The sequence below is a fragment of the Carassius carassius genome, chromosome 39, assembly GCF_963082965.1.
Source record: "Carassius carassius chromosome 39, fCarCar2.1, whole genome shotgun sequence".
NCBI lineage: Eukaryota > Metazoa > Chordata > Actinopteri > Cypriniformes > Cyprinidae > Carassius > Carassius carassius.
In genome coordinates, this window is record NC_081793.1 from 14071573 (window position 1) to 14176879 (window position 105307).

Sequence of the window (105307 nt, forward strand, 5' to 3'; positions counted from 1 at the left end):
TAGAGATTTAGAAAGGCTTTTTGTCATTTTATACAAGGTCCTAAAAGCAAGACATTAACACCTGGACAAAATTATTAATAGAATTCACCACTAATGTTTTTCACCCAGTTTGTTGACATGTTTTGTTTAAAAAAAAAAAAATTCGGGAAAAATGTGAACATCTTAAATCGCTGGTCTTTTACAACTAGACACAATTAGAGCCAACCGTTTCAACATCCTTCCAAGACAACGAGCTCGTTATACCCCGACGTCATCTTCTAGCGTCACATCTTTGTCAGTGAACAAAATGGCAACCTACTGCTTAACCGTCGCCCGGCTTCAGGTACATGGAAATCTACATTTGTTATTGTCTCCAAGCATGGTTTGCATTTGCTAATTTGTTTATGAATGCCATTCAGAGCTGTGCTTGTGATAGTGAGGTGCACAGATTAAGTGAACTGACCGTTTTCATGTTCCCGAGTGTAAACAGGTCACTGTGGCCAAGGATGTCACAGCAGACGCGAAGATGGTGTATATTTTTTCATTTCTAGCTGTTTGATACAGGACAGCCAAAGCACGAAAGCATAAATACTTATAACTGTTTTATCGATTCACCTATTGTGGATTTTTCATGTCAGGCTGTTAGGGTTCAGTCGCAAGGTGAACACAAGGTTAACGGCGCTGCCGAAGTAACGGTAGATTAAACGACCGCGTTACTCACACCACAACGCGATATCTACAAAACCAATGCTGTGTTTGAAATCGCTCACTCATTCACTAATCCCTATATAGTGTATGGCAGTTGAGTTCACTATATCAGGAAGGAGTGAACAAATAAATAAGTGAACGGATTCGGACAGTGACGAGCTGTTGCAAAAACATTGCCATATGTACTTTTATATTACATGTACCTAATTTTAGAAAATAATACTAATAGCAATAATACTCAAAATGACTTTATATTGCAGTACATACCTCCGCGTCAGCTTTGTGGTTTCGTCGATGGTATATTATTTTTTTTTTGTAATGCTTTTATGTTCATAATTATTAAATGCTATTAAAATAACGTACTGAGAACAAAAATAAACACACATAAACACGTTCATAATTCTGTATTTATTATTTTTAGTATCTTGACACTCGCTCAAGCAGCGTTTTGAGCTCAGATAAGATGGTTGTAGAGCGTCCTCAGGCGACCGTTAATTTTACATCAGAATACACTAACGTTACCTGTTATTAACGAAAAAATGTAAATTATCCACCAAGTTATCATCATTTTTTGTAAGTTAACAACGATGGCACCTCAGTAAATTAGTCAAATATTAAACTGAGTTATTGCCTACATAACATATTTTAATATAAATAATGTAGGAAAAACGTTAAAACAGAAATAATAAAGATGTAAACTTCATCTCTCATTCAAACTCGCTCGCTCCCGCTCTCGCTTCCAGCTCGACGCTACTCCGCATTTGATTGTGGGAAATAGTGCTTCAGCGAGTGTACATCGGTTGTACACTCGAAATCAGAATGAATTGTGGGTAAAAAGTAGTGGACAAATGTAGGGAATGAAGTAGTTCACTCAGAATTCGGACAGCACTACAAAATGGCTGACACCCCATATAGTGCACTATATAGTCGATAGGGAGCGGTTTCGGACACAGCTCAAATGTTGATATTTTATTGAAGTTTTGTCGCATAATTTATATGTATTTCAGAATTAGCGTAGCCTCACATCTGAGGTTGAAAAAAATATTAAAGATAACCTGGATACTGTCATGTTTTTATCGTGAGGCACCACAGGTATAGCAATATATTGTGGTTAAGATTGACTACATGTATGTTTATTTGCTGTGTATAAATAATAACAATTGAAAGAACGCTAATAGTATTCTCGAGGTCGGACATCCGGGACTTTTACTCCCATAATGCACTGCGCGCGCATAGCAACCGCGGCGAAGGGTAAAACAAACAAGTGCTCGCCATTAAGCAACACGAAGCGGAAGACAAATGAGCGCAGATATGTCGAGAAACTGCCGAGAATCATGCCTAAAAAATTAGCAATGATTCGGCAAATCAAAGAATAACAAAATAATACCACTGCAGAGATGGCCACTCAATTTTCTGTTGCTATGTTATGACATTGCTATGCATAATGGTCGGCAGCTCTACACTGATAAGCAACAATGAAATGCACTAGTTGTGTGGGGAATAAGATACGTTTCTGCAGTTAGTCTATTTTTGCTTTTTTGAAAAAACCGTGTCCCTCACTGACACTGTACAAGCTGTGCCACTGACAGACTGAGCTCATTACAGCCATTGTGTAACACAGTGCTTTTGAATAAACATTTTTTTTTTCTAAATGAACAGTTAATGTAATCGACGCTTGATGGGTATTTAAACATGACTGCAATATGTCTGGATACTCGAGCCTGGGCCATGCCTTTGGGTTGTTCTCCCAGGACTCAGCTGGATGTCGATAGGGACAAGATTGTAACGTTAAACCTACAAGCGACAGCTTTCTGTGGTACCTGGTCAATGCAGGCGCAAGTAGACTTTCTATATATTGATAAGACATTCTGTAATAGAAGAAAGAAGATCTGTATTTGTATAGCTGCTAGCGCCTTTCACATACATGTAACGTTAGCTAACGTTAGTCACAAAGAGCTTTACATGAGTGTTTTATTATTACATTCACTTCACTTCTCACCACAGACATACATTCGCATAAACAGATATCATTCATCATTAATACAAAGTAGTCCGTTAGTATCCATAACTGACATAATCCACAACAAAACTTCTGTGAATAGATACCTTTTTGATTTTCCTCGGGCTTTGCCTTGATTGCCTTCGGTTTGTTTTACCCTTCAAACACGGCGGCGGCTTGTTCCTATGCAGGTCACATGATTTGTGACGTAACGCCGACCAAGAGAATACAATGTTCTCACTGTCATGTGGAACCTTAAAATATTAGGGAATTTTTCAACTCATTTCCAGACCTGAAGAGGAGAAAAACAATCTCCTGAAGTCATAAACTTCTCTCTAGAAAATATAGATTGTTATATTTATGCTTTGCGCAGAATAATTTAATCCAGTATAATTTCCTCAATAAGAGAGCAATGCCTATAAAAAATAGATTAAAAAAAGGGAAATTATGGATCAAAAGGTATTGGAATGCTGTTTATGTTGTTGTTTACTCAGTGATTTAACTGTGATTTCTCAGTTTGTGTTCCAGTTGTTTGTGTATTGATTCCCTATTTGTTTATGTCAGCTGGTTTTAGGTCAGGGTGCCCGACGCTTTCATGTGGCAGCGGCCCTCAATGCAAAGGCCAAGGTGGCCATGAGCCGCTTTGAGCCAAACTCTTCCATCAACTATGACAAGCTTCGCTCAAATATTGACATTGTGCGCAAAAGGTCAGATTGCATTGCAGTATTTAACACTTCATTTTATTTGTTTCTGCCCTCCTTATCTTTTGTAAGGGTGGCTCAGTTGCTATTTTTTTTTTCTTACATTAAAAAAAATAAGATTTGAACTTTTTTCTGGACTTTTTATTCGTTTTTAAAAATGTACATTTTGTGAGTTTTTCCAAGTAGTTACATGTGAAATCGCATGCATCCTCCAGACTCAACCGGCCGCTCACTCTGTCAGAAAAGATCGTCTACGGCCATCTGGATGACCCGGCTGGACAGGAAATTGTTCGAGGACGTACATACTTGCGTCTGCGACCCGATCGTGTTGCTATGCAAGATGCAACAGCACAAATGGCCATGCTGCAGTTCATCAGCAGTGGACTTCCGAAAGTGGCCGTGCCATCCACCATCCACTGTGACCATCTTATCGAGGCCCAGACCGGAGGAGCCCAAGATCTACAGAGGGCAAAGGTGAATAATGCTGTGGTGATGTTGTTGATGATTGTTCTGGATATGTCTCAAGACAGATTAGGCTCAGTAGATGACAATTGTACTGTATGAACGAGTTACTTTTATTCTTCACTGATGCATAATTTCATTCCTTTTCCCCGCTGTGAACCAGGAAATTAATCAAGAGGTGTACAACTTTCTCGCTAGTGCTGGGGCTAAATATGGTGTTGGCTTTTGGAAACCTGGCTCTGGGATCATCCATCAGGTACTGTAGAAAACACACTTTTGATTATTCGTCATCCAGTATGGGTTTTATATTATATTATAGATGATCACAGAATGCAGTGTGCATTTGTTACTGTCAAACCATATGGATTTGCTTTTTACATCTGTCTGTTTTTTTTTTTTTTTTAGATTATCTTGGAGAACTACGCATACCCTGGAGTGATGTTGATTGGTACGGACTCTCACACACCTAATGGTGGTGGTCTGGGCTGCATCTGCATTGGAGTTGGTGGAGCTGATGCTGTTGATGTCATGGCAGGAATCCCCTGGGAGCTGAAGTGTCCAAACGTGAGCTGCTATTGCCACTTTCTTTTTTGTTTGTATTTATTTAAACTTAACATTTGCTATCTGAAATGGGGCAAATGGCAGTGTTTATAGGTTATATCTGCTATTCCAGGTCATCGGTGTGAAATTGACGGGCACATTGTCTGGCTGGACCTCACCAAAGGATGTCATCCTTAAAGTGGCTGGTATTTTGACAGTGAAGGGTGGCACTGGTGCCATTGTGGAGTACCACGGCCCTGGTGTGGACTCTATCTCCTGCACAGGTGAAAACTTGCTTAAGCAATATTTGGACTGGTTTAATTTTCTAAAAGGATGTTTGAGTTCAAATGACAACTAGCTTTTTGTATATCATTTAAAGGAAAACACCACCGTTTTTCCATATTCCACTATGTTCTTCCCTCAACTTAACTGAGTTGATGCATACCTCTCCCGTCTCAGTGCATGCAGGTGATCGCTGTAGTGCGCGATGCTACTATGCTACCATTTAGCTTAGCACCATTCATTCCTTAGGATCCCAACAGAGATGAATTTAGAAGCCACCAAACACTTCCATGTTTTCCCTATTTAAAGACGTTACATGAGTAGTTACACGAGTAAGTATGATGACACAAAATAAAATGTGGCGATTTCCTAAGCGAATAAAAATTATAATGTATGGCGGAAGAACACTTGGCAGCACTTCGACCTTGGCGTAGTAATATCATAATTTCTGAAAATTCTCCGTCCTCCCTCCCTCTGACATCCATCAATACAACCAACGTGAGGAGTTTTCAGGAGTGATGATATTACTGTGTTGAGGTCGAAGTGCTCTTCTACTATACATTAGTTATAATTTTTATCCGCTTAGGAAATCGCCACATTTTATTTTGTTTCATCATACTTACTTGTGTAACTACTCATGTAACCATCTTTAAATAGGGAAAACATGGAAGTGTTTGGTGCCTTCTAAATTCATCCCTGTTGGGATCCTAAGGAATGAATGGTGCTAAGCTAAATGCTAACATAGTGGTGCCATGCGCTACAACGATTGAGTGCACGCACTGAGATGGAAAGAGGGAAGTATCAACTCATCTAAGTTGAGGGAACAACAAAGTGAAATATGGAAAAATGGTTGCCGTTTCCTTTAATACATCATCATTCATATCAGCATTGATGTAAACAAATGATGTGATTAATTATATAAATTAGTTAAGGTTTATATCTGTAGCTGCTACTCCAGTTACCATTTTGAGCTGTTTTGGGATTGAACTTTCCTCCTTTATTTTGGTTAGATTAAATGCTAACAGTACTTGTGACTTTAAACTGAAAGTTTACATCCATAATGAAAGGTCTAAATACATAATTATAGTGCAGTAAGGCATGCAATGATAAATTTAGCTTTATTTACGGTCTTAATGAATGGGAAGTGTTCAGACGTTATTGTCCAGTGGAATTATATTTCTTAGAGGATGGTAGTTTGCTGACAAACAGTACATAATTTGCTTCGTAATTTTTACAGAGGTTGAGTGAGGAGAAACAGTCATGTTGAATACAGATGGGATTGAAATCACTTATATATCTGTGAAACACATGTACAAAGTATAATGTGACTGTTTATAGTTTCCCTAATGTTGGGATTGATTGTAATTCTTGGATTGCTGTTCTTTTAAAACTTCACAACTGTTACTGTTGTCAGCAATGTCAGTTCCAGTCAAAACACATTTCACTGTACAGGACTTGGATAGTTGACAGGTTTAGATATTTAATCTACTAAATATCTCTTGGGCATTGGCACATGTCTTAGATAATGCAAACATAGCGATCATCACTTATGTGAAAAACTCACAAGTTTGGCTTCGATTTTGAGTCAGTAAGTTGAAAATTCAGTGCTAAAATTGTGTGTGGGCCACATAGATGTGTTATGTCAATCATTGTAAAAAATGAAAATGTTTTGGGTTTTTCTAATCAGGAATGGCCACCATCTGTAATATGGGTGCTGAAATCGGAGCTACAACTTCTGTATTCCCTTACAACCATCGAATGAGGACCTACTTGGAGAAGACGGGTCGTGGAGGTAAGCAGCAGAGAAAGATTCCTATTGATTGATAATATAGCTTATTGCCTAAAAAAAATTTGGCCTGTCTTTCCATTTATCCCTCACAGAAATTGCTGCTGTAGCAAATGAGAACCAAGATCTGCTGGTACCTGACTCGGGTTGTCATTATGACCAGATCGTTGAGATTAATCTAAGTGAGGTAAGTTAGCTGAAAGTATCTTACAGTTACAATAAAGCATCAATAATTAATACACTCCAGCTTGTTTTATAATACTTCCCTACAGCTGAAGCCTCACATCAATGGCCCATTTACTCCTGACCTGGCCCACCCTGTTTCAGACATCGGCTCTGTTGCTGAGAAGAATGGCTGGCCCCTGGACGTTAAAGTCGGTCAGTGATTTAGCGTCCACTTCATTTTAATGGTCATTTCTAGACTTTTTATAGTCAATATTCACTAAAAATGGCTTCCTTTTTTTAATACAATCCCTTTACCTGAACATTTCAGGTCTGATTGGAAGCTGTACCAACTCCAGTTATGAGGACATGGGCAGAGCTGCTTCCTTAGCCAAACAAGCACTTGACAAAGGACTCAAATGCAAAGCCCAGTTCACAGTCACCCCTGGGTCTGAGCAGATTCGTGCCACAATTGAGCGAGATGGCTATGTAAGTCTGAGTTGGAGAGCCCTGGGATTTTATGATTCAGGATCGTTTCATTGACCATGTGTAGATCCGAATTACTTGATTAATATAACTGCATGTTTCTTTACCTGCAGGCTAAAATGTTGAGGGATGTTGGTGGAGTTGTCCTGGCTAATGCCTGTGGACCCTGCATCGGTCAGTGGGACAGGTAAAGTATTTGTCATTGTAGAAACCGTGATGCATTCATTTGTTTTGTCTTGTTTTTTTGTCAAGATTGTTTGATCCTTTTGATTCTGTGCTTATAAAGTTCAAAAGAACAGCATTTATTTGAATTTTTTTTTTTTTTGTACATTATAAGTGTACGGTGTCACTTATTCATCAAGAATACAAGCAATTGATCAAAACTATGAATTTCTTTCAAAAAATATATATTTTTTTGTAAATATGAAACGGTTAACAATGTAATTTGTAAGGAAATGTGCAGTCAGAAATGTACTGAAATGTACAGCTGACTGTATATTTTTCCAGTCAATACAGGGTTACATGCTAAAATAAATGGGTAAAAAATTGTATCATGAGAAGAGAGAGATGGTGATGAGTCACACAAGAGATGTGAAACTAGTCAAATTAGAGGCCTGGGACAAAGGTTTATACCAAAATATTTGACCTCAATTCCATGATTGACCAATCAGAATCAAGTAGTTCAAAGAACTGTGTCATAAGGCTATGTAATAAAGCCGTATCATAAAGCAATAAAATCTTTCTTGCAGGCGTGATGTTAAGAAGGGAGAAAAGAACACCATTGTTACATCATTCAACAGAAACTTTACAGCCAGAAACGACGCTAACCCTGCCACTCATGCTTTTGTCACTTCCCCAGAGGTACTCGTAGTCAATCTGTTTTTAAATATGCCGCACTCTTTTGAATGTTTTGCTAAAACCCTTTTGCTCTCTTGCAAATGTGTTTAATTATGTAATTTGTTGTCTTGTAGATAGTTACAGCCCTTTCCATCGCAGGAACACTGAAGTTCAACCCTGAGACTGACTTCCTCACAGCCCCCAACGGAGAAAAGTTTAAACTACTGCCGCCCACAGGAGATGAGCTTCCTGCCCGTGATTTTGACCCAGGTCAGGACACCTACCAGCACCCACCAGCTGATGGGACTGGCCTGAGAGTAGATGTCAACCCTCAGAGCAACCGTCTGCAGTTGCTTGAGCCTTTCGACAAATGGAATGGAAAAGACCTTGAGGACCTCCAAGTGCTCATCAAGGTAAGTTTTAGTCATGGATGTTTAAATATGGGGTTTTTCAGTAACTCTGAATAATGTAACTCTATTGTCAGGTGAAAGGAAAGTGCACCACAGACCACATCAGCGCTGCTGGACCTTGGCTGAAATTCCGTGGCCACCTTGATAATATTTCCAATAACCTGCTCATTGGTGCCGTTAATATTGAGAACGATGCTGTCAATAAAATTCGCAACATTTTGACTGGAGAGTTTGGTGGTGTCCCTGATGTTGCCCGCTATTACAAAGTAAGAGCTAGTTCTTTCTATTTGTTTTTGCGCACTGTATCATTGTTTTCTGCCTACTGAAAGCATTTGTATTCATAACGGTTTCTGGATGTCCTGTAATATTCCACTTGCAGAAGCACAATATTTCATGGGTAGTTGTGGGAGATGAGAACTATGGTGAGGGTTCCAGCAGAGAGCACGCTGCTCTGGAGCCCAGACATTTAGGAGGGAGGGCCATTATTGTGAAGAGCTTTGCTAGAATCCACGGTGAGTGTGAAATACCCACCAGCACCCCCCCCCCACCCCCACATAAAGCTAAGCATCATTAAGCAGATAATTTTAATTCATCTGTCACATCTGTCAACAGAAACTAACTTAAAGAAACAGGGTCTGCTGCCCCTCACCTTCTCCAACCCAGCTGATTACGACAAAATCTGCCCAGATGATAAAATCACCATTGTAGGGCTTAAGAGCTTTGCCCCTGGAAAGGTAAGAGCTATTGTTAAATCATGATTCTAGTTTAGATAACCTCATCGGATGGAGTTTGAGTGGGCGATGTGACCAAAATCTTCTATCACGATTAGTGGCCAACTGATATATTGCCAAGACGATATATCGGCCGATATTTGGCATTTTTCAAATATCGACATGGGCTAATAAGATTTTCCTGATGATGTGTTTGAGGCGTGACATTTATTTTGACGGGGACTTTTATTGATTTCATGGCGCTGAGAACGCAGCGCCTGAGCACGGAGTGCTTACATTCTCCCTCTTGTTTAGGGCTGGGCGATATGGAGCAAAAAATATATCTCGATATATTTTGCTATATCTCGATATACGATATATATCTCTATCTTTACAGGAAAAATAACCCCCCAAAAACTACTGTAAAAAACAAATATGCCAAATATTACATGTTTAGGGCCCTATGAAATGTTTAATTTTTTTCTTCACCATATGTTTTATTGTTATCTAATTCTCTGTTTAAGCAAGTGTAATTATTTAAATGCATAGAAACAACTTAATTTAACATTTTTTTCTTAAAATAGTGTCAAATGTTTTTTCCCCTCTGAAATTCTGTGTATTCACATTTTTCTGGTTATCAAATGAAGGCATAAAACATTTATTTAATTTATCTTTTAATTATTTAAAATTAAGCAAACTTTAATTTTTGGGGATTTACTATGAAAAATAATACATGGAAGAAATGTTGTGTGATTATTCCTTAAATTATGTTCGTTTCATTTTAATAGTAGTAGTAGTAGGCTATGAACATTCTGCTGAACAATCGGCTAGTAATAGATTGCTGGCAAATACTTTTATTTTGGCGGGTTTACCGTTACAGTTCTGTGTATGTGATACTACAGTCTATGATGTGATATGACGCTAGTTTTACTCAAATCAAACGGTCCGATACTCATGAAGTGACTCTCAGTGCAGTTCTGGAGATGTTGTTCATGTGTTCACATCCTCATTTAATGAGAGGACAGAAGCTGAAATCACCGCGAGCGTCACGCGCGCTTCAGTATGTGTAATAAAACGAAGAAAAGCTTCTGCTCCATTCATTAACACAGACACGCAGAACATGCAGGATTCATATTTAAATATACTTTTCCAGCTTAATATTTACAGGTATTAGTCCATATCGCGATTTGATGTGAGTGCAATGACCTAGTTTTGATTAATTCATTTAAAATTTGACAAATTCCGTGATATTCCAGGTTAAACTGTAAATTCCGTTTTTATGACTGAATTCTGAGATTCCGTCCGTGTTTTCTGCATCGCGGAAATCATAGGGCCCTACAGTAGACATCTGCCTGCTGTTCGCCCGACACCTTAAAACCGAGTTATCTCCATATAATGGAGCCAGTTGTTGCTTTTTTTTTTAATACTAGTTCTGCAGCGCCATGTTCAACACGAGGGGAGGGGAAACAAAATCAATGAGGTGGGGGCGAGCACAGCACAGAGAAGACAAACAAGCAAAGTGGCGGAATCAGAATTAAATATAAACAATGTAGATATATATGATATGTCACAATCCATATCGTGTTTAAAAATATCTTGATATATTTTAAATATCGAGATATCGCCCACCCCTACTCTTGTTTACTGTTTTTGTTAACAGTTCTTTCTAATATGGATAGAAATCTGTCTAATAATCAGATAGAATGGTTAAACAGGAATTAATGTATACAAAAAATTATTATAACGATTGCTTTTATGTTATTAGTAATAGAAAGGCAAACATTATAATACTTTCTCGTTTGTGTCAGCATCAAGCAAATGCATTTATATAATTTAAACAAATCCTTGAATGACTAATAATATTTATTTTCACAAACCTTGCAAACTTAGTTGAATCCAGCTGTGAGATCTTGTGAAATGTGCAATTTTATCCGGCATGATCTTGTGTTCTCTGCGTGATGGTCAGTGCGTGTAAATTGAATGCTTTAAACTTTAAACTAGTTATTTCAAATAATGCTGCACTTTATGCTTTTGCCCACTGCTATAGTTGTCATTTTCACTGTGTGCTGTATGGAAAATTAGTTTTACCTTGGCTTTATTTGAAAAATATGATTCCCAATGCACATAAACTTCCCAGAATACTGAGTGCCCTGTTGGTTACAGTGTTTACTTCCTTTTTAATTATATTTTTATTAATTATTTATTTAGTTGTGAAAAATACTTTGTCATCTAAAGTATGTTTATTTTAAAAAAAATGTAATCCATTGTCAAATGATTTCAAATTTCTTAAATATTAATAAAAAAAAAAATTATATCGGCTTTATATCAACTATTGGCCCCCTTGCTTTCCAAAATATCGGTATCGGTTGTTAAAAAAAAAAACAGTATTGGTTGACAACTAAACATGATATGAGTAATTCACGGTAACAAAATATATCATGATATAGTTGTTTTGCTTTGAGTACGGTGTTAACGATATCAAAAATGTTTGATACCAAAAACATTTCATAATTTTTGTCACCAGTGTCAATATCACAAAAAACAAATACTAGCCTTGATGTAAAAAAAACAAATCAAGTATAAAAAATAAAAAGTTAACCGATTTAAATAAGACCATTACACAAATTACAGGCAGTAGGACAAAACTACAGTCAAACAAATAAATAATAAATGCTACATACATGGTATAAAGTAATCAAATGTATAAAAACACTGCATATTCTTCACTGTTTAAATGTTAATATATATTTCTTATTATTAAAGTTACAAAAGTGATTTAGTTAAGAGCAGTGAGAGATTTTTCTCTTTTGTTGTTTGATTAACATGAATGACCGACAACAGGAATATTAGACTGCTGTCACTTTAAGAGCTACCCGGGCCAAATATACTGTTACAAATTTTCTTTCTCCAGTGTTTGCTTTCGCTTAAGACCTAAATTACTGTCTGAGCGTGTGACCACGAAAGAGACTATAGCCCAAAATCTCTACCTTTTGACAAATTTCTGCTGGTTAATCGTGTCTACCAGTGTATCGCCTAGGATGGACTTTCTGTATTTACGGTGGCTTTTGTGGCTAATTAAGCATGATATAATAGAATAAAGACCTCATACTTGGGGAGGGAAAAATACCTCATTATTCAGAGGCCCAAACTGAGCAAAAATAGTCTGATTTGGTGCAGTTGCTGACATTTATATGGTCAAAAAGATGAAATTTTGTAGCCTGTAATGTAAATCAATTAGATATTTATAACCGTATTTTTCTTACAAAAATATAAACTATCCATGCCCTCTCTTGCCTGATTGACAGTGTATTAACATAAGTTTTGATCATGTCGATATTTTAGAGGCCTTTGAAATGTGTTTGTTTGACATGTTCATGGTCATGAGATTATGTTGGTCAGTGGCCACATGAAAAGCAAGTTTGTTCTTTATTTTTAATTTCTTAAAGTTGTGATTTTAATTAGTTTTAATCAACTTACAAACTCCCTGTAGTTCCCTTAAGAACCAGTTTGGCAAACCCTGCTGTAATTGTTTGCTTGGTAACAACCTTTCCTAATATTCTCAGTAATTTCAATAATAATTGTCATTTATTTTTCCGTTAGCCCCTCAAGGCCATCATCAAGCACAGTGATGGAAGCTCAGAAACCATTGAGCTGAACCACACCTTTAATGAAACCCAGATCGAATGGTTCCAGGCCGGCTCCGCCCTCAACAGAATGAAGGAGCTGCAGAAATTAGCGTGATTGGCTGCAAATATACATATTTGGGAGGGGAAGGGGTTATTCTTCAAACAGGAGGATTGATATGTGTATGAAAGGTTTAAATACTCATGTAATTATGAACTGAAGTATACGCAGTACATAATATACAATTTAAAATGGTGTTGCATATACAAGTCATATCAATACTGATCAAAGCTATATAATACATTGTAGGGCATTTGACAACTGTAATGCTTATACATTGACAACTGTAATGCTTATACATTTCAAGCTGGGTCTTTGTGTATTCCAAAATGAATAATTAAAAAATATATATGTTAGCGTACAAAAGATGCTAGCAGCATGCTTGTTAGTGGGAGATACCAGAGTTTAATTCATAAAATCTTTCAAAATGTGTGTTCAGGCAACTGTTGATTATTAATTTCTGCTGTGTGTAATATTACACCGAACTGTAATGAGAGCTGCTTGTAAATTTTCTGTCCTGTAATCAGTTCTATTAATGGAATATCTTGCTTCACATGATTCTTTTAGCAGAGATTATCAACTATTCATAATAATTGTTATTGTTCATGTAGCTATTCTTACTGTGAATCAGAGTGACTTGTCCATGCCTATTCTTCAAATCTTGGCAGATCATGTCATCCTCACCACCACTATCAAATGTGTCTGGTACAGTGCGCACCACAGGTCAAGTTTATAAATGTTTTAAACAGAATGCTAATTTATAAACGTGCAAAGAATCTCCAATGTGCATTATCTCAAGGGTTTTGGATGAGTTATTGTGTAATGGATCAGTAATCAGACCTCCAACCTCTTGAGCACTTTCCTGTATATTTGATTGCCCTTTTTTGTAGGGTTGTATTTTTACCCCCTTTGAAACAGAGCCATACCCATGTCAAAGCAGTGACATCAGTCACTCTGATCAGCAGACTATAGGAGCTGCTTTCAAGATGCCAAGCAGTAAATGATTAGTTTTGTCTGACTCAACATGTCATGCTCATCAGATCAAATTTTACTGTTGTATGATGCTAGCCAGTGCAGTTAATACTGAAGAATACTGTCTGGGTGTATTTGCAACTCTGTGAAAGAAATAATGGGTTTTGTGCTGCTTTTAACACCCCACAAACACATCCTCTTGATTATAACTCCCATTATTTTCATGCTCTCTTTTTTCATTCTTGGTCACAGTGGGTTATAAAATAAAAGTCATTTCAAGTAATTCTCTCCTTGTTTTATTCTGTATTATATAAATTGAGTTAATTGAATTGAATTGTAAATTGAATACAAAAGCACGTGTGCCTTTCGCCTCTTAGCCTGTTTATATTGTATTGTACACACTATATTGATACACAATATATAATAAAATCTAGTTATATAAAGCAAGAGGTTTTTTATTTTTTTTAGATGTCACAATCATCTATAGTATAATATAATATAATCATTCTTCTACGAGACTCCCATCCTTAATTTACAACCAGCTATATAATTCTTGAATGTATAAAAATTCCATTTATACTGTGAAATAAATTATATTAGAGATGCATAAAATATTATTTTGAAAATATTTATCTTTTACTATGCAAGACAAATGTGTTTTACTACCTAAAGTACTGTACTGTTTGTATTTTTTAAAATTAGTTTAATTATATATGAATTGTTTATTTAAAAAAATCCCACTATCTCCGGATGCCTGGTGGTCCACTGACCCCAGTTTGAAAACCCATTATGTAGATACACACACACACACACATATATATATATATATGTATATATATATATATACATATAATTCTTCTTAATCTATTATTATCTATTATATTTATAAAGTATTTGTCCTTTAGGACCGTTGATTAATAAATAAATATAGAAATATTACAATAATTGTAAACATTACGAATAACTTATAAACTATATATGTAGATAATTATTTTAAACATTACGAATTACAAGCGCCACATCTTCATTGCGTCGCGTCAAAACTAGAACGCGCCTGTATTACTTTATGGGCGCTCTGATTTGTCGACTGAAGACTGACGTCAGGATTCTGTCGCTTGCATTGAAGCGTCGTTGATTATAATTGGAGCGTTTTTGTTTTCCCGCGTCGCGTCGCGTCTCTCGCGTTCAGTTTTGATGGGGTGTCCCTCCCTCTCCTCCCGTAACCTCATTTGTTGTGTGCTACGTAGGGGTCTATTGAAGCGAATATGTGGACCACGAATGATAGTATTCACACATTTAATACTGGATTTTAATGTAGCTATGTAGATATATTTGTTTCCGCGGCGCTCGAGATATCAAGCGACAGATTGGTATCCGCTATAACGTACAGTACGGTAAGAATTTCTTCGTTATCCTATTATATTTTTCTGTCCATATATTACGAATACGCCTTAACTGTTGTGGTGTCGCATACTGGGGACTACGTTTGTCAACAACCTGCATTGTTGAGCGGGTTGATAACATGACAATAAAACACAGTCCTCACAGTTTAATCACAGTCATTGTCGATTAGGCTGACATGGAGTCTGCAGTACACAGATGCTTGGTCTTTCTTAGAAACCCTTGGCGCATTGGAAAACAATGAAAGGGAAACGGTATGAAGGGGAAAACAGTCGCCCCAAGTAATAAGATCTGATGTGGTCCTGATGCAGCTGGAGTGCAGAGAGAACAACACAACACGTACAGCAGATCAAGTCAGGCAGGATGGATATTTCAAAGCAACTGTTTAATGTTTCATATCACATATAATACATGTTGTTTGTTTGTTTTTCAAAACCACAGAGGCCTCATCTCATCTCCAGTGAACTTCACGCCAATGGCTGATTCAGACAGCACGTCTACATCTGATCGAAAGCCGCACTGCCCACATAAACCTGTCTCACTTTCATTGCCTTTCCTGAGAGAGGGCAGTAATGTCTTGGAGAGGAAACCGCCCCAAACAGGGGAACCTCTTAGTCCACTGCCAACCAAACGCACACGCACCTATTCAGCGTGAGTACCTGTGTCAACAGAGTAAAAGCATTTCATGTACTTTGAGTGAATGTAATACAAATAGATTATTTATTTATTTTTACAGAAATTGACGCTTTTCTGGTTTGTTCTTCAGTATCAGCAGAGCTGGGTAGACAAATTGTAGTCTGTTACTGATTCCAAATGACATGACAAAAATTGAAGTTAATAACATAATCCATCACATTACACATGTTAATGTTACACATATAATCAGACTACTTTTAGATTACTTTTGACCTTACTCATTTATCACATTGATTTAAATAGGATAATCTTGTACCATATAAAAATACAAAGAGTAAGAAAATGTATTCCATTTGTTGTTATTAACAACATGTAGTGCATTAAACATTACTTGCACTGGTGTCAAAAGTATTCACATTCATTACTCTAGTAGAAGTATAGATACTAGGGTTTAAAAAGACTTTTGTAGAAGTTGAAGTATCAACAAGCTTTTTACTCAAGTAAAAGTGTAACAGTACTGGTTTAAAAACTACTTAAAGTATAAAAGTAAAAGGAATGTAAGGGGAAAAAATGCCATTAAGAACAAAAGCTATTGTGCACTACCCCAACTCCTCAAAAAAACATTTTTCTAAAGGCCATAGGCCATAATGACTATGTTATATTAAAATGTTCATGTTGAAAAATTTGGGATGCACTATGCTACCTGTTTCAGCCGCATATATGCCCATTGAAAATGAACACACTTTAGTACAATGCAAATACATTAAAGAACTAGAGATATGATGTTTAGTTGCCTATAAGTATTGTAATGGTGCAAAAAGTCAAACTTCAGAGGCATGTCATCAATAACCTTTAGGCTGATGCAGTGTTGAAACACTTCTTACACCAGAAATGATTTTTGTAAATGCAATGGTCAAATGCTGTATAGCTACTTTTCTAGTGACTGGTCTCTCTGTGAATGGCCACAAAACTTGAAGACTTTCTGACTTTATTATTATAATGTTTTTAATAGTTGTGTTATCTTGAAAGGCTTTGTTTTTATAATAGGGAAATTAGTTTGGCTGTAATGCTCAGACAACTTGTAAAATAGTAAAACCAACATGACAAAGAATTGTGATAAAATCATGAATCGTGATATATAAAAAAAAAAAAAACCTGTGATATAATATTTTTTTTCATATCGCCCACCCCAAAAAATAAACAAATAAATATATATATATATATACATACACACACACAAAATTTATAATGCATTCTTATTATTGTAATGATTATTTATTATTGTCAAAAGCAGAAATAAAATGATAGCAAAAACAAGTTTGGAGGGAGTTCTGCATATTGGCTAATGGATGCTGAAATATATATAAATATAAAAATAAAAATAATTGTTACTATATTGTAAAATGGCATAGAAAAAATGCATTGAAAAAAATATATTGGACAATCTTTATTAGAAAGGATAAACCATATATAGTTGTGTTAAATTCAATGAAGCATAAGGAGATGTTTTGCTCTTATATTTATTATAGGAATCATATAAGTTGATTCTGGAGCCTCTTTACTCTGGTATTTTCTCAGGTCCGTAAGAGCCAAATCTGGACCCGTCTTCAAGGGCATTTGCAAGAACTTCTCAAGGTCACAAGGTCATGGATTCATTCGCCCCTCCCATGGAGGAGAAGACATATTTGTTCACATCTCAGAGTAAGTATGAAATATAAAACTTTTTTAGTTTAGCATCTTAAAATATTATTTACATTTTTTAAAGAATATTTTTAAATATTAGAGAAAGTTTTTAAATATTATATATATGGTGTCAAATTGATTAATCATGATTAATATTGTGTTTATATAATATATGTATGTGTGTACTGTGTATATTTATATATGTGTGTGTGTGTATATATATTATATTATATTATATTATATTATATTATATTATATTATATTATATTATATTATATTATATTATATTATATTATATTATATTATATTATATTATATACTCTTTTTTTGTAGCATTGAGGGTGAATATGTGCCAATGGAGGGGGATGAGGTGACCTACAAAGTGTGTCCTGTTCCTCCCAAGAACATAAAGTTCCAAGCCGTTGAGGTGGTCATCACCAACCTGTCTTCCGGAAGGAAGCACGAGACCTGGTCTGGGCAAGTTATCAGCTCCTAGCTCACGCGTTCAGAGCCCAACAGAAGAATAAAGGCAGAGAGGGAGAGATAAAAGTAAGGGTTTAACTCGAGGTCCTTGTGCTGGTGTAAAATGGTGTTGTGTGTAAGTAGGATAGGGATGGAATAGCAATTAGGGTTATGCAACTGTTGTTTTCTCCGGCCTGGCAAATAAGCAACAGGAAGTCAGTGAGAAGTCTGTTTGGAAAATGTTTTGGGATGCAAGTCAGATGAGCTTTAACATAGCATTGGCAGAACATAACATAACTGTGAAATAAAAAGCAGCAGTGTTGCCCTATTGTCATTTTTATGTAATTAATAATGTATTTATTTTCATTTTATGGACAGAGACATTTGAGTTCATTGTGATGTGTGTGTTCAAGTCATTTATGTAAAACTGATTTCCTAAAATCAATTAATGCACATCAGTGGAAACTTCCATTTCTTTAATTGTGATTCACAGGACTGATATTAGTTTTCTGTAAGAAAGCTACAAATCCCAAAATCACAGTAGTCAATTTTGTCAAGAACAATGCTTCCTATGATAATTCTAATAAAACTGAAATAACAAAATTAATGCAGTGTTTTTTTCCTCTATATTTCTTATCCATTAAAGCATATTTTATGTTATGACGACTTATATGTTCAGTTTTTCAAAAAGAAAATAAATAAATAAATAAAATGTAAACTCCATCCCGGTTATGTCAATGAAGTGCTTATAAAAATAAAATTAAACTGTGTAAGGTCCAGGCACTCGGCCCAAGGAAGGTATCCGGTGCTGGATGAAGGTTTCCTGCGTGGTCTGTCTTTCAGCGTGTAGAGTTATTCATTAGGTTAAACTCAAATCTGACTCCATTTTGTTATTTAATCTGACTCCATTTTAATATGACCTATAGAATTTAGTTTGAAAGGCAAATTGGTTGTTTGGCTGTCTCTAATTATTATTATTCTGAGATTTGATAATTCTATTTATTCTCTCATATTATTGTACTTATTCATTCGGGTGCTCATGTCGCTCAGTCGCATTCTCGTCAGTCTTGGTTATTAGAGGTAATTGGCTAATACTTTAGACGGCCGCTCCTACGCTTGCTCATTCTTATAGTACTTTTAATTAGCCCCCATAGATTTGTACACACTTGAATAAAGCAACATTATTTCTAGTCAGAGGTCACGACCACTAATATAGGTATAAGCTGACCAATATTAGTTTCCCTGATAGTAGTTTTGGTATGGTCATGCCATGGTTTCCCATGTACACTTAGCTAGAGTAATATTACAATAAACAGAGGTTAGGCTCACCCTATTAAGGTTGGTCGAACAACATCCAGTTGCCCTAAACGGAAATTCCCTATAACCCCTTACAATCTAAGTACACTTGAACTAATACCAAGTGTTTGCTGGATCTCTAAAGATACAGTTGGTGTGCCCTATGCTCCATCTCAACTGAATTTTAGTCCGTTACTAACCTGACGCAGGAAATGCGGTAACAAGGATACAGCTTAATCTACTAGAGCCAATAATTACAGAGTCAGACAGAACAGAATCGAATGTAACAATTTATTAACAGTGAGGTAAATATGTATTACATAGCCAATTCATAGATATCAAATCAATACAAGACATCAAATTCTCAAAGATTAATCTAAGAGTAAAAGATGCATACCTGACTTTTAGAAAAATACATAGTATGAAGTGTGTGGACACACTTCATGCTATGGGCTCATTCCAGCTACAGAAGGCCCTGATCCTTTTGCTGCAATCATTTAAATACCTCAGACCAAGACAAACATTCCCCGAGATGAAGACAGAAACTAACAATTGGAATTTGCATTAACTCAGGTCCTAAACCTTAGTGGTTTACAACTCAAAGGGAACAGAAGGTAATTTACATGGAGGACCCTGGGAAGGGGCACTCCCATTACAGTAGGCAAAATATCTATTAACTCTTAGGATCTGTATTATCTTTTAATCTACTTTTGTAAGATTGAGACCATTGTACCAGTTGCACTGAGACATTTCAAATGATTCCAGACATGAGTGTTAGTTCACTTGCATTGACATTTTCATGTAATCATTTCATTTTGAGCAAATTGAGTAGAAGGAAGCATGGGTGAACTGAAGGGATTTAAAACGAAACAAATGGCCAGAAGGGAAGGAGGTCTCCTGCACCTCCACTCTGTCTGTGGTGTGTGTCGAAGATGCCCGTGTAGTCGTGGCCAAAAGTTTTGAGAATTACATAAATATTGGAAATTGGAAAACATCTCGGTTACGTATGTAACCTTGGTTCCCTGAATAGGGAACGAGATGCTGCGGTGACGTCACCACGTATGGGAACACCTTCGGTGTGACGAATGTCTGAAGCCCTATACCATCCCGCCAATCTTATTGGCCAAATAGCGCGTGGCACCGCCCAGCATGCGTAAGCATATATATACCTGGTGCCGCGCGCCATTTACCTCAGATTTCATGACGAAGAAGAAAGCTATCAAGGTACGGCACGGCCAGAACCGCAGCATCTCGTTCCCTATTCAGGGAACCAAGGTTACATACGTAACCGAGATGTTCCCTTTCATAGGTCACTTCGATGCTGCGGTGACGTCACCACGTATGGGAACGCTATACCATCACGCCTGACGTACCTGATAGCTTGGATCCAAGGAAGCATCTGGTCAAGCGGAGAGAACCCGGGAGCCAGAAGCCATCCTCACATCCAGACTGTAAGACCTGATAAAAGTGCTCGGTGAGGACCAGCCTGCCGCAGCACAGATATCATCCATAGAAGATCCACTGAGAAAGGCTTGAGAAGAAGCCACTGCTCTCGTGGAATGACCTTTTACTCCTAAGGGCGAAGCGAGCCCGCGCGCCTCATAGGCCAAGGAAATAGCCTGCACCAGCCAATGGGACATGCACTGTTTCGTAACTGCATGGTCTTATTCTTATGTCCAAAACAGACAAACAGCTGGTCAGACTCACGCCATGGGGCAGTACGATCCACATAAGTCTTTAACGCTCTCACAGGGCAAAGACTTAGATCCCCAGACTCCGCCGCAGCAGGAGAAAAGCCTCCAGGACCACCTGCTGAAAGCGAAAGGGATAGATGCGACCTAGGGACATAATTAGGCCTTGGTCGCAACAACACTTCCACAGAGTCTGTGCTGTAAAAGTCAGGATTTATCCGGAACAATTCCAAGGGCTCAAACAGATGCCCTGATAAACCATGCAACACAATGGAAAAACCCATGAAGGGACCCGCACGGGGCGGAAAGGCCTCAGCCGTCGCGCACCCTGTATGAAGGAGAAATAGTGGATGACGGCCCACTGAGGCACCATTTATATATTCGTGGTAAGCTGAATGGCTGCCACGTAAACCTTAGGGTAGCTGGTGTCACTCCATCCAAAAAACGTTCCTGAAGGAACTCCAGTACTGACGCCACTGGGCAGTAAACTGGATCCATATTATGAGTTTCACACCAGGCCGTAAACAGTCTCCACTTGAAAGCATATAAGCGTCTCGTAGAAGCTGCTCTAGAATTCAGTATAGTCTCTGTAGTTTCAGCAGAAAGACCGGGACATATGAACTCACTCTGCTCAGAGGCCACGCCCGCAGATTCCATAGATCTGGCCTCGGGTGCCAAATCAGTCCCTGTGCTTGTGATAATAAATCCTGTCTGAGGGGAATCTCCCATGGAGAGCCCGCTAACAGATTGATCAGATCCACAAACCACGGCTGTGTGTGTGCCACCGCGGAGCCACCAGCAGCAGCTGTTCCACCCCGTCCACCCGTATTCTGCGTAATATCGCCGAAATCAGACAGATTGGGGGAAAACGCATACAAACTGGTCCTGGGCCAGTTGTGGGCTAATGCATCTAAGCCCAGGGGTGCTGGAGGGCATAGGGAGAACCAAAGCGGGTAATGCGCAGTCGTGTTTGACGCAAACAATTCCACTTCGCTTCCCCGAAAATCTGCCATAGGAGACTCACCGATTGGGGGTGCAATCCCCACTCCGCTTGCTCCAGAGTCTGCCTGGATAGCAAATTCGCTCCAAAGTCCAACGTCCGGGGACATGAACAGCTCGGATCGATAGAATTTAGTTCTGAAAACAAAGAACATGTTTCACCAGCCTGCACAGGGGGCGAGAGAATAATCCTCTCTGATGATTCAGGTATGACACAACCGCTGTGTTGTCTGATCTGAGCAGCACATGACGGCCGATCAGCAGATTCGAGAAATACTGGAGAGCCAGAAAAACAGCCAGTAATTTCAACCTGTTTATGTGCCAACTCCCTTGACAAACAGCTCCCCAGTCGGTCAAAGACGCATCCGTCGTGACAGTCTCTCGGGAAGCGCAAATCCCCAGCCGGACTCCGGTCAGGAGAATTCAGTCAGGAGAATTCGGTTGACATACATATTTTTAAGCGACATCACACATCGCCGTGTCACCGGAATCGTCCGATGCGGAGACAACGGGGTGAAACATTCCATACGTAAGCCCAGGCTGTTAAATGATTCAGCACAAGATCCCCATGAGAGTGTGCTTGAGTCTGCGATTGCGCTAAACACCAGCTAATCGCCTAAAATAGTTCAAACACGAACGCCCTGGTGCCGCAACGGGGCCAGAGATCCATCCATGCATTTTGAGAAATACTGATACGCTTTGCTCTCTAAAGCGAATCTGAGGAACTTCCTGAGTGCAAGATTCAGATGGTGTAAACCCAGAATGGGTCGTAATCCGTCAGTGGTTTTTTTTTTTTTTTTACCACAAAATGACGGCTGTAAAAAAAACCCCGCCTCCATCTGAGAGGGGTGTACTTCCTCTATAGCCCCTTTGCTCAGCAGAGTTGACATCTCCTGTCGCAGCACCGCTATTTCCATCGGCTTCGCCACCGTGGAAAGAATTCTGCGGAAAGGAGGCGGGCCTTATTGAAACTGAATGGTGTATCCATGACAAATCGTGCGTAACACCCATAGAGAAATGTCGGGCAAGCGTTCACACACGGCCGAGACCATACTAGCGGTCTCAAAATTTCCGCTTCCTGCAACGCTGTCATACATGTTAAAATATCCGGGCACGAAAAGCTCGTGGCGTTCGTGCACAGGGGAAGTGTATGTATAAGAGCCGTTGCGTCTCGTTGTGTATAATCCTGAAACGTGTCCACGGCAGGAATTAGGCCAACAGATTGAACATCGGGCTTTGCCGCTAGCGAAAAACGGCGGCTGTGCGAGCCGTCATAAATGGGTCGTCTGTGCAGGACCCTTGAATCGCCCCTCGAATTCTGAAAGCTGGATTGCGCAGAGTGTCTGAGGGAACGTTTGGCATTACAGCTCAATCCAATGCTGCTCGAAGCACTGTTTGCTGCGAGGCAAACAATGTAGAATGTGGGGACTGCAGTGAGAGGGTTAGATGTGCATAGCAATCCAACAGCACTCTCTGTTGGAGGGCACAGTCCCTGGCAAGCATTAAGGAAAACGCATGCGTCAAACTCGCTGCGTTTCGTTGTGTATAATCCTGAAGCGTATCCACGGCAGGATTTAATCCAACAAGATAAACATTGGGCCACGCTGCTAGCGAGAACGCGGCAGCTGTGTGAGCCGTCATACACTGGCCATCTTTGCCAGCCTCCGCGCCTTCCCTCAAACTCTGAAGGCTGGATTGTGCAGAGTGTCTGAGGGGGCGCGCGGATGAGAGCTCAGTTCAATTACGCTCGAGGTGCCTTTGCTGCGAGACAGTCAATGTTAGAGAACATGAAGGAAAACGCATGCATCAAACTCGCTGCGTTTCGTTGTGTATAATCCTGAAGCGTATCCACGGCAGGATGTAATCCAACAAGATAAACATTGGGCCACGCTGCTAGCGAGAACGCGGCAGCTGTGCGAGCCGTCATACACTGGCCATCTTTGCCAGCCTCCACGCCGTCCCTCAAACTCTGAAGGCTGGATTGTGCAGAGTGTCTGAGGGGGCGCGCGAATGATAGCTCCGTTCAATGACGCTCGAGGTGCCTTTGCTGCAAGACAGTCAATGTTAGAGAACATGAAGGAAACGCATGCATCAAACTCGCTGCGTTTCGTTGTGTATAATCCTGAAGCGTATCCACGGCAGGATTTAATCCAACAAGATGAACATCGGGCCACACCGCTAGCGAGAACGCGGCGGCTGTGTGAACCGTATACACTGGCCATCTTTGCCAGCCTCCGCGCCGTCCCTCAAACTCTGAAGACTGGATTGTGCAGAGTGTCTGAGGGGGCGCGCGAATGATAGCTCAGTTAAATGACGCTCGAGGAGCCTTTGCTGCGAGACAGTCAAATGTTAGAGTGTGGAAACTGCAGTGAGAGGCTTAGATGTGCATTAGCAGTCCAACAGCGCTCTCTGGAGGCGGGCACAGTCCTAAGCAAACATGAAGGAAAAACGCATGCGTCACATTCGCTGCGTTTCGTTGTGTATAATCCTGAAGCGTATCCACGGCAGGATTTAATCCAACAAGATAAACATCGGGCCACGCCGCTAGCGAGAACGCGGTGGCTGTGTGAACCGTCATACGCTGGCCATCTTTGCCAGCCTCCGCGCCGTCCCTCAAACTCTGAAGACTGGATTGTGCAGAGTGTCTGAGGGGGCGCGCGAATGATAGCTCAGTTCAATGACGCTCGAGGTGCCCTTGCTGCGAGACAGTCAAAGTTAGAGTATGGGGACTGCAGTGAGAGGGTAGATGTGCATTAGCAGTCTAACAGCGCTCTCAGTGAAGGGCATAGTCCCTGGCATATTAACATGAAGAAAAGCGTGTGCGTCAACTCGCTGCGTTTCGTTGTATATAATCCTGAAGCGTATCCACGGCAGGATTCAATCCAACAAGATAACATCGGGCCAAGCCGCTAGCGAAAACGCGGCGGCTGTGTGAGCCGTAATCCACCATTTGAAGAGCAAAACTGTTGATTAACGCGCTCGAGTGGGGGAGAGCGAGCACATGGAACTCCAGTGCATCACTGTATTCATATTCAAGCCGCACATATCGCCCCTAACCAACACCTCGTGCGGGGCCTCGGCGACCGCAGAAGCGAAACGGTGGGGGTTAGACGCGAGGCGACTTAAGAAATACACTCCAGAGCGCGGATACTTCCTAATGGCGTTAGTGCACAGGGGAAGTGTATGCATATTTTACTGTAGCCATAGGCTATCAAGGAGAGAACCTGTAGAGAGGCTGCAACGAACCTCTCATAAGTGCCTCCTCGTGATAACCCATCATACGGCTCCTACCTTTCGTTGACTCATTGCGTCCGCGGAGAGGAGTATACTGCTCGTAGATGATCGCTGAGAACGCGAGATAATAGGGCACAGAAGATTCGCTTCGTACTGAAGGAATGAAATCTGAGGTAAATGGCGCGCGGCACCAGGTATATATATGCTTACGCATGCTGGGCGGTGCCACGCGCTATTTGGCCAATAAGATTGGCGGGATGGTATAGGGCTTCAGACATTCGTCACACCGAAGGTGTTCCCATACGTGGTGACGTCACCGCAGCATCGAAGTGACCTATGAAAGGGAACTTGCTTAAGTTTTTATAATAGCAATTTGCATATACTCCAGAATGTTATGAAGAGTGATCAGATGAATTGCATAGTCCTTCTTTGCCCTGAAAATTAACTTAATCCCAAAAAAACCTTTCCACTGCATTTCATTGCTGTCATTAAAGGACCTGCTGAGATCATTTCAGTAATCGTCTTGTTAACTCAGGTGAGAATGTTGAGGAGCACAAGGCTGGAGATCATTATGTCAGACTGATTGGGTTAGAATGGCAGACTTGACATGTTGAAAAGGAGGGTGATGCTTGAAATCATTGTTCTTCCATTGTTAACCATGGTGACCTGCAAAGAAACGCGTGCAGCCATCATTGCGTTGCATAAAATGGCTTCACAGGCAAGGATATTGTGGCTACTAAGATTGCACCTAAATCAACAATTTATAGGATCATCAAGAACTCCAAGGAAATAGGTTCAATTCTTGTAAAGAAGGCTTCAGGGCGTCCAAGAAAGTCCAGCAAGCGCCAGGATCGTCTCCTAAAGAGGATTCAGCTGCGGGATCGGAGTGCCACCAGTGCAGAGCTTGCTCGTGAATGGCAGCAGGCAGGTGTGAGCGCATCTGCACGCACAGTGAGGCGAAGACTTCTGGAAGATGGCCTGGTGTCAAGAAGGGCAGCAAAGAAGCCACTTCTCTCCAAAAACAACATCAGGGACAGATTGATCTTCTGCAGAAAGTATAGTGAATGGACTGCTGAGGACTGGGGCAAAGTCATATTCTCCGATGAAGCCCCTTTCCGATTGTTTGGGGCATCTGGAAAAAGGCTTGTCCGGAGAAGAAAAGGTGAGCGCTACCATCAGTCCTGTGTCAGGCCAACAGTAAAGCATCCTGACACCATTCATGTGTGGGGTTGCTTCTCATCCAAGGGAGTGGGCTCACTCACAATTCTGCCCAAAACACAGCCATGAATAAAGAATGGTACCAAAACACCCTCCAACAGCAACTTCTTCCAACAATCCAACAACAGTTTGGTGAAGAACAATGCATTTTCCAGCACGATGGAGCACCGTGCCATAAGGCAAAAGTGATAACTAAGTGGCTCGGGGACCAGAATGTTGAAATTTTGGGTACATGGCCTGGAAACTCCCCAGATCTTATTCCCATTGAGAACTTGTGGTCAATCCTCAAGAGGCGGGTGGACAAACAAAAACCCACTAATTCTGACAAACTCCAAGAAGTGATTATGAAAGAATGGGTTGCTATCAGTCAGGATTTGGCCAAGAAGTTGATTGAGAGCATCCCCAGTCGAATTGCAGAGGTCCTGAAAAAGAAGGGCCAACACTGCAAATACTGACTCTTTGCATAAATGTCATGTAATTGTCGATAAAAGCCTTTGAAACGTATGAAGTACTTGTAATTATATTTCAGTACATCACAGAAACAACTGAAACAAAGATCTAAAAGCAGTTTAGCAGCAAACTTTTTGAAAACTAATATTTATGTAATTCTCAAAACTTTTGGCCACGGTTTCTCAGGAAATCAAAGTATCTCGGGTTCTTTCATCCTTACAAACTGTGTTGAATTTCAGGAATCAGGAATGAAAATAAATATTAAAATATGATATATTGAATGATTTTTATTATTGTATGAAGCCTATATCAACAAAAAAAGAAACACATCATGCACAGGGGCGTGTCTAGAGCATTTTCAGTGGGGGGGCCATGCTGGGGCCCTGCCTCCAAATGGGGTGGCCGCCAGTGACCAAAAAAAAAAAGCTAAATTCTACAGTATATTACGTAAATCCTTTTTTTTTTTTTTTTTTACTTGAATAAAGTTACTTGTAAACAAATGCAGTAATAAAGCACATTTTTGATTAATTTAGTTTTTTGTCATCCCTGTATATATCCATTAAGTTAAATTTGAGAATAAATACAATTTTTTTTTTTAAAGAAACTCCCTATATCTTTACTTCTTTTCATGGCTTGGCACTGCTCTCTTCACTGCCTTCAAAAGAAACACTTATGTGTGTCTGTTATTCTCAATCTCAAAAAAAAAAAAAAAAAAAAAAAAAAAATTCAAATTGTGAATGAAATGCACAGAATGCATTCATGTCATTTCACGTGTAAATGACTAAGTTAGACCTGACAATTTAACTGACTATCTAACTGACTTACTCTCATGCATTAACAAGTAACGTGGCACCAGACAATTATTATTCTAGAACATTCTGTGCATATTGTCATTTGGTGCAATCTTGCTATGTGGTCACTGTCACAAAATAAACTGATACAAAATATGCAAATCACCATGACTGTTTATTGTTTGATAGCGCCCAGCGTATTTTACTTTTTCTGTGTTTTATTAAACGTTGACTGAACATTCGATTGAAATCAACCATGGCCAACGCGAGCAGAGCCTGAATGGGTCCGTGTAACGCTTTGCAGTGCTTTGTTCAATTTGCACCATCAAAATTAACAAAATGAAAAATTGGTTTTAAACTTTTATTTTCCATTTCTTTGGAATAATTCACAAATGGATAATTGTTTCTCAGTTTAATTTTCAATTCTACACTCTTGGGTTGTGGCGAGTTACACGGACCGTCCGTGGTCAATCAGGGTATCTTCCGTAAATTCCAACTTCGTATTATTCGTTTTTTAATTTAATATTGAAATCAAGACTTCTGCGGTCGCCATGGTGAATCGTAATATCGGCGCTCCATTGATAATGGCTTTTTATAGTTATGGTGCACGCGCTTAACTCAGAGTCAGTCAATTTAGAGTTGATTAAACCAACTCATTTCAGCTGTTCTGTAACCGAAAACTCAGAGTTCCCCATCTCAGGGTAAGTCAACTAGAGTTCAAGTTTAAACAGAGTTGGTTGAAGCTCCTTACTGAAACGGGCCCCTGGACTACGCTGCTGTTTTGTCTTTCTTGTAAATTTGTTTTTGTTTATTGTTTTTGTTTTTTTTGTATTCTTGTCCTGTGTGGGAAATTGTTTGTGGAATTGTTTTCTCTTTTTTTTCATATATGTATTTTGTTGATTAAATTTGAGCCCAGAAGATTTGCTGGTGAACAATTGCACAAACCTTTACCAGCAGTTATATATGGTAATTGCCCCAGGTATCTTTTTTATATTGGCTGATTTTTTTCAATTGGGATTTATAAATTTTGTAGTACTGTGGGTCTCCCCGAGGACGCCGTTAAAGAGGGTACTTGGCCCACCCATCTTTTTAGTGGAGTGTTAAACAAGCTGGAGTTTTATAACGTCTTTTGGTGTGGAGCACTAGTGTGGTTGCAGTGATTGCTCATTGGGTGGGCTTGGGGATTCTTTCTTTTCTGTCAGTGTCCTGGGCAATCTGGGTTTCTCCTGCAGTTTTGATATTTATTTATTTATTTTTTTCCCCTTGTTGATTTACAGTACCTTCTATATAGAATATGTATGTGGGTAATTAAGAGGTAACTGTCTGGAAGGTATTTATTAATGAATTGTTTAAGAACATGGAATAAAAATAGGTTTTAATTGACAGAACTGTCTCAGTCCTCTCTGGGTAGAATGAACCTGTAAAAGTTTACATATCCTTGGGTGAAATTCCCGAGGTGGCGTAGTTGGCTACCTTAAGAGTTTCTTGTAGATTTTGCTTAAAGTGAACTTTGTTCATTTTGGTTATTAGTTTCTATCCGCCTTACCATCCCGTCACATATATATACACAGTGGGTACGGAAAGTATTCAGACCAACCTTAAATTTTTCACTCTTTGTTATATTGCAGCCAATTGCTAAAATCATTTAGGTTCATTTGTTTCCTCAATGTACACACAGCACCCCATATTGATAGAAAAACACAGAATTGTTGACATTTTTGCAAATTTATTAAAAAAGAAAAAAATGAAATATCACATGGTCCTAAGTATTCAGACCCTGAAATGAAAATATTAAATATAAATTTTTGGGTAACTCTTTAGAATAAGGTCTCATTTGTTAACATGAGTTAATGTATTAACTAACATAAACTAAGAATGAACAATATATTTTACAGCGTTTATTAACCTTTGTTCATCTTAGTTAATAAAATATTCATGTCAGTTCACAGTGCATTGAGTCATGTTATCAAATACAACTTTTGATCTTAAAAAAGATCAAAGATCATTTTGAGCTTGATTAGTTTGATTAATTTTAAGTATAAATGCTGGGTACCTCTTTGGCTAGTTTAGAACATGCAACCACAATTATGCACAAGCAACAGAGATGACCACAGCCTTGGGAAGATTGTCAGGAAAAGCCAATTCAAGACCTTGGGAGAGCCTCAAAGAGTGGACTGAAGCCGGAGTCACACATCAAGACTCACCACACTCAGACATCTTCGGGAAAAGGAAAGGAAAATGAAAGCTGTTACATTCCTAGAACCAAGCCTCCTAAACCAGAACAACGTCAGAAGCATTTCACCTGGGGTAAGGAGAAAAAGAACTGGGGCCTCATTTATAAAGCGTGCGTACGCACAAAACGGGGCTGGAAACGTACGTACGCCAGTTCCCACGCAAAGGTTGTGATCTATAAAAAACAAACTTGACGGGAGAATGTGCGCACCTTTAAGCAAACTTTGAGCCGTGCGTACGCACATTCTGGAGACAAAGGGAATTGGCGACACCGATGGTGAGGTCGTGAACTGAAGTTAGATTGTAGAAAATAAATGTGAGAAGAACGATTATAAGAATGAATGACATTTAATTTTCACTCCATTTCATACGTTATATCCACATTATCATGAAGATTAAATCCAACAGTGTTATTTGTGCCGATTGTTTTAGGCTATATACATCTAGTAAAATCCAAACGTAATTCAAAATGTATTAAAAGTAAAATAAAATAATAATCAGCGCTGCCTTACAGTCACATTGTCCACAACGGGAGCACAGGAGGACATGGCGCGATACATGTGATAGCCTACAGAATAGCATGAAATACCCTTTTATTAGAGAACTGCAGAACACAGTGTAAAAAGGAAATATTTTCCTTAATGTACATAGCCTATATCATAAAATGTCAAAGTCTGCAAATACAGTCATGAAGCACAATCGCTACTCATCATCGGTCCTAACTATTACGGTGTTCATTACAAAACCGTCAAGCATGTGTTCACTATAACATTTTCGTCTTAAATTTTCGCCCACAAATTAATTAAGTGATTTTGTCAAGGTGTTAACGATCAGTCTATTTGCTAGAAACATATAAATTCTCCGGTGACCCGGGTATGTAATGCTTCATGATGGCACTCCTGGCACTGTTGGAGGATTACGCTAATGGCAGAATAAGGAGAGAACGAGTTTTCAGGGACCATGATGATTTCCTGGCCCATGATGATGACTGGCTAATAAGCCGATTTAGATTCCCTAGAGCTGTGCTCTTGGATCTATGTGCTGAATTGGGTCCAGTATTAGAGAGGGCAACACGCCGGAACCATGCCATCCCAGTCCAAATACAAGTCCTCACCACTCTGGGGTTCTTGGCAACCGGCTGTTTCCAGCGGGAATTGGCAGACAGGTAAATTAATAATATAAAAAAACAATAAGTAATCCTCAAATTTGTCTCTAAGACCTTTTTGTATATGAAATGATTCTATTGGAATCTATCATCTCACCCTATAGGTCTGGTATATCACAGCCGTCCCTGAGTGCCATAATATCTGTCGTTTTAAATGGTATACTTAATATGGTTAGTCGATACATCAGGTTCCCCTACACTGTGCGAGAACAGGCCGAAATTAAAACGCAATTTGCAGCAATGTCTGGTTTCCCAAATGTAATCGGCGCAATTGACTGCACTCATGTTGCTATAAGGGCACCATCTGAAAATGAATTTGCTTATGTTAATAGAAAGCATGTGCATTCTATTAATGTGCAAATCATATGTGACTCCAACATGACCCTCACAAACATTGTGGCACGCTGGCCTGGTTCAACACATGATTCCTTTATCTTGACACATAGCAGTGTAGGGAACAGACTAAATGCAGGCGCAGTACGTGATGGCTGGCTTCTTGGTGAGTTTAACAATATTAAAAAGTAGAAACTGTAACAATTTTGTTTTTAATATAATTATAACCTGCAGGCGACAGTGGCTACCCCCTGAGACGCTGGCTCCTCACCCCATTTTTAAACCCGCAGAGCGCAGAGGAAACTCATTATAACGAGGTCCACTCTCGTGCCCGCGCAGTTGTGGAGCGTGCCATCGGCATCCTGAAATGCAGATGGCGTGCTCTGGATGCCTCGGGTGGCAGACTTTTATACCATCCAGCAAAAGTGTGCAAGATTGTCAGGGCGTGTGGTGTTTTGCACAATATAGCACTGAGAAACGGTATTCCTCTCCCTCCTGATCTCCCTCTACCCCAGCATTACGACCCCGAGCCACAGCCCCCTGGCCGACAAGAGGGATATCAACGAGGTGCAAGAATCCGTGAGGATGTCATGCGGCGTTTGTAAAGAAAGACAAAACTCAAGGTTCATGTTTTAACTGCATCTTTTAATGATTGTGCAATTTCTTGCATCACTTCTCTCATCTGCCGTAGCGCATCTGCAACCCTGTTGACAGCGTTTATTGTCTCTCGCTGTAACTGCAGGACTGCGTCAGTGAGTACCCGACCACTTTTGGACGTGCCAGACGCAGAAGGGGCACTGCTTTGAGCCGGACGCTGTGCATCTGCATCTGAGAACCCCTCACCCTGAACCTCCTGTTCATTTACAGCTTCAGACTCCGGAAGGACTGGAGGACAAACAATTGGCAACATTTATCCATTCATCACCCCACACACTCAAATGTACAGCGTTAATGATTAAAAATCGGTTTAACCTTGCTCCTCTGTGGTTTCAGTCACGTCAGTGTCTCCCTCCTTTTCCGACACAATACCACACACGCTGACCTCCCCAATTATAGCCGCGATTTTGCTGTCCACTGATGTGAGATCAGCTGTACATGGGCCCCCACCAGTTGCAGCCACGCTCTGGCGGTGGGAGGACAGTCTTCTCTTTGCCTCCACCTTGAATGAATGAGAATCTTTATTTCACATATTTTGCATACTGTAAGCACATGTAAATAAAACTTTTTGAAAATCAATATTGCTATTTATATAGGTATATAGCCTAATAAAACACAAATGTAATATGTTGGTAAAAAAAAAATTTGTATACCTTCAGGTCGGACCTTTTTTTCTTTAATTCTGCAACTGTCCGTTCTGTCCCACTGACACAATTGACGGCAGAAGCAATACTTTGCCACTCGCACTGCTTCTTTTTATTAGTGACCCCACTGCTGTGGCCACCAAATAACACAGTTTTCCGAGCCTCCACCTCCCCTACAAGTGTTTCAATCTCAGTATCTGAGAAATTACGTTTTTTTCCTCTTTTCTCACCTGTCGCCATTATTAAAATTAGGCTAACAGAAATGCACGTTTTCACTTTCTTGGATTAATTAATTGGCGGGTCGCATGCCAGTTTTCCAGGTATATATGGGATTCCACTCTCATTTACATGCTGATCAGCAATCATGAGGTGATTTGCATTGACTATTTATGGTTAAAAATGGGCGTGTACAGGGCGGGATATGAGGCTGGTTCACGTACGCACATCTGCGGGTGATCTGTGATTTATAAAGGGAACATTGCTTACAGGTGTGCGTACGCACGGTTTTATAAATCGGAATATTTTTTGGCGTACGCCATTTTTGGCTTTTGGGCGCACGTAAACTTTTAGTAAAGATCCTACGCATAGTTTTATAAATGAGACCCCTGGTCTGTTGCTCAGTGGTCCAAAGTCCTCTTTTCAGATGAAAGTAAATTTAGCATTTCATTTGGAAATCAAGGTCTGGAGTCTGGAGGAAGACTGGAGATGCACAGAGTCAGTGATGATTTGAGTGCCCTTACGTCTGCTGGTGTTGCTCCGTTGTATTTTATCAAGGCCAAAGCCAATGCAGCCTTCTACCAGGAGATTTTGGAGCACTTTATGCTTCCATCTGCTGACAAGCTTTATGGAGATGCTGATTTCATTTTGCAGTAGGACTTTAGCACCTGCCCACAGTGCCCAAACCACTTCCAAGTGTTTTGATGACCATGATATTACTGTGTTTGATTGGCCAGCCATCTCACCTGAACTGAAGCTCACAGAGAATCTATGGGGTATTGTGAAGAGGAAGATAAGTAACATCTGACAAACAATACAGAGGAGCTGGGCTGCTATCATGCCGCATTGAAACAGAAACATTCGTGCAAATGAGCCCCAACAAAATATTGAGTGCATTATTAAACCTGCTTTGAAGATCTTGAACATTTCTGTTTTGTAAATCTTTTTTTGGTTGATCTTTGAGAAAATATTTAAATTTTTGGAGATAGTGTTTTTTTTTATTTTCCTAAGCTGTAAGTCATAACCATCAGAATTAAAACAAAAAAACTCTTGAAATATTTAAGTTTGTGTGCAATAAATTTAGAATTTAAGGAAGTTTGCTTTTTTTAAAATTAAATAACAAAAAAGAAAGAACTTTTCCATGATATTCTAATTTTTAAGATGCAAATGTACAGTATATGCTCCTGTTCAACAGTGAAAAATCTTTTTTTGCAGATTTTGCAACCACATAGAACATTTAAGAAACACATTAGACCATTACTGTATGAGGACCATATAAAACTCGCATTAATAAGTCTTTCTTCTATAATAAATGATTTCCTAATTAGATTTTAATCAAAGAACCTGATCTGCCGGCTGCAGATATATTCCCGTAACCTGGAGTGGCTGGATGAGGAATGCACAGCTCTGTACAAGGCTGAGAGTGACAGAGCGGATGCTTCTGCCTGGGTCTGAACACAACAAACACTGCAGAATCTTTTCCTGATCATAATATGTCAGTAACATATTGGTTATTAGCCAGTACTGATCATCCTCATTTTCCATATTTGTACATTTAGGTTACCCTTGCTGTCATCTACTGCTCAATTATTGTTTAAAACATGAATTAGTGAAATGTAGCATATTCTTTAATAAATCTGTAAATAATTATCCATTTTTCAAAGTATACATTATAAGTTTCTGATGCCCAAATGCATTCATAACATATAGTTTATATGGATTCATTGCAGGCCAGTTGTGTGTGAAATAAAATATTCTGAAAAATGACATTCTTCAAAATATATTTTATGTTTTACACAAGAAAGAAAATCATACAGGTTTGGAACAACTTGAGAGTGAGTAATGACAGAATGTTAATTTTTTGGTGAACTATCCCTTTAAGCCATTTTGGGGAATGAGATTATTCTAACACCTAACTTGGAGTGGACTCTGGGTCTCTGGAAAAACAAAATAATTATTTTTGGTCTAAAAAATTTAAGTAGACCTCCAGAAAATAATTTAATAATAATATAGCAATATTTTCTGTCACATGTGCACAGGGCCCTGTGCTGCTGGTGTAGTCGGAATTAAAATGTCCAGATATTTGGAGATATCTCGGATGGAGTCCACAGGTCTGCGGTAATATTGCTGATTTTTTTTTTACATCTTACTTTACCATTCAAAAGCTTGGGGTCAATATGTTTTTGTTGTTGTTGACAAATGTATACATTTTTAAATTGATCAAAAGCTAGTGACATTTGTAATATCACCAAAAACAGTGTTTTAAATAAATGAAATTATTTTGAACTTTCTATTCATCAAATCTGAATCCTATATTAAGCAGTACAACTGTTTTCAGCATTGATAAAAAGAAATGAACATCAAATCAGCATATTGGAATGATTTCTGAAGGCTCATGAGACATTGAAGATTTGAGTAATGATGCTGAAAATTCAGCATAAATGTAATAGATTACATATTAAAATAAATTAATACAGAAAACCTTTACTTCAGATTGCATTAATAAGTCACAATCTTATTGTTTTTACTGAATTTCACCTCCAACAGCGTGTTTACCATTTTATGATCCTTATTCATCCTTAAAACTCGACTTTGAACTCATTACTTAGATTTCATCACTGTAAACTCTCCTCCTGGCAAGGAAACTTCCAGAATCTGCAGCAGCACTTGTCTCAAATGATAAAGACATGTCTAGAGAAGCGGCCCTCCAGCTTGTGGAAGATAAACACCCTTTCAGCACATCGCAGGAAGCTCATAGTGGAAGTGGAAATGGATTGCACCAGAGCAGCCGGAGTATCCAGACTAGGGATGGGATGGTATGAAAATGTAATATCACGATTATAGTGACTAAAATTATCATGATTATCAATATTATCACGGTTTTGTTGAAACGAGATAAAAGTGTTCAAAAATAGTTGATGCTCACACTGAAAACATTTCAGCAAGTTTTATATTTAATAATCAACAAACAACTAATAAAACAAGCAACTCTATGCACTTAATTTAAAGAAAGATTAAATTCTGTGGCATTTCCTTCCTTACAATGAAAAGTGTAGAAGCATAGAAAAGCATAGAAAAGTCACTGACTTTCGCCAAAAACAAAAAAACATTGTGAGCTGCGCTTGCGTCAGACTGTTGCTGGCTGGACATGATTTAATAGCGAGTTATTAAAACCGTGATAATCAAACACGGTTTTAATGATAATTCATTTTTAAACGATATTACTAACCTTCAGCAAATTTTATCACGGTTATCGATAAAACCGGTTATCGTCCCATCCCTAATCCAGACCTGGCCATTGGTGAGTTTTAGCAGATATCTGTAAAGCCAACGCTAAACATTATCCGAACACTCTGCCCTATAAGCATCTCGCTAACAGAACTGTATTTCATTGTAAATTGATTTTATGTATTTGGATTTATTTAAAAACAAACAAACATGGTCATTTCTGTTGTATTGTACTGTTGCATGCAGTTATTTTAAGCACTGTACAACAAACTGCAGCATATCTGCTGTTAGCCAGTGTTCATGGAGCATGTGAGTGCAACAATGTTTCAGAGGTAACATATTTCATTTTCATGTAAACATAACAACCTGATAAACACTTCAGACCAGGCAGAATTTATATGAAAGAAAAAAACCCTCTGAACTTTATTTGAATTATTCTGACAACTATTTACACAATAATGCTGCTTGGACATCTAATTCACGAATGTTTTCTGTGCTAAAAGATATTCTCTTGGCTGAAGAGAAACATTAATCTAATTTTCTTTGGCATACATACACTACTAAGGGTCTGTGCCCGGTTGCAATAGAACCCTTTAAGTTTTTATTACTAAATGTTTTCTTAATTTGAGGGGTTTGTCTTAACAAGCTAATGTGCTTTCAATGCTAATCAAAAGTCATGAAATATACAGTGTGTATGAATTAAAGTACATCATTTAACATTAAATCTAAAGTACAGTAATTAAAGAAAACACAAAATAAATACAATTCTATTAACTTTTAAACCAAGAAAAATAAAATAAGCCAATAAACATCCCATATGTAATAAATAAGTGAAATGTGAGAGCTCAAGAGTGGAAGTATGGTATACACACTGCCTATAAATATAAAAATAGTCGAACATGAAAGTAAGAGTGCAAACTATTACTTAATTTTGATGACACTGTAACATAACATACATGAAGCAAAAGCTTAAAAAATAAAATGGGCATTACATGTGTACAAAATAAAATTCAATATAAACCAAAACATCACCTGTGCCCTGACAAGCAACATAATCTGACATTTATAAGACTAAAATAAATACAAATGATGACACAGTATGATTATAAAAAAGGCCATATAAAATAATGCTATCAACACTTACAAGATAAACTTTAAAATTAAAACATACTTCTAAAATTCAATGCAGTGATAAGATTTTTTTCAACACACCAGTACAAACTTTAAAGAAAAGACTACAGCACTGACAGGCTAATAATATGTATTTTGTATCAAAACTTTTGCTGCTTCTACATCAGTTGTTTCTAAACAGTTGGAGTCTGATATCTCGGTTTCATATAGTTCACTGTTCTCTGTCTAGACACAATTGTTATCCTCACAGCTCTAGAACATAGTGGCAGCTAACGGGGACAGAGTAAGAATCGATTGACACAGTAACACACTGAGCTACAAAATTGTGTTTGCAAACACCCCTTTCCTCTGTATAAATGCAGTTATAATCGTAACAGGTCTTGTTGCGATTACAAACAGATTAAACATATGTTTACAGAAAGACAATTTTAAGTCAGTCTTGACTGATAATGCTATCATCAAACATGACAACAAATTATTTTACCCATCCAAATACAGTTTCTAAACACTTAAGTGACATTTAAAACGCATTTAAAAATGAATTTTACTGCATTAAATAGGAAATATCAGACCAAGTGGCATCTGCAAACAAATAAAGCATGACCTTTTCTCAGAAATAAGCATTTCTTTAAATTATTTTTAATCGACTGGTCCCAAGGCTATTTTTTTAGCATATACATGATCAGTGAAACCAGTTTGCCATCAGAGTAACTACAAAAACCTAATAAACTTCCTTTTTAAAAAGTGTGCTTGGGCTATCAGCCACTTGGTTTGTTATTCTGTTATATAATGCAATTACATTCATATATGTTTAAATGTGGCTTAAGTGTTCAAACATGTTTTGGGGCCACTTTATCTTTGCAAATTTGTGCAAAACTATAGCATATTTAATAATACAAGCTTATGCATGCAAACCAGCCCACAGCACATAAAAAACCCAAAGAATGCTAGTATGCACGGCTGTAGGCTAAAGGGAGCAAAAAGTGCTTGATCATTTGTTGAATTGAGGCATGTCGATTTGAGCGATATTGATTGCCAGGCTTTGTTCCTTTGAAAGCAATCTAGCCTTCACACAAAACACATTAACAAGTGACACAATATCATAATCCAGCACATTATCTGAACTTCATTTTAAGTAAACTCTGCACAGGACCTTTTAAAAATCCATAACAAACACAAGCAGAATCACAATATCATGACCTCTAACGACACTCTGACCTTCCAGCTGGCGCCAGCGACTATCAAAATGAACCGCCGCAGACTGTAAATGGGGCTAAAGTGTACTGCTGGTGTTCTGCCAGGGTGACACTGCTGGCACTTTACCCACAGCTGATGCTAAATGGAACAGAACTTGACCTGTTCATGTAGCAGAGCCGCCCTTCTTCTGCTATAATAAAAGTGCAAAACCTAAACTCTAAATAACTGATTACGGTCTCAAATCCACACAGTCTTTCCATCCTTGATGACAATGTATTTCCTGACTAAACCAGACTAAGTTCTTTAGTTTTTGTTAAATGCTTCATATTTTGTGAAGTATCCCATAACTAGGTTGCGCTCTTTGGTAACAGGCCATGTACTAAGATAGTAATTGTAAGTAACAGTGTATTTTTTAATACCTTAAGTACTTTTTTCTTTCAGGAACATTTCAATTTAAAACATTTTTCTTTTTTTTGCTGCTGGATGTGAAGTTCTTGTCTCCTGCTAATACCCGTTATTCAAAAAGTATGGCTATAAAAACAGCATCATGAGCACATGATAAAATGGATATCTAGAAAAAATTTTTTTGCATCCTACAGCCGGGATCCATGGATCTGGAACAGCTGCAAGAGAGTTGGAAAAGATCTTATAGACACAGAAATACACTACCGTTCAACTGTTTGTGGTCAGTAAGATAAAAAAAAAAAAAAAATTAATTATATTATATTATATTCAAAAATTGCATTAAATTGACCAAATGTGACAAAGACATTTATAATGTTACAATAGATTTTAAATAAATGCTGTTCTTCTAAATCTAATTGGAATTGATTAAAAGTATCACAGTATCCACAAAAATATTTAGCAAGACTAATGTTTTTTAGAATTAATAATAAGAAATGTAGTAATGGGGTCATAAAGTTTGCTAAAAAATTTGTACCAAAAAGATCTAATATTTGTACAAATGTTCACTCTCCGTGAAAAACACTTTTACAGAAGTAAAAGCCCACTGCTGTGATTGGATAACTTCACTGCACCATATCCATTTATTTACTGAACGTATTAGCAACACTTACAGTGTTAAATGTTGGTTTGACGATTAAGATCGATTAAGCCCCTCGAGGACAAAACACACTGCCATATTGTTCAATAAAAGATAATTTGAAAAACCTGCATTTTTTAGAATCCCAAAACAATCTGTTTTATAATGTGTAAAACAAACGAGAAGTTTATTTTTCAGTCAGGCACATCATAAAAAATCACCTTTAGCTATGCATAGGAAGGCTATGCAGTTTTTTTTTTACATCCTATAGAGCCCCTAAAGGGACCTTTGCAAAAATAAGAAATATACACAGTCCGTGTCCCTTTAACATCCCCTGACAGAACAATGTCGGAGTTACTCGACATCTTTATCTGTATTTTTGATCAAATAAATGCAGCCTTGGGTGAGCATAAGGGATGTCAAATATATTACAGACCCCAAACTTTTGAATAGCAGTGTATATCTACAGAAATATATAATTAATAATCATTTCTGATATGGGTAGTGTAGATTGTCAAATATGCCACCTTGTATATTCCATATAACACAAAGATCAGTTTTGCTGAAGATGTGGATATGGGTGGAGATGGCAGTGATACAATGGCAATTCATGGAACAGACGCTGTGCTAAATATTGAGGAGTCATTCGCTCACCATTTCTGGTCTAACGACCTGTGTTAAAAATCCCTTTTTTTAAAGCTATATTTATTCAAGTTGTACAATAGATTGTCTGCAAACTTATGAATTGTTTTTAATAGTTACTTAAAAGAAAATCATGCTTGGAAGTTTCTACGAGGTGAAGGCTATTGCATTTCAATGCACTGTTCTCATAAAAGCTAAGTAAAACTACAACCTTACATGAGAGGACTATTTTTACAGTCAAACAATTCCATATATATTTACTGTTGTTCATAAGAAATAGTTTAATTTGATGCACTGAAATGCAATTTACCGAAACCGTCCGACTGCTAGATTAAAGACATCTACCACTAATACAACCAACATGTCGGCATTTCCTCACCAATTCCTTTGACACATGTTTCTGCTAATCTCTAATCCACTCATTGGGGGTGGCATTTCTCTCTCCCTCTTCCTCATCCTCATCCTCCTCTTCCTCCCTCGCTCCATCCTCCACCTGTGTGTCCGAGGTCTAGTTGTGTTATGAGTGGACAACAGGGTGAACAGAAACCAGAGGGATCGCAGCACGACAGATGATGGCATAGCAAAAAAAAAAAAAAAAGATTTATGAATATGTGAAGAGTAGGTGTGCAAATGGATCTCAAGGCTACTGATGTGGAATGAGATGAAAAGATGCAGATTTTGTACGCTGTAAGCATGTTTTGGAGGAATGAGTCACTGGAACTGTGCTTTAGTGTTTGTGAGATGGCACGATCATAAAGTGAGTGCGTAAAATGAGTTTGTGTCTCTGTAGGTCCTCAAACCTTAGTCTTGTGGCTCTGCTCTGTCCCCAAACCTCCACCTGAGGTATGCAGCTCTTTCGACACCACACAGAGAAATTCAGCCTGGTCCTCTGTTCCATAGCTGTAAGATGAGCCAATGTTCACCATCTTGTAACAGCCAAGAAAGAGAGAGAGAGAGAGAAGGTCTTTCATCATGAGGTACTTGGGACTGAAGGAAAGGGGTAAGGAAATGAAGGAAAACATCAAGATGGATGCAATGCCTGGTCAGCTGTGCCAAAAACATTATTAGACATTAGAGAATTTGGGCAAATAGTCATTTTCCAAGAGACTATTTGTGAGGTTTACCAAGTTTTCTTTTCAGTTTGTTTTAGATGCAATTTACATCCAATGTAAATGGGTGTACTTTAAAGCAAAATAATAACTTCTCAGAGGAGTTTGACATATTGATAGTGCTGATATTGATATTGTTATTCTTAAGCCTGGTTTGCATAATGTTTGTATAATTTTTGTGTAAACCAGTGATGTTAATGCGTAAAAAAATATTTAATGCAATTAACACATAGGCGAAACTTTAAGACCATGTCAAATGGGAGATTTTTCAGACATGCTCTCCAACTTTACCTCAGCGCCAGGTGTTAGTCAAATGAATGTGGAAAAGGTACAGGTGACAAGGAATGTCATTAGAACAACAGTGAACTGATGAGAAGTCGGATGAGATGTTGTCAGGCTATTTCTCAATAAATTTTTTATTAATTTTCCGGTCTTGCATGCACAAATATGGTGGCGCATGCTGTATTATATTATAGCGTTATATCATATTAAAGCACAAATGAAACTACGGGCATGCAATGTCATAGTTATGTTGTCAGTTAAATCATAAAGTTACAAAAAATGTGATTAAAGCTACCTTAAAACTGTGCATGTAAGTATTTGTTATATATGAGTCACATTTAGGAAGATTTCTCAGAACTCTCCCTCATCTAACACACCCGATTCAACTCGTCAGCTCATTAGTAGAGACTTTAAGCCTAAAGCAGGCCAGAAAAGGTTTGTGAGAAAATATGATGGGTGTCAGATTTGCATCATGTTCAGCAGCGGTAGCTCTAAGTTTTTTTTCACCCAGTCCCTCCTCTTCAGATTTGATGCACACACAGGTTGCCAGATTGAAGACACCAACAGGAACAAGCACACTTGACGATGAATGAAATGAAATATGCAATGTTTGTGCCAACTGGCAATTGGTTAAACTGGCAGTGGGTGGGTCTCACAAACCAAAACAGAGACCAACAATCCAGCCCAAAACACACATTTTCAAAGGAGAATATCTGACTGTAGCATTGTTTTTCAAATAAACACGCATGTTAACTTAGCATGTTTCTTAAATATCTGCAAACCTATTATGGCATTTTTATGCTTTAGTTGAGTCAAAAACTTACATACAGTACCTTTAAGATTACAACAGAACAGCAATGCATTTGATTGATGAATGTTTCGTGAACTTAGGAGAGGAGGTTTAAGTATTTTCTACTGACTGTTCAAATGCAGAGTTTTGTGCGCTGTGTGTGTGTGTGTGTGAGAGAGAGAGAGAGAGAGAGAGAGAGAGAGAGAGAGAGAGAGAGTGAGAGAGAGACGGTCACATCACAGTGGAGTCAGCTGTCTTAACCGTCCATGGCTTGTGTACTGCAAACACATGCGAGCTTCATCACTGTGTCGGTCACATTTCCCTTTCGGGCTTGAGCTGATGGTAAAACTAAGGACATTATTAACTGTCTTTACATTTATTTTGAAAGATGAAGCTCGCGATTATGGAAAGAGGCATCACATTTCCGACGAGTGCTTGCGGTGTTGGCCAATCACAATGCGCTGGGTCAGCTGGCCAATCAGAGCAGACTGCACTTGTCAGAAGGAGGGACTTTGAAGAAAACAACCTGTTTGAGAGAGGCGGGGCATAGAGGACCTACAATAATGTTTTTGTAATGTAATGTTTTTGGAACATTAAAGCATGTCAACATATTGTTACACCAAATAAACGAAATAATGATTTTTAAAAAAGCATCATATGACCTCTTTAAATGGATAGTTTGCTCAAAAATGAACTTTCTGTCATCATTTACGTATACATTTACGACTTTCTTCTGTGCAGCACAAAAGAAGATATTTTGAGAGACATCTGTTTGTTTGTTTTTTTGTCCATACAATGGAATTCAATAGGCAGGCACCAACATTGTTTGGTTACCAATGTTCCTCAAAAATTATTTTCTGTTTCACAGAAGAAAGAAACGTATACAGGTTTGGAATAGCTTGACACGGAGTAAAATTAGAGAATTTTTATTTCTGAGTGAACTGATATTAAGAAACATGTCTGATTGGTATATGGTGGGACATAAATCAGCCTTATTACTTTGTAGTTTTGCTCATGACTAAAGTGCACAATATCATTGGGGATATGCAAAACTACATACTGACAAAGCCAGAATAATATCACATATTTGTCATTTTGCACAAAAAACCCCTGCATAATATGATTAAAAGGGTTTGGTGCAACTGACCATTTAAAATCCATTTGAATGCAAATCGCACAAAGTTTAATTTCAGACATTAGCTAAGTTTCTGGACTCTGAATCTGAGGGGAGAATTGGACACTGGGAGCATTAGGATCAGGGGAAGGGAAATCGACTCAGTGTCAGTCCAACCCACAGTCCAGAGCAGTCCGGGGCGGGGTTTTCGGCAGGTGCGCACGCTGACCTGCTCAAACTTCCAGCCGTCCGACATGGTGGACACCATCTGGGTCAGCTCCTCTTCCTGACACTGCAACACCCGATACACATGCTTTGGTGGTACCTGCTGTAAGAGAGACGGAGAGAGAGGGTGAAGACTGGTGAAGTGTATAAAAGGAATGTGGTGGGAAGTAAAGGATGATGCCAAAAGGCAAGTATGAAAAGAAAGGCATGAGTGGGTGGGAAACTGATGGCTGTTGCATAAGCACGTAAATATAGTCATTCATGTACAGTAGAAACTGAGATGAACAGTAATACAGTGCTGAGAAAATGAAGAAATTGAATAAATTGATACTAATGAAAAAACATTAGGGACAACTGAGGTAGGTGGAGGCATGATTAAGGCCCTGCTCATTACCTGTGTGGCCTTGGAGTCTCGCTCAAGAATCCTCTCTTTGATTAATTTAATCAGTGGTGTGATGTTGTAGAATTCTGCCTCCTCCAAGACACCTGAAGGCACAGACACACTTTGCTTTTAAAAACTGAACATGGATTTTGTTACGGCTTTGTGGTGTTTTGACTAGATATGCTCCAATACTGAAATTCCAAATAAAACAATAGCTAAAATGAATTGTTGTAAATGCTACACGTAAATTTAGGCATCACTACATTATAATGTACAGTATTAAAAAAGGATATTCATTTGGAGATTTGCTAAATATATTCAAGTGATTTTCAAAGATCAAATTAGATACGTATCCAAAATCAACTAATAGTGCCGTTAACAAACTATTATCAAAAGATTTTGAATAAAATTATAAAACCTTAAGCTAAATGAAAATGTGAAATATTGACGACTTTAATAATTAATACAATTAATAATCATATGGTACCTATGCATTCCTAATTATGATGTGTTAATATTAAATATAAATTATACATTATAATATTAAAATATGCCCATCCATTTTAAAAAGCATACACTAACAACAGTTAAGAAAGTGAATTAACAGACCTTCTTCTGCCAACTCCTTGTTATAAACCAGCTTCCCGTGTCGCAGATAGTTGAGTATGGGACCAAAATAGGTGGGGTCTCGGTCAATCACATAAGCACCAGTTTCATCCTAAACAAAGAGATCGTAGCTCTCTCAATAATTAGATATTTCATTATTTGCTATATAAATGTATAAATATAATTTCGGCAAATATGTAGGACTAATATTATGTAAAAATAAATACACATTGTTTAATCATGATGCATTTAACATTTTATTAATATTAGTTACTATTTAATAATGTGGTGACTGTCAGGAAATTCCCTATGTAAATGTACCACTGACTCAGTGCTGAAGCTGTTTAACTGATGTACAGGATGCACTGAACAGTACATCGCCCCAGGGGATAAAAATGTGACTTGGCACAAGAGAGAAAAGAAAGGGCAAAGGGCATGTGCAAAGTGGCAGTGAGTGCAGGTCACATTAGCATGGCCACAGTCGTTGTCCCAGAATGGCTGGAGTCTCCTCTCTGCAATTAATGAACCTTAATAAATCGGCACAGCTCTAGCAGGACATCATGTAGTCTACAACATGCTCAAAAGAGAACATTACACAACTGAGCCCAGGGCATGAGCACTCAAAACCCACAAACAGCAATAAGAAAAACAGAGAGTGCACAGAAGTGCACTAGGGTGAAAAAGGTAAATAGAAAGAGGAAGATGTTGGCGTAACAGACTGCATAGAGGCACTGCAATGTTATAAAAGCACTTAAGTAGAGAAAGAAGAAAGCATAAATAAGATAACTCGCTTTGCAGATTCACAACATGAACATGAACAACATACCTACACAAAGAAGATATTTATCATGTATAAAAAATGAACACTTACCGCGCACAAAAACAGAGTGGCTTTGGCAAGTCAAAAATGTTAAATACTTTTCTCTTATGCTCACCAAGACTGCAGCTGTTTGATCAAAAATACAGTAAAAACAGTAATATTTGTAATATTATTCTTATAGTCTATAATCTATAGTCTTTTATTTTTATATATTTTTTTATTTAATATTTTTCTGTTATAGTAAAGCTGAATTTACAGCAGCCATTACTCCAGTTTTCAGTGTCACATGACCCTTCAGAAATCATTCTAATATGCATATTTTTTGTTCAAGAAATATTTATTGTTATTATCAATGCTGAAAACAGCTGTGCTGGGATAATTTTTTCCCCCAGAATTCTTCGATGAATAGAACATTCAAAAGAGAATCATTTATTTAAAATATGATTATTTTGTACAATTATAAATGTCTTTACTGTCAAATTTTTACTGTCATATTGATTCAAATGGATTGATTTTATGACGCTTTATCCTTTTTGGATATTTATATATATATATATATATATATATATATATATATATGCGTTCAAGCGCCAGCCAAGAGAGTGCAAAGAAATACCCTTTGTGAGAAGCAGTTAAATCAGCAGGAGTTAAAAGCAGATCGTAAGTGTATTTATTTCTTGTCTCATTAGTATTTAGCGCAGTTGTCATTGCTAGGAAAAACTTGTTTGTTTACTGTGTTGAGACGTGCTGTGTTTGGTCTCGTACTCTATCGCATACGTTGTCAGTGTTGTGCGCTTGCTTAGACCTTTGTTGTGATAAAAGTAAAGTGCGTTCAGCTGAATTCAATTTCCGTTTTGTCGGATTTAAAAAAAGATTAGTATAGCTACCGCGACAGCGGTCGCAGCAGCCCACCAGTTAAGCCCTCCTCGTGTGAAGACCTAAGAGTGTAAAGACCATCGACTCTACCGTGCGACTCCACCGGGCAGGGACACCGGCAGGGAATATAAGTATTGTTTCGATTAATCTCTTTTTCCTTCTCCTTGTTTCATTTCTATTTCAGTTGTTTTTTGTTTATAACAAATTGGTTTCTATTGGTCTCTGGAATTGCCAGTCTGCTGTAAACAAAGCTGATTTCATTACTTCTATTATTAGTCATTCAAAGCTTAATCTCATGGCCCTAACAGAGACCTGGATCAAACCAGAGGACACTGCTACACCTGCAGCACTCTCCAATAATTTCTCATTTTCCCACTCCCCCCGTTTGACTGGAAGAGGTGGAGATACTGGTCTGCTCATCTCTAATGATTGGAAATTTAATTCTTTACCATCTTTGGATATCAACAGCTCCTTTGAATCTCATTCAGTTACTGTTACCTACCCTTTTAAAATACATTTTGTAGTTGTCTATCGACCCCCAGGACCACTGGGTAACTTTTTGGATGAATTAGATGTGTTGCTCTCAACCTTTTCTGAGGATGGTACTCCCCTAGTTATGCTTGGAGATTTCAACATCCATCTAGATAAACCTCTGTTTGCTGATTTCCACACTCTGCTTGCCTCTTTTGATCTCAACCGAGTGTCAACTACTGCTACTCACAAATCAGGCAACCAACTGGACCTTATTTATACACGACACTGCTCTACTGATCATGTTCTGGTTACTCCACTGCACACGTCGGATCACTTCCTCCTCACTCTTAACCTCAACATGGTCCCTGCAACATCACTTACCCCTCCACATGTCATCTTTCGACGTAACCTACGCACACTTTCACCCACCCGGCTATCTGCAATGGTTTCATCTTCACTTCCTTCCCCTAAACTGTTTGCATCTTTGGATGCTAACAGTGCTACTGATACTTTCTGCTCCACTCTTACATCTTGTTTAGACACTGTTTGTCCCTTATCTTCCAGGCCAGCCCGTAACACCCCTTCTGCCCCTTGGTTATCTGATGTTCTATGCGAACACTGTTCTAAGCTTAGAGCTACTGAAAGGTTGTGGCGCAAATCCAAAAATACTACTGACCTTAATGTTTATCAGTCACTCCTATCTTCCTTCTCTGCTGATGTCTCCACTGCTAAAATGACATACTACCATAACAAAATTAACAATTCGTCTAACTCTCGCATGCTTTTTAAAACATTTTCCTCACTTCTTTGTCCTCCTCCTCCACCTCCTGCTTCATCTCTAATAGCTGAAGACTTTTGCAACGTTTTTCATTAATAAAATTAAACACATTAGTGCACAATTTTCCACACCACAGTCAGTCAAGCTCATATCACCAGCAAACATACACTCATTTACATCCTTCTCCTCACTCTCTGAGGCAGAAGTCTCAAAACTCTTCCTTTCTAATCACCTTACTACTTGCCTGCTTGATCCTATTCCATCTCATCTCCTTCAAGCCATTTCTCCTGCAGTTGTACCTGCACTCACTCACATCATCAACACATCCCTCCACACTGGTGTTTTTCCCTCATCATTTAGACAGGCACGTATAACTCCACTACTTAAGAAACCCAACCTCAACCCATCTCTTTTAGAGAACTACAGACCAGTTTCCCTTCTTCCTTTCATTGCAAAAACACTTGAACGAGCTGTGTTCAACCAAGTCTCTACATTTCTCACAAACAACAACCTCCTTGACAGCAACCAATCTGGCTTCAGAAGTGGGCATTCAACTGAGACAGCCTTGCTCTCAGTTGTTGAAGCTCTAAGACTGGCAAGAGCGGAATCCAAATCTTCAGTACTTATCCTGCTTGATCTGTCCGCTGCTTTTGACACGGTTAACCACCAGATCCTCCTATCAACCCTACTGGCAAAAGGCATCTCAGGAACCACACTTCAATGGTTTGAGTCTTACCTATCAGATAGGCCCTTCAAAGTATCTTGGAGAGGTGAGGTGTCCAAGTCACAACATCTAACTACTGGGGTGCCTCAGGGCTCAGTTCTTGGACCACTTCTCTTCTCTGTCTACATGGCATCATTAGGTTCTGTCATTCAGAAACATGGCTTTTCATACCACTGCTATGCTGATGACACTCAACTCTACCTCTCATTCCATCCTGATGATCCGACGGTTGCTATTCGCATATCAGCCTGTCTAACAGACATTTCTTCCTGGATGATGGACCATCACCTTCAACTCAACCTTGCCAAGACAGAGCTGCTTGTGATTCCAGCAAACCCATCGTTTCATTACAATTTCACCATCAAGTTAGGCACATCAACCATAACTCCTTCAAAAACAGCTAGAAGCCTTGGAGTTATGATTGATGATCAGCTGACTTTCTCAGACCACATTGCTAAAACTGTCCGATCCTGCAGATTTGCTTTATTCAACATCAAGAAGATCAAGCCCTTTCTTTCGAAACATGCAGCACAAATCCTTGTTCAAGCTCTTGTTCTTTCCAGGCTGGACTATTGCAATGCCCTCTTGGCAGGTCTTCCAGCAAATTCTATCAAACCTTTACAATTAATTCAGAACACGGCAGCAAGATTCATTTTTATTGAGCCAAAAAGAATACACGTCACACCTCTGTTTATCAACTTGCACTGGCTTCCAATAGCTGCTCGCATAAAATTCAAGGCATTAATGTTTGCCTACAAAACTACCACTGGCTCTGCACCCATTTACCTAAATTTGTTACTTCAGACTTATGTGCCCTCTAGAAGCTTGTGTTCTGCAAGTGAACGTCGCTTGATTGTGCCATCCCAAAGAAGCACAAAGTCACTTTTACGTACTTTTAAATTAAATGTTGCCTCCTGGTGGAATGACCTCCCCAACTCAATTCGAGCAGCTGAGTCCTTAGCCATCTTCAAGAATCGGCTGAAAACACATCTCTTCCATCTTTATTTGACCCTCTAACTTTAACATTCACTATTCTAATTCTATTCTTTAAAAAAATCTACCTACCTTTCTAATCTTTTTGTATTCTATTTTCTTTTCATTTATTATGCAATTGTATGTGTGTGTGTGTGTGTGTGTGTGTGTATGTGTATGTGAAAAGATCTCTAACACTAGCTTGCTCTAGTGTTGTCAAAATACCCGGTACTTCGGTACCAAGTCGGTACTAAAAAAATGAAAATGTCACGGTACCAGGTTTCTGTAAGTACCGGTGGTACCGAGGACCCGTTCAAACCCGGTTCTGGATGCATACAGCGCTATGATTTCCGCGAAGCAGAAAACGCGGACGGAATCTCAAAATCCAGTCATGAAAATGAAACTTACATTTTAATATGGACAGTCACGGAATTTGTCACAATTAGCATAAATTAATCAAATCAAATCTCCATATGGACCAGTATCTGTAAATGTTAAGCCGCAAAAGTTGGTTGAAATCTGCATCCTGCATGTTCTGCGTGCATGTCTCTGTGCGAATGAATGAATGGTTTGTTTACTACATAGACTGAAGCGCATGACGCTTGCAATAATGAGGACTTACAACATCACCAGAACCGTTCTGAGTCACTTCACAAGCATTTTACCGTTTCATTTGAGTAAAACCAGTGTCAATTTAAAGGTATTCACGGAAAACCGTCAAAACAGCCTCTACATTGCGAGTAAATCACTCGCATATGTGAATAAATTTTACTCAGGGCGAGTAAATTATGTCTATTGTTAGCCATTGGCTAATAAATTCTTAGATTTTACTCGCCAGTGTGCGTGTGTTCGAGGCTATTATAAGATTGCCGCAGATATATTTTCACTCGCTGAACACTGACTGAGCACTTCAGAGTTCTCTCTCCATCAAGCGATCTGTACTTTTCAATTCATCTCAATGGACGCACAGTACACCTGTATTTGCCGAACTGTAAACTCTGTGTGAAGGAGCACGATTCGCCGTCGCTTTGCTGATAGCGCTGTTTCTCACACATGCAAAGAGAGAAAGCGATAGTCTTACCACGCTGAATCGACATGCTACATGTAAACTATATTCTTTGTTGTCTTCTCCTGTCAAAATAATGGAGTTCATTTAGAATTAGCCTATTCATATTTTCAAACAAGCAGAAGATATGCCGGTTTTTCCTGTAGTGGGCGGAGCTAATGCGCAAATGTCAATTTCATTGACTGGCGCTCATCTTTTACCGTCCCTGTTTTGATTTCAGCAAATCAGTTCGACCGAACGCAGACAACGTGATTAATATTCATGAACCCAGCAGCTCATCAATCCATAGTGCATTGTATATTGTTAGTATGGTAGAATTAGTAGTATTATTATCTTTTAATAATAATTATTATGATCTATTACTATTTTTTTTTTACAGAAACCCTCAATGAACAAAAATATCTTCAGCATCACCACCAGTCTTAAGTTCAGATAAATGACAAATATGCATTCATTAAAAATTCATTTTTACATAAAGGCATTGTGCTAGAAATATTACTATTATTTTGTAAAATGTATGTGATACTGCTACTACTGTTAATTAAAAATTAATCACACAATATTTCTTCCATGTTTTAATTTTAACAGCAAATCCCCTTTATTTACCAAAAAATAAAATGGGTTTAAATTTCATAAATTAAATGACAAATTAAATTTGGGTGAAACTTGTTTACTGTTTTTCATAATTATATTACTTGTAGAAGAACTTTAAACACAATTGTAAATAAGTATAAAGAATGGCATTGGTTTTATTTTTAGTGATAAAAATTTATTTATAATTTTAATATTCTTTAATCATATTTTTGTGTTTTGCTTTGGTACCGAAATTGGTACCGAGAACCCTGGATTTTCACTGGTATCGGTACCGAATACTGAAATTTTGGTACCGTGACAACACTAGCTTGCTCTATTCTTTTTTTATTCTATCGGTTATTTTTTTAATTTTATTTATTTATTTTTATTACTTAAAATCCCATGCTAGGTGTACTGTGTTAACCTAACTGAGACTTGTTATAGCACTTATGTATCATTGCTCTTTTTGTTGTTTTTGATTGCTTCCACTGTCCTCATCTGTAAGTCGCTTTGGATAAAAGCGTCTGCTAAATGAATAAATGTAAATGTAATGTAAATGTAATATTTTATCAATATAACATGACCTTGCTTAATAAAAGTATTATTATTATTTTATTTTTTAATTAACAGTAGTGTATAGTTATTATTTATTATTAACATTAATGTATAGTTTTAAATAAATAATGTAACATACAGTTGCATGGCCCATATGAAATATGCCTGTTAAACTTTATTATTTAACCTTCCATTCATTGTGGACCCTGCATGTGACTCACTCCAGATTCACAACATGGACATGAACTTCAAAATAAATATCATATAGTTGAAAAAGCATTCAGGAGATATTTTCATTATATACATCAATAGTAGCACAGAACATCATTTGCAGTTTGCACACACATACAAAAATCCCATTTTCGAAACAGGAAGTGCAGCAGACAGCATCACATAAGACATGACTAGACTTGACAGCAGGCATGACAACACCTGCGCATGACTCCTGCAGTGAGTCAGAAGAGACAAGCTGGCCCCCCAACTCAGCACTTCATAAGAACAAGAGGATTTAACACATAATACTACTGTATATGTCCTAAACACACAAAAATCAAACATCAAACATGTCTGCTATCTGTCCGTGCTCAACTCATCTTCCATTAACATTAAACTCTGCAGTTGCTCAATGAATTATAAGAACCTGGTCCCAATGGGGAAATAGCAGCATCCCATGGGAAATACCTGGTAGGCAAACAAAGAGCTTATTCATTTCAAAACAGAACTGCATAATGACCTGTGCCATGCAAAGCCTCACAGCATGCTATAAGAAGGCCGAAAAAATGATTTAAACTTCATCAATTCTGGCTTATGCACATATTCATTCAAATAGTTGAACTAGCTAATAATATTCACTATAATAATAGCCAAAACCTCCTCATGAAAAAAAATAAAAAGGCCATGTTTTAAAAGGGTTTTGCACCCAAAAATGGAAATTCTTTCTTCATTTACTCACCCTCATGTCATTCCAAAACGGTATGACTGACTTTCTTCTGTGGAACTGTTTTGTTCCCATTGACTTCCGTTTTACAGTCAAAAAACAACAGAAGTCAATGGAAACCAAAACTGTTTGGTTACCAACATTCTTCAAAATCTTTTAAGAAAATCATATGATTTTGGAACGACACGAGGGTGAGTAAATGAAGACAGAATTTTCAATTACAATTTGTCATGGTCAAATTCTCAATTACATACAATTTTCTGTGAGCAACAATTGCTCAACACAAGGATTATACATATATATCATTTTACTATATCAACTTTTTGAAACTATTTGAAAAGGAAAAATGCATGTAAACCACCAATGAAGAACAGACCAGAGAGAGCACACAACACCACAGCAGCCAGTAATAACTGAGCTGTGATGGGAGATCGTCTCTGCCTCATCACTTACTGTGGAGATGGAGGTGCTTTGAGTGGGGAATAAGAGGATAGCTTGGGAGGGGGTGGATACTGTGAAGGCAGAGTACCATCTGTTAAGTCTAATACTTTTTGTATGCCTTAATGCTGTAAGAGTAAATGGGAGCTAAAAATAAAAATAACATACACCCATACACATACACTCACTGTATATGTGTCTGTATGTGTTCCTAATTCTTTTCAACCAAGAATTAGGAAAACAAAAATCACGACAAAAAAAAAATTACTCATTACTGTCCTCATTACTGTAATATGGAGAAAAATAACTAAAATATATAATTGAAACCATTTCTGATGGCACATGGGAGAACATATGGTGCCATGCCAAAAATATATCCATTTCTATATACCGGTATGCAAAAAATACAATTCAATACAAAATCATCCACAGATTTCATATATTCTCCATCCGCTGACCTTATTTATTATCTCATTGTCATGATGTGTTTAAAATGTAAAACAGTAATAAGTACCTTATTGCAGGTTGTAGGTATTAGAGATATTGAAAATTATATTTTACATCTAACTAGAATAAAATCCTGTTTCGGGCCTTCCAAGTAGACACAAAGACATCAGCCAACAGTGTAATATATTAACCTTTGCTGCCAGAAGAAAAAAAAATATTGCAGTGGGTCAGTGATAAGGCCCCCTTCACATAAGAGTTGGCATAAGGTGATATTTGCTTTGGTCCCACTGGAACTCCTGGCATGTGCTCTACATTCTGACAGATCAGTTCTATAAAGATATGGATGCTTTATTTGGATTATCTTATGCCTCATTTTACAAGAAGCATCCTAACTTTAAAGGGACACTACACCTAAAAATTTAAATTACGTCATTATTCACTCACCCTCATGTCATTCCAAAACTGTCAAACTTATTTCTGTGGAAGAAGATATTTGGAGAAATGTTTGTGTCTATTCAAGTCTCCAATGTGGTTTGGTTCCCAACTTTCATCCAAATATCTTCTTTTGTGTTCCACACAAGAAAGAAATGCATACAGGTTTGGAATGACATGAGGATGAGTAAAAGATGACACAATTTTATTTGACAGTTACTGATTTACATGCTTAATTGGCTGTGTGATTCACCAATGTAATAAATAATAATGTTAAAATGAAAAAATATATAATAATAATAATATGATTACATCAATTACTGCCTGATAAAAATATTGTATGAATAATATTGATATAAATAACATTAATATTGATATTGAATAACTTAAACATTAGTTTCTTTATTATTATCATTATTAAATCGTTAAATATTAAACAAGTGATTATTCAATAATAATACAAAAATAATTGCTTTATTATCTGCATGCAAAATACAGATTCATGAGATTCAACCTTATAATAAATTGAGGGTGTACCGATGATCTGGTGATAAACCTATCAAGAGATCTGCTTCACAAATCAAAATCAGCTTCAGGTGGATCACATTAATTATGGATATTTCTGGCTAAACACTGCGATGCTGCTCAAATGCACAAACACTGGGGGTCCGCGTCATTAAGCAGAGCAGCACGTGCGCATCCATCTGACGCCCGCCGCATCATTAACACACAGTCATACACTAACATCACTCTTGGCTGTCTTACCGTGTCAGAATGTAAGTCCTGCTGCTGACACAGTCGGTACAGAAATGAAGTTTGTTCCTTTAGCAGCGTCTGTCGTGTCGTTAGAAACACCGTCCCCCCGACGTTGAGACGGACCCATTTGCCGTTATTGCCTCCGGTTGTATTAACCGTTGAACCGTTCCCTATGATATTTTCAGCGCCCCCGGGCTCAACAGTAGTGGATGTGGCTGGTGTGGCTCCTTCACCTCCCTCATTGTCTTTGTTGTTATTATTGTTGTTGTTGTTATTGTTCAGATTGTTGTGTGTTGCTGAAAGGGATTTCGTTTCCGGTAAAGCCTGAGGCGCCGCCGTTTTTCCTTTTTCCTCCGTTGCCATTAGGGCACTACACTGAGGCTGGTGCGCGGTGTGTATGCGGACTGTCGGTGCGGCTCGGAGGCTGTTCTAGTGCCGTTCTGTCTCCCGCGGCGAAGCGGTGAAGCGGTGTGCTGCTGGTTTTGTTTGTTTCATGAAAGTAGAACAAGCGCGGCAGTTGATTGGCTCGTATCCTGAGACGTGGTCGCCCCGCCTACATGCACGGTGATGAACTTTTGACGCAGAAACCTGCGCAGATTCTTCTTGTACTTCTTGTTCCTGCGCAGATTCTAGGATGCTGATTGCGTTTATGCATTAACAGCAATGAGTATTTAAGATCCTGTTTAGGACAGTCGACTTGCTCTCTGGTTCATTCTCAAATGTTCCTGACAAAAGAATTGTCAGGTTTTACACATACTTAGGTAAGCTATGAAGATCGAGTGCTGCAGGTAAAGCAAAAGAGGAACAACTTTAATACCGTTTGTTGTGCTGATAATATTAAAGATGATCAAAGATACATAAATAATCAAAGATACAAGCTTTAAAAAGTGTCAGTTGAAAACCACTATTCTGAATATTAAGGTGGGTTCGAAGGGTATTTATCCTCTTAAGCCTTTTTACTAAATGTTTCACACTTTTGACCCCATATATAATTTCCAACACAAAATAAAATTCTACATCTATTTATTGTGTAGATTGATGTTGTAAATTCAATATTATTCAGCCTGTAGTTACAAATTATTCAGCTTGCAATGACAGAGAATAGAGTTATATAAGTCAAAAAAAAAAAAAAATCTAATACTTTTAATATAATTGATACTTTTAAAGGAATGGTTCACCCAAAAATGAAAATTTGCTAAAAATGTATTCACCCTCAGGGCATCCAAGATATAGATGAGTTTGTTTCTTCATCGGAACAGATTTGGAGAAATTTAGCATTACATCACTTGGGAATGGGTGCCATCAGATTGAGCAAAAATACAAACGTATTGTCCGCACACTGATGTAAATGCTCCATAAAAATAATTTAATGATGCAATGTTTCGACCATTAGGTTTTATTAATATTATTATGACCATTAGGTCATCCATCAGAATGAGAACAGACAGCTGATAAACACTTAACAATCCATCTCCATTTAACATCTTGTGAAGTGAAAAGCTCTGTGTTTGTAATAAACAAATCTAGGCTGTTTTAACTTATCAAGTTCTCTGTGAATGATGCTATTGCTTTTCTCCAGTGAAAAGGTTTGTTGACACTGCTGACGTTGTTCAGATCAGTTTATCTTAATCTTAAATGACTGTATTGCTAATTTTTTTTGTAATGTAATTTGCTTATATTTATAACCAAGAGCTTTGTCATTATAACAGACATATCAGTTTGGCTGTCAAGTTAGGGCAAATATTGTTACTGTAGTCATTTATTGCATAAACATATGCCGAGCACTGACTGGAAGTATTATGCAGTCAGTTGCAAAGTTTTATGGGGCAAAAATGTTCCCAATGCCTGTAAATATATGATGCAAAGTTGGTTAAATGCTTTCAAAGTCTTGCACCTGTATCCTCTAGACTGCTGTTCATACACTGTACCAGACTACTATCAGTCGTAGCTTGATCTCTGGAACCAAAGAGCAGGGGCTGCATGGTGATGAATGTAACATTGTAGGTCTGAGAGAGCCCATGATGAGCTGTCAGATTAAAACAGCTCCAAGAGAAAAGTGGAAGACCATTCTGAGTAGTGGATCCATTCAAACCTTCAGCCAAAAACATCTGGGCGATGTGATAAACTGTAATACATTTTTGCAAGCTCCATTAGAATCGCACTGTATCTTTACTGGGTTTTATGTAATAATAACATTTAGACCAAAACATCCTATTTCTACCTTAGTATCATAACAGCTTCCTGGATGAGGTCGTCGGAGCATCAGATCATTTCGGCAGCAGATGGATTCACAAGGGTGCTTTTTTGAATATGGGTAATATCTGTAATCTAATATGACAGAGTGCTACTAATCAAGAGGGCAGTTCAGTTTGAAGAAAAAGTTTTGATTAATTTCACCCCCCTTTAAAAAAAACATCACATTTTGTTGCTTTCTGTCCTGAAATGATGACGGACACATGTTTTTTGTTTTATCCAGCTGTATTTACTCGGTGCATCCTATAAGATTGTGTGCCATGCAATGTAAAAAGATCTCTGGAATAAAGTTGTGGACAGGCACAAGTCAGGAGATGGATAAAAAAAAAAAAAAGTCAAAGATTTATCAATGCCTAGAAGCACAGTGAAGTCTATTATTAAGAAGTGGAAGGTATTTGGTAGAACAAAGATCAGGATGTTGCTCCAAACTGGATGAAAAAACAAGAGGAAACTGGTCAGAGAGGCTTCCAAGAGGCCTACGGGAACTGCAGCTGCAGGAATTTACGACCAAGAGTGGTCATTGTGTGTATGTGACAATAACACAAATTCTCCACAAATGTGGCTTGTATGGAAGGTTTGCTAGAAGAATAAAAACCTCAAGAAAGGCCAAATGCAGTCAGGACTGAGCTTTGCCAAAACACACATTGAAGATTCTGAGGCAGATGAAGAACAATTTTTCCCCAGCACCAAACGATATATCTGCCGAAAATCCAATACATCTCACCATCCAAATAACAGCATTGCTGCAGAAAAAGCATGGAGGTGGTGATATCCTGTTATTGGGGTGTTTCTTTGCAGAAGGGAGTGGAGCACTTATCAGGATAGAAGGAAAAATAGATGGGGCAAAATACCATCAAATTCTTGAGGGAAATCTGATGCCCTCTTCTAGCAAGTTGTCAATGGGAAGACAGTTTACCTTCCAATGACAAAACTGACCACACAGTGGTTAAAGGAGAAAAAGGTGAACATCCTTACATGGCCTAGTCAGAGCCCAGACTTAAATCCCATTAAATCATGACCATCATGACTTGAAGATTGCAGTACACAAATGCTCAGCATCAATGCAGTCTAGATGTGCAAAGTTAGTAGAGGCATATCCCAACAGACTAAAGGCTGTAATTAAAGCAAAAGGTGGTTAAACCAAATACTGACACAGTATACAGGGTGATCATTTTTTCAACCCAGTGATTCTGTTTTTTATTTTTTTCTGGTGTGTTGGTGTTATATCTTTCACTTGGATGTCATAAGTTGCACTGAGTAAATACAGCTGGATAAAACAAACACTTTGTCCCTTTTCTGGCAAGTTGCAAAGCAACAAAATGTTATTATTTTAAAGGGCGGGTCATTATTTTTTATACCCACTGTATAGTTATATTATTAGCTATTCCAGTGTATCTATTGCTGTGAGGTAAGTTCACCAAAAAAAATAACATTACTGTCATCTTTTACTCGTCCCCATTCAAAATTTCTGGTCACACTTTATTTTAAGGTCCAGTTCTCACTATTAAAAAACTATTTTGCCTCAACTAACTTCTAATTTTCTGCTTATTAATAAGGTAATTGTTAAGTTTAGGTATTAGGTAGGATTAGGGATGTAGAATATGGTTCTGCTGAATATGTACTTTATAAGTATTAATAAACAGCCAATATGTTAATAATAGGCATGCTAATAAGCAACTAGTTAATAGAGAGAGTTTATCCCTATACTGAAGTGTTACCGCATTTCTTAATCTGTGGAACGCAAAAGTTAAACACATAGTTTGGGGTCTGAGATACAAACAACCCTGTTCCCAGCGAATAAAAATCATCCAGAATTGACAAGATCCCTGGAAATGATGCAAGAAACTGTTTGAATTATAAAAGACAAACATCTGCCTATAAATAGCTGCTAAAGGACAGTCTGCTTGTACATTTATTTTTTATAAGTCCCAGTGCTGTTGTAGATGCAGTTGTAGATTCTCATGATGGGAGAATAGGTGAACCAGCTGTATTGACCAAGCAACAGATTCTCACAGCCAGATCTGCAGATAAAATGGGCACAGAACTATTAAAGCTGGAAAATACAACACTGGCAAAGGTTTGGATGGAATGAAGGCCATGTCAATCTCAGGCAGTCCCAAATGTTCAGATTAGTGCTACCGAAAAAAAAAAACATGATATGTTTTTTTTTTAATTGGAACATTCCAATTACATTTGGTCCCAATCCAGAATATGTGATTATAGTCATGAGGTGAAGGCATCATTTTACCTCTAACCTTGATGAGAGCAGACCAGTGACTCATGCCTGGCATTCTGAAAGAGTCAGAAGAAGAGTTGGAATGCCATTTGAGAACAGGGATTAAACCTAGCAAATCCCCAATACCATTGAGAAATTCATCCACAAGCATATAAGTCATCACTATCAATGAACGAATAAAAATATTAAAAAGTTAACTTGAGAAACCTAGGCCTTTGCAAATGTCTATATGAGTGTTACCGCACTCGCAGAATGAGAAGTACAGTACTAAAAGAAATGCATGCACAATTTAAGTTTCCTGACTGTTTCTTGTCTACTTTTGGCCCAGTATCCTGCCACAGCATGCAGTCCATCCATCTGAGCCACTAGAAGACCCACATGATGCCACAAAGGATCAGTCTTATGTTCTTGTCCATGAGTCTTGCTCACTATTTTAAAGAATGGAAGTTTAATAAAGATACATCTAATCATAGTTTAATAATATATGTGTGTCATGGTTTCGGTTTTCCTTCTCTTCTTCCCCCTCCTCTGCTGGTTATTTTGCCACACTGACACACCTCTTCAGCTCTTTCTCATTATCTCTCCTCTGTCTCGCTTATAGATTCACACCTGTTCTCTCTTTTCCTTAATCATCCTGGCTATTTCTTGTTCCCCGTGTTTGTGCTCTCTGCTTGATTATTTCGTTTGCTGTACATGCAGAAGCTTCACAACCATCTCGTTGCTGTCCTGTCCTGTGGTGTCGGATCCTACCCTGCCTCTCGTGCTCCAGTCTCAGGTCAGATCTAACGGTGCCTTGAGTTAACCTGTTGCTCTGCTCTCTGTCCAGCCCTGCTGGTGCTGACGAGTACTCTGGACAGTGACCATACCCGCCACCTGAGATTATCGTGAAAGCGGAAAGGAGTCTTTGCTGAAAGACTTTGTGTTTACCTTTTGGGTACCGGTTCATCGGCTGCTTTTGCTGGTTTTACCGAAGGCTGGTTATTTTGATACGCTACTCAATTAAAGAAGTTTTCTTTTGCATAATCGCTCTTGGGTCCTCATCTTTCCACACCACAATGTGTTTAAGGAATAACAATTGTAAGATTTTGGAAAGTCTTTAAAACCTCTAAAAACATGAATACATACTACAGTGATGTATATGTAGGCCATTGTATGTTTAATATGAGTAATGTATCGTCTGGAGTCTGTACATACACTGCAAGTAGGTGTATTTTATCATACCTGACATTATTATTTTAATTTTGGAATAGTGCAATCAATTTAGATAATAAATGTCACTAACCTCATAAAGCGTTTGAGAGGTTTCATAACATTATTATCCTTTATCATCTGAGGATACATATTTTAATAATGGTTCATCATCTGTCTGTGAATAAAAAGTTATCGGGCTGTTAATGAACTGAAATGTTGTTTACTTTGGTTATTATTACCCAGGGCAAAGTATTTTAGTATACTAATACACCCAGACTTATTAGTATATATCTTTAAAGTATATATTTAAAAAAAGAGGAGTTTCTTACATTTTTTTTTTTTAAAAGTGCACTTTATTATGATGCAAAATTAAAAGTTTCCTTTGGGTACAATTTAAATCCTGTGTTTCAATAATCTTTTGTCATGCTTTAAAAAGTACGCTTACAAAAGCCAGACTAAATTATCCTAACCCACCTTAGCCCCTAATATTAACTTAATATTAGAACATACACACCCTAATTTTACAGCATTAAAAACAAAATCTTTGTGAATGGATTTATGCCAGCAGCATTAAACGGTATGCAGTATTTAAAGATACATAAATGCCACTTTGCCGTGTACACTTAGCAATATTTTTAAGCATATTCTTAAGTTTTCTCCATTTTCACAAGGGTTACTCAATATATTTAACTTACGAGGCTGTAAGGTATCCTTCAAGGTATCCGGCCAAAAAGTATTTCATCTAATTTTTCTCCTGGGACTGTTCATAACCAGCCTGCATTTCCCAGGACTCCCCATCCAGAAACAGATAAACTGTCACTGAAATAACCAAATTCATCTCCGTCCTCTTCCGTTGCATCCTCTTTCAGCACCACAGACCTCTGAACAGCATCCCAATATACGGCGGCTCTCTGACCTTCTGACAACAGAGAGCACACAGTGTTGGGGGTTTCATATGGTTGATTTATATGTTTTATTCTATATGTATATCTCATGGCGCCTCGTTTGGAAACCAATTTACGCGTTTGTTATAACTCCGATCCGTGTTATTCAACTTATTTTACACGTTACTCTTCTAATGTTATGCAAACATGCAAAAATTATATATTAAAAGAGCAAAATTAATTCTACAAACTTACTCTGAACCTTCACGAAGGCCGCCGTTAGGACGCCCAAAAAGAAAACCCAGTGCAATTCGATGCTTTCTTTCTCGATCTGACTGATTCGCTGTTTAATTTAGAAGCAAACTTTGTCAAATATAGGCTAATATCCTAGAAGCTAGTTATTCAGTGGCAGCTAGCCGGTAATGACTGAATAGCTAGATAATTTCCACATGCTTTCAGTCTAATAGGCTGGTTCGCATAGCATTATTATATTTATAGGCACACATTTAGCTTTTAATGAACTATTGGATCGCTATTAGCGTTTAAAAAGTTTCCACCCCAGATGGGACTCGAACCCACAATCCCTGGCTTAGGAGGCCAGTGCCTTATCCATTAGGCCACTGGGGCTGGCGTCATCAGCGCAGTAACTCGTGGTTTAGAAAGAGGCAGTACGATTACATATATGTTACATATTCAATTTTAATTTTAATTTTAGTAAACAATTTTATTTAATTTATTAAATTTAATTTTAAGTTATTTTAAATATCTGGATTTAATTCATCCCATCTAAAAATCATCTAGTGTATGTAACTTTAATTAATAATTATAACTTGCTATTCAGATACACATTTACGTATTAACTGGTATATGTGTTCCAATTCACTATTTCAACAGTTGTGAAAAATCATCTTTTTATCACATAAAAAATGGTATATTCCGTACGAGTAGTTATAGCAGTTGAAAGTCATAACAGGACGATTGGTGCTTTTATTATGAAAGAATGCGACACCGGCACTTTCAAAGAACTGCCGCCTCATCTGCCTCCTGTTGTGATGGGTTTCCTCTAGTAAGGATAGTTATCTGCTGTCTTCTGTTAATATCTGCGCCGAGGTGGAAGGTAATATTCGTAGGTTTAAAGTTCAATAAGATCTTTATATTTCACTTATATTGATGCGATTGAATGACTAGTTTAAAGTACTGAATGAGAGTAAAGTTTGGTAGCTAATTCTTCGAGCTAGCCTGAGCGGTGTGTAGCAATGATGCAGCGATATTAGCATGCTAACTGTGAGAGACAACGTAAAGTCAGCAACATCTATTTTGGGTGTATCGAGCTGCAAGGTGCAACAGCCCGTTTTAAATAGAGCTCTTTTCATCGTCAATCTTTTATTTCCATGTAAGGTGACAGGCTAGCATGCTGAGCTAATGTAACAGTCCTGTTACTAATAAATTAAAAAGTTAGGATGTAACCCTGATCTATAATAGCGTGGGATGCAGTTATCTGTATGAGTAAATTCAAATACTTGCGAGATCTGGTTTAATGTGCTTAATGTGTAATACTTGTTAAAGTATTATTAACTTACAGAAAGCAAAGGGAAAAGCAATGGCCTCTGGAGATATCGCTCAGATTACAGAGGCGCTGGCCAAGACCCATGTTGGAGAAGTGGAGTTAAGTTATAAGGGACAAGGTCTGAAGTTGGACAATGCTGAGTCAGGTGAGTAAACTATCTGCTAGCAAATATTTAAATTTTTCATGTGTAAATGCTTCAACCACAACACTCTTAACTTCCCCTTCTGGTCTGTGATGTTGCAGTGAAAGAGATGGTGCAGGAGATCTCACAGTGCCAGGGGCTGCAGTCTCTCAGATTGGAGGGAAACACATTGGGGGTTGAAGCAGCACAGACTATTGCAAAGTCCCTCGAAGCGAAAAGGGAATTGGAGGTACTTTTAAAATTGCCCCTGGAAATTGTTCACTCTTTTACTTTGCTGTTTTTAATCTTAGCTTTTTTTTTTTTTGCTAAGCAATGCCATTGGAGTGACATGTTCACAGGTCGCCTTCGCTCTGAAATCCCTCCTGCTCTGGTAAGACAATATCCATCTCAGAAATCTCAGTTAAAGGGTTAGTTCACCCAAAAATGAAAATTCTATCATTAATAACTCACCCTTTTGTCGTTCCAAACCCGTAAGAACTCCGTTCATCCTCGGAACACAGTTTTAGATATTTTAGATTTAGTCGGAGGGCGTTCTGTCTAGGGCTGCAACTAACGATTATTTTGATAATCGATTAATCTGTCGATTATTTTTACGATTAATCGATTAATCGGTTTATGTACTTATATTTTAGTTTTTTCCATATTTTTCCCCAAGTAAATTATTAATAAATGGTCTTTATCCTTCAGCATAGATTTTTTAAGAGATTTTAACCATTTTGCACTGTCATATCCTCATAAAAAATATACCTGGAGTTGTTTTATTATGTGTTAGTAATCCTTTGTCGAACTCTTCTGCAATCAGAACACTGACCCATACTCAGCAAATTTCACAAGTAGATTTCAAATAATGTTTTCACCATGGCAGTCCTTAGAGCTCCTAACGTAGTTTAACATCCCAAACAAAGCTTATTAAGGAATCTTTCAGAACATATTTTCACGAAGAATAAGGATAAAACAGAATAAAATTGCAGTGCATTGTATTTTATTATTTACTGGGAAACAGCTTTATAGCTTTTGCTGTGAAATTGTAAACAATCCTTCGAATAAAGTGCTAATGGCATGAAACCTGAATGGAACTCACAATTTAAAGTAAAATCCATCAGAAGGTTGTCCAGAAAAAAAAATTGGACACACACAAAAAACCTGCTGTGTGAAAAAGAGCAGTGAATACTTAGAAAAAAAGTGCATTTCAAATATCTTTAAACATTTACCTCTCTTATTCAGTCATAATTAGGCTGCAAGACTGAATTTTGAACTGGTAAACGACAAACTGATCACAGAACATGTTTGTAAAGCTTTAAATGTTAACTGTTAAAAAGCAATGTTCTCAGCTTTTACGACTAAACATTTGCAAACAACATTGTACTGGAGAATCTGCACAAATGAAAGTCTTAGGGGCCGTTCACATATCGCGCCTAAAAACGCGTGGAAAACGCTAGGCGCGCCGCTTTCTCCTTCTTTCCAAAGCGCTCGGGCAGAAGCGCTCCTGAGGTGTCTGCCTTTGCTAAGCAACCATGACGTGCTCTCTCCTTGAAGACGCGGAAATTTCAGCAAAGGATAAATGGATTTGCAGCTCAAAACATCGCTTGCAGTAGCTCTGCTAGTAAATTTATTTCAAAATGGAAATCCATATACAACTATGATCAGCTGTTCCTTTCATCTTGACTGAGCTTTTAACGTTACGGGAAAGAATGAAGCTGATTGGTTAGTTCTTGTCACATGACCCGCGGTGCGCTTGCCGCATTCTGAAAAGTTTAAATGTTTTTAACTCGATGCGGTGCGGTGTTGGAAATAACGAACTTGAGCGCGCAAAAGACGCGATATGTGAACGTCCCCTTAAACAGTTCAGTAGTGCAGAGTTTACAGGTTACTCTTCTTTTTTAAAGGCTCAAAGTAAAGTTCTCCCACATCACGCTGAATGCTGCAGAGACGCTGTTCAGGAAGCACGTGACATAAAACGAGGCCAGCTATTGGCTATTCGCTACTTCTCCTGCTGTACTGGCTGAGTAAAACCTCCGGTGGCTCATTACTGCCACACTTTGGTCACCGCAGATTTGAAATTTGCGCGAAATGAGCCGCTTACGGCAAATAAAAGTTATTTAGCAACGAATCGATGACTAAATTAGTTGACAACTATTTTAATAATCGATTTTAATCGATTAAATCGATTCGTTGTTTCAGCTCTAGTTCTGTCCCTCCATTGAAAATGTATGTCCAGAAAGGTAATAAAAACATCATCAAAGTAGTCCATGTGAGTTCATGACGCTGTTCACGTACGACGCTGCTGACGTGTTTTCTGGTACAGACCCGGTAGACAAGACAATGCTGAATAAAGTCATAATTTTTGTTATTTTTGGACCAAAATGTATTTTCGATGTTTTAAAACAAAAAAAATCTTGTTTTATTTCCAAAATTTTATTCAAATTTTTTAGATATCATTGGGCAATGCTTTGATGACATCAGGGGCCAGACTGACACATCTGGACTTGAGCGACAACGCTTTCGGCCCTGACGGTGTAAAGGGAATCGAAAGCCTCCTGAAGAGCTCTGCGTGCTACACCTTACGTGAGCTTAGGCTTAATAATTGTGGCATGGGCATTGGAGGGGGAATGGTAAGTTTAGGCTGAGATCAACTTGATGTAACCAGTTTAAGAGTGGCTATGATGTCAGTTAGATGTGTTTGAAAGCTTTGAAACTGTTTTAAACATGTGTTTTAGGGCTCATGGAACAGATGAAGTATACCATTTTATTTTTAAATTTTTTTTTAAAGGTCCTCACTTCTGCATTGACTGAATGCCATAAGCGGTCTAGTGCAGCTGGCTCCCCCCTGAGGTTAAAAGTTTTTATAGCTGGACGTAATCGGCTGGAGAATGATGGTGCCACTGCCCTTGCCAAAGCATTTAAGGTAATAAGGTGTAATGTTTTATAGAAATATATGTACATTATTGTTCAAAAAGTTTGGGGTCAGCAACTTTTTTTTTTTTTTTAATAAATACTTTTATTTAGCATAGATGCATTATATTGATCAAAAGTGACAGTAGAGATTTTTTTTAAAAGATTTCTGTTTTTAAATAAATGCTGTTATTTTTTACTTTAATCTTGGTGACTTCTTTCAATAAATCTTAAAAAATATTACAAACTCCATTGTCATCAAGATTCTAATATGTGCTTTTTCTTAAAAAAATATATATAAACAGTTATTAGGCAGTCTTGAGGAGGTCCATATGCCACAGAATGGAATTAACCATCCTGGTATCACTGCTTTAGCCACTGCCATAAAGCACAACCCAAACCTTCAGGTCCTCAACCTCAACGACAACACGTTTACTAAGAGAGGATCAACAGCCATGGCAGAGGTATTCTGAGCAGCTCTGTGTCAGGTCACAAAATAGTTTATATGGTTAGAAGAGATATTGAATAATGGCTGTGTGTGTTTTTCTCCATGTTTAGGCTATCGGGCACCTCCAGTTTCTTAAGGTCGTCAATTTTGGGGACTGTTTGGTACGCTCAGAAGGTGCTATTGCTATAGCAGGTTCCCTTAGAGAGGGACTGCCATTCCTCAGGGTGAGTTGATGCATTATACCAACATTGAATCTAGCTGACACACAAACAAACACTTCCATTCAGTTTCTGTAGATACTGTGAGCATTCTAAAATATTTGTTTTGTTAAGGAGCTGAATTTGTCATTTGGAGAGATTTGCGAGGCTGCAGCTGTAGTAGTTGCGAAGGCTGTTCGGGGCAAAGCAGATCTGGAGAAACTGGACCTCAACGGTAAAAAATTTTTATACACACGCACACTGTCATTCAAACGTTTGGGATCAGTAAGATTTTTAATGTTCTTTTAAAAATGTTATTAATCAAAGAATCCTGATTAAAGTATCACAGGTTCCAAAAAATATTAAGCATTCCATATTAAGATTCCAACATTGATAATAAATCATCATATTAGAGTGGATTCTGAAGGATAATGTGACTGGGGTAATGATGATGAAAAATCAGCTTTAAATCACAGATATAAAGTATATTAAAATAGAAGATCATTATTTTAAATTGTAATAATGTTTCACAATATGACAGATTTTACTGTGTAATTGTTAATCAAATAAATGCAGCCTTGGTGAGCATAACATACTTATTTAAAAAAAAACATAAAATCTTACTGATCCCAGACTTTTGAACTGTAGTGTATGTATATGATTTAGAGAGTAACAGTCATTTTCCTCCCTCTTTCTAACCCCTCTCTAATCCACTGTTGGTGCCCTGTCTTACCAAAAGTTTCCTTCATGAACTATACTGTACTGAAATATGCTGCAAAAATGATCAAGATTATACTGAAAGATCAGGAATCATAAATACATTCGGCTACTGATACATTTTTTTTTTCTTTTTTCCCAACCTTTTTGACTCAAAGTCCCCCTGTTGTCCGTCACAATATTTAAAGGCTCCCTAGATAAGATTTGATGTCTGTTGTAATTATGACAAGATGCTTGTTTTCAAACTTTTTAACAAAAATTGGTAGCTTTGATATATTAAATTAATCATGATTAATTTTGTGATTAATATGCTGCACACATTATCTACACACTTCATTAATAAAAAATGCTTACAAACTAATTGGCATGAGTATGTTACTTTCTAAACAAGTGCAGACCCAAGTTAGAGACAAGTGAGACCTGCTTTTACGTTTACGCAAATTGCATCACAGTTCCATTGCCATTAAACTTAAGACCTCCTCCTACAAGTAGACTTGGGGTCTGTACTTCTGGTTCTGCATGGCAGTTTTTACATTACCAAATTTTCAAGCAAATTGTGCTCAATTTAAACTGCCAGTATGAAAGCTCCATTAACCACTTGATTTTTCATAGTTTAAATAGTTTCTCTGTTCTGTTTAATTCAGTTTGGGATCAAACTTCTGTTATTCTGTGGGAATTTGAACTTTTGTGGTTGCTTTAGGAAATTGCTTTGGAGAGGACGGCTGTGAGGCTCTCAGGGACATGATGGAGGGCATGAACATGGAAGATCTGCTAGGCTCACTCAGGTATTTATCTGGGTTTTTGTTGGTTGTTTTTCGTATAAATAAATTGAAGGCAAATGCATGTTTTTCTGTGTTTGAGATTATTTTACATTTAGACTAATAAAAGATGTGCTTAATGCAGTGATGATGAAGGAGAGCCTGAAGAAGATGACGAGGAGGAAGATGAGGAAGAGAGGGAAGATGAAGAGGATGCAGAGGAAAATGGTATCAATGGAACAAAAGATGTCATTGAAGACAAGGTGATGCTAGCAAAGATCTGCACGTCTCAATAGACTCCTAAACCTGATGTGTGCCATCAGCTGCTTTTCTGTTTTACTTCAGCAGACCACTGATTTTTAATCATCAGAAGAACTATTTTGAGTTTACCTGCATTGTCCTCTCGCCACAGGAGGAGCCTCACTGCAGCTCTGAGCTCTCGTCTTTCCTCATCTCCCCGTCAGCCGAGAAACTGATCTCACTTGGAGCCAAAAGGATCCAGCTCATTGAGAAACAGGTACAGTGTTGATTCATAAGGACCCGTTGTACATTAGGATGGTTTAGTTTTTTTCTAAAACCCCTGAAATCGTTTCCTCTTTTTTTTTTGTAGGTTGACGTCTCCGATGCTAGTAAGGTGTCAGATGTTTTTCTCAAGATTTCATCAGTATACAAAGATGAACCAGAAGTAAAGCAAGCTATTTTTGAGAGCACTGGTATGAGCAACGTTATTACTAGCATTTAAATAAACATTTAAAGGGACAGTTCTCTAAAATCTTTTTTTTTTTATTATTATTATACTTGCCCTCATGTTGTTCCAAACCTCTATGACTTTATTTTCTTCTGTGGAATACAAAAGAGGATATTTTGAAGAATGTTGGTAACAAAAAAAAAAAACAAACCCGAGACGTTTCTCATATGTTCGACAGACCAAAGAAAGTCATGCAGGTTTGTAATGACATGTCATGAGCGCAAGTCCTCTTAACTACTGGATATGTCATTGCTTTTAAAATCAGTTGTTCATCTTCTTGCACAGATGCTCTACTGAGGAAAGCCTTTTCCAACTCCTACTCTCAATCTTACGGTTTTATCTCCTCACTGATGGTGAAACTGGGACTTTTAAAGGTACTATACTTGATATGATGTTCAGTCTTGCATTTCCCCCCCATTTCATTTCAGTGATGTACATTATTGCTGCTGCTTGCTTTTCCAGAGTGAAGATAAGAAGATAAAGAGGGTGACCGTACTGCCTGGACACTTGCTCGCTTTGGAGCATGCAGCTGCGCTGGAGTTCTTCCCAGCAGATCAGGCTGATGTTCTGGAAACATTTCTGTCACGGTTAGTTTGTGTTCAAAATATAATGTATATCTAGTAATTGCATTTTCCTGACCACCTATACACTCAGAATGAAAGGTACGACCATAGACTGTATAAAAACATGGACGTAGTGTTCGTGACGTCACCAGTAGACTCCTGAAGTGCCTTTTTGAAGCTTAAAGTGTGCAGAGCGAGCTGTCGCCATCTTGGCAGCGCGTCACCTCGCGACTCTCCCAGACAATCGAAAATGGGCAAAAAGGTGGGAGCTAGTTGCTGAAGCCACGCCCACTTAGCACAACGGCACTGTCAGCAGCGGCAAACCACCTGTCACTCAAGTGGCCACGCCCTTAATTATGCAGAACTTTAAGTCTTAATAATATTTAAAAAAATGAGTTATAAAAAAAATTCTACCCCTTCACAGTTGTCATGAAGGGCAAATTAGCTATATAGACCAAAATCATTTTTTGCACCAGGCTGTAAACATGTTTTTTTCCTTGTTTATCTGCTTACCCCCAAGGGCATCCAAGATGTACAGTCGTGGCCAAAAGTTTTGAGAATTACATAAATATTGGAAATTGGAAAAGTTGCTGCTTAAGTTTTTATAATAGCAATTTGCATATACTCCAGAATGTTATGAAGAGTGATCAGATGAATTGCATTGTCCTTCTTTGCCATGAAAATTAACTTAATCCCAAAAAAACCTTTCCACTGCATTTCATTGCTGTCATTAAAGGACCTGCTGAGATCATTTCAGTAATCGTCTTGTTAACTCAGGTGATAATGTTGACAAGCACAAGGCTTGAAATCATTATGTCAGGCTGATTGGGTTAGAATGGCAGACTTGACATGTTGAAAAGGAGGGTGATGCTTGAAATCATTGTTCTTCCATTGTTAACCATGGTGACCTGCAAAGAAACGCGTGCAGCCATCATTGCGTTGCATAAAAATGGCTTCACAGGCAAGGATATTGTGGCTACTAAGATTGCACCTAAATCAACAATTTATAGGATCATCAAGAACTTCAAGGAAAGAGGTTCAATTCTTGTAAAGAAGGCTTCAGGGCGTCCAAGAAAGTCCAGCAAGTGCCAGGATCGTCTCCTAAAGAGGATTCAGCTGCGGGATCGGAGTGCCACCAGTGCAGAGCTTGCTCAGGAATGGCAGCAGGCAGGTGTGAGCGCATCTGCACGCACAGTGAGGCGAAGACTTTTGGAAGATGGCCTGGTGTCAAGAAGGGCACCAAAGAAGCCACTTCTCTCCAAAAAAAAACATCAGGGACAGATTGATCTTCTGCAGAAAGTATAGTGAATGGACTGCTGAGGACTGGGGCAAAGTCATATTCTCCGATGAAGCCCCTTTCCGATTGTTTGGGGCATCTGGAAAAAGGCTTGTCCGGAGAAGAAAAGGTGAGCGCTACCATCAGTTCTGTGTCATGCCAACAGTAAAGCATCCTGACACCATTCATGTGTGGGGTTGCTTCTCATCCAAGGGAGTGGGCTCGCTCACAATTCTGCCCAAAACACAGCCATGAATAAAGAATGGTACCAAAACACCCTCCAACAGCAACTTCTTCCAACAATCCAACAACAGTTTGGTGAAGAACAATGCATTTTCCAGCATGATGGAGCACCGTGCCATAAGGAAAAAGTGATAACTAAGTGGCTCGGGGACCAGAATGTTGAAATTTTGGGTCCATGGCCTGGAAACTCCCCAGATCTTATTCCCATTGAGAACTTGTGGTCAATCCTCAAGAGGCGGGTGGACAAACAAAAACCCACTAATTCTGACAAACTCCAAGAAGTGATTATGAAAGAATGGGTTGCTATCAGTCAGGATTTGGCCCAGAAGTTGATTGAGAGCATGCCCAGTCGAATTGCAGAGGTCCTGAAAAAGAAGGGCCAACACTGCAAATACTGACTCTTTGCATAAATGTCATGTAATTGTCGATAAAAGCCTTTGAAACGTATGAAGTGCTTGTAATTATATTTCAGTACATCACAGAAACAACTGAAACAAAGATCTAAAAGCAGTTTAGCAGCAAACTTTTGGAAAACTAATATTTGTAATTCTCAAAACTTTTGGCCACGACTGTAGGTGACTTTGTTTTTTCAATAGAAAACAAACTGAGATTTTGAACTTGAACCATTGCAGTCTGTCAGTCATATAATGGAAGTGGATGGGAATCACGGCTTTGAGAGTCATTAAACATACACAAACAGAACCAAATTAAACTCTGTGGCTCATGACGATACATTGATGTGTAAAGACACAAAACGATCGGTCTGTGCAAGAAACTGAACAGTATTTATATTTTTTTTTTACCTCTGATTTTCACCGCAATGTCTGAACTGAAGAACAGTTTGGACATTGCAATGGAAATCAGAGATACACAATGTACTGTATCGTCAAGGGTTGAATTTGGTTTTGTGTATGTATTATGACTCTCAAAGCAGTGATTCTCATCCAGTTCCATTATATGACTGACAGACTCCCACGGTTTGAGTTAAACATCTCTGTTTGTTTTCTACTAAAGAAAGAAAGTCATCTACAGCTTGGATGCCCTGGGAGTAAGCAGAAAAAAAAATTATTTTCATTTTTGGGTGAACTGTCCCTTTAATATCTAAAGTGTTCATACCAGTATCTTTCAAAAAGGTTACCATGCCAGTGACAGTTTTTTTCTGTGTACTGTAACAATATTAAGCACATTATATTTATTTGTTTGTTTTCCAGAAATGGCGAAGTCTTAGAATCCTGCTGCAGTGCCAGAGATGTTCTCAAGACCACACTGATGAAAAGGACCACTGCTTAATTCTTAACCCTCATTGCCACTGAAATTACTTAATACGGGTCAAAAAAAAAAAAAAAACACGCACTTGACAGGGTACATGAAACTCTCTAAATTATTGATCTAGTTTATCTGAGTTCAGTCAATTCTGGATCCTTCTTGGCATGCAGATTTCAGACAATTGCAAAGTACAGTAATGACTAGTGCCTCATGACAACTAACCCAAAATTAATTTCCTCATAGATGATCTATAGACCGTTATATTTGAATAAGAGTGTTGTTCTTTCATCTCTCTCTTTTTTTTTTTTTCTTTTTTAGAAATATTGCTTCTATTTTTATACAGGAAAAGGGATAATAGGAAAAAGGCACTGGATGATAATTAGGGCTCAATTATCGCTTAAACCTTACATGATTGTAATGTCATAACTGATATTTCTTAACAGTTGTTAGTTAAACTGTCACATTGACATGGAACCTCAAGCATGTTCACTCTCTCATGCCTTTGATTAGATGTGCCATATTGTGAAAGATTGGTGGTGGAATTAAAACCACAATCAAGTAGAATAAACAACAAATAATCTTTGGATTTAAATGAAGGAGGCAGTGAAAGTGAAGTGGTAAAAATGTTTGGACCTTAGTATATTTAATACTACAACTGGCAAGCACTGAATATTATGTTTGCAACATTCCATTTTGTTGATATTAAAGTTTTTTTTTCTTAGGAGAAAAGTCATGTCTGTGTACCAACCTTCTCTCCACCAGTGGTTTATTTATGAGAACCGTGCTCGTCTTTGTGTATAGCAGAGCTGTGGTCTCTAGAAGTCTCATGGGACTCTATGAACATATTTCGCATTTGGAAAATCAGTTTTTCGGTTGCGGTGTCCTTAAGATGTAGTGTTTTTCTCTAAAGAAACTAAAATAGTTTTTATGTAATGATTTCGTTCGAAATTTTATTTTGTACGTATTTTATGACGGAGCGGTTCCTGAGGCCTCTCTGAACTTAATTTGACTTGTATTAGTGAATGAAGACTGTGAGAGATTCTCATAGTTATTCCTACAAATAAGGTGGGGAACATTTCAAGATGTTTACATTTTTTTATTATTATTGTGTGTGTTCACATTAATATACTTAATGTTTTATGTCTTTTATAATGTAAAATATTATTGTAAAAGGTGACTATTGTGTTAAGTGACTTAAATTATGTTTAACGGCAGAAAAAAGTTTCTCAAATTGTAAAATAAATTGTTCATGTCTAATAGCAGGGCATGTAGTCACACAGATGACTAAACCTGTCATCAAACAGTCTATTAAAAGGCTTTGAAGTAAATGTAAAAACTAAGATAAAGCCAATAATGAAGAAACTGCAGTTTTTTTCCCCACTGAGACAATGACAAGGTGAGTTTAAAGAAACATTTTAGATTTTTAATTCATGTTATTGCATTAGGTGTCATGAACAAACAGGCATTTTAAATTGGACAAATTAACATAAGATTATGTACTATAAATAAACACTTGACTATTTATAAATGAATAATCTCAGTGGATCATTGGTTCTTAACCAGGTGTCCAGTGTCCACTAGGGGGCATCAGCAGAATTATAAAGCATGACTTAAGATAAGTTCAGAACAACTAAAAGATATTATATATATAATTATATAAGACTCATTTTAAAAGTGTGATTTCTAGACTTGGAAAAAATCACATAAATGAATAAAATCTCAAAATTCCATGGGCATTTTCATTAGGCCGATGTCCAACAGTTTACTTAGATTATACAAAATATTTTAAATAATAATAAAAAAAACCTTCAAAAAATATTTTTAGTATGTATATTTATTTTGCTAACATATATTTTTTATAAAAATAACATTGTACACAATAAGTTCAGGATTGTGCATTAAGAAAATAAATATGCTGCATATATAAAAAATATATTTTCAGTATAAACCGTTTTAGAAATAAAACTTATTTTAAAAGCAGAACATACATGTATGCTCTTATTATGACTCATGAGTCATGTTTTCTTTCACTCTCTCCAGACTTCCAGAACTAACTCGCTTAGAGCTAAGCTGCAACCCCATGACCTACCTTGGAGAGGAGTCTGTATCTATGGCCAAACACAATCGCCTCTTCTTGGATCATAACTCTCTGCAGGATTATTCAAACACAGCTATCCTGCTTTCTCCTCGTCTCACTCATCTGGACCTACGCAATAACCAGCTGCGTGTCCTGCAGCCTATGGCCCCTGGCTCTCCCAAACTGACTCACCTCAATCTGACTGGCAACCCCCATCTACTGATCCAATGTGTGTTGTGAGTTTTCATGTGTGGTCTCAGTAACCTTCAGCAGTAGAGATATGAGCTGTGTGTCATTTGAAGATTTAGATCCAGTCACTGTTCTCTAACAGAGCCACTCCATTCACCTCCAAGTTAATGTTATAATTATTTGACGGGTGAACTCGTGGCTCGATTGGACTCCTGTCATGTCAAAAAGTGATAAGTCCTTTCAGTTTTATGGATGTGGCCATCTTGGATATTACTTCGGTCACTATTTTTTAAATATTAAAAACTATGCATCCGACTTTAACTTCATAGAATGAAAATGACATATTAAAATAGAAAATTTCATAATATTAAAGTTTTAACTGCTTTTTGGTCTTATAAATTCAACCTTCAGTTTTTCTATGATGTCTCATTGCATTGCTGATACTGGTTCTTTTTAACCCTTGTATTGTTTCTTCTGCCACTAGGTGGATTGAGCAGGTGAATCTGAAGGTCAGAGCCACCTGTGGCCACCCACCAGAACTAAGAGGTCAAAGACGTCCATGTCTTTAAAAGCAACCCAGGGGAAAATCGTTGTCCTATTCAGCATCCAAAACCAACCAAGGCTGCAAAGACTGAATCTGCTTTAATCAGCCCTCCAAAAGTCATTAAGATAGTTAAAGCCATAGGCAAACCAAAAGTGCAAAATCTAATACAGTGCAGAAACGTACCACAAAGACAAGAAAGTCAGAGTGATTCTGCTGTATTTACATCTCTGTAACTGATTTAACAAATCTTTGCCCTATAGTGAAAAATAGAAGACAACTTACAAGGAGATGGAGGTAGAGTCAGAGGGATGTTGTTGTTCTCGCAGTACCCAACAGGTAAAAGGGCATGAGAACTGGCATGGTAACAAAACCAGTCAGAAACATCACTGATCTCGACACCGTCAATGCCTACCATGATGTATCCATCAAGCAACACCTGAGTGATAAGACAAGCCAGGCCAGTGCAAACTCTTTCAGAAGGTACTCAAAGTAGTCATGAATAGTAGCTGTATCATACCTAATGGACTGATGCAACACAGATGTTCCCATGGTTCAGAGGATCAATTGCTTTCCTCAAAAAAGTTTTGTGCATTCCTCAAAAAACGTATCTCCCATGTAAACAGTCCTCAACTGTTTGCATACAGTAAGGAATTATACATAGCAAATTACATTACATAACATAAGATTTTACATTTAACATTAACACTAAAAGTTAAAACAACAACAACAACAACAACAAAAAAAAACAATGATAATATTTTAGTTTAACAACATTTTAGTGAAATTGTCTATGCACTTACCCTCCTGAACTGATGTGGCATGCTGTTATGAAGGACTTTGCGAAATACTGGATGGCTTTCATGTTGACACTCGTATCTGTGTGAGAAATACTCATTATATTATCTACAAATAAGTTAATTTAATGACAAAAACAAATATCAAAAAAGTTTTTTTCATACGATTTTACATACGAAAATAATCATAATGTTTTACAAAAATAGATAAATAATACAAATTAAATAAAATACAAATTCCCTTATTTTCTATGGAGCCCTGCACATGACATGAAAATTATCAAGAGGACAAAGAATTAGTTCCCAAGACTTATTCATTCATGGCAATGTTTTATTAATTCACTCCCTCATGTCCCCACGACTGGCTACCAATCAATTGAAACAAGTCATGGGAAAAAAAAAAGATTCTAATATAACCACACCTGTATTGGACAGTTATGAAAGATAACAAGGAAATCCAAATGTCATGTGTGGGGATCAGTATTTTTCATTTTGACTTTGTATTGCATTTTGTGTACCCGTTTGTTTCCATACTTGACTCAATGTATATAAGCCACAGTTTCTTTTCACCGGTTTCTTTGACTGAGTGGCCCACTCTTTCAGACCAGCCTACAGGGTGCAATAGAGACTCTGGTTGTGACACCAGAGATCTGAGAGCATTTCACCCGAGGGTCCCAGCACAGCAGTCTGAGCCGGCCTCCTACGACAGTATCCACCACTGCCAAACCAGTACGGCTCACCTGTGAGCAATCAACCACCTCCACCCGAACCGACACCTCAAACTGTCTGCCATCTGAAACACAGGTGGGAAACAGAGAAAAACAGATCAGGCATCAATGGAATATTGCTGTCACCTTGACTTGAAAGTCAAAAGGAAGAGTGTGTGCTCCAGCCAGTCTCTCCATCAGGTAGGATTTCCAGTCTTTAATATGCTGATGGACCTCTGCAGGAAAACAATGGTCAAGATTTGGCATTTTTATAGAATTTATACCCGATGACCTGCTCACCTTGAGGTGGGGCCAGGAGCTTGCCGTTCATGGCACACCAGCCTAGAGGCTGAACATCAGCCATGCACAAGTTACACCACAGGTCATGGCTGTCCTCAACGTCAAAACCCTCATAGCACAGAAGAGCTTTATAACATGAGAGAAACACAACAAATCTATTTATCACACAATATCACAAAATATTAGAATTAAACTGAATTGCATTCTAAAAATGTACAATGATCAGCATTTACATTGTTTTATTACAATAACATTATTATTATTACAACCTAATAAACTACTCTGTGAATGTATAACTTTAAAATCATATTGTCATATAAACATACAGTCAGTGTAACCACTGTCTATGAATCAAACCACACTGTACTTTTGTATTTGTATGTTTTTCTGAATTCTGCTGATCGTGGTCTTCTCCATCAAATATTCTTTCTTCTCCATTGATAAATGTAAATTCCTGTTCATCCTTTTAGCAAAAGCAAAGTTATTTATTAATTAAATCAAACCAATACATTTATCAAAATAAAATGATATACACATACATACATTGGTCAAATGTTTGTAATAAATAAGATTTTAGTAATATTGTATATTACAATTAAAAATAACGGTTCAAAGCAGCAGTAACTTTATATATATATTATTATGGTTTATATTTTTAAATCTAATTTATTCCTGTTTTGGCAAAGCTGAATTTTCAGCCATTACCTCAGTCTTCATTGTCTCATGATCCATCAGAAATCATTCTAATATAATGATTTGGTGCCCATGAAACACATCTTATTTTTATCAATACTAAATACAGTTGTGCTGCTTAGTATTTTTGTGATATATACAGGTCCTTCTCAAAAAATTAGCATATTGTGATAAAAGTTCATTATTTTCCATAATGTAATGATAAAAATTAAACTTTCATATATTTTAGATTCATTGCACACCAACTGAAATATTTCAGGTCTTTTATTGTTTTTATAACTGATGATTTTGGCATACAGCTCATGAAAACCCAAAATTCCTATCTCAAAAAATTAGCATATCATGAAAAGGTTCTCTAAACGAGCTATTAACCTAATCATCTGAATCAACTAATTAACTCTAAACACCTGCAAAAGATTCCTGAGGCTTTTAAAATCTCCCAGCCTGGTTCATTACTCAAAACCGCAATCATGGGTAAGACTGCCAACCTGACTGCTGTCCAGAAGGCCATCATTGACACCCTCAAGCGAGAGGGTAAGACACAGAAAGAAATTTCTGAACGAATAGGCTGTTCCCAGAGTGCTGTATCAAGGCACCTCAGTGGGAAGTCTGTGGGAAGGAAAAAGTGTGGCAAAAAACGCTGCACAACGAGAAGAGGTGACCGGACCCTGAGGAAGATTGTGGAGAAGGACCGATTCCAGACCTTGGGGGACCTGCGGAAGCAGTGGACTGAGTCTGGAGTAGAAACATCCAGAGCCACCGTGCACAGGCGTGTGCAGGAAATGAGCTACAGAGAAGCAGCACTGGACTGTTGCTCAGTGGTCCAAAGTACTTTTTTCGGATGAAAGCAAATTTTGTATGTCATTCGGAAATCAAGGTGCCAGAGTCTGGAGGAAGACTGGGGAGAAGGAAATGCCAAAATGCCTGAAGTCCAGTGTCAAGTACCCACAGTCAGTGATGGTCTGGGGTGCCATGTCAGCTGCTGGTGTTGGTCCACTGTGTTTTATCAAGGGCAGGATCAATGCATCGAGTTATCAGGAGATTTTGGAGCACTTCATGCTTCCATCTGCTGAAAAGCTTTATGGAGATGAAGATTTCGTTTTTTCAGCACGACCTGGCACCTGCTCACAGTGCCAAAACCACTGGTAAATGGTTTACTGACCATGGTATTACTGTGCTCAATTGGCCTGCCAACTCTCCTGACCTGAACCCCATAGAGAATCTGTGGGATATTGTGAAGAGAAAGTTGAGAGACGCAAGACCCAACACTCTGGATGAGCTTAAGGCCACTATCGAAGCATCCTGGGCCTCCATAACACCTCAGCAGTGCCACAGGCTGATTGCCTCCATGCCACAGCGCATCGAAAGCAGTCATTTCTGCAAAAGGATTCCCGACCAAGTATTTAGTGCATAACTGAACATAATTATTTGAAGGTTGACTTTTTTTGTATTAAAAACACTTTTCTTTAATTGGTCGGATGAAATATGCTAATTTTTTGAGATAGGAATTTTGGGTTTTCATGAGCTGTATGCCAAAATCATCAGTATTAAAACAATAAAAGACCTGAAATATTTCAGTTGGTGTGCAATGAATCTAAAATATATGAAAGTTTAATTTTTTATCATTACATTATGGAAAATAATGAACTTTTATCACAATATGCTAATATTTTGAGAAGGACCTGTATACATTCATGCTCAAAAATATGGACACCCTTAGTAAATATGATCAAAGAGGGCTGTGAACATTAATCTGCATTGTTAATCCTTTTATTTAAAAAAATTAACAAAAATCTAACCTTTCATTGGATAATAAGTATTTAAAATGGGGGGAAATATCATTATGAAATGTTTTTCTCAAATACACATTGGCCACAATTAAGGACACCCCTAGAAATTCTTGTTAGTAAAATATCTCTGAAGTATATTCCCATTCATATTCACAATTTTGAGTACTCCAGGGTGATTATGAACATGAAATTATCCAGCCATGGCTACCCGTTTCACAGAAATGGGGGGGGGGACAAAGCCCAAATGCCCTTAATCATCTATCACAATGAGAAAAAACAAAGTATATATTTCTGATGTGCAGCAAAAGATAATTAATCTTCACAAATTAGTGAAGTGGCTTTAAGAAAAGAGCTAGAGCAGTGAAAATTCCTATTCATCATCAGGGCAATATTAAGAATTTCCAATCAACATAAAATGTTACGAATCTGCCTAGAAGAGGACGTGTGTCCATATCGTCCTAATGCACAGTGAAAAGGAGAGTTTGAGTGGCTAAAGACTCTCCAAGGATCACAGCTGGAGAGTCGCAGAAAATAGTTGAGTCTCGGGGTCAGAAAACCTTAAAAAATTGTCAAACAGCACCTACATCACCACATGTTGTTTAGAAGGGGTTTCAAGAAAAGATCTCCTTGCTCATCCCAAAACAAACTCCAAAATATTCATTTATCAGACACGACTGGAACTTCAAATGGGACTGGCTTCTATGGTCAGATGAAACTAAAAATTAGCTTTTTAAAAAATTAGCAAACACTCAAGATGGGTTTGGTGAAAACAGGGATAAAAAGTACCCCATGTGTACAATGAAATATACTGCTGTATTTTTGATGCTGCTGGAGGTCCTGGACATCTTGTTTAGATATATCAACAGATAAAAAATCAAAAAGTGACTGACTCTGTTAGAAATCTTATAATGGACCATGTTTGGATCATCCAACCGTACAATTACCCAAACACAAACCTCAAACACAACACAAAAATGGGTCAATGGGCACAAAACCAAGCTTCTGCTATGGCCATTCCAGTTCCCTGACATGCACCCAAAATTAGTGTGGTGAACCGAAGAGAGGAAGCACCAACATGGAGCTGGGAATCTAAAGGGTCTGGAGTGATTCTGGATGAAGGAATAATGGTCTCTGATCTCTTGTCAGGTGTTCTCTAACCTCATCAGGAATTATAGGAGAAAATTTAGAGCTGTTAAACTGGCAAATGGAGGTTTAAAAAAGAATTCAATAAAAGGGTGTCCTTAACTGTGGCCAATGTGTATTAGAGAAAAACATTTATTTCATAATGATATTTCCCCCCATTTTAAATTCTTATTATCCAATGAAAGGTTAGAATTTTGTGATTTTTTTAAAATAAAAGATCAAAAGGATTAACCTTTTGCAGATTCATTTTCACAGCCTTCTGTGATCATATACCAAGGGTGTCCATATTTTTGGGCTTGACTGTGTGTATATATATATAAATCCCCCCCCCCCCACAACTGCATACATGTACAAGTTCTCTACATGGCAGGAAATGTAAATTTATTTATAAGTAACTATGTTAAATTTAATTAGTAAGTTTTATATATGTGAAGTTATTTGAACAAATATCATATGGCCTATCATTCAGTTTTTGTAGGTCCTACATGTAAAGTCAGAGGGGCCCCACTTATACCATTTTGTCCCAGGCCCCATGATGTACAACTCCAAACACACTTGAACTGGCAATTTCTAGGCATTTTTGTGTGTAGTATTCATCAGACGGCCAGTGAATGGACAATGGGTCAGCTGTGGGTAACCATAACCTTGACAAGTAACCTTAGTGCCTTTAGTAAAGTAAAGATTCTAGCATGGCTGAGAAAAAAGAGAGAGCTTGAGGCTTATATTTTGTAATATGGGAAGACAGATATGTGAAGGGTAGATATTTGGGATTGGGATGCATAAAATTAGGTTATCAAAACAATAGATTAAATTTAAATTTAATTCCTTTGGAAGTCTTGATTATTGTCCTGCAATTATTGTCATAAAAGTTTCCAAAAGATTTATTTGCTTAGCCACATTGTGGAGTTATTTATTAGTATTAATGCCTTGAGATGTACCATCTCATTTTCGAGGGGGTCCCATATTAAGGCACTTTTTTCCTTTCATTTAATATATATTAATATACTCTGGATTTATTAGATTTTCTTTTTGCCAAATTAGCACTACTTTCAGACAAAATGTATACATTTTTCAATACGGCAAACTACGTCCATAAATATAAAGCACCAGAGAGCATTTTCACTCCAAACTTCTCCAAAACATTTTCAATAATTTGTTATAGAATGTGTAGAAAATATCCTGCTTCATTATTGCTAGCCAATGAGAAATCAAAGGCTGATCTACAAAGTTATTTTTTAATAACTTGCCACTAAAATAAATTCGATATTTTACAAATGGCAACCAGTGTTAATTATTAATGTAAAACATGCATCTTTATTAATGTAAAACATTAATATTTATTCAAACAATTTAACACAATTTTCATCCAACAGGGACAGTCACCACTATTTAAATTAAATTAATTAGGCCTACAACATATAGTGGCTTAAAATTTTGTATATTAGCCATTTTTAATTTCTAGTGTAATGAACGAAAATGAACAATTTACTGTAAATACAGATTGAAAGTTGTATAAAATAATTTCAGATGATGGATTTTTTTCTCCATTATTCTAAATTCATATTCCACAGCATGCAATTATTGAATACAACAATTCAAATGTAATTCTTAAATCAGTTATTAACTTTGTTTTGTGCATGATATCTAATAAGTTAAAATACTGATTAAAGTGGGTTATTGTTGGTCGTTTATTCCTCTTTTTGAATAAGTAGCCTACTTTTAATTAAGTGCAGCTGATGACATGTTTAAAATTCAACCATGTAAATCTAGTATAGCTGATAAGATTTCAATTACTTCTTCAATTCTGACAATTTTCCATTAAAATTCCAAAATAAAACAATGTGTATTTTCATAACAAACTAAATTTACATATATAACTTGACGTCTGTTTAAAAAAAACATAGTTAAAAAAAAAAAGAAAAGAAAATTCACATTTTGGCTTAACTGGACTTTTGAGACTATTTTGATACCACTTGATACTAACATGAGCGTACGACACAGACTAAACACACCTTTGTATGTTGCGAACAGATCCGCCAGACGAGGAAATTTTCAAACACATCATCGCTCTATTCTGTAACTCTTGACGGGACTCGATGAGTTACAGTAGAGCCGCTGCGACCGTCTTTATCCTCTCTTGCCGAGCTGACTCCCCCTACCTCCTCCTCCGCTTGCAGGATTGTATAAAGAACAAAATTCGGACTTGAGAGGGGGGTTGATGCGCTGAAGCTGAAATCGAGTGGCGAACCCAGGAAAGAGGAGTATTTGTACATGGGACTTTCCCCCCCTTCGTCCCTAAAAAGGAGGGGGAAATGTCATATTTTTAAAAGCGATATTTTTAAAATCGAGGATTACGCATAGGCTCAGCCGCCTATCTCCGAGGATATATATTTTAAATCGTTAAAAATATGGCCGAGAACGTTCTGGATTCTGGCCCGCCTTCAGCGAAGAGGCCTAAACTGTCTTCCCCGGGTCTCTCTGCCTCAGTCAGCGATGGAAACGGTAAATATTTATTTAGTTTAATTTGTACTATACTGAATATTTGAATCACTGATTGCTTATTTTCTGTATACCTATGCACATTTAAGACTTTAAGCGGGGAATGGGGTTTTCTTTTTTAGTTTTGTGCCAAGCTAGTTTGGAAAGCTAACGACGTCGGCTCCGCACGAGACTTAGCTTTAGCTTGTCATTAGCTAGGTTAGCATTAGCGTTTCTCTGTCGATGTTTGGATTCACTCACAGCGGCTGCGTGCTGCTTTCCCTCAGCGAGGGACTGTGCTTGGTGTCAACTGGTGTAAATATAAAGCTAACGGGTGTAAAGAAATTAATGATATATTGGTTCTACAGTCGCACTAACAGTAGTGTTGTTGTTGTTGTTTTTTCTTCTGTCAAACGCCTGTTTCGGTTTGGTTCCCTCTTGCAAAGAGTTGGAATCACTTCTTCAGATAATAAATATGATGTATAAAGATTAATTAAAACATTGCATTAGTATTTAGGCTTCTACGAATAGATTCTGAAAGCCTAGTGTTCACATTTAATCGAAGCTCCTTTATTTACATATGATCGACAACCTGCTCAATTGTGAATCAATCAACTTCAAAACTTTCTGACTGCACATGAACAAGGTTGATTTCACAAACTACTCATGAACAGCGAAAACAAACTTCAGCATCTGTTCCTTGTGTTTTACGCCACATATATTCATGGTCCTTTTAATGTTAATAAATGTGATCAATATTGGATAGCTGTGTGGTCAGCTAATAACAGACTGATGCTGAAGGCCTGCACTTCAACTCCTTGACATTTTTAGCTAGATGCAAATCTCATTATTTTAAGGTCCAGAGGTGTATTCACTGGTTTGAACTTAATTGCTTGTTTATTAAGCTTGAATGGAAGGGGCTTAATGTTTGTGTGATTTGGAGGATACCAATGTACTTGTGTTTGAGTGAGTTAGCTTGCTGGCTCAAATAGCCTTTTAGTGCGTCGGTCATTTTTCGCATCTTGATTTCCATTGTTCAGCCATAACACAACTGACGAGCCTGTCGCTTAAAACAAACCATCGAACTAATTGAAACCTTAGCGATGCGAATTATTACCACACAAGTGTCCTGGTGTTTCTTATTAAATGTTACAGCTTAGCGTTATTAAACTTGAACGTATCTTCAAAAGCGAATTACGTTTCTTTTGTCTCTAATGTTTTCAACCTTTTGTTTCAAAGTCTAGTTTGATCCGGTTCTGATACTGAAGGGAGTTTATTAAATTGCATAAATGTTAATGCATCCGATTGTAGCCTTTTTTATTTTACTTATTTTTTTAACGAACAACATGCTCAGCATCCAGTTGTTTTGTCTGTGGAGTGAATGTGTGGTCCCCATCACAGCTGCTTCTCTTCATTTGTAAGACCAGCTCAATTTCTGGAGAAAATAGACCATTTCCACCTGTTTTACCAATAACTGATTTGTCAGATGACATAGTGTGTAGATTTGGATGATTGTAGTACTTGCAAAGTATTTTAGTGGAATATTTTTTAAATGCATTCTTTTTAAGATTTAATAAATCTTATCACAATAAAATGCCATTTTAAATGAGCACGCATCTCCAGCAAGTCTCATTGTCTTCAGAGTCTAAGTAGTGAGAGTACCTCAATACATTACATCCTAATTCAACCACATGTACTTTTATCTGTGTTTAGCTTCCTGTTAAACCACAGCCCGCCATTTCAGATAGTCATTAATAAACACGGCTGTCAGATTTCCAGCGAAGTGGCTGTGGAAGTGGCACATCATTTTGGATTGGATGACAACTTTATGTAGTGATGACAGGACATGCCCATTTCATTACACTCAGTTTTAGGATGTACTTCTAAAGTACAAATGAATAAATCACAAACTGTGTTTTCATAATATGTTGATAGAAAGTGGTCACGGTGGTCTCTTCTTGGCTTCATTTAGGATGATTTATCCATTTCAGCTGCCCATGCTGTATATTCATGCATTCTTAAGAGCCGTTCACACCGAGAACAATGAATGTAATAATAACTATAAAGCGTCCACACCAATGCATGATTAAATTTTGTTTATAATAATTGCACGCTGCGGTTATGTTAAACTCTTTAAAGTCACCTGGATTCTCATTGGCCTGTCAATGTTTTTATCATTAATCACCTGGAGAAAAAAATGCTTTTGAAAGAGATTCTAACAATATTTGTTCCTCTGTGTCATTATAGATTCAGCATAGATTCTATATAATTTTTAATTATTATTAAAATTATAGTTTGGTCTTCCATTGTGTGAACATGCTTTAATTGTATTTTTTTTAATTATTATAAAAGCACTGATTTAAGTGATGTTGCACACAGATTTAAAAGTCATTAACGCAATGCATTTGTGAGTTCTGCCATAAAACGTCCATCGTGGAATGGAGAAAATATGAAAGGTCTAGAGAAGGCACAACAGTGTAACATGTCCATGTAGTTCATTTACATGGAAAAGTTGTGCAGTGGAATGCAAAATAATAAAACATGCATTTTGTGTGAATGGCCCCTTCTTCGTTTTCTCCCAATTAACTTTTCATTTGATGTATGTTCTTGCTTATGTCTGGATATCAGGGTGTTGAGATATATCTATCCCAAGATGAGGATACATTATGTATTATTCTCCCGTCATTAATAATCCTAAATTCTCATTTCCTGCTGTAGATTTTTGCTCGCTTTTTGACCTGGAGCATGACCTTCCAGATGAGCTGATCAGTTCCTCTGAGCTGAGCCTAGCAAATGGAGGGGACCTCGGCCAGTTGCATGGCAATTTGGGTAGTGGGGGCGGAGCCATTGGAGGAGCTGTGTCCAGTGGCCAGGATGCAGCGGCCAAACACAAGCAGCTCTCTGAACTCCTCCGGCATGGATCCGCATCTGCAGCACAGCAGCAGGGTGCGATGGGTAGCCCACCAGGAGCCTCAATGGGGCTTTTCGGGAATATGAAGGCTTCACCAGGTACTCAGGGCATGGGCCCGCAAGGGCAGCAACGTCTTTCCCCGCAACAGGCCACGCTTATGCAACAGCAGCAAATGGCAGGGATGGTGGGCAACATGAACAGGAATATGCTCGGACCTCAGAAAGGCAACGGTCAGCAGCAAGCAGGAGGGCCTGTGCCTCAGCAGCAAAACATGCTGGGAGCGCAGATTATGAACGGATCACCCAGGATAGGACATCACAACCCAGGCATGGGCAGCAGCAGTAATAACCTGTTAGCAGAGGCTCTTCAGCAGCACCAGACAGTAGGAGGTCAGGGTGGACTGAGGGCCCAGCAGCCTGGAGCAATGAACAAGGTAGTGTCAGCATCATCAATGTTGCTCTTGAGACACCTTATAGAAATGCTTTGTTTATGTGTGTTTTATTTATAAAAAAAAATTTGTATGTTAATTTTCAGAATTGTACCAATACATTTAAGATGATAAATTATAACCAAATGACGACAACTTTTTGGGGCATTAATCCCTCCCTTCTAGCGACCTATTACTCACACGAGATCGCAGCAATTAGCAAATGACAACAATCCAATCAATTCCAGATGGAATAAAATTATGCATTTCACCCTGATATACATTGCGATAGAGAAGAAAAGATGATTACAACGGTTTTATGATGACTTTAATTTTAAAAAGTAGCTTTCTCATTTAAAGCACATAGCTATCTGGACTGGAAAAGTGAGTATTTTTCTCACAGAATGTAGATTAGTACTTTCTTTGTAATCAGCTTTAGAATATAAATGATTATTAGGTAAATATCTTACAAAATTTGTGCTACAACCCAATTCCACATGATCTCATATTTCAAAGGGGATAAAATCATGTCTATTTTTTCCCCCAAATTCCATATTTTTGTTTGAATTTTTCTGGATTCTATTTTAATGGTTACAATTTTAATAATCAATCAACTGAATTCATCACATTTTTACAATTTACTAAATAGTTTAATTTAATGAAAATGTATTTAATCTACCAATAGTACCAATAGTATTAAATTTAGTTTTCTATTTTCCAAAAATTTTGGGTTGTCGTTTTTTTTAATTTTCTTGATTCTGTTTTATGATTTAATAAGAATTTCTCATCAAAGTGGGTGGTAATCAAGTAACTGTAGAAAACTTGAACAATTTAATGAATCTTTTAAAGTGTAATCTAATAAAAAGCCTGTTGTACAGCAAATTGTTTGCAGAAAAAGTTCTGTACAACAGGTTTACGGTTTAAATTAAAGGATTAAAATTGTGTGATATTCCTTAAGTAATGTTTTAATAAGTTGTATTATTATTTCTTTGAGAATGAAGCTTACTGTATAATAGTAATATATGTGTCATAATTTAATTTAATTGAATTAAACCAACATTTTGGGGCATTATAGTGAAGACCTTTAAATTGCTATGTGTATCTGACAATAGTTTTATCAAATTTTATCATATTTTCTTGGAGAATCATTCTTATTTCCCTCTGTCTGTTTGTTGCAGATGGGGATGAATGCAGCTTCAGGCCCCTATGGTGGCCCGTATGGTCAGTCTGCCAGTCAGGGTCTGGGTGTTGCAGGGCTGGCCCCTCAGCTCCAGAACAAACCAGGTCTCCCCAACAGTGCGGTCCAGTTTAACCTCGACAAGAAGCCTGTGCAGGGCATACCTGGCATGGTTTGTATTCAGTCATATAGACTTTAGACTCATTTAAAAAGAAATCAACAAGATATCCTAATATCTGTTATTTTGTGATTTTTCACAGCAGGCTTCCCAGCCTTCCCCAGTGGGTGCTGGTGGAGGCGCAGGAGTGGCCGGCATGGGGCCTAACGCCCAAGGAACTCTCGGGCCCGGATCAGCTCCATCAGCTGTGTCTGCAACAGCAGTGGGAGGAGTTCCTCCAGCTGCGGACCTGGAAAAGCGCAAACTCATACAGCAGCAGCTGGTGCTTTTGCTCCATGCTCACAAGTGCCAGCGGAGGGAGCAGGCCAACGGGGAAGTAAGGCAGTGTAGCCTGCCCCACTGTCGCACCATGAAGAACGTCCTCAACCACATGACGCACTGCCAGGCTGGCAAATCGTGCCAAGGTGAGTGTATACACTGCACAGAATTGAAACAACGTGGCACTTTTGGTTCTGTTGTTAAGCAGTTCTGCCTATTCATATAACATGGTGCTATTACTAATATTAGGTTTGTGTTTTTATTGCTTTTCAGTGGCACACTGTGCCTCATCCAGACAGATAATCTCTCACTGGAAGAACTGCACGCGGCATGACTGTCCAGTCTGCCTACCGCTGAAAAACGCTGGAGACAAGAGGAATCAGCAGAGTGAGTGTGTGTACTAATTAAAAACATGCTGTTTCATACATCTCACCTTACTTTGTAACCTTGTAATGTTTTTACTGTTAGAATCTTATCATTGTCTTCAATGTTGCAAAATTTGACATTTCGACAATTGTAAGACTATTTTCAGATTAACTTTGTATGGAACGTGTCACTTATTTTGATTTAATTGAGTTTTTTTTTTCCCTTCAAATGATTTCAGCTCTCCTAGGCTCTGTGGGTGTGGGGTTAAGTTCTTCTATGGGTAATGTAACTGGTGGTCCACCCAGTGCCCCTCATCTCAGTTCCCCGGGCCAGATAGACCCCAGTTCCATAGAGAGGGCATACGCAGCCCTGGGCCTCACATACCAGGGAAACCAGGCTCCCCCTCAGCCTGTCCAGCAAACACAACGGGCAATGAACACAATGGGTAATGACAAACCGAGACTTCAAATTTTATTTGAACGACACTTTCCAGTATTTTTATTTCGTATTTGTCCACTGCCACTTAAAAGTTTGGCGTCAGTAAGGTGTTTTGTTTTAAATAACATTATTCAGCAAGGATGTGTTAAATTGATCAAAAGATAAAAACGTTTATTTTATATACATTTTCATTAGACTTGGAAATGAAGTTTTGCAGTGGTACCTATTCTCATGACCTTTGTTATTACAGGAGCAAATCCCATGGGAGAAAACGGAGCAGTGGGTGGTCAGTCTCAGAATCAGCAATCTAACCTTCTCCAGGAAACCATGTTGCATCTGAATATGAGCTCGCAGAGGTAAGCAAACCCTTGGGTTCTTCTTGCGTAACTAGTCGCCGTTCACTTCTCTGCATTCAGTTGGTCTTAAAATCTCACAGTAACTAATCCACAGAAGCAAGTGTATGCAAGCTTTGGCAAGTTCATATATAAACATAGAATGGTTTTCACTCCCCTTTCCTCAGTCTGATGAATGACAATGCTGTGGGTGGTGTGGGGTCGATGCCTCTGGCCAACCCAGCTGCCAGTGGTGGCATGAGGAAGAACTGGCATGAGGACATCACCCAGGATCTACGGAACCACCTGGTGCACAAACTGTAAGTTGTACACGGCTATGTGAAAATTATGCTGAAGAAGTTACATTTAGTATTAGTCACGTTTTAAAGTACTTATTTATTTTTTTATCAGATACTGAAATTAATAATATAATATTTCTTATATTGATGTGAGTTGGTTGTCAGTTGTTGTTTTTCATTACTGCTGTGTTATTACAATTTATTTCTTTTAAAATAAATTAATCTTGCCATGAAAATAGCCCTAGATGCTGGTGGGGCACTAAAAATAAATAAACAAACAAACAAATAGATAAATAAATTCTAGTGGAAGAACAAGTACTTCAATAAATAATTATTACTACCGATAAATAACCAATAAAAACCAAGGCTTTTGATATTCAGTTTGTATTTATTTCTTCTCCTTTGCTGCTCTTCAATTTCTTCAGAGTCCAGGCCATTTTTCCCACTCCGGATCCTGCTGCCCTGAAGGACCGGCGGATGGAAAATCTAGTGGCCTATGCGCGTAAAGTTGAAGGGGATATGTATGATTCTGCTAACAGCAGGGTGAGGGTATTGTCTTGTTGCCTGTTAATGATTTGTGTTTAATTGTAATCACTGATTTGTCACCATTTATACATCACACTTTTCAGGCCGAGTATTATCACCTGCTGGCGGAGAAGATTTATAAAATCCAGAAGGAACTGGAAGAGAAGCGAAGGACACGGTTACAGAAGCAGGGCATGATGCCTACACAGCCTGGTATGTCCCCCACTGGGATGCAGCAAGGGCCCACTGGGATTGGTCAGACAGGGTCACCCACTGGACTGCCTTCTAGTGAGTACTCCTCCATTAAACTTGCCTCTCTTTGCGACCAATTAGCAGGTTCCTAAATGCCTGCCATGCTATTAAAAAAAAAGAGAAGGCCTTTCAATTTTTCCTTCCCAAACATCTGGTCCTAAAGGAAATATGCCAACAGAACAGAAAACTGGTCTAGTCCAGCAATTTCACAGGGTCTTGTTTTTTTGTTTCCTTGTTTTGCCTCTCTACCTGCAGATGGCCCTCCCTCGGATCCTTCAGTGGTGCGGCCTATTGGTCAAAACCAGATGTTGAACAGGATGCAGAATGCTACCGGTCTGTATATATATATATATATATATATATATATATATATATATCATAAACATGTATTCGTGTTTACTGAGATATTCAAAATGTTTCATTTTATATACGTGTACACTATTGATCACATTTTCTTTTTTTAAGATTATCAAAAGTGACAGAGACTTTTGCGTTGTAAAAAAAAAAATCTATTTAAAAAAAAAAATGCTTTTCTTTTGACCTTTCTGTTCACCAAAGAATACTGACAAAAATGAGTATATATCATGATTTCCACAAAAAATTAAGACTGAAGACTGGTATGATTAGCTTTGCCATCACCAGAAATGAATAACATTTATTTAATATATTAAAATAGAAGAATATTGTTTATTGTTTAACAGTATTACTGGTTTTACCTTACATATGTATGTATATATTACATTTACATTTACATTTACATTTATTCATTTAGCAGATGCTTTTATCCAAAGCGACTTACAGATGAGGACAGTGGAAGCAATCAAAAACAACAAAAAGAGCAATGATATTTAAGTGCTATAACAAGTCTCAGTTAGGTTAACACAGTACACCTAGCATGGGATTTTAAATAATATAATATAAAGAAAACAGATAGAATAAAAAAAGAATAGAGCAAGCTAGTGTTAGAGGTCTTTACACATACACACATACAATTGCATAATTAATGAAAAGAAAATAGAATATAAAAAGATTAGAAAGTTAGTTAGATTTTTTTAAAGAATAGAATTAGAATAGTGAGTGTTAAAGTTAGAGGGTCAAATAAAGATGGAAGAGATGTGTTTTAAGCCGATTCTTGAAGATGGCTAAGGACTCAGCTGCTCGGATTGAGTTGGGGAGGTCATTCCACCAGGAGGGAACATTTAATTTAAAAGTCCGTAAAAGTGACTTTGTGCTTCTTTGGGATGGCACAATCAAGCGACGTTCACTTGCAGAACACAAGCTTCTAGAGGGCACATAAGTCTGAAGTAACAAATTTAGGTAAATGGGTGCAGAGCCAGTGGTAGTTTTGTAGGCAAACATCAATACCTTGAATTTTATGCGAGCAGCTATTGGAAGCCAGTGCAAATTGATAAACAGAGGTGTGACATGTATTCTTTTTAGCTAATTAAAAATTAATCTTGCTGCCGCGTTCTGAATTAATTGTAAAGGTTTGATAGAATTGGCTGGAAGACCTGCCAAGAGGGCATTGCAATAGTCCAGCCTGGAAAGAACAAGAGCTTGAACAAGGAGTTGTGCTGCATGCTCCGAAAGAAAGGGCTTGATCTTCTTGATGTTGAATAAAGCAAATCTGCAGGATCGGACAGTTTTAGCAATGTGGTCTGAGAAAGTCAGCTGATCATCAATCATAACTCCAAGGCTTCTAGCTGTTTTTGAAGGAGTTATGGTTGATGTGCCTAACTTGATGGTGAAATTGTAATGAAACGATGGGTTTGCTGGAATCACAAGCAGTTCTGTCTTGGCAAGGTTGAGTTAAAGGTGATGGTCCATCATCGAGAAAGAAATGTGTGATAGACAAGCTGAGATGCGAATAGCTACCATCAGATCATCAGGATGGAATGAGAGGTAGAGTTGAGTGTCATCAGCATAGCAGTGGTATGAAAAGCCATGTTTCTGAATGACAGAACCTAATGATGCCATGTAGACAGAGAAGAGAAGTGGTCCAAGAACCCTGAGGCACCCCAGTAGTTAGATGTTGTGACTTGGACACCTCACCTCTCCAAGATACTTTGAAGGACCTATCTGATAGGTAAGACTCAAACCATTGAAGTGTGGTTCCTGAGATGCCTTTTGCCAGTAGGGTTGATAGGAGGATCTGGTGGTTAACCGTGTCAAAAGCAGCGGACAGATCAAGCAGGATAAGTACTGAAGATTTGGATTCCGCTCTTGAGTCTTAGAGCTTCAACAACTGAGAGCAAGGCAGTCTCAGTTGAATGTCCACTTCTGAAGCCAGATTGGTTGCTGTCAAGGAGGTTGTTGTGTGTGAGAAATGTAGAAATGAGACTTGGTTGAACACAGCTCGTTCAAGTGTTTTTCCAATGAAAGGAAGAAGGGAAACTGGTCTGAAGAGATGGATTTTAAGTAGTGGAGTTATATGTGCCTGTCTAAATGATGAGGGAAAAACATCAGTGTGGAGGGATGTGTTGATGATGTGAGTGAGTGCAGGTACAACTGCAGGAGAAATGGCTTGAAGGAGATGAGATGGAATAGGATATAAAATGTATGATGAATATATATGTATTTACTTTTTTTTCTGATGTGCATTGCAGGCATGAACCCATTTGGGAACCATATGGGAATGCAGTCCATGGGCAAGAGATCTACACCACCTCTTCCAAACAGCACACCTCTTAACCAGGTCATTACTGTGTCTGGAAGCGATACACTTTTGTAGTTTTGTGGTTTAAGTTTAAGTGTGTGCACAACATATTTCTTCTAAATGCTGAATGCTTTGGCTATTTCAGGGAAGCATGGGGAGTGTGAGGATGCCACAACCGAATGTTGCACAGATGCAAAATCAGTACATGCAAACTGGACCATTTCAAGGTTCAAATCCTGTTCTTGGGGCTGGATCTGTTGATATGGCACACCCAGGAAATATCAGCCCTGTCACTCAAGTAAGAGGGCATAGATGTTCTCTGAATTGTATTACATTGGGCGAATATTACTTCTAATATTACACATCAATGCATGTTATATTTTTGGTAGACATGTGGTCCTAGGCTTAGTCATTACACATTCTAGAGCTGCAATGCATAATGTATGGTACTTGCTCAGAACTGCATCATGAATTCATTCTTAGTGTTTGCCCTATTTTATTTTGTCAGCAGGAGCAAATGCCTACTTTATCATCTTTACCAATGGGCAGTCCTTTAGCCCAGCCGGGGTCTGTTGGTGGGGCAGGCAGCGGGTCCTCAGTCGGTTCTCTGGGTCCCAACAGCATGAGTCGGGTTCCTCCATCGTCCACCCCAACGCAGTCAATCAACCTCCCCCAATGCTCACCCTTCCACCAGAATTCTCCTTCCCCAGCTCATAGCCGCACACCCACGCCCACGCCGGGCTCCCAGACACCCCAGCCTCACACACCCAACCTACCCCAGTTAGCCACGAGCGGCAGTCAACAGCAGTTACCTCTGTCTGCCAGTTCTGACAATGCCATGCAGCCTCAGCAGCAGTCATTAGGAGGAACTCCTCCTCCTGTGTCTCATAGTGGCCTCTCTACGCCAAATGCCAGCCAGCATCCCCGTACTCCAGTGAGTACTGCTGTTTGGTATATATATATAAAATCTTGTCTAGAATTGATCCTAAATGTGAGTGTTTGACAACTTCTGAAATGTTTTTACGTATAATTTATAAAATGTCCATAAATGTTGCACAAAAATATTCCTAAATGCATTCCAGTTTAAGAGGAAGTACAGTGTTAAAGGGATAGTTCACACAAAAATGAAAATTATCCCATGATTTATTCCCTCTCAAGCCATCCTGGGTGTATATGACTTTCTTCTTTCAGACGAATACAATTGGAGTTATATTAAAAAATATCCTGGCTCTTCCATGATTTATAATGGCAATGAATGGTGGTTAAGATTTTGAAGCCCCAAAAATTGCATCTATCCATCAGTACTCCACATGGGTCCAGGGGGTTAATAAAGACCTTCTGAAGTGAATTGATGCATTTGTGTGAGAGATATTCATATTTAAAAAACTATAAACTGTGATATCTAGCTTCCACTAATTGTTGTACCTGCTTTCTTGAGAGATCTGATTGTATTTGTCTGAAAGAAGAAAAATTGGGGTAATTTAAATTTTTTGGTGAACTATCCCTTTAACAAATGCATCAACTCCACATTTTAAATGGCTACAAATTTCCCTTTATGGTTCAGAAGTATGGCATCCATAATCAAGCTTAAATATAAAAATAAAAATGTACTTAATTATTTATCAGAAAATCATAGATAATTAATTAATTAATTTCAGTGATGTTTTCACTTGTGACCTCAGGTTTGGATCTCCATACACTTAATTTTTGACCTTTTTTTTCTTGTCTTTTCTGTCTTAAGTTGTCTCATAAGGGTTCTGTACCAGTAGATGACCAGGCAGCTACCCCTGCCTCCGTCAGCAGTGCAGACACATCATTTAAGCAGGGTCCTTCAGACTCCACAGACACCCTTGAGCCTAAGATGGAGGTCAAGCAGAAAGTAGAAGAGGATGAGGATGAAGAAGGCATGGCCGGAGGTAAAACTGGAAAACAAGAAAATATTAAATCTGAGGAAAAGCCTGAGGTGAGAAATGGAAGTTTCATTTTTAGTAAATAAGAATTATGAAGTCTAAAGAGTATTAATCCCCCCCCATTTCTTTAAAAATTATTCCACTTGGAATAACTGCTTTCTTTGTGATTTATCAAATAAAGAAAGAGGAGCCGGGTGATGGTGTGCCAATGGAGACTAATTCCACTGCAACTAGGCTGGACAAAAAGCCAGAGATAAAGACTGAGCCTAAAGAAGAGGAGGGTTCAGGGTCTACAGCAAACCACAGTTCACCTTCTGGAGTCCCTAACAAAAAGAAAAGTATGATCAGAACCAGCCTTTGTATTTTAGCTGCTAGAGTTGTCATCAGTATGAAACCAACCACTGGTATGCATTCTTATGCATTATGCATAAAATAGGCAACAATTAAATAGCAATGCAACATATTTAATCTCACACATCAACAGATATGTTTTACTCTTTATTCGACCAAAGATATGATTGTAATTTGATGCTTTAGGTTTGCTTAAATTGAATCTCACCATCAGTATTAGGGCCTTTCGCACACAGGAACCTTATCATAGTACCAGAACTAATTGTGGAACTACCCACTTTTGGGCGTTTTCGCAGCGCAGGAACTAGGTATGATTTTATTACTGGACTGCCTTTTTCAAGAACCCAATTAACTCCTACTCTGGAGCAGTGTCTAACCAGTGCAACGTAAGTAGACATTGATTGGTCAGACGCGTTTGAAAATGCCCTCACCCGCCATGATTTAAAACACAGTGTAACATACTGTAAATATTGTCATCTTATTTCGCAAGTACGATGAACAATGATAAATTTACAGATGCTGAAGTGCAGGCACTTGTAGCAAATGTAGCACTGCCAGTTGTCATTGAAGATTCTTAGTCCTCCTTTCCATTCTTTCAATCGCTTTACCTATATGTCGACATTCCATTTCCATTATTGTGAAACCCATGGGACACAACAAAAACACAGCTCCGATCACAGCTTATTCCATCCTCCTGTTTTAAACGTTGTTCTTTTTGCTAACGTTGTTGAACATCGCGCACAAATGACATCGCTGTCGACTGCCATATGTTATGTCCTAGTACACACGGTTGGTGCGAATGCAACCCTTTAAATGGTACTGGGAAATAGTTCACGCAAAATCATTCCAGTACTTTAGTACTGTACATTTACTGTACTGTACGTGACTGAAGTGTTGATTTCAGATATTTTTAAGCCATTAGAAACATTTTAATGTGTGCCACAGTTTAGCTGTTGCTTGTATAGAGTGTATAGCTTAAAAGGGGCATATGATGTTGCTAAAAAGAACATTATTTTTTGTTTTTGGTGTAATGCAATGTGTTTACGCGATTTAAGGTAAAAAAAAAAACACTTTTCCACATACTGTACATTATTGTTCTATTCTACATTTTCGTAGGATTTTGTAGTAATTCAGTTTTTTCTTAATTGCTTTGTTGTCAGTTTTTAAGCCAGAGGAGCTGAGGCAGGCCCTGATGCCCACACTGGAGTCTCTTTACCGCCAAGACCCCGAGTCTCTGCCCTTCCGCCAGCCTGTGAACCCTTCACTTCTGGGAATACCAGTACGTCTGCCTGTCTGGTCACAACCACCTTAATAGTTTTGTTTTTGACTTAACATAACCATACTATTAAGGGATCATTCACAGTTTTTCAAGCAGATTTGTATTGTTACACTGTTAATTAGTGCTGCACGACAAATCAAAATGGAATCAAAATCATGATTAGATAGAAGCTGCTATTGTCATGCGTATCTTTCAGTGAAGCACTGTTCTGTGATCAGCAGTAAATCTCCGTCCGAAGGCCATAGACCGCTCTCGTGCTGAAACTCCAAATACGCCTTCGCAGAAGAAACCCAGGAAATGCCTATAGGGGTAGCTGGATAAACAGAAGATTTAACTGCTTTTATTGATTCAACGTGAAAATATGGTTTATCTGAGTTATTAGGGGCCAAGCACCTAGTGTATCCATTAGCGCGATTTTCTTCTTCTTCTGCCGCAAGTCTATTGAAGACCATAGAACCGCTTGTGGGAAAGTTGTGAAATTTGGCACACTGATAGAGGACAGTGAGAAAAGTCACTATAGCAGATTTGGAGTCTCTGAATTAAACTTCTCCAAAGTTGCACACAAATTTATGCTAATAACTTTTGAATTGCTTTTACTATGAAATATGTTATCTGCTTTATTCTGTGTAAGACAGCACACCTCACAGAAGAATTTTTCAAACACTCGACTGACGTTATGAAGTGAGTTTGGAGTAAAGATATGTTATTAAATGTATTTTCACATACTTTCAGGTGGAGCAGAATTTACTACACAGAGCCGTAGTTAACTGAGAAGCTACGTAAACAGCTTTCATTATCGCAAACGATTTCTTTAATTTCATAATCACGCAATAGTATCGTGTGAGAGTGGAATTTTTTTTTTCTTTTTTGCGTAACTTGTCAGTTAACTACAGCTCTGTGTAGTAAATTCTGCTCCACCTTAAAGCATGTGATAATTTACTATTGATTACAGAACTATCTTTACTGACTAAATGCGCATGACAATCACATTCAATTTAATAATACATGTAAATGAACAAGGTTTACTCTTTCTGTTACCTACCAGCAAAAATCAGGCTGATGTTGCAAAACGGACCAGTTTGCATCATCGAGCAGACTACTTACAACTTCAAGGCTTTCGTTCAAACTACAGATTGAACTTTTGAAGCAGCAGAATCATTTTTTATCAAATAGAGAAAAGAGGATGCCACAGCCCCTTTTTTTCTATTTTCTCAAATCTTGTAGCTCTGATTTCATTTGCATTTTTCTTTTTTTATGGCAAAGCTGAATAAAAAAAAAATGGACTGACCATAAAGGTTTAAATGATAGTTTATATTTTTTCCATCAAATGTGTATATAATTGGGAATGTGCATTATTGGGCGGAGTCCATTGTGGGATTTCAAATGCATTCTAAATGCTGAAAATGAATGTAATAAGTTACTTCTCTCACATGTAGATGGATATTTCTTCTTAACTAATATTCAATGACGAATATACACATATTTTTGATGAATTGTAGGACTATTTTGACATAGTGAAGAATCCCATGGACTTGTCTACTATCAAACGGAAGCTCGACACGGGCCAGTACCAAGAACCATGGCAGTATGTGGATGACATCTGGCTCATGTTCAACAACGCCTGGCTGTACAACCGCAAGACATCACGTGTCTACAAGTGCTGCTCCAAGCTGGCGGAGGTGTTTGAGCAGGAGATCGACCCAGTCATGCAGAGCCTTGGCTACTGTTGTGGGAGGAAGGTAAGATGGAAAGTGCAGGAGTGTTTACACACATTAAATTGTACTTCTGAGGTGGTTCCTGTTTTATAAATCGAGAATGTTTTTCTCTGTCTGTAGGCTGATTCAGTAAGAGTTTGATGCAGTAATGGATGTTATAGTGTAGGCGCTGAGTTGACCAAATTAGTTTTGTTTTGACCGCAGAGTTAGTCATAACATGAGTTTTGTGTCATAGCACAGATTCAAGAATATATTTATCTGAAAGATGCATGGAACTGATCTGTATTTCCAAACATTTAAACAGACATATGTCATGTTTTGTGTTTTCACCAAACATGACACTGGCTAATATTTTTTGTTCTCTCTCACAGTATGAATTTTCTCCCCAAACTCTGTGCTGCTATGGGAAGCAGCTATGCACTATACCACGAGATGCTGCTTACTTTAGTTATCAGAACAGGTAAGGAACTTAAAACTGAGGCCAATATCAACGGACACACAAGCATACATCTATATCTGAATGACCCATGTAATGATTATTACATATGCATATTACATATGCATATGCAAAACAAGTTACACAGTTTTTTTTTCACTGTACCTGGCCACATAAAGTGAACTGACAATTACACCACAGCTGATAAGCGTGTCTTCTTATCCCACCTTTTCCACCAATCAGTCCATTGTAAAACCCTGTGTGAAAAGACTTGGCATTTTAAAGTGTCCTTCTTTTCTGCTAAATATAATTAAGACAATTTTATTAGGATCATATATTATTTATGATCTAATTTATTTAAATCTCCTAACGTCCACTTAGAATATTAGTCAAAAAGTTTCTTGAACCAAAAATAGCAAAAAAAAAATTCCACAAGGCCATTTTTCATCATCTCTGTGGTCCTTTAACTTAAATGGCCTTTTGTGTCCTGTAAAACTAATTTTGGTTAGTCATATGTTAATGTTTTCATAGTACATAGATACATTTTAAATAAAAGAGATGTATTTCTCATTATATGACCCATTTAATGTCATGATTTTCAGTCATTTAATTTCTGTAATTGCTTGTTAACCTATACAAAATGTATAACTTTGCACTTTCATGATAATTAATGCCAGTGCAATGAAAGGAGCAATTCTCATTTTTTAAAGGGACATCTTTAAAATGCCTTTTTGCTTGACATTGTGGCTGCAGTCTTTTTGTTCATGTTTAATGTGCTCATGTGTCCATAAGTCTCAAAACCCTTCGCAATTGTATCTGCTCCTGTTTTGCTATAATGGGTTTTCCTCATTATACATGTAAATGCTAATCTGTGCTTTGCTTTGGCTTTCTGATTGTCTCTGTTGTCTCCCTCCTTATTCCTCCATTTCTTTCCTGTCTTATGTTTTTCTTTGTCAACCCTTTTCTTTCCCCCTGTACTTTGATGTTTGTGTCTGCTATCGCCTGCTTTCATCTGACCAATCATCTGCACCTAAACCCCTCCCTGCTCAAAATCCCCTGCTCAAAAATCCTGCATTATGGCTGGCTCCTCTGACGACGATCCTGTCCTGCGCTCCCCTTTTGGCCTGTTTGCCCTGTCCTGCCTTGTCCTGCACTGATTGGGGGCTACCTCCTCATTGCCTGTCTGTGATTGGCTGTGGTGTTGGTGCATGTAGTTCACCAAAATATGGGCTTCTTGCTGGCAGGTATCACTTCTGTGAAAAGTGTTTCAATGAGATCCAGGGAGAGAGTGTGTCTTTGGGAGATGACCCATCCCAACCTCAAACGTAAGTGATTTCTTTCACACTATTTATAATCAGTGCTTTATAACAGTGTGATCTTTGTTTTTTTTTTTTTGTCAGTTCCTTCTAGTGTGTGCAGTATCAGTTTTAGTAAGACTTATGCCACAGAAGTTCTTGTGATAATGTCACATATCAAGAGTTCAAACAGTTTACAGATGTAGTACATTTTCTATCATGTTCTGTCAGACAGACAGGTTTAAAGGTTTTGGAGTAATTATTGTCTGCATTCAACTACACAAGTAATAAGGACAAGCATTTACTCCACTGACCTCAGAATGTGGTTTTAGTCATCCACACACACAAATCAAGTGTAAATGCACTCGGAACTCATTATGTAGTCAAGTGGCAACCATTTTCTGAACACAAAAAATGCGTAGTAATTGCCATGTAAAAGGCCTCTGAGTTAATGTAACAAAATAAAACTTGAGTTTTTGAAGCAGACGATAAATTGATCTTTGATACTGCAGAATCCTTTTCTTGTTTTAATAGTTCTACAATTTGCATGCATTTCCAGATCGATAAACAAGGATCAGTTTGAAAAGAAGAAAAATGACATGCTCGACCCTGAGCTGTAAGTTCATATCACCTTGATTCCAGTTTTGTTTGCTCTTTAAAATTCTCAGGATTAATGCTTTTTCCGCTCTCGTTTTCTCTGTAGATTTGTGGAATGTATGGATTGTGGTCGTAAGATGCATCAGCTCTGTGTTTTGCACCATGACACTATATGGCCATCAGGGTGAGTTTGGTGCAAAGAAATTGAATATGACTGTCAACTGACAGTGCTCTTTGAATGGTGTTTCTAACCACAACATTAATTGTTCCCTCTTTTAGCTTTGTGTGTGAAGGCTGTTTGAAGAAGTCCAACAAGACCCGTAAAGAAAATAAATATGCTTCAAAAAGTATGTAATTCCATTTCAATGTTTTCTTCTCACTGATAGTCCAATTAACAAAGACATTTAAATGGTATTTGTTTTTTTTCTTTATGAACAGGGCTTCCACAGACCAAACTAAGCATCTACTTGGAAACGCGGGTTAATGACTTTCTGAAGCGACATAATCACCCAGAATCTGGTGAAGTCACTATTCGTGTTGTTCATGTCTCAGACAAAGTGGTGGAAGTCAAACCAGGCATGAAGTCTAGGTGAGACTTATTACGACCAGACACTCACGTTTAATATAACACATTAATTTGTAGGATGTTTCAAGAATTGTTCCCTCAAAACAGTCAGTCATTTATATTCTTGCTGTGAAGCCAAATTTGTTTACTCTAGTTATTTTATGCTGATTTAGAATGTAAAGCTATAAATCGAGTTGGGCCTATAAATTATAATAACTGTCATCATTGCTTGTTTGTCTGCTTGGATTTTGATGACATCCTTTCCTTTTCACAGGTTTGTGGATAGTGGAGAGATGGCAGAGTCTTTCCCTTACCGAACGAAAGCTTTATTTGCATTTGAGGAGGTTGATGGTGTTGATGTCTGTTTTTTTGGGATGCACGTGCAAGAGTATGGCTCAGATTGTCCACCCCCTAATCAAAGGTCAGGCATATGTACCTGCTTTTTATTATTTGATGGGTCTGTTTTTGTTTCCTGCTAAAGCCCCCCCCCCCCACTTCCATCCTTTAGACGGGTTTACATATCCTACCTGGACAGTGTCCACTTCTTTCAGCCACGCAGTCTGAGAACTAGTGTGTACCATGAGATTATTTTAGGATATCTGGACTATGCCAAAAAACAAGGGTAAGATGATGCTCTCCTATCCTACTGTGTCAGCCACTCGACTCTTGTTCACATGCTTTTTTTGCCTTGTGAAATCTTAGTTGAACCTTTTTTTTTGGTTTTATTCCCTTAGTTTTACCACAGGACACATCTGGGCCTGCCCTCCTAGTGAAGGAGATGATTACATCTTCCACTGTCACCCTCCAGACCAGAAGATACCCAAGCCGAAGCGGCTGCAGGAGTGGTATAAGAAGATGCTAGATAGAGCTGTAGCAGAGCGCATTGTCCATGACTACAAGGTAATTTTTGGACACTTTGTTTATCAGCTTATATACAAGTGTAAACAAAATGTGCTGAAGTATTGAGTTTTTTTTTTTTACAGGACATCTTCAAACAGGCAACAGAGGATCGTCTTACTAGCGCCAAAGAACTGCCATATTTTGAGGGTGATTTCTGGCCCAATGTGCTTGAAGAGAGCATCAAAGAGCTAGAGCAAGAAGAGGAGGAAAGAAAGAGGGAGGAGAACAGCACATCCAACGAGATTGTTGATGTTAGTCTTTAAGCTCTCGCCTACTCGGGTTTGTTCCCTTGTTAATGTTCTTTTTTTTTTTTTACACAACTTTGAACATTTCTCACTGATTTCCAGACAATAAAAGGTGACAGCAAAAATGCCAAGAAAAAGAACAACAAGAAGACAAGCAAGAACAAGAGCAGTTTAAGCCGAGGCAACAAAAAGAAGCCGGGGATGCCAAATGTGGCCAATGACCTTTCACAGAAACTCTATGCCACAATGGAAAAGCACAAAGAGGTATGAAGAGGACGAATGCCTCATTTCAATAGCTATGTTTCCATCCAAAGACGCTAAATTAACTTATGCACAAAACTGAAATATCGCATAAAATCATTTGCGAATAAAGCAACATCCAAGTCCAAGAGAACAAAAATGTCACTTCCTGATACGATGGCACTAAATATTTCTAAGAAAACTAGGGAGAGGCCTTTGAATATAATAGTTTTCATATGTAATAAATTACTTGCGCTTCAGAGAGAGCAAACGTAATGCAATAAACACGGTCATTGCTTTTAGAGGTGGATGCCTGCTGTTTGGGAATGCAGTCATGTAAGACCGTATCTATACAGAAATACTTTGATGACAGACTTTCCTCAGGCATTACAGAACGTCCAAAACAACATAGATGCTGTGAATGAGATCTGTTGGCTGGTTAGTCAGTTTATCCCATCTTACAACGCAGTCACATGACTTTTTCAATGTGCATTGTGGAATTTATTTGGTAAATGTGTTTCCATTGTAGTTTATGCGCATTTGTTTTTATAGGGGAAAAAGTTTTTCCTACTTAGTTGAATTTACCACTGGATTAAAAAAAAAAAAAACTTTTAAATTTATGCGCATCTTATGTTCATCCAGCGTTTTTTTTTTTATGTGAAAATCCAAAATGTGCATAAAAAAGGTAGATGGAAACATAGCTAATGTAAAATTTTTAGTTTTTGTCAAGTTAATATATGCATTGGCATAATTATTATTTTTCTTAACATTTTCTTCCTTGGAAGGTGTTCTTTGTTATCCGACTGATTGCGGCTCCCAATTCCAATTCTCTCCTGCCCATTGTTGACCTGGATCCTTTGATGGCATGTGATTTGATGGATGGTCGTGATGCCTTCTTAACACTTGCAAGGGATAAGCACCTGGAGTTTTCTTCTTTGCGGCGCTCCAAATGGAGCACCATGTGCATGCTGGTGGAACTGCACAATCAGAGCCAGGACCGCTTTGTCTATACCTGCAATGAGTGCAAGCACCATGTTGAAACTCGCTTCCATTGCACTGTTTGTGAGGTGAGGACTATAGAAAGGGGTGTGTGGGAAAATGGCATAGGATTAAGACTTTTCTGGTCGACTAGTATTTATTTATCTGAAGCATTAGCCGACTATTAGTCTCACTTTTATTAATAAACCATATAAATCAAAATAATGAACCTTTAATTGCCTACATAGCCTAATAAGCACTCAAGTGCACGCAAAAATGGCTTGCCATAGCGCACCGGCAAATATAATAATTATGAATGTGAAAACGGCAAGTACACTGCATTAAAGTTGTAATAATTTATTGATACACTAGTGCTTTCTGTTATCAGTCTAAAAGATGAAGTCGGCGACACTTGTCATCTATGCAGTATGCATGTTTAATATGGATTACATAATCTTAAAATATTTGTTTTCTATTTGAATTGGTTAATTTAAAATTTTCATACTCTATAGATATATTTTTCATGTCTGTAATAAGGCAAGAGTTTCGAAGTGACATGCTCAAGTTCATAGTCCGAGATGGCAGAAAGCACATTCCTGTTTGCTTTAATTATTTTACAAAAGCACGTTTCATTTGTTGTTCTGAGTGAAAAAATTCTGACCAAAAATTACGAAGTATCTTAAGAGCAAATAATCACATCAGCGCCTCCATCTGTTTTGCTGTAGCCAAAGCGCAGACAATTAGCAATTTTTTTTTAGGCTAACATTAAATTGAGCTGCCATGTAAAGTTGCTGCTACATACATATTGCATAAGGCTGTGAATCTTTGGGTAGACCGATACGATTCATAGGTTTTGGATCGGTTCAAGAATGATTTTTGCTAATTCATAACAATTAAATTCTATTCGATTCACAGTTAAATTTTATTAACGATTCAATTCAGCATTCTTTAAGTGCATTCACAGGATTATTTAAATGCTTGCCCTTAATTCTTTAAATGATTAGGGGGCAAATTACACAGCAGCCTTTATGGTTAGAGAACTATAGGTCAATTCGTTCATTATTAGAACTAGTTTAATGATGGTATGGCATGACATGGCATATGTAGAAATTAATAACATTTTGTCACATCAGGTGTAGCCATCATTTCAGAAGTGACAGAAATTTCAAATACAATTTTATGTATGTAGCCTATGTGTTATTATTATTATTATTATTATTTATAAATTATTAATAATTTGTTTTACAAATAATTATTTTTTAAATATCTTACTTTGAATTAGCTATAAGATATCAAATGCACTGCTGGAGAATAATCAATAATTTGTAGTAATTGTTTTTCCTAATGGCAATTTTATGATCGTTTTATATACTACAAACAATTTCTGCACAGAATAAGGTAGAAAATATACTAGTTTCTGTACTGTAATAAATGATATGGCCATTAGCACCGCATCATTCATAAAGTTTATTTATTGCGTTTATTGTATTAACATTTAAGTTCATTCTGCTTTTTATTCAGTTTAGCTGCAGATATAGCCTGGCACGTCTATAAGTTCTATGAGCGTGCTATAACTTCTCTTTCATTGCAAAAATGTCATCTTATTTTCAATCTTATTTTAAAATTAAATGCTATAGTAGCTATTTATCTTTTACTCCCCATCAGTGAATGATGATTCTGAAAGGAAATGCGCCCGCCGTCTGTTTGCTATAGCAACAAACAAATAATCCTTGTGCTTTATTTCAAGGTTGTTGTTAATGCTATGGTTATTTTAACAGTTTCCTTCGTAAATTTGATTCAGCGACATTGTTAAAACACATTTATCATTCAATGGAACTGTGTATGCTTTAGACAATGGTCTTTGACTGCTTAGGTAATGCTGTCATTATGACCGAGAGCCATTGGAAAAACTACAGAAAAGTAAAACTACTTCAATTTAGCATTACTGGCCTTGAGTACTAAGGAGAGATCACACATCAGCTGCTCAAAAAATTTGACAGTGAGACAAACGGAGCACGAGCACAGTAACTGGCGGTAAATGAGCATGTGAAGGAGAGATGCGAGACACGAACACTGTTCAAGGTCTCCATTAATTCGTGCTTATAGTAATTTAATGTGTTTGAAAGCATTGAATCGCTATAGAAATCACAGTTCATTCACTTCTTAGCATTTTAAATTGATTACTGTCCGAAATCCACAATTCACGATTCAAAAATGTTCAAAATGGTTTGTAATCGATGCGTTGAGAAAACATGTGAATCGTTACACCCCCTAATATTTCAGATGATAAGCCATATTTAAGGTTGATGAAAGTTAGGTGAGTGTATGGATGTCCTGCCCGTTATACTATATTACCGCATAGACCATCCGTTAACGATTTGTCCATCACAGACTATGTGAATTTGCCACTTTGTGTGGAAATGTTTTTTTTCTGCATCTAATCGACTAATACAATTTTG

The 105307-nt window shown here is 37.9% G+C and overlaps 5 protein-coding genes, 1 long non-coding RNA gene, 1 other non-coding gene and 1 pseudogene across 23 annotated transcripts in view; 5 read left to right on the forward strand and 3 right to left on the reverse strand.

Moving 5' to 3' along the window:
* The first annotated feature begins 213 nt into the window (after nucleotides 1-213).
* On the forward strand, nucleotides 214-13028 carry LOC132121440 (aconitate hydratase, mitochondrial-like). The gene is made up of 17 exons (XM_059530809.1): nucleotides 214-322; nucleotides 3251-3393; nucleotides 3603-3861; nucleotides 4013-4105; nucleotides 4255-4413; nucleotides 4523-4673; nucleotides 6359-6463; nucleotides 6553-6644; nucleotides 6730-6835; nucleotides 6951-7108; nucleotides 7219-7292; nucleotides 7855-7966; nucleotides 8077-8355; nucleotides 8427-8618; nucleotides 8732-8864; nucleotides 8965-9086; nucleotides 12663-13028. The coding sequence occupies exons 1-17, from the start codon at nucleotides 287-289 to the stop codon at nucleotides 12801-12803; spliced, it is 2355 nt and encodes a 784-aa protein (XP_059386792.1). The 5' UTR covers nucleotides 214-286; the 3' UTR covers nucleotides 12804-13028.
* A 5-nt stretch (nucleotides 13029-13033) lies between these two features.
* LOC132121441 (uncharacterized) lies at nucleotides 13034-13963 on the forward strand. The gene is made up of 2 exons (XR_009426270.1): nucleotides 13034-13512; nucleotides 13559-13963. It is a non-coding gene; the product is annotated as an uncharacterized LOC132121441 (long non-coding RNA).
* A 1078-nt stretch (nucleotides 13964-15041) lies between these two features.
* On the forward strand, nucleotides 15042-18500 carry LOC132121442 (cold shock domain-containing protein C2-like). Of its 2 annotated transcripts, none has more exons than XM_059530811.1 (4): nucleotides 15042-15112; nucleotides 15561-15770; nucleotides 17334-17456; nucleotides 17772-18500. In XM_059530811.1, the coding sequence occupies exons 2-4, from the start codon at nucleotides 15595-15597 to the stop codon at nucleotides 17932-17934; spliced, it is 462 nt and encodes a 153-aa protein (XP_059386794.1). In that variant the 5' UTR covers nucleotides 15042-15112; nucleotides 15561-15594; the 3' UTR covers nucleotides 17935-18500. The 2 variants fall into 2 exon arrangements, with proteins under 2 accessions (XP_059386794.1, XP_059386793.1); XM_059530810.1 differs by lacking the exon at nucleotides 15042-15112 and adding an exon at nucleotides 15181-15472.
* An 18354-nt stretch (nucleotides 18501-36854) lies between these two features.
* On the reverse strand, nucleotides 36855-54987 carry LOC132121443 (BTB/POZ domain-containing protein KCTD5-like). Of its 6 annotated transcripts, none has more exons than XM_059530814.1 (7): nucleotides 54432-54987; nucleotides 44578-44686; nucleotides 43981-44072; nucleotides 43543-43686; nucleotides 40867-40992; nucleotides 40446-40574; nucleotides 36855-39005 (listed from the first exon to the last, which is right to left on the reverse strand). In XM_059530814.1, the coding sequence occupies exons 1-6, from the start codon at nucleotides 54783-54785 to the stop codon at nucleotides 40470-40472; spliced, it is 930 nt and encodes a 309-aa protein (XP_059386797.1). In that variant the 5' UTR covers nucleotides 54786-54987; the 3' UTR covers nucleotides 36855-39005; nucleotides 40446-40469. The 6 variants fall into 6 exon arrangements, with proteins under 6 accessions (XP_059386797.1, XP_059386795.1, XP_059386799.1 ...); XM_059530812.1 differs by having other exon boundaries at nucleotides 43543-43689; nucleotides 54432-54979; XM_059530816.1 differs by having other exon boundaries at nucleotides 43591-43686; nucleotides 54432-54971.
* Nucleotides 54988-58684: 3697 nt separating this feature from the next.
* On the reverse strand, nucleotides 58685-61097 carry LOC132120965 (phospholipase B-like 1; annotated as a pseudogene).
* A 443-nt stretch (nucleotides 61098-61540) lies between these two features.
* trnar-ccu (transfer RNA arginine (anticodon CCU)) lies at nucleotides 61541-61613 on the reverse strand. Its single transcript has one exon. It is a non-coding gene; the product is annotated as a tRNA-Arg (tRNA).
* Nucleotides 61614-61977: 364 nt separating this feature from the next.
* LOC132121444 (ran GTPase-activating protein 1-like) lies at nucleotides 61978-72532 on the forward strand. Of its 3 annotated transcripts, none has more exons than XM_059530819.1 (16): nucleotides 61978-62103; nucleotides 62569-62698; nucleotides 62797-62924; nucleotides 63006-63065; nucleotides 65128-65307; nucleotides 65466-65600; nucleotides 65893-66051; nucleotides 66146-66259; nucleotides 66368-66467; nucleotides 67650-67734; nucleotides 67853-67970; nucleotides 68120-68224; nucleotides 68318-68420; nucleotides 68741-68829; nucleotides 68918-69042; nucleotides 71749-72532. In XM_059530819.1, the coding sequence occupies exons 1-16, from the start codon at nucleotides 61987-61989 to the stop codon at nucleotides 71825-71827; spliced, it is 1827 nt and encodes a 608-aa protein (XP_059386802.1). In that variant the 5' UTR covers nucleotides 61978-61986; the 3' UTR covers nucleotides 71828-72532. The 3 variants fall into 3 exon arrangements, with proteins under 3 accessions (XP_059386802.1, XP_059386803.1, XP_059386804.1); XM_059530820.1 differs by having other exon boundaries at nucleotides 68123-68224; XM_059530821.1 differs by having other exon boundaries at nucleotides 61994-62103; nucleotides 62553-62698.
* Nucleotides 72533-82061: 9529 nt separating this feature from the next.
* The window catches only part of LOC132121445 (histone acetyltransferase p300-like), a 27775-nt gene continuing 4529 nt past the window's right edge, over nucleotides 82062-105307 (forward strand). Inside the window, exons 1-30 of one of the 9 annotated variants that reach the window (XM_059530822.1) lie at nucleotides 82062-82542; nucleotides 85237-85862; nucleotides 87035-87205; nucleotides 87294-87615; nucleotides 87743-87862; nucleotides 88074-88280; nucleotides 88524-88629; nucleotides 88794-88925; nucleotides 89330-89447; nucleotides 89534-89717; nucleotides 89937-90014; nucleotides 92288-92376; nucleotides 92483-92635; nucleotides 92846-93271; nucleotides 94079-94300; nucleotides 94423-94585; nucleotides 95759-95877; nucleotides 97377-97616; nucleotides 97964-98052; nucleotides 99243-99353; nucleotides 99883-99939; nucleotides 100027-100104; nucleotides 100200-100267; nucleotides 100359-100509; nucleotides 100760-100906; nucleotides 100994-101107; nucleotides 101220-101385; nucleotides 101469-101636; nucleotides 101733-101894; nucleotides 102656-102937. In XM_059530822.1, coding sequence (XP_059386805.1) covers nucleotides 82449-82542; nucleotides 85237-85862; nucleotides 87035-87205; nucleotides 87294-87615; nucleotides 87743-87862; nucleotides 88074-88280; nucleotides 88524-88629; nucleotides 88794-88925; nucleotides 89330-89447; nucleotides 89534-89717; nucleotides 89937-90014; nucleotides 92288-92376; nucleotides 92483-92635; nucleotides 92846-93271; nucleotides 94079-94300; nucleotides 94423-94585; nucleotides 95759-95877; nucleotides 97377-97616; nucleotides 97964-98052; nucleotides 99243-99353; nucleotides 99883-99939; nucleotides 100027-100104; nucleotides 100200-100267; nucleotides 100359-100509; nucleotides 100760-100906; nucleotides 100994-101107; nucleotides 101220-101385; nucleotides 101469-101636; nucleotides 101733-101894; nucleotides 102656-102937 — 5163 coding nt within the window. In that variant the 5' untranslated portion in view covers nucleotides 82062-82448. The remainder of the gene's footprint in view (nucleotides 82543-85236; nucleotides 85863-87034; nucleotides 87206-87293; nucleotides 87616-87742; nucleotides 87863-88073; nucleotides 88281-88523; nucleotides 88630-88793; nucleotides 88926-89329; nucleotides 89448-89533; nucleotides 89718-89936; nucleotides 90015-92287; nucleotides 92377-92482; nucleotides 92636-92845; nucleotides 93272-94078; nucleotides 94301-94422; nucleotides 94586-95758; nucleotides 95878-97376; nucleotides 97617-97963; nucleotides 98053-99242; nucleotides 99354-99882; nucleotides 99940-100026; nucleotides 100105-100199; nucleotides 100268-100358; nucleotides 100510-100759; nucleotides 100907-100993; nucleotides 101108-101219; nucleotides 101386-101468; nucleotides 101637-101732; nucleotides 101895-102655; nucleotides 102938-105307) is intronic. The other 8 variants (XM_059530830.1, XM_059530826.1, XM_059530827.1 and 5 more) reach the window with 8 other exon arrangements.

Excerpts from the sequence above, each read along its gene's own strand:
- LOC132121440 (XM_059530809.1), top strand. The coding sequence starts at position 287 with ATGGCAACCTACTGCTTAACCGTCGCCCGGCTTCAG. Across the intron at positions 4,106-4,254 it reads GCTCTGGGATCATCCATCAG|ATTATCTTGGAGAACTACGC; the intron begins GTACTGTAGAAA and ends TTTTTTTTTTAG. Across the intron at positions 8,356-8,426 it reads ACCTCCAAGTGCTCATCAAG|GTGAAAGGAAAGTGCACCAC; the intron begins GTAAGTTTTAGT and ends CTCTATTGTCAG.
- LOC132121442 (XM_059530811.1), top strand. The coding sequence starts at position 15,595 with ATGGCTGATTCAGACAGCACGTCTACATCTGATCGAAAGCCGCACTGC. Across the intron at positions 15,771-17,333 it reads CGCACACGCACCTATTCAGC|GTCCGTAAGAGCCAAATCTG; the intron begins GTGAGTACCTGT and ends GTATTTTCTCAG. Across the intron at positions 17,457-17,771 it reads ATATTTGTTCACATCTCAGA|CATTGAGGGTGAATATGTGC; the intron begins GTAAGTATGAAA and ends CTTTTTTTGTAG.
- LOC132121443 (XM_059530812.1), bottom strand. The coding sequence starts at position 54,785 with ATGGCAACGGAGGAAAAAGGAAAAACGGCGGCGCCTCAGGCTTTACCG. Across the intron at positions 43,690-43,980 it reads GAGACTCCAAGGCCACACAG|CAGGTACCACCAAAGCATGT; the intron begins GTAATGAGCAGG and ends TCTCTCTTACAG. Across the intron at positions 40,993-43,542 it reads GCCCCGGACTGCTCTGGACT|ATGGTGAACATTGGCTCATC; the intron begins GTGGGTTGGACT and ends GGCTGTTACAAG.
- LOC132121444 (XM_059530819.1), top strand. The coding sequence starts at position 61,987 with ATGCGACACCGGCACTTTCAAAGAACTGCCGCCTCATCTGCCTCCTGT. Across the intron at positions 63,066-65,127 it reads CTGAAATCCCTCCTGCTCTG|ATATCATTGGGCAATGCTTT; the intron begins GTAAGACAATAT and ends CAAATTTTTTAG. Across the intron at positions 66,260-66,367 it reads AGGGACTGCCATTCCTCAGG|GAGCTGAATTTGTCATTTGG; the intron begins GTGAGTTGATGC and ends TGTTTTGTTAAG.